General features: G+C 35.9%; 17 protein-coding genes, 1 non-coding gene and 2 pseudogenes across 19 annotated transcripts; 9 read left to right on the top strand and 11 right to left on the bottom strand.

Annotated features, from left to right (window-relative positions):
- The first annotated feature begins 19,376 nt into the window (after positions 1-19,376).
- LOC106383206 (B3 domain-containing protein REM9-like) lies at positions 19,377-20,135 on the top strand. Its single transcript, XM_013823333.1, has 3 exons — positions 19,377-19,406; positions 19,667-19,712; positions 19,816-20,135. Exons 1-3 carry the CDS (start codon positions 19,377-19,379, stop codon positions 20,133-20,135), a joined length of 396 nt encoding a protein of 131 aa, XP_013678787.1.
- A 1,507-nt stretch (positions 20,136-21,642) lies between these two features.
- On the bottom strand, positions 21,643-23,625 carry LOC106387001 (pseudo histidine-containing phosphotransfer protein 6). The gene is made up of 5 exons (XM_013826832.3): positions 22,707-23,625; positions 22,485-22,615; positions 22,229-22,372; positions 22,032-22,104; positions 21,643-21,846 (listed from the first exon to the last, which is right to left on the bottom strand). The coding sequence occupies exons 1-5, from the start codon at positions 22,773-22,775 to the stop codon at positions 21,799-21,801; spliced, it is 465 nt and encodes a 154-aa protein (XP_013682286.1). The 5' UTR covers positions 22,776-23,625; the 3' UTR covers positions 21,643-21,798.
- A 2,371-nt stretch (positions 23,626-25,996) lies between these two features.
- LOC106383207 (glutathione S-transferase T3-like) lies at positions 25,997-27,025 on the bottom strand. The gene is made up of 2 exons (XM_013823334.1): positions 26,591-27,025; positions 25,997-26,545 (listed from the first exon to the last, which is right to left on the bottom strand). Exons 1-2 carry the CDS (start codon positions 27,023-27,025, stop codon positions 25,997-25,999), a joined length of 984 nt encoding a protein of 327 aa, XP_013678788.1.
- A 10,534-nt stretch (positions 27,026-37,559) lies between these two features.
- Positions 37,560-39,219, top strand: LOC106383053 (protein TOO MANY MOUTHS-like). The gene has a single exon (XM_013823166.3). It carries the CDS (start codon positions 37,671-37,673, stop codon positions 39,147-39,149), a length of 1,479 nt encoding a protein of 492 aa, XP_013678620.1. The 5' UTR covers positions 37,560-37,670; the 3' UTR covers positions 39,150-39,219.
- Positions 39,220-41,123: 1,904 nt separating this feature from the next.
- On the bottom strand, positions 41,124-45,763 carry LOC125588470. Its single transcript, XM_048759829.1, has 2 exons — positions 45,155-45,763; positions 41,124-45,062 (listed from the first exon to the last, which is right to left on the bottom strand). Exons 1-2 carry the CDS (start codon positions 45,761-45,763, stop codon positions 41,124-41,126), a joined length of 4,548 nt encoding a protein of 1,515 aa, XP_048615786.1.
- Positions 45,764-52,695: 6,932 nt separating this feature from the next.
- On the top strand, positions 52,696-54,548 carry LOC106385132 (adenine phosphoribosyltransferase 2-like). Its single transcript, XM_013825085.3, has 6 exons — positions 52,696-52,930; positions 53,038-53,148; positions 53,566-53,658; positions 53,766-53,915; positions 54,056-54,114; positions 54,243-54,548. Exons 1-6 carry the CDS (start codon positions 52,840-52,842, stop codon positions 54,315-54,317), a joined length of 579 nt encoding a protein of 192 aa, XP_013680539.1. The 5' UTR covers positions 52,696-52,839; the 3' UTR covers positions 54,318-54,548.
- Positions 54,549-57,539: 2,991 nt separating this feature from the next.
- On the top strand, positions 57,540-59,343 carry LOC106383054. Its single transcript, XM_013823167.3, has 4 exons — positions 57,540-57,925; positions 58,092-58,379; positions 58,632-58,805; positions 58,993-59,343. The coding sequence occupies exons 1-4, from the start codon at positions 57,752-57,754 to the stop codon at positions 59,080-59,082; spliced, it is 726 nt and encodes a 241-aa protein (XP_013678621.1). The 5' UTR covers positions 57,540-57,751; the 3' UTR covers positions 59,083-59,343.
- Positions 59,344-76,963: 17,620 nt separating this feature from the next.
- On the top strand, positions 76,964-81,954 carry LOC111206916 (annotated as a pseudogene).
- An 889-nt stretch (positions 81,955-82,843) lies between these two features.
- LOC106356326 (beta-galactosidase 15-like) lies at positions 82,844-89,083 on the top strand. Its single transcript, XM_048759828.1, has 16 exons — positions 82,844-82,941; positions 85,180-85,288; positions 85,379-85,587; positions 85,903-85,969; positions 86,057-86,149; positions 86,250-86,393; positions 86,477-86,565; positions 86,653-86,758; positions 86,857-86,944; positions 87,020-87,138; positions 87,280-87,381; positions 87,491-87,791; positions 87,867-87,976; positions 88,077-88,298; positions 88,385-88,596; positions 88,699-89,083. Exons 1-16 carry the CDS (start codon positions 82,844-82,846, stop codon positions 89,081-89,083), a joined length of 2,454 nt encoding a protein of 817 aa, XP_048615785.1.
- Positions 89,084-89,972: 889 nt separating this feature from the next.
- LOC125588469 (beta-galactosidase 15-like) lies at positions 89,973-96,213 on the top strand. The gene is made up of 15 exons (XM_048759827.1): positions 89,973-90,070; positions 92,309-92,417; positions 92,508-92,716; positions 93,032-93,098; positions 93,186-93,278; positions 93,379-93,522; positions 93,606-93,694; positions 93,782-93,887; positions 93,986-94,073; positions 94,149-94,267; positions 94,619-94,919; positions 94,995-95,104; positions 95,206-95,427; positions 95,514-95,725; positions 95,826-96,213. The coding sequence occupies exons 1-15, from the start codon at positions 89,973-89,975 to the stop codon at positions 96,211-96,213; spliced, it is 2,355 nt and encodes a 784-aa protein (XP_048615784.1).
- A 1,197-nt stretch (positions 96,214-97,410) lies between these two features.
- On the bottom strand, positions 97,411-99,886 carry LOC106383055 (protein FAR1-RELATED SEQUENCE 8-like). The gene is made up of 2 exons (XM_013823168.3): positions 99,687-99,886; positions 97,411-99,597 (listed from the first exon to the last, which is right to left on the bottom strand). Exons 1-2 carry the CDS (start codon positions 99,756-99,758, stop codon positions 97,573-97,575), a joined length of 2,097 nt encoding a protein of 698 aa, XP_013678622.1. The 5' UTR covers positions 99,759-99,886; the 3' UTR covers positions 97,411-97,572.
- A 1,521-nt stretch (positions 99,887-101,407) lies between these two features.
- LOC106383057 lies at positions 101,408-105,698 on the bottom strand (annotated as a pseudogene).
- A 43-nt stretch (positions 105,699-105,741) lies between these two features.
- On the bottom strand, positions 105,742-112,240 carry LOC106383056 (coatomer subunit beta'-1). The gene is made up of 25 exons (XM_013823169.3): positions 111,984-112,240; positions 111,612-111,632; positions 111,459-111,520; positions 111,309-111,363; positions 111,197-111,233; positions 110,766-111,091; positions 110,529-110,660; positions 110,250-110,398; positions 110,060-110,128; positions 109,814-109,961; positions 109,659-109,724; positions 109,206-109,394; positions 108,941-109,081; positions 108,662-108,736; positions 108,362-108,538; positions 108,191-108,282; positions 107,992-108,108; positions 107,758-107,872; positions 107,613-107,684; positions 107,314-107,510; positions 107,143-107,236; positions 106,934-107,040; positions 106,582-106,711; positions 106,297-106,450; positions 105,742-106,066 (listed from the first exon to the last, which is right to left on the bottom strand). The coding sequence occupies exons 1-25, from the start codon at positions 111,984-111,986 to the stop codon at positions 106,044-106,046; spliced, it is 2,751 nt and encodes a 916-aa protein (XP_013678623.1). The 5' UTR covers positions 111,987-112,240; the 3' UTR covers positions 105,742-106,043.
- A 144-nt stretch (positions 112,241-112,384) lies between these two features.
- LOC106383058 (protein SYS1 homolog) lies at positions 112,385-113,637 on the bottom strand. The gene is made up of 3 exons (XM_013823170.3): positions 113,098-113,637; positions 112,773-112,999; positions 112,385-112,668 (listed from the first exon to the last, which is right to left on the bottom strand). Exons 1-3 carry the CDS (start codon positions 113,319-113,321, stop codon positions 112,661-112,663), a joined length of 459 nt encoding a protein of 152 aa, XP_013678624.1. The 5' UTR covers positions 113,322-113,637; the 3' UTR covers positions 112,385-112,660.
- Positions 113,638-113,702: 65 nt separating this feature from the next.
- On the top strand, positions 113,703-113,776 carry TRNAR-UCG. Its single transcript has one exon. It is a non-coding gene; the product is annotated as a tRNA-Arg (tRNA).
- Positions 113,777-113,861: 85 nt separating this feature from the next.
- Positions 113,862-115,790, bottom strand: LOC106383059 (FCS-Like Zinc finger 10). Of its 2 annotated transcripts, none has more exons than XM_013823172.3 (3): positions 115,551-115,790; positions 114,416-115,206; positions 113,862-114,331 (listed from the first exon to the last, which is right to left on the bottom strand). In XM_013823172.3, exons 2-3 carry the CDS (start codon positions 115,135-115,137, stop codon positions 114,217-114,219), a joined length of 837 nt encoding a protein of 278 aa, XP_013678626.1. In that variant the 5' UTR covers positions 115,138-115,206; positions 115,551-115,790; the 3' UTR covers positions 113,862-114,216. The 2 variants fall into 2 exon arrangements, with proteins under 2 accessions (XP_013678626.1, XP_022567392.1); XM_022711671.2 differs by having other exon boundaries at positions 115,544-115,762.
- Positions 115,791-119,161: 3,371 nt separating this feature from the next.
- On the bottom strand, positions 119,162-124,816 carry LOC106383060 (regulator of telomere elongation helicase 1 homolog). The gene is made up of 22 exons (XM_013823173.3): positions 124,562-124,816; positions 124,243-124,484; positions 124,015-124,163; positions 123,861-123,942; positions 123,643-123,790; positions 123,132-123,288; positions 122,753-123,036; positions 122,615-122,660; positions 122,284-122,425; positions 122,052-122,206; positions 121,852-121,943; positions 121,664-121,762; positions 121,502-121,570; positions 121,261-121,347; positions 120,957-121,010; positions 120,768-120,892; positions 120,595-120,652; positions 120,415-120,520; positions 120,265-120,318; positions 119,729-120,174; positions 119,498-119,643; positions 119,162-119,408 (listed from the first exon to the last, which is right to left on the bottom strand). The coding sequence occupies exons 1-22, from the start codon at positions 124,661-124,663 to the stop codon at positions 119,330-119,332; spliced, it is 2,922 nt and encodes a 973-aa protein (XP_013678627.1). The 5' UTR covers positions 124,664-124,816; the 3' UTR covers positions 119,162-119,329.
- Positions 124,817-131,034: 6,218 nt separating this feature from the next.
- On the bottom strand, positions 131,035-134,913 carry LOC106383061 (dnaJ protein ERDJ2A). The gene is made up of 11 exons (XM_013823174.3): positions 134,770-134,913; positions 134,208-134,421; positions 134,030-134,125; positions 133,756-133,876; positions 133,567-133,673; positions 133,263-133,480; positions 132,979-133,156; positions 132,783-132,902; positions 132,438-132,524; positions 132,225-132,335; positions 131,035-131,992 (listed from the first exon to the last, which is right to left on the bottom strand). The coding sequence occupies exons 2-11, from the start codon at positions 134,391-134,393 to the stop codon at positions 131,156-131,158; spliced, it is 2,061 nt and encodes a 686-aa protein (XP_013678628.1). The 5' UTR covers positions 134,394-134,421; positions 134,770-134,913; the 3' UTR covers positions 131,035-131,155.
- Positions 134,914-135,009: 96 nt separating this feature from the next.
- On the top strand, positions 135,010-137,374 carry LOC106383063 (la protein 2). The gene is made up of 11 exons (XM_013823176.3): positions 135,010-135,157; positions 135,248-135,326; positions 135,415-135,564; positions 135,638-135,780; positions 135,867-136,015; positions 136,097-136,180; positions 136,281-136,351; positions 136,421-136,605; positions 136,683-136,830; positions 136,925-136,970; positions 137,056-137,374. Exons 1-11 carry the CDS (start codon positions 135,053-135,055, stop codon positions 137,141-137,143), a joined length of 1,248 nt encoding a protein of 415 aa, XP_013678630.2. The 5' UTR covers positions 135,010-135,052; the 3' UTR covers positions 137,144-137,374.
- Positions 137,375-137,572: 198 nt separating this feature from the next.
- LOC106383064 (glyoxylate/hydroxypyruvate reductase A HPR2) lies at positions 137,573-139,241 on the bottom strand. The gene is made up of 2 exons (XM_013823177.3): positions 138,717-139,241; positions 137,573-138,199 (listed from the first exon to the last, which is right to left on the bottom strand). Exons 1-2 carry the CDS (start codon positions 139,137-139,139, stop codon positions 137,681-137,683), a joined length of 942 nt encoding a protein of 313 aa, XP_013678631.1. The 5' UTR covers positions 139,140-139,241; the 3' UTR covers positions 137,573-137,680.
- Positions 139,242-140,548: the final 1,307 nt, after the last annotated feature.

Genomic DNA, 140,548 nt, shown 5'->3' with positions numbered 1-140,548 from the left:
ATATTTTAAGATAGATTTACATTTTAATATAGATGTTTAAATACTAATGTACTTTTTTCATTTTTTTAAATTGTGTATTTCTTTTTCTTATACTTTCTATTTGCGTAATATCTATATTTTACATTTTAAGATAGATGTTTAAATATTAATATATTTTTTCCATTGTTTTTAAGTTGTGTATTTCTTTTTCTTATACTTTCCATTTACTTAATATCTATATTTTACTTTTTAAGATAGATGTTTAATATTTAATGTACTCTTTCCATATTTTAAAAATTGAGCATTTACTTTTTTTTTTTTTTGACAGCATTGAGCATTTACTTATTATTATATATATAATTCATATATTTATATATTTATAATATTTAATAATTATTTATTTTTCTATATATTGAGTATTTCTCTTTCTTATACTTTATATTTAGTTAATATACATATTTCATATTTTAAGATAGATGTTTTAATCTTAATGTTTTTTCCATTTTAATGTAAAACGACAATGTTTAATAGAAGAACTTGGACAAATAGTCAAATAGTTATATTTATGTTTTTTTTCTTTTTTTATAAAATGGTAATGTTTCATTATGGAGATAAGCCATTTTTTTAGTGAAAAATAGTAATCTTACATATGTTTAATGTAGTTTTTCTATTTTTTTTAGGGCAAATCTCCAAAATAGCACTCACAAACTAAAATGACCAAAATAGCACATTTATAAGTTTATCCTTTGAAAATTTTAAATTTTTTTATTTTTCAAAATTTGAAATCTTATCCCCAAAACCTCATTTCTCAACTCTAAACCCTAAACCCTAAACTCTAAACCCTAAACCCTAAACTCTAAACCCTAAACCCTAAACCATAAACCCTAAACCCTAAACTCTAAACCCTAAACCCTAAAATCTAAACCCTAAACCCTAAACTCTAAACCCTAAACCCTAAACTCTAAACCCTAAACCCTAAAATCTAAACCCTAAATCCTAAAATCTAAACCCTAAACCCTAAACTCTAAACCTTAAACCCTAAACCCTAAATCCTAAACCCCACCCTTTAACTCTAAACCCTAAGTTTGTGACTTTTGATAAAACATTAAGTGCTATTTTTGTGACTTTTGACCTTGAGTGATAGTTTGGGAACATAAACTTGATTTAGTGCTATTTTTGTTTTTTTCTCTTTTTTTTATGTTGTATGTTTACGTATTATTGTTATTTTTAAATGTAAAATGGTAATCTTACGTATGTTTAATGTAGTATTTCCATTTTTTATGTTGTATGTTTACATATTATTTATTATTTTTGAAATTATATATAATAATTTTTTTACAAAATAGTAATGTTATATTGTATATTTACTTACTATTTATCTTCTTTTATTTTGTATATTTATTTATTCTAAATTTCTTGCTTTTATATCAATCATAATATTACGATATATATTTAATATAATATTTTATTTCTTATATACTATATTTACTTATTATTTATTTTTTTCTTATATTTTATATTTACTTATTATAATATATAACATTTCTATATGATTAATATTACTAACAATGATATTAAAATATTACATAATATTAAATTATAAATGTATTATAATATTAGAATAAAAATAAAATATCATAATAATATTACTTATTATTTATTTTTATACTAATATTTTTATGTCTTTTTTTTTACATCAATCATCTACAGACTCATGCTGACTCTGTAAACCAAACCGGTAACTCTGTCCTTGTGAACGACGAAAGACGATTGTTTCCTAGCACTGCGTGCTAAACTATCCGCATTTTGATTTTTCGTCTGAGGTACATGAACGATCTCTGAGTTTAGAAAGCTTCTTTTCAGCAGCTTAATGTCTTCCCGATAATTGTCAAACGCTGGCCATTCTTCTGGTTCCGAAACCATCTTTACCAATTGAGAACAAACTGTCGCAAATTTGACATGAAATTGCCGTAAATTCCTCATGTATTCTATTGCCCGTATTAGCGCTTCTACCTCCGAATGAAGAGGTGAAAGACTTGTCCGGACATTCTTTGCCCCTAGAAATCCATCAAAACCCGCTAAAGAGATGTACCAACTTTGTCCTGAGAACTGTTCCTTATCTTTTCATGAAAAATCTATGAAACACCATCTTCCTGGTATTGTTGGTATAATTATTTCATGTAATTGATTTGCAACCCTGTAATTATTTGTTACATGTGCCTCCGCCCAAAGTGTTGATTCTAATTCCGCTAGTTTAAGCCTATATCTTGGATCAACATCCAAATTGATAAAAACTTTGTTGTTTCGACCTTTCCAAATATACCATAATATCCACGCAAATTGGTGATCCTTCATTTTTGGATTAACTCTCCAAAAAAAGATGATCCATATTTTTATGTCTTATAGTCTATATTTACTAATTATTTATTTTACTATACATTTTTCAGATAAATGTTTAATTTAGTTTTTCCAGTTCTGATATTGTATATTTATTTATTGTGAATTTTTTCTTATACTGTATATTTACTTATTCTAATATTACGGTAGATGTTTAATATAAAACTTGTATTTCTTATATTGTATATTTACTTATTATTTATTTTACTATACATTTTTTCAGCGATATGTTTAATTTAGTCTTTTCATTTCTTAATTGTATTTTACCTTTTTTTTTCTTATACTATAGATTTACTTATTCTAATTTTCTTGTTTTTATATCAAATGATAATATTATGATAGATGTTTAATGTGATAAAAAATATTATCTTATATTGTATGCTTATTTTCCTTATATTGTATATTTACTTACAAAAATATTTGAAAATAATAAAATGTTAAACTATACATATTCAGATAGACGTTTAATGTAGTGTTTTTATTTCTTATATTGTATATTTATTTATCTAATTGTTTTGTTTTATATCAAATTATAATATTACGATAGATGTTTAATGTAATATTTCTATTTCTTATATTATATAATTACTTATTATTTACATTATTATATATTTTCAAATAGAGGTTTAATGTATTTTTTGTATTTTTTATACTGTATATTTACTTGTAATTTATTTTTCTTATATTTTATATCTACTTATTCTAATACTATAATTGATGTTTAGTGTAATATTTTTATAATGTAAACTTACTTTTATTTATTTAGTTAACTATACATTTTTCAGATATATGTTTAATTTAGTTTTTCCATTTTTTATATTGTGTATTTACTTACTGTTTATCTTTTCTTATTTTTATATTTATTTATTATATTTTTTTTGTTTTTATATCAATGATAATATTATTATATATATTTAATGTAATATTTTTATTTCTTATATACTATATTTACTTATTATTTATTTTTCTTATATTTTATATTTACTTATTCTAATAGTAAGATAATGTTTAGTATAATATTTATATTTCTTATATTTTGTATTTAGTTATTATTTTATAAATGTTTAATTTAGTTTTTTCAATTCTTAATTGTATATTTACTTATTCTAATTTTCTTCTTTTTATATCAAATAACAATATTATGATAGATGTTTAATGTAATATTTATATTTACTTAATATTTATTTATTTATTATTATTTTTTATATTGTATATTTATTTATTTATTTTTATTTTTTAATAACCGAAATATTTTTCTGTTTTACTTATTTATTTATTTTATTATACTTTTTCACATGGATGTTTAATTTAAATTTTCTATTTCTTATAATGTGTATTTACTTATTATTTATTTTTATTTATATGTATATTTACTTATTAGTTATTTTTTATTTTTTGGTAATAATGCCACGTGTCATCTTCGGATAGAAGTTTTTTTCGCTGACGTGGACGCTCTATGGATTCTCAAAAGGTTTATATTGTGTATTTACTTATTGTTTATCTTTTCTTATTTTTATTATTTTCGAAATTATATATAATGTTTTTTTTACAAAATAGTAATGTTACATTATGGAGATAAGCGGTCGTTTTTTTTAGTGAAAAATAGTAATCTTACATATGTTTAATGTAGTTTTTCCATTTTTTATGTTGTATGTTTACAAATTATTTTTTAAAAATAAAAATGTAAAATGGTAATCTTACATATGTTTAATGTAGTATTTCCATTTTTTATGTTGTATGTTTACATATATTTATTATTTTCGAAATTATATATAATGTTTTTTGTTTTTTTTTATAAAACGGTAATGTTACATTATGGAGATAAACCGTCTTTTTTTTAAGTGAAAATGATAATTTTACATATGTTTAATGTAGTTTTTCCATTTTTTATGCTGTATGTTTACATATTATTTATAATTTTCGAAAATTAGTAATATTAAAATGTAAAACTATATTTTATGCCACGTGTCATTTTTCGGAATAAGTTTTTTTTTTCTGACGTGGACGCTCTATTGAGCCTCAAAAGGTCTCTTTTATTAGTATAGATTTAGTTTTTCATTTCTCAATAGTATATTTACTTATTCTATTTTTTTTGTTTTTTTATATCAAATGATAATATTATGATAGATGTTTAATGTAATATTTCTATTTATTATATTGTATATTTACTTATTATTTATTTTTCTTTATATTGTATATTTACTTATTATTGTTTAATGCAATGTTTCTATTTCTTATATTATATATTTACTTATTATTTATTTTTCTTTATATGTATTTTTATTTTTATTTTTTGTTAATGCCACGTGTCATCTTTTATAATAAGTTTTTTCCGCTGATGTTGACGCCCTATGGAGCCTCAAAAGCTCCCTTTTATTAGTTTAGATTATATGTTTAATTTAGGTTTTTCCATTTTTATATTGTATATTTACTTATTTTTTACCTTTTCTTATTTTGTATATTTATTTATTCTAAATTTTTTACTTTTATATCAATGATAATATTACGATATATATCTAAAGTAATATTTTTATTTGTTATATACTATATTTACTTATTATTTTTTTATTTTATTTTATATTTATTTATTCTAATATTACGATAAATATTTAATATAATATTTCTATTTCTTATATTGTGTGTTTAGTTATTATTTAGGGCAAATCTCCAAAATAACACATTTCTAAGTTTATATCACAAAAATAGCACTCAAAAACTAAAATGACCAAAATAGCACCTTTTTAAGTTTATCGTTTGAAAATATTAATTTTTTTTATTTTTCAAAATTTGAAATCCTATCCCCAAAACCTCATTTCTCAACTCAAAGCCCTAAACCCTAAACTCTAAACCCTAAACCCTAAACTCTAAACCCTAAACCCTAAACCATGAACCCTAAACCCTAAACTCTAAACCCTAAACCCTAAACTCTAAACCCTAAACCCTAAAATCTAAACCATAAACCCTAAAATCTAAACCCTAAACCCTAAACTCTAAACCCTAAACCCTAAACCCTAAATCCTAAACCCCACCCTTTAACTCTAAACCCTAAGTTTGTGACTTTTGATAAAACATTAAGTGCTATTTTTGTGACTTTTGACCTTGAGTGCTAGTTTGAGAACATAAACTTGATTTAGTGCTATTTTTGTCTTTTTGTCTATTATTTATTATACTATACATTTTTCAGATATATGTTTAATTTAGTTTTTTTTTTTTAATTATATATTTACTTATTATTTACTTTTCTTATATTGTATATTTACTTATGATTGTTTAATGCAATGTTTCTATTTCTTATATTGTTTATTTACTTATTATTTATTTTTCCTTATATTTCAAATTTACTTATTATTTATTTTCTATTTTTAAATAATAATGACACGTGTCATCTTTCGAGAGAATTTTGTTTCGTTGATGTGGACGCTCTACGGAGCCTCAAAATGTCCCTTTTATTAGTAAGTATTATATGTTTAATTTAGGTTTTTCCATTTTTATATTGTATATTTACTTATTGTTTATCTTTTCTTATTTTGTATATTTATTTATTCTAAATTTCTTGCTTTTATATCAATGATAATATTACGATATATATCTAATGTAATATTTTTATTTGTTATATACTATATTTGCTTATTATTTTTTTTTATTTTATATTTATTTATTCTAATATTACGATAAATATTTAATATAATATTTATATTTCTTATATTGTGTGTTTAGTTATTATTTATTATACTATACATTTTTCAGATATATGTTTAATTTAGTTTTTTTATTTCTTAATTATATATTTACTTATTATTTACCTTCCTTATATTGTATATTTACTTATTATTGTTTAATGCGATGTTTCTATTTCTTATATTGTTTATTTACTTATTATTTATTTTTCCTTATATTGCAAATTTACTTATTATTTATTTTCTATTTTTTAAATAATAATGCCACGTGTCATCTTTCGGGAGAATTTTGTTTTGCTGATGTGGACGCTCTACGGAGCCTCAAAAGGTCTCTTTTATTAGTAAGGATTCAATTTAAGTCAAGTAATTAGAGTTTTTTTTTTTTTTTTTTTTTGCTAAAAATGTTTAAATATCATAGATGATAAAGATTTGTTCTACAAAGAGATTAATCTATACAGAGTAACATTTTGGCAAAAAAACAGGATATTGGTAGATTGAACAACATTTTAGAGTCATGAGAGGTCCATTCGAGATGCAATAGGTGATATTTAGCCAAAGCACATAGTTATATCAACCAATTATAGACTAGAAGTTCCTGAATTTCTTCATGTTCCTCAGAGTGTAGATGGTTTTGATAACTTGTCTATTGATGTCCTTAAACACGACCAGAGGAAGAGTGATGGATTGGCTATGTAGCATGTTGCGTTGACGCCAAACAGAATAGACCAGCAACTGAACCACCAACATTTTAAGGCGTGATGGTGCTGTTGGGACCAAGGTACAGATCCATTGCATAAGGTCCAAGCGGTGAAATCTGGAACTCCACAACGAAGTCTCAGCTGAATCTCAGACCAAAGAATTAACACAAAGGAGCAAGAAAGTATTAGATGGTCCCTTGATTCCTGATGATTAGAACAAATGTGCAACAATTCGAAGGGATTTGCATACCCCAAAAAGAGAGCCTGTCACGGGTTGGTAACCTGTTTAGGTTCGTCACCCACATATGAAAGGCGTGCTTAAGAGTTACACCACTAAACCAAATGTTATTTGCACTAAGTTGGATACTACCTTTTGGTCTTAAGACTTATGTTTTAGAGGAGGAATAAGCTACTGGATTCACCATTGGTTAGCCAGATGAAAGTGTCAATGTAATGACTCTCACGAACCAATGAATTTTTGGTCGAGAAAAATCCTGCACGACCAGTTTGGAGTTGGTTCAACCAGAACTAAAAATAAAAATCGACCTGGTAAAGTAATGCTTCGACTGGACTGTCTTGTGGTCGAAAGACCTTTCCTTGATAGTTTGGTCGAGTCTTAAATATTTGGTCGAATTTTTATTAAGCTGGACGAGATTTTTCGAGAACAAGACGAGAACCGAAGACAAGGAATATTTGGTTGAAAAATTATTTAAAATTATCGACCAACTTCCTAAACAATTTTTTAACTGAGTTATGTCCTCCACCAGCCTGCTTGTTCACTTATTCAGTCCCATGACTGTGCACCTGCCCGCTTGTCTAGCTTCTTCAGTAGAAGCACATAATAATCACAAGCTGCCTGTGTGCTTGCTTCCTCTTCCTGATTAATTATAATTGGTTGGAGACTTCTTCATGAGAAGGAAAGGATAGCAGCTTGTGCTGAGAGTGCTGAAGCAGCTGGCCAGCTGTCCACACTCAGCCTAGCTTTGTCCTGAATGAAACCATCACCTGAAGCAAGCTCACCTCATATTTAACCTTCCTCCAGCTGCTTTCCCACGTTCAGAACACTACAAAAAAATCTAGAGAATTTCAGAGAGAAAGAGAGAAAGAAGAAGAGAAAAATCAGTGAGAAATTCAGAAAAATAAATCAAGAAAAATTGTTGGTGATTTGATCTTCAGACCTTGATCAGTTTGTTGTTGTGAGAAAGATCAGAAGGTGAGATTTTTAAATAAAACCCTAGACCTACTTGAGTTCAGATCATGATCAGACCTTGATCTTTGTCTTTGAGCAGTCCAGCCACAAGCCTACCTTGGAGAGGATAACCATCAGCGCTCATCCAACGGTTTAAATTTTGGGTAAGCTCCATCTTCTTGCCTCGCCGGTATCTGATCAGAACAGTTGATGTTCAGTTTAGGTCTTGGTCGGATCAGTTGTATAAGTTGGGATACAGCTCAGTTCTTGTTTAATTTCAGTTTGAATCAACCTCTTAAGAACCACCAGCTATGATGTTTTGATCTGACTTAGAGTAAACCGATTTGAACTCAGTCTGATCTTGTCCTGAACTGTGATAGACTGACTAGAACCGAACTTGTATAGTCTGGGTAGAACCAAGCTTGAACTGATCTGATCTAAGGTGTTAAAGCATAAACCGAACTGATTTTGTGATCATACCACTCTGTTTCAGGTCAGAGGTGGAGTAAATCTTGAAGTATCCAATCCTGTCCATTCAGTCTCATGGTAAGCCACAATCAAGTGAGTCAGATGAGTTGTTGAGTTAACCATAGTAACTGACCAGAACCTTGTCCATTCCCAGGTCCATTCAGCTTTGTTCAAGTGGAACTCAAGTCTTGTCCAAGCCAGTTTCAAGACTCTTCTTTAGGTGAGTCTAGACAGATGTTGAGATAAATCATGATTGAGTCCTTGATTAAGTTAGTAAAGTCTCTGAAATATTTAAGAATGGTATTGTGTTTACTCATTGTAAACATTTACACTTAAAGAATAATCGAAAATGTTAATCGAGGTTAATCTAATCTTAGTACTTGTTCCCAAGTACTAATTATGATTATGAGATAATTATGAAATAATTATGGATTAATCTTGGATTAATTACAATCTAGTCTTGGATTAATTAAGGATTAATCTTTGATTAATTAACGATTAATTTTGGATTAATTAAGGATTAATTATGATTAATTATGGAATAATTATAGATGTGAAATCTTGTTATATTCACTATCGCTAAAGTCTCTGTATTACCGTGACTTGGTCCTGCGAAAGGTACAAGATCATGAAGACACGATGATGGAGTAGCTCCCATGACGATGCAGTGTGAGATTGTTCATACCAGACATTCGACAATGATGGTGATGCTAACTCACTAGTCTCGGTTAGGCGGAAGACACTTTACTCTTTTGGACGGAAGGAACGGCCAACCAGCAGTAGTATTTTGTTGTCCTTGCAACGTACCTTTTGATGTATATTTACTTAAAACGTTGTTAGGTGATAGGCCGTATGATAAAACTATAACATTTTTTAAGATGTTTAAAATAAATAAATAATGTACAAAATATGTTTATAAATCACGAGTTCTCATATGATATTAGTCCTTGTCCGGAACGAACTAACTATCAAATATTGCTTTTATCGGGTTGAAAAGCCTAGAGTGATATCTGATAGGAGCGTTTGTGTTCTTTCACTACAAGAAAACAAGGGGATTCTGATGGCCGAAATCGTCAAAAATTCGTCGGAATAGACCGATTCTGACGAATTTCTGACGAACCTATCCGTCGGTATCATTTTGTCGGGAAAAAAAATTCGTCGGAATTTCGTCAGAACTTCCGACGACTTTCTGACGAATACCGAGAAACGTCATTCTGACAAACTTCCGACGATATTACGATGCGGACACACGAGACCAGAGTTCATCGGAAAAACTATATACCGACGGATAACGTTCCTCGGACAATTCCGACGGAGTGGATTCCTCGGTATATTCCGACGAATTCTGGGCGTCGGAATATGCCGACGGACATTGTTCGTCGGAATATACCGACGGATATTGGTTCGTCGGTATATTCCGACGGCATTGGTTCGTCGGAATATACCGACGGATATTGGTTCGTCGGTATATTGAATGCTCTCCGTCGGTATTGTCCGAGGAACCGTGTCCGTCGGTATATTCCGACGCCCAGAATTCGTCGGAATATACCAATTTTAAAATCGAATTAATTTTGCATTTTTATATATTTTTTTTATTAAAAATTAATTAATAAATCAAAAAAATCTGAAATTTAAAACTAATAATATTATAGAATTTAAATTCATACAAACCGAAATAGAAAAAAACATTCATAAAGTTTAAAATTCATCATACAAACCGATATAAAAAAAAACATTCAGAAAGTTTAAAAAAGCCGAAAAAAACTAAGAAGAACTCGAAGACATCAAACGATCTAGCTTCTGCATTATCTCAGTGTTGAACTTCTTCTGGGATGCCAACTCAGCAAGGATAGTGGCATTCTCCGAACGGATAGTGGCATTCTCAGAAAGGATAGTGGCATTCTGCTCCTCCAATGCCCCAATCCGTTCATCTTTGTCATGTAGCTCCTCGAGAATCATGGGATCGGCATATGGAGCTTGCGAAGAAGATGCCAGATACGAAGAAGCACGGCGGGCCAACCCAACTAAGCGGCCTCCTTTCCTTTTAGGAACCGCCTACAAAAATATTTAAAGTTAGTAAATAGGGACAAGTTAGTAATCAACATTATAAAAAAAATATATTAATAAAAAAAATTACCTTTTCAACCATCTCATTTATTTGCAATAGAGACAAGTTGGTTGAAGCTCCCGTAGAATCGCCGTCATCAGAGAGAGGCTGAGATTGAGATACTATTTCAGCTTCCACAAAATCAACGACACATTTGATCACGGGGTCCTGAATTTGACCCGTCGTCTTGTTAGTGTGAGCCACCTTAATGAGTTGGAGACGATCAACGGGATTACCGTCATTTGTTTCGATTTAAAAAAACCGTCATTATTAGCCAATGAATATATAAAATATTTATTTAAAAAATATAAAGATAAATAATAATAAAAAACTTACAAGTTCATCCTCCTTAGTAGACATAGAGCAAACGCCGAGGTTGTGCACATACATACCTTTCCCGCCACGATCGCTCTTCCGGTTCTTGGAGTTCCTAGAAGACGTCTCTACAGTTTCTTCCTTCTCCCAATGAGCTATCAACTGCTCCCACACCGTCCCGTTGATGAACTGTGGCCTCTTGTTCTTCTGCCAAACTGTCTTCCACGCGTTTATCTGCTTCGTATAAGAGTCCATGGCCTTTTCGTTGAATTTCTTACGGACTGTTTCCGTGAGATCGGAGTGCCAGTTGAACTCTTGCTACAAAACAAACATAATTTAATAAGTAAATATATTTTAAAAAATGTAAAAACTATAAAAAAAATGAAGAGTTACTATACCGCAAACTGACGAAACCACAACTCTCGTTCGTCGGAAGGGATCACACTCCACTTTGAATATCCAAAACGGAGCATGGAGTACATCATCTGGTTGATGCTCCTGCTAATGCCATTTTTCGACTTGGTGAACCTTTAAAAAAAATACAAGTTAGCAAGTTAATTAATGGAAAAAAACATAATGCTACAAATAAAAAAAATACTAACCAAGTGCTATGTCCTCGTCGTGGGTTGGGTTGGAGAACCGGGAGATGCTCTCGAGGGGCAGCGGGAGCTGGAGCGGGAATATATGCGGGAACCGAGTTTTGTTCATGAGACGATCCCGATGCACGGGAACTGCTCACCGAACTACGTCGAAGACGGGCTGCGGGGCGGGGTTCATCCTCGGCCCTAAAAAAAATTAATACATCAAAAATCTTTTCAAATCATTTCTATTTTTAATGTTTTCATTTATATATTTACAAAAGGTTTTATAAACGTTTTAAAAAAAACTAAAAATTTTAAATTTTTTTATTATACATAGTTTATTACTGGAAACTTATAAAAAATAATAAAAAATTTAAAATTTTTTATTATACATGTTATATATATATATATATGTATACACAATTATAAAAAAAATTTAAATGTAGAAAAATGTTGTTAAATATTTTTAAAAAATTTTAAAAACGTTTTATTATACATATTTTATTACTGGAAACTTATAAAAAATTATAAAAAATTTTAAAATTTTTATTATACATGATTTATATATATATATATATGTATACAAAATTATAAAAAATTTATAAATATAGAAAAATGTTGTTAAATATTTTTAAAAAAAATTTAAAAACGTTTTTAAAAATCAAAAAACGTTTTTATTATACATATTTTATTATTGGAAACTTGAAAAACGCTTTTAAAAATCAAAAACGGTTTTAAAAATCAAAAAACGTTTTTAAAAATCAAAAAACATTTTAAAAACGTTTTATTAATTCCAAAAAAAAACTAAAACAACAATCCAAACAACAATCCTAACTTATATATCCTAAACTATCCTTTCAATCCTAAAATTTTCAATCAAACAACCTAAAATCCGAGATCTAACTTCCAAAACCCTAAACAATTGAGATTAAAGAAGGTTTGGGATGATTCTTACATGATTTGGGGTTTGGGGAAGAGATATGAGGGTGAGAAGAGGATTCGCCGGTGAAGGGAGGTGGATAAGGGCCGGAATCGCCGGTGTAGAGGGAGGAATCGCCGTGAGAGAGAGGATTTTTGAGAGAGAGAGGCTGAAATAACGAAGAAGGAAGAAGAAGGGTTATTATATCTAAAGTTTCCGACGGACACGGGTTCGTCAGTATTCCGTCGGTATAATTAAAAATATACCAATTGGCGATTCGCGAAAATTTTCACGCGGTTTGGTTCTCCCGGGCAAATTGGATTTCCGACGGAATGTGTCCGTCAGTATATTCCGACGGAATGTGTCCGTCGGTATATTCCGACAGAATTCCGACGACTTAGTGTTTAGGGTGTTGGTTACAAGTTTCTAAATGCAAAATCCAAATCTTTGATAATATATATAGTATTTGCATAAAGATTTAACAATAAAAATGTTTTTATAACACGATTTTACACAACAACATTTTTTGTAGTGTAAGCTTATATGAATATGATTGTATAAGTATATGAATGTTAAGATGAGATGTTATGAAAACAATGATATGCATACATAAATATTTTAATGAGTTATTATATTTGAACGGTTGCGATCTAATACTATACTAAACACTTATTATGTGTTATTTTCATATTTTTGGCATCTAAATTTATAGATTTTTATGATTGAAATTTTTTAGAAACACATGTCGTCGGTAATTCGTCGGAATATACCGACGACATTCCGACGAACTAAGTTCGTCGGAATGTCGTCGGTATATTCCAACGAATTACCGACGACCTTTCCAAATTTCAATGAAATCCAATGTCGTCGGTATATTGCGAGGGATTTCCGACAGACCAATAAAAAAAAACAAAAACTAATCAGAATCTTCTGAATATTCATCAAACTCCCCAACCTCGGCTTCTGGCTCCGAATGTACAACAACATCATGTCCAAACACAATCAAATTCTCAACGAGTTGAACATTTTTCAAATCTTCAACTGCCTGGGCGTTGCTGGTAGACTCTGGTTGCAATGGTTCATCATCATCAGAAGTTCCATCCACTCGTCCTCTTGGGTTGATTTGCGTTACAGTAACCCATGGATCGTCTCTGTACGTCACCCGAGGGTAACTGATGTAGCACACCTATACATATCAATTATACAAGTATTAGTAAAATATATAACATTAATTAATTATATTGGTAAAAAATTATGAATAGATTGACATACCTGATCAGCTTGCGAACCAAGAATGAAGGGATCATAATATTGAAGTTTCCGCCGCGAATGAACTGATGTAACACCAAACGCATCAATCATCACTCCTCTATCTGGGGTGGTGTCATATCAATCACAATAGATTACTACACAACGCAATCCAACCATTACAGGAAATTGGATTTCCAATATTTCTTTTATGTTGCCGTAGTAGACATCATCACCGGAAGAAGATAAAACACTAGGATCATATGTTGTCTTAGAATGACCTTTCCTAGTGAATGCATATCCTCGCGTACAAAATTTAGGATATGATTTGACCACATAGTTTGGTTCCTGCACAAATTCGCGTATCCAATCATCGAACACAAGACCTCTGGCCAAACCATCATTCACCTATAAATTAAAAACATATATGATTGAAAAGTTAATTAGTTTATATTAAATTTAAACTAATCATTTTCATAGGGTAATATGATATATGACTCACATAACTACGTAGCCACGCAGCAAATCCGTTATCTCTAAGTTGTCGAAGCTCATCTTCTGTTGCATGCCTGTGAGTCATACGCAACTCCGCCATATATACACTATATACAAAAATATTATCAATATGAAATAAATTTATTGAATATTAATCTAACAATAAATGAATAAATATTTTTACCTCTCATATTGTAGAGCATTTTCACAGTTGGTGAGCAAATATGTTTGCAAATGAGCGTGCTCAGTGTCCGTAAGTCTCCGCTTCGTGAATTTTCCACTAAGTCGTCCTATTTCCTTGAACATGCTTGGGACAGTAACATGATATGTTGCTCTCTCCCCTCTATAATCATGCCGAGCAGGTCTTCGGTGTTTTGTATGCACTTCTGGTGGAAAATAATTTTCAGCAAAGATTGCAGTTTCTTCATTGATCACCTGTGCCACTATAGATCTTTCCACCCTGCTTTGATTTTTGACCATCTTCTTCAGATGATGCATATAACGCTCAAAAATATACATCCATCTGTACTGCACAGGACCACCAAGTTCCAATTCTCTTGTGAGATGAATAGCAAGATGTTCCATTACATCAAAGAATGATGGAGGAAATATCTTCTCAAGGTTGCACATGCTGACTGGTGCGTTTGTCTTCAAATTATTAATACCCTCTTCAGTCACTACTCTGCTGCATAAGTCGCGGAAGAAAACACTAATCCCTACATAGATAAAAGACATAATTTTCGTAAGTATTAAGTTTTTATAAGCATAATTGTTAAATATAAAAATAAATTAAATTGTAAAAATATAAGATACCTGCAATTGCTTCATGAACATTACGTGGCAATAATGCTGAAAAAGCAAACGGAAGGAGGCGCTGCATAATTACATGACAATCATGACTCTTCAAGCCAGTAAACTTTCCTTCGCTTCTATCAACGCAGTTCCCCAAATTTGATGCATATCCGTCTGGAAATTTCACTTTATCTGTAATCCAATCAAATAACTCTTCTTTTCTAGCACCATCCAGCCGATAAATGGGAAAAGGGGCCGTACCGTTCTCATCAACGTGAAGTTCAGAACGATCACATATATCGACTAAATCCAACCTTGACTTCAAATTATCCTTCGTTTTACCTTGGATGTTAAGGACTGTGTTCATCAGATTGTCGAAGAAGTTATTCTCAATATGCATGACATCTAAATTATGCCGCAATAGATGACTCTCTCAATATGGCAGATCCCAGAAAATACTCTTTTTGTGCCAGTTATGTAGCTCTCCAACCGCACTGACTCGAATGTTTTCATGTCCACCTACATCTGGCGTCCTTTCTGCATCAAAATACCTAAACTGCTTCAACAAATCTTTCCCACTTACTTCCTCAGGTGGACCATCAAACATCTGCTTGTTCTTCGTAAACGAAGTCTTACTCCTGCGGTATGGATGATCAGGTGGTAGAAATCGTCTGTGACAGTCAAACCAACACGTTTTCCTTCCGTTCTTTAGTTGGAAAGCATCTGTGTCATCTTGACAATATGGACATGATAGCCTCCCATGTGTTGTCCATCCAGATAACATACCATATGCTGGAAAGTCACTTATTGTCCACATAAGTACAGACCGCATCTGAAAGTTTTCTTTGCACGAAACATCGTATGTCTCAAAACCATGCGCCCATAGTTGTTGCAACTCATATATCAGTGGTTGAAGAAACACATCTAGTGATCTTTTAGGATGATCTGGCCCGGAGACGAGAATTGAGAGAAACAAAAACTCTCGTCGCATGCACAAGCTCGGCCGTAAGTTATACGGTGTCACAATAACTGGCCATAGAGCTTCCATGCTTTCCAAATGGGCTGAAACCATCAGTAGATAATCCAAGATAAACATTTCTTCTCTCTTCCACAAATTCTGGATATGTTGACTGGAAATGTTTCCAAGCCTTCGCATCTGAAGGATGTCTAATCTCACCATTTGTGGAATGCTCTGCATGCCATCTCATTGCTTTTGCTGTGCGCTCACACTGATACAACCTCTTCAATCTTTCCGTCAAAGGGAAATACCATATTCTTTTGAATGGGATCGGAACTCTTCCCCTCGTCTCCTGATAACGAGGTTTCCCACAAAATTTGCATACATTCCGTGTCTCATCCGCTCTCCAGTAGATCATGCAGTTGTCAATACATACATCTATCACTTCATACGGTAGTTGAAGACCGGCAACAAGTTTTTGAACCTCGTAGTATGAACCCGGTGCAAGGTTATCCTGAGGTAGAATACCTTTGACAAAATCAGTAGTCGCATCCATACATTCTTCAGCCAAATTATAGTCTGTCTTAATACCCATTAATCTAGTTGCAGATGATAAGACTGAATGACCATCTCTACAATTTTGATACAAATGTTGTTTTCCTGCATCCAACATGTCAAAAAATCTCCTAGATTCGGGATTTGGTTCTTCCCCTCTATAATGATCATGTACCATCTGCTCAGTACCTACACCATAATCTATATCCGTTCTAGATTCTTCTAACCTAATATCAGGCTGAAGTTCACTAACAGGCTGAGGTTCGCTAGTACTACCATATTCATAACCAGTTTCCCCATGAAGGTACCAAACTTTATAATTACGTGAAAACCCTTTCATATACAAATGAGTCCAAACATCAAATTCTTTTATAACCTTATTATTATTGCAAGTAGAGCAGGGACATCTTAACATACCACTTTTTGCATCCGGTTGCTGTTGAACAAGCCTCATGAATTCTCCAATCCCTTGAATGTATTCTTCCGTAAGCAAATTGGTGTTCGGATCCAAATGAGGTTTATCCATCCACCAACGATAATAAACTTCTGAAGACATGATTTTCACGGAATTGTTATGACTAAAGAGAATGAAGAGAGAATGAAGTGTGAATGAGTTGAATGAGGAGGGGTTGTATTTATAGGAAATTGCTTACGGCCCTCCGACGACTTTCAGACAAAATTCCGACGGATGTAAAGCAGTCCGTCGGAATTCCGTCGGTATTTTCCAATCTCAAACGGCTATACAATGGTCATATATATTTGTCGGCAACGGTCACATAGTTCGTCGGAAATTCGTCGGAAAATTCCGACGGAATACCGACGACTGTACTGTTAATCGGAATGTCGTCGGAAGTTCATCGGTATATTCCGACGAATTTCCGACGACTACAACGGTTACATTTTTTATCGGAATGTCGTCGAAAAGTCGTCGGAACCCATGTTTCGTCGGAATTCCATCGGAAATGGCCGACGGAATTCCGACGACTTCAAATTTTTGGTTTTCGTCGGAAATTGGTCGGTAATCCGTCACAAACGTCCGACGACATTGATGTCCGTCGGAACCTCCGTCGGAATTTGGCGTGTTTTCTTGTAGTGTTTGGTTGTTGGTCTAAGGCAATCGAATATATTTCGAGAACCTCGGGTCGACCATCGGAGAATATCGACCATGTCATTTCCGGTTATCAACGATCGGGGGTGTCACAGTCGGGTCCCCTATCCAGAGAAGGAGTAGTAGTTCCCGTGAGGTAGTATGAAGAGTGACCTCCTCATCCGATCTAGGGTGAGGTAGTCGCCAACCAGTGGGAGTACATGCGCCTGCGATTGGCGCGTCAATTCTGAGCCTACGGGTGCGATCACGCCCAAAGACGCGTATTAAGGGGTCCAGTGGGGTCCAACTTTCGAACCAAAAACTTGTGTTTTAGCCATTGCTAAGGTTGCTAAACAAGAAACCCTATGCAATATCCCTTAATTTGAATAAGTGCCGGCAATTCCAAGACTGGCTTTGAGCTTCCTGCTAAATCCATAAGTGATAAGAAGAATGGTAATTATACAACCTGTGCCATGCGACCCAAAGTGAGTCATTGCCCGAGAATAGCAACCAGATTAGTCACCGGAGGAGAGTGATGTTCCACTACGATGCACTTAAATTTAGTTGTAATTCATTTTACCAACTGCTATGGAACTTTTTTTCTTTAAGAGAACACTGAGGTTTTTAAAAATAAATTTTAATTTAATCTATTAAATAGTTAAGAAGTGGATTTTTTTATGAATGCAGCAGAAACTATTTTAAATCATCTTAAACTTACTGATACAGTCTCCTATTTTCAGATTTTTCAAAACGTGAATTTGTTTTTGCATATCCTAAATAAATCGATCCAATTGGTAACATAATAAGATCAATTTAGACTTCTCATCTTGGCAACAATTATTATTTAGACATGGCTTTTAAGGCCTAGGAGTATTTGCAAACATTTTTATTAGTGTATTCTTTCTTTAGTCAAAATCTCACTTCTCCTATCCACGTTTGAGAGAAACATTATTGGTTAAAACCTCTTACAGGTTTGTCAAATTCTTTTATATTAATATTTTAATAAATATTTGAAAAATTCATTTGGATAGTTTTTTTAATTTATTTTCACAAAATAGCTTATCAAGGAGAAAAATGACCAAAAGAGATTTTATTAAAGGGTAAAATATGCATTTATACCCCTTGGATTAACTAATCTTGACTTAGGATTTAGAGTTAAGGGGTGCGTTTTGGGGATGAGTTTCAAATTTCAAAAAAAAAAAATTAAAACCAAAATTTCAAAACAAAAATGGGCTATTTTGGTCATTTTACTTTTTGAAGGTTATTTTTGTGATAAAAACTTAAAAATGACTATTTGAGAAAATTGCCCTAAATATTTTGTTTTACAATTATTTTAAAACAGAAAAGAAAAGATGAACAAATAAGAAAAAGACATTGGGAAGAAATATATTTAGAATGGTTCTTTATTGGGGGGTTTTAAGAGCGGAGTTTTTAGCGTAATATAAGAACCGTCTCTTAACTTTTAACTAATAAAAATTAAGAACCGGCTCTTAAATAAAAGTTTTAATAGACGGTTCATAGTTTCTCTTAGTTAAAATTAAGAAACAGTTCTTATATTACGCTAAAAACCTCACCCTAAGAACCCCCGATAAACATGTCCTAAGAGCGTCCGCAACGGAGGTACATGCAGGGTCCTTGGCGTTTAATCATAGGTTAGGAAGATTATAATAATAGTTGTTTGGTTAATAGGAGTAAGGATTGATACGTTATTAAGGATTTTTAGGACTTGATCCTTAGGGTACGTGGCGTGTTTTGAATGGATGGAAGAGATTTCGGTTTGGTTACGCGTAAAACACTGGTCATTCTCGACCGAAGCAGAAAAAAAAAAGTCCCGACGAAGAAAGGCGATTGCTCTCTCGACGAAGCGAAGGCGAATCCCGCGACGATAGACGGCTATTCCCGCGGCGAACGATGGCGATTTGTCTCCGTCGACTGAACAAGGTAGATTCATCGATATATATTAGTTTGCATGTTCAATCGATATCGTTTCAACTTAGGGTTCGAACACAATTTGGGGGTTTGTTGCGTTTGTAATTAGGGTTTTAATTCGAATTTTGGGCTTTTTGCGTTTGTAAAAAATTGGTTTGAAGACGATACTGCTAGCATCGATTTCGGGTTCTTCTGGTTTGAAATTAGGATTTCAAAAGGAGTTGAGAATCAATTCAATACTGATATTGTTTACATTCGTTTCTTGTTTGCAGATGGCAAATCCACATGAACCTCATTTCTTTAAGCCGCTGCTTCCTGGTTTCCAAAGTGGCGTCGTAAGAACCTCACTCTCTCTATTTGTTTACATGCGTTTCTTGATTAGATGTATTTCTTGTTTGATTAACTTTGCCTTTTCTTGTAGACATACCACTTGCCTTCTTCTCAAAGCACATAGAAGGGAAGACGAACCAGAAAACATGGAAACTAAGATCAGACGCTTCAGATCAAACTTGGGAAGTGATACAAGAAGACATGACACTCACCAGAGGTTGGAAAGATTTCACCACAGCACATGACCTTCAAATCGGTGACCTTGTCATCTTCAAACACGCAGGAGACATGGTGTTTCATGTCACTCCTTTTGGTCCTAGCTGTTGTGAGATTCAGTATACACATCCTCACATCATCAAGGAAGAAGCCGACGCGGGTGATGCTGATGACAATGAGATTAGTAAGTCTTGACGTGGAAACTTGTTTTTTTTATTTCAGGAGGAACAGAGGCAATGTCTTCCGTCTCTTTAGCTTGTGTCTCTTTAGCTATGTATCTCGGACTTGTTTAGAGCTTCTATCCTCTTGTTTTCCTTGCTACAATGTACTTGTATGATCAGTTCAGTTTAGACTCAAGTTCTTGTGTTTCTCGAGTATCAACTTACTTTTATAAGTTTAAATCTTTTTCCTCTACTCTTGTAAGTTTAAATCTGTTTAGCTAACTACAATCTTGCTTCTCTTCATTCTCTTCTCTTTTATCTTTTGTTTAGTTAATCTCAATCTGTTTAGGATCTTCCCGCTCAAATTCACGAATGTGTGATCACACTTCTCACACACAATCGTTTTCTCTCTCAATCAAACTCTCAAAGAAGAAGAACAAGAAACACAAAAGAAGTACACACACAGAGTTAAACCGTCAAACTGAACCGGATGCCTCCTCTTCAATCTGACCGCTCAATTGACATAACCAGTCTTGGTTTAAGTTTAACCAACTGATTTAACATCACCAAAGCACTACAAACTACAATTTCAGTTTTAAAAACAAATTTCAATTTCAGTTTAAAAAAAAATTAATAATAATTGTTTTTCTATAAGGATCCATCTTCGGGAACACCATTGGACGACTATTTTTTATTCGAATCTTTAACTATTCAAACAAAAACCAAAAAAAAAAAATATTACTAAAATATTCTTAAGGATTCAATGGTGAGGTTCACCATTGCATATGCTCTAATAACTTCTTTTTAGAACTTCTCTCTCTCATCAATGTTTTCCTTTTTCTAACATTTTAAAGTTTGGATATCGCCCTCTATTCCACTAATGGAGGTTTTCTGAGATTGAAATATCTCTCGCGCTCTAAATATTATAAAATTGAATGAATTTAAAATATTAAGCAAACATTATGTATTTGTTTTACTTTTAATCTATATACAAAAGTCCATTAAAATCCAAGGAAAATGAATTCCAACAAAACTAAATCACAGGTGATTTACGTTCATTTTTTTTTGCTAAATGTGATTTACGTTCATTTTAAATTTCATCTAACAAATTGCTTTTCTTATCATCACCACCCTTACATATTAAGACAGACATGCATAGTTAGTAACCACAGGGTCCACGTTTGTTTACAGTCAACGACTATCTCAGATTCACTTTTTTTACTCTCAAGTAATAATAGTACTATGTATCTGTGTTTTCTTGTTTTACGCTTTATCTAGAAGAAACTTATCGTTTCATTGGACAACCTGAAATTTCAATACTGTTCAAATAATATGAAAGTTACGTGATTTGATGCTACTATATCTTATCTTTGTGGGACCCATTTTCTTCTTTTATCGTCCTCCACAGCCAAGTTTCTTTTTATAGTAGCTTTTTACGTTTTTTTTTTTTTTTTGAACTTGCTTTTTACGTTTTTTTACTTAGTTTTTTGTGTTTCTATAAGATGGGTGTAAGTGTAACAAATCTGGAAAACAAATACATAAAGCGATTGTAATTTGAATTTATGAAGAGAGTAGTAACAAACGATTAGAAAATAAAAGAAAAACTTGGCTAGCTTACGACAGTACATCACATCACACACTAATTTTATGTCACTAATTAATTATCGAAATTTTATGATAGAACGTAATTATAAAATCTACATTGGATATCTGACTCCTGCAGCTAATAGCCTCTGCTGCTCCAGCTGCAACCATATTCAGATCAAATCCAGCAAAATTAGTGTAACATCAATTTATTACCAAGATAATTTTTTTAGTAGCAGCCAAGATATATGTTTGCTTCATGTTTAATATATATATATATATATATATAAATATATAAATACGGTTGGAGGTTGGTATAGACTGTCGCGTGTAACTCATCAAGTACCTGGAAGAGTTCATGCATCATATTCTTGAGGTAATGATACTCATGCTCTACTACTTCCAGCCCTCTCAAGCACCTGAAGTTTCATGCATGATATTTTTCTTAAAAAAGAAGTCATTATATACCTATTTTTGTAAGTAATATGAACGCCATAAAAGAGTAATGTGTCGTGTTCAAAAAAAAAAGGGAGTAATGTGTACCCTGGGCGGTTGTTAAGCTCGGAAGCAGAGCGAAAGGCAACACAGACGTTACGAACCCTACGAGCACCAATGCTAGAACTGCTTCCTACCAACTGATTCAGATGCAATCCTATCTTCTTGTAGTCCGAGAATTCTCTATCCATCCTGTGTTCATTCATTTGTATATATTCATCTACATATTCTTGGACCTAATAGTTTTGAACACGCAATATTTTTCTTCAAAGGGAAAAAAAGAGAGACAGATCATGGAACTAACAGCAATAATCTAAGGCTGCGGAGTAGCTTCTCGGATTCGTCAAAGTAGATATTAATGACATCGTACACAAAGGTTGGTGAAGTTTCATCTTGAAGCTGTTGCAGCTGCAAGAACTGCTCGTCCAGCACTCCCTTTTAAGTGGAACCAACATATATATACATTATTACATTAAATACATCATACAATGTGAATGGAGAGATAATTTTATATAGTAAGTTAAACCTGATGGAAAAGGGAGGTTAGAAGGCGGTTGATGTCGGCTTGAAGCCGGTCCACACCCAACCCCAACATCCACAACGGCACACCCGTCTTGTTCGGTTTTCCGGTACAGATATTTCTTCTCTTTATTACCGGGAAGGGCTTACTTTAACTCCTTCCTAGAGGGCTTAAGTTTTGATAAGACTTTGCGTTTCCTGAGGTGTATTTATACATGTGCTGAAGTGAGGTGACCCGCTTTCTATTCAAACTTGTAAAGAGACAGTCAGCCAGGTTACCTTTCTCCCACTTTTAGCGTGATCAACATTTCCTTCTTCTTTTTTTAATTAAATTAGTTCTTAGTGTAAATATAAATTACACGCGTGTGTGAAAATAAGGTTAGTGGAAGAAAGGGGTAAGTTTCGAGGAGGGTGTGGGGAATAAACGGGACCGTCCCAGAGACGTGTGTACCTGTAGTTGAGTCACCGGTTACACCCCTGCCAGTTACCCCGCGTGACACTGCCAATTGCGGCGTTCTTTCTCCCGACAACCACCTGTAACCGGTCAGACCAGGTTACACCTCCCGCAGCCTCTAGGTTATCTCTGCCCTAAATCGACTACCTTTTTTAAACCTTCAATCAAGAACTTGTAGGTTCCTTTATTTACTTTTTACCGTATCTTTTAAAATAAAACAAATTAATCTAAAATGTTTCTTTATCTATGATTTTTAATCTCAATCGACCGAGTACTGACGAATACAAATCTAACATTTATAAGTTATTCTATTATAATCATATAACTGATATGTATTATGAGAGTTTTAATATCTGATATTCTGATTATAATTTATAGCATAAATTATACACTCTTGAGTCTTAACACTGGAAAATAATATTATACTAAAAGTGTTTAAAATGAGGGCATGCATTAGACCAACTTTATCCTAAATACCCTAATGGGTCTCTTAAATTATTTTTAATAGTATTTAATAAAATTAATTTTGGTAAGACAGTTGATTAAGAACCTTGAAACTTTTTTCCCCCTCCATTGCAAGTCTCTTATTTAATGTTTTTTTAAAAAAAAATATTAAACATTTTTTTATTAAAATTTAATTTTTTTTTTATTACATAAAACATAATAAAATATTACATTGTAAACATAGATTTTTAAATTAAAACATGAAAACAAAGATCAGTAAAACAAATGAGAATATTTGAAAGAAACATCTGAGCTCAGTGGTTGTCTTCATCACGTCCAAATTTAAACCATACATGTTCAACTAAATCATCTTTCAGTTGTTGATGCATATGTCTATCATGAATTCTAGTTCGAACATCCATCATATTGGCGATATTTGTAGGCATATCTGTAGAGAAATCGAGATCGACATGTGAACTTCCATTGTCTTCTGCTTGTTGGAACTCCAAGGGATCAAACTGACTGTATCCATCTCGTTCGTCTTCTACTATCATACTATGGAGTATGATACATGCTCGCATAATCTTCCCAATTTTGACTTTATCCCAAAAAATGCTGGATTTTTAACAATGGCAAAGCGAGCTTGCAAGACTCCAAAAGCACGCTCGACATCCTTTCGGACAGCTTCTTGACGTCGAACAAATAAAACTGCTTTCGGCCCTTGTGGTAGTTGAATAGATTGGATAAAAGTTGCCCATTTCGGATAAATATCATCGGTGAGATAGTAAGTCAAATGATATTCTCTTCCATTGACATAGTAAGTGACTTCCGGAGTATGACCATTTATTATGTCATCAAAAACAGGTGAGCGATCAAGAACATTGATATCGTTTAAGGTACCTGGAAGTCCGAAAAACGCGTGTCATATCCAGAGATCGTATGAAGCAACTGCCTCTAAAACGATTGTTGGTTTACCCGAACCACGAGAATATTGCCCTTTCCAAGCGGTGGGACAATTTTTCCACTCCCAATGCATACAATCGATGCTTCCTATCATTCCGGGAAATCCACGATACTCTCCAACATCAAGTAGACGTTGAAGATGAGCCGGTGTTGGTCTTCTTAGGTACTCATCGCCAAACAAATATATAATTCCTTCCATGAAATTTTCCACGCATAACCGAGTTGTTTTTTCACCGAGCCGGAGGTATTCGTCGACCGCATCAGCCGCATAACCATATGCCAAGACACGAATGGCTGCAATACACTTTTGAAGGGGAGAGAGACTAATCCTTCCGAGACCATCTTGCTTTTCCTTAAAATATTGAACTTCGTTGGAGAGACGATCAACAATGCGCATAAACAATGGCTTGTTCATTCTAAAACGTCGTCGAAAGAAATTTTCAGGATACGTTGGAGTATCACTGAAATAATCATTCCATAAACGAATATGCACTTTCTCACGATTTCTTTCGATATACGCTCGTTTTTTTTCTTTTCTTTCTTCGTTCTTCTTGATCACGATGAATGGTAAAATTCTCAAAGGCTTGATCAAAATATTGATCAAAGAGCTCATCAAATGCATCATCAAAAGATTCATCTAAAGTATTTTGAGAAGAAGAAGCCATATATGGTGATTAAAGAGATGGCTTTAAGAGAAAAAAGATAAGATGGTTTTGGTGTTTAAAAAGATAAGATGGTTTTGGTGTTTAAAAAGATAAAGATGGTTTTGGTGTTTACGAGAGAAGTGTATCTTGGTTGTTTGGCATTACGATAGATGGTTTGATGCTTTGTTGTTTGATGGACAGAAGATGAGTTTGTTGTTGTTATGTTTGAAGAGAGGAGATGCCTTTGTTTTTGCGATGGATATAGAGAGAAGATGGGTTTGTTGTTGTTGTTGTTGTTATGAATAGAGAAGATGCATTTAGCAAACATAAATGTATAATACAATGCATATAGACACATGGTCTGTGACATACAAAGCCACTAGTCAGTGATCCTCCCACAACAAGACATCTCTCTTGACAGTAACAGACACATAAAGACACATACAAACACATACAGTTTACTCGACTTGACACTGCCAGACATCTCTCTGTCGACTCCGTGACTCGCTTCAGTCCAAGGCAACCATCATGCACTCTGTCACGCAAGCATCCTGACCAAGACAAAGACAAACATTCTCATTAGCATGATAATATAAAGAGACAAGAACAATAAAATCCGAGAGACAAAGACAAACATTCACATTAACTTAAAATTTTTTATATCATCACTAACCACACCATTACAAGAACTAGACCGAGACTTAAACTTAAGAAATAGACCAGGAACAAGAACAATAAAATCCGAGAATTAAAAATTAAGGACCAAACGGGGAGCAAGAACAATCACAAGACCTAATTAGACAGCAACAACTCATTAATTAACTTTTTCTTCAGAGCTCCTTCATCATCATCTAGAGGTTCTTGTTTTATCATGAGCCTGTCCAGAAGCTTCATCTTCGACAGCTTTTCCTTAATAACCAAATCTTCTTGCTTGATTCTCCACATTTTCTGAAACTCATCAAGCTCTTTCCCATCACCGAGTTGTTTCTTCCCACGGGCTTTTGCAGCCTTAACACCAGGGGGTCGAGTCGTTCCTTCATCAGCTAGAGAGCAAGCTGAGTATGAACCGTTATCTAACTTCTTCCTTTTGGAATCTCTTTGAGAGCAAGCCGAAGAAAGATCAGACCACTTCTGGTCATGTCTAAGCTCTTTCCAAGCATGTTCTAATGTCAACTTCTTTTTGTAGTTGTTGAAGAAGATTTCGTGGGCATGTTTGAGAACATCAGTCTCATTTTGTCCACTGGTTTTCTCACGAGTTGCTGCTTCAAAAGCTCCACAAAACTTGCCCGACCACTTCTGGTCATGTCTAAGCTCTTTCCAAGCATGTTCTAATGTCAACTTCTATTTTTAGTTGTTGAAGAAGATTTCATGGGCATGTTTGAGAACATCAGTCTCGTTTTGTCCACTGGTTTTCTCACGAGTTGCTGCTTCAAAAGCTCCACAAAACTTGCCCACCAAGTCGTTGATCTTGTACCACATTTGCTTACACTGTGATGACTCTCTTCTGTCACACTCATCGATCTTAGGACTAGCCGAGTAGTAGGCTGCTATCCTTTTCCAAAAATCAACCGACCATTGCTCATTCCCTACGACAGGGTCTTTACTGGTGTTTAACCAGGCGCTGATGAGGACATTGACATCTGTTGGAGTCCACGTGCGTCGTCCTCTACTCTCCGCAGGACTGTCTGGTTCGAAGTTTGAACCTTTAGTTGCTTGCGTCCCAAATAAAGGAATAGGGGAGAATTCTAAATCGATGCCAGTATCTTGTTGACTTTGAAGAAGATCAACAAAATTTAAATTCCTATATGGATTGGAATCCATATCTGAATTTGTCTAAGAAGAAGAGAGAAAGAGAAAGAGAGAAGAAGGAAAACGAGTTTGATATAGAAAGAGCGAAGAAGGACTCTGTTTAATAGAAGAGAGAAAGCGTTTAACGCTTTGATCAGTTCCACAACCACATGGACTTGACATTTAGCTAACTCATTTATCTAACATTCATTGCTATCTAACTCATTAATCACACTTCAACTTTTAACTATCGGTTTGACATTTATCTAACTCATTTCAATTCTAACTAACTGCTATCTACCTAATTTATATCTAACCAGATTGGCAATCAAATAATTCCAGTTCACATTCACAATCAATTCACAGTTCAAATTTATCTAACCTGAAATAGCTTGCCTCTTCATCTGTCCAAACCACAGACCTCTTCTTCGAAGAAACTCCAACTCTCTTTATCCGTCCATCTGAAAAGGAAACGCAAGAAACATAATCAACACTAGAACGATTCAGACACAAGAAAGATTAAGAAACAAATACTGAGACATCATCTCTTGAATCAGTAGACATAAACAAACACAAGAACTGATCGACTTAATCAAAGACATAGACATAAACTATCCAAGATTGATATATTGAGACACCTTGATTAATCATCTCTTCAATCACGAGACACAAACAAACACAAGCAACGCATGAGACGCATGAATAATTATAAAGTGATCGATATAAACAAACACAGAGACATAAACTATCGCAAGAATGATTAACAAACAGAGATAGAGACATAACTGAGTTGAATCAAGAGACATAAACAAACACAAGAGACGCATGCAACACAACAAACGAATCAATATAACAACGAATGATTCAGACATAGAAGGAAAAAAACTTAGCTTTTACTTTCGGTTTGGTTTCGTCGAGGATAGCCACGGGCCGGAGAGAGAGGTGGAGTGAAGCTTGATCTACGTGAGCCGTCGTGGAGAGCAAGAGATACTCGGAGTCGTCGAGGAGATCGAGAGGGAGGCGGAATCGTCGAAGAGAGCGACGGAGACGCGGATTCGGCGACGAGATCGAGAGAGAGAGAGAGAGAGAGGCGGAATCGTCGAGGAGAGCGAGGGAGACGCGGATTCGTCTACCAGAGGCGACGATTCCACCGATAGAGACTCCAGCTGATGCCGTCGACAAGGAGATATCATCATCGCGGAGAGATCACTGTTTCGCCTTCGGTTTCGCCTCGAAAGAAAGAGAGAAGACGAGACGGTTGTGAAAGAGAGAGATGTTGAATGAATGACACGTGTCCCTTGAAACTCCGTCTCTAGCGCTCTTGATTAAGAGATGTTTTCACCTTAATTAGCTAAAAAAAAAAATTAATCAAAAACACCTAAAAACGTGGATTAGGAAACCGGGATAAAGATGCTCTTAATTTCTGATGAGACTGTAAAAGAAAAGCCCACACTCTATTGCTCCCTCGTATGAAGAGCGGTTTTCCCACTAACTTTGCAGTGAGTGTTCGCTATTCTCCATGCTTCAAATTCAATCCATCCTTTTCTAATCCTAAAAAGGCTTCTCCCTTTCTCGATCAAATAAATATAAATTGTATATTTTTCTTAGAAACTGCATAAGAGGACAAGAAACACAACACAACACAGAAACATGCGTGAATTGTTTCCCCCAAAGAAGGTAAATGGAGCAGTAGTTAATTAAACACCAACAATTAGAAGTCCTTTCAATATGTCGGTATGACAGGAAAATGTCTGTAACATACAAATAGCAATCAACAATTGTCGTATGATGAGATGGTTTGGTCAATATTCTAAAGTTTAAACATGAAAGAATGATGGAATAATTGAATCCCGACATATATGTTTTGTTGACCAAAATATGCTACGTTATTCCATATAGTGTACTCAACCAAATTAGTAAGGTGAGTTTTTTTTTTTTGACCTGATTTTAATTAGTAAGGTGAGTTTTTCTCATAATTTAGGGTAATGGATGTTTTTGCATAGATATACATATATAACACATGACATATGAATATCAACAGAAAAATATGGCACGTATAAATATGGCTCTAATCATCCTTCTTAATGAGTGTCCGTTTGAACCAAAAAGTATATAATTATAGAGTGTAGCGATAATTAACAAAGAATGATATTAGAACATAGGTACATATTTCTCCAAAAAAAAAGGATATTAGAATAGAAAAAAGCGTGCTCATAAGTAATTATTGTGACCTAGTGTATAATCAATAGATGAAAACATATAATAGTGTAACTGGAGTCGCATTTTCGAGAAAATGCAAGTAGGAATACTGAAAAGAAGCAAAGGGCGTGCTTGGAAACGGAACAAACAAGTATAAATATATATACACTTTTTTCAGGCTATCAGAGTGAGTAATAAAAGTGGAGCGCATAATGAGTGTAGGCTTTTCAAGTTTATATTACCGATTAAGACTAGTACTAAACTAGATATACCAAAAATATCAAAGAAATTGTCTTATTCGTATGCCATACTTGTTTGCGCCCCGTGCTCGAGTACCCTAGTAGTTAGTTACTCTATCCTTTCGATATTATTACATAATTCGTATGATTGTTTTTTTATTGACTAAATTTTCGTATGATTGTTTTGATCTTTTTGTTTTACAAAAATTCTAAATGATGCAAAATCCTGTCTAGATAGCGTTTCTCCCAAGCAACAAGCTCGTCATTTCTCCCTTTGATTCCGAACAAACATCATTTTCCTTACGGGATACATAAATGTCAACATTCGTATGATGTGAAAGTAATACACAAAGCGGAAATGAAAGTGTGAATGTAGTTCTTCTAAATTGGTTTTTTTTTATCAGAATGCAATAATACAATGAGAGAAGAGGAAATTAGGAGTTCCAGATGGCGGATTGAGACTCATGACCATTTATTCTTCAGCCTTTGAATTTCAAAGGATGTGTAGGATAAGATAATATAGCATATTGGATCTGGCAAAACCCAACTCCTAGACCTAGACCGTGACATCTTGCTCTTACTACAGCCATCGGCAAGCTCTTCCTCCAGCTTCTATCTATCTGATTTGAAGAGAACGAAATGCTTAATTAACATTCATGACGAACTCATCTCCCAGCTACCATCCGATTTCTCTTCTTCTGCCAGCCTTAGGTGAACCGTCACTCCTCAAATTGTATTATGCTTATACTAGAGGAACCTCATACCATGAATGGAATTGCTCTGTGTCACTTACAAATTATCATTGTTTTTACCTTATTATTTCCTTGTTCCTTGTTTTTCTTTTCTATTTGTATTCTTTATGTTAGCAATAAATTATATTCTTACCACATGCAAAAGTCAAAAAATAATATGCTAAATCTAAGGGTTGATTTAAATTTGAGTTTGGTTTGGTTTGTTTAGTTATAAGAAAACTTCAACCAAAATCAACCGAAATTAATTTGGTTTGATTTGATTTGTATTCGGTTTGGTTTGGATTGTTGTATGTTATGTTTAGTTAAATTGAAACGATTTTAATTATTTTCTAGCTTATTTAAGAAAATATAATTTACACAACCTAAACAAATCATCATTTAATCACTTAATCATTAGCTTCTTAATATTTGTAAAAACATCACAATAAAAAAGTAATCTAATAATTTTATATCATTTTCTTCAAACATAGTATAACTATCATAGTGTTACGAAAGTAAACAAAAGCAGCGCCGAAATGTTTGAATATATAAAAGATGTGGGGCCCGCTGTACTACTTGCACAGTAAATCCTACTTCTATATAAACGATCGAATCGATCGTTTATAAATTCATTCATTCACTCTTCTCTCTCTATAATAAACTCATTCTATCAGTGTTATAAATCCTACGGGTATAAATTTTGCCCTTATTTAAATTCCCGCGATACAATAAAATTCCAGTTATTTTCATAACACGTTATCAGCACGATCACTCTGCGATTCGGTAAAATTTATTTGTATCATTTATACCCTGTTATAATGGTCGGTATACCGCCTCTACTATTATTTATATCATGTTATAATGGTCGGAATACCGCCTATATTATTTACTAGTAATTTAATTTATTTATTGGTCGGCCGAGCCGCCTTATATTCTGTTTATTATTTATTGGTCGGCCGAGCCGCCTTATATTCTGTTTATTATTTATTGGTCGGCCGAGCCGCCTTATATTCTGTTTATTATTAATTGGTCGGCCGAGCCGCCGTATAATTTATTTATTACTCTGCATTGATCGGCTGAGCCGTCGCATGATTTGTTGTCATAACATAAATATTTCATTGCCATAATTTTTACTTTTATGAAATTTTATAGATTTGATTGACCGTTTAATACGATATTTTCAGACTGATTTTTAGTGCACTCGATTTAACCCCAACGGTCACAAAGAAATTTTTTCAAAATTTCCCCTTTCTCCAACGGTCATGAACAGTAATTTTCATCTATAAATACAACTCATTTTCACTCCATTTCTCATCCAAAACATTTCATCTTCTCTCAAATATATTCAAATCGCTCTCCTCCGATTTTTCATTTCAAGAAAGATGATTCGCGCACTTTTGTTTTTATGTGCCATTTTTATTTGTGTTTCTATTTATGGTTTATCCGTTGGAGAATTTACTCCAAGAGAATTTAGGATGAATATCGGTTTACTTTTCTTTACATCGCTTCTCCTTGTAATTGCTTGCATGATTAATGTAAACGGTTTCTTTTAATATGAATAATATTCTAATAATTTTTATTTATGTTCTTTAGAAATACAAATGGCAAAAATCGAGAAACTTCAGTTTCCGGCATTGGAAGTAACTGGGACAAACTACACGGCATGGGTTACAAACATGGAGCTTCATCTAGATTCCGAGAAAATACTCGAAACAATAAGAGAAGGCAATATATCAACCTCTCATGAAAAGGCTAAGGCCGTGATATTTCTGAGAAGGCATCTAGATGAAAATCTTACGCATGATTATGCGAGAACCAAAGATCCCTTAGATCTTTGGAAAGCTCTGAAGGAGAGGTTTGATAACCAAAAGAAAATTACTCTCCCCCATGCACTCGATGAGTGGAAAAATCTACGATTTCAAGATTTTGAAAAAGTGGAAACGTACAATTCCGCTATATTGAGAATAGCGGCGCAATTAGATTATTGCGGTAAGCCTGTCTCGGAAGCAGAAATGCTCGAGAAAACTTACCAAACGTTCCACAAAAATCATTATGTTCTACAAGAACAATATAGAAATTGTGGGTATACGAGGTTCTCTGAACTCGCTGTGGCGCTTATAATAGCGGAGAGAAATAATGAACTCCTCATTAAAAACCACAATGCCCGACCCACGGGAACCAAAGCATTTCCTGAGGTAAATGCAACGGATATAAAAAATCCGGAAAAAGAAAATTATTCCTATCGTGGGCGTGGTCGTGGCCGTGGTCACAATCGTGGTTTTGGTCGTGGTCGTGGTTATCGATTTAACCGCAACCATGAAAGGAGTAACAACCCAAGAGGAAGGGGATCCAACACATGGAATCGATCTGATCGGGTAAAGGGAAAAGAAACCCAAGAAAACCCTACTCATAAAAATGAGAACGTCTGTTACAGATGTGGATCGAAGGGACACTGGTCTCAAGTATGTCGAACTCCTCGGCAATTATGCCAATTGTACCAAGAATCTATTAAAGGCAAGGCAAAGGAAGTAAATCTCAATGAACACCTTGTGGGTACAACATCGACATACCTTGAATCCTCTGACTTTATGGGAGATTTCGACGAGGCCACTCATCAAAATAATTGAAGTGCTTGTACTGATCAAGCTTAATAATGCCTAGTGATGCCATAAAATATTATGTATTTCAAATTCAAAATAATGTTGTATTTCAAAATATCTAATGTATAATTATTGTGTACTTGTTTTTGATGCATAATATGTTTACTTATGAAAGTTTATTTTCTTTATTGATATTAACTGTGTGTTACAGAAATGGATAAGAAAGCAAATGGAACAACAACTAAACAAATTGGTAGAGAAGTTTGCATACCAGATAGTGGCACAACGCACACTATACTGAAGGATAAGAGATATTTCTCTACTTTAAAGTCAGTAAAAATGACTATAAACACAATATCAGGTCCTACAGACCTGATCGAAGGAATTGGCAAGGCGAACTTTATGTTGCCTAATGGAACAAAGTTTTCCATAGATAATGCCTTATATTCTCCAAATTCTAAGAGAAATTTGTTGAGTTTCAAAGATATATACCGTCAAGGGTATAACACTCAGTCTGCAACTGAGAATGGAAAGAAGTATTTGTATATAACTTCTGAAAAATCAGGCAAAGGCCTTGTACTGGAAAAATTTCCAGAACTTCCTTCTGGATTGCATCACACTTATATTGATGCTATAGAATCACATCTTGTGATAAAAAGAAATCCAGAAGATGTTACATTATGGCATGATCGCCTTGGTCATCCAGGCACTACAATGATGCGAAAAATCATTGAAAGCTCACATGGTCATTCAATAAAAACCCAAGATATATACCAAAGTAATAAAATGACATGTGATGCGTGTGCTCTTGGGAAATTAATCATAAGACCATCACCAACCAAAATTGACAAAGAATCACCAAAGTTTTTGGAAAGAATCCAAGGTGATATTTGTGGACCAATACATCCACCGTGTGGACCATTCTACTACTTTATGGTATTAATCGATGCATCGAGTAGATGGTCACATGTTTGTTTTTTATCATCTCGAAATATGGCATTTGCGAGATTTCTAACTCAGATAATCAAATTAAGAGCACAGTTCTCAGATTATCCAATTAAAAGAGTTAGATTAGATAACGCTGGTGAATTCACATCCCAAGCTTTTAATGATTATTGTATGGTATCAGGGATTGAAGTAGAGCATTCTGTTGCTCATGTTCATACACAAAATGGTTTGGCAGAATCATTAATTAAACGGCTGCAACTAATTGCAAGGCCATTGATCATGAGATCAAAACTCCCAACCTCTGTATGGGGACATGCTATTTTGCATGCAGAAGCACTAATTCGGATAAGACCAAGTGCATACCATAGATATTCCCCATTACAGTTAGCATTTGGAAAAGAACCAAATATCTCTCATCTAAAAATCTTTGGTTGTGCGGTTTATATTCCAATAGCACCACCGCAACGTACAAAGATGGGACCGCAAAGACGGTTGGGAATATATATTGGCTATGATTCTCCATCAATAATAAGATACCTAGAACCACAAACTGGTGATGTGTTTACGGCACGATTTGCCGATTGTCATTTCAATGAGAAAGAATTCCCAACTCTAGGGGGAGACAATAAACAAGTAGGAAAAGAGATCAAATGGAGTGTACCATCGTTATTACACCTTGATCCTCCTACGAAACAGTCAGAACTAGAAGTTCGACGTATCATGCATTTACAAAATATAGCAAATCAGCTACCTGATGCATTTGCTGATACCAAAATGGTAACTAAATCACATATACCCGCTGCAAATACTCCTGCTCGTATTGAAATACCACAAAATGGTGGAACGGCAGTTGATACACGTGAATCAGGAACACGTTTAAAGCGCGGTAGACCTATTGGTTCAAAGGATAAACTTCCTAGAAAACGTAAGGAATGTGAAAAGCATGATACTCCCAAAATAGCGGAAAATATTTTGGAAGAAGCGAATTGTGAATCGAACGACAATATAGAGCATCATGAATCTGATGGAAATCACGAGATTTCTATCAATTACATCCATAATGGAAAGATATGGAAACGAAATGAGATGGATGATATTGATGACGTTTTCTCATACCTTTTAGCAAAGGAAATAAATGAAGAAAACGAAGATCCAGAACCAAAGTCTGTATATGAATGTCAAAAGAGACATGACTGGATAAAATGGAAAGATGCAATTCAAGTCGAATTAGATTCGCTTAACAAACGAAATGTATTCGGACCTATTGTGCTCACACCCAAAGATGTAAAACCAGTTGGGTACAAATGGGTGTTTGTCCGAAAAAGAAATGAGAAAAACGAGATTACAAGATACAAAGCTCGTCTCGTAGCCCAAGGTTTCTCTCAAAGGCCAGGAATTGATTATGAGGAAACTTATTCTCCTGTTATGGACGCAATCACATTTAGATTCCTGATGAGCCTAGCGGCCAATGAAAATTTAGAAATGCGTCTCATGGATGTCGTTACGGCATATTTATATGGATCATTAGATACTGATATCTATATGAGAATCCCAGATGGATTTAAAATGCCAGAAATGTTAAGTTCCAAACCTAAAGAGTTATGTGCAATAAAATTGCAAAGATCATTATATGGGTTAAAACAATCTGGACGAATGTGGTATAATCGTCTCAGCGAACACTTAACAAAAGAAGGATACACGAATGATCCTATATGCCCTTGTGTTTTCATAAAGAAAACAACATCCGGATTTGTGATAATCGCGGTGTACGTTGATGATCTTAATATTATTGGAACTCAAAACGAAATCCAAAAGGCATCAAACTATCTGAAAGGAGAATTTGAGATGAAAGATCTCGGGCAGACAAAATATTGTCTAGGATTACAAATTGAGCATTCTCGAAAGGGTATATTTGTACACCAGTCTACATATACCAAACGAGTATTGAAACGCTTTAACATGGATAAAGCAACTCCTCTTAGCACCCCGATGGTCGTTAGATCACTTAATGTTGAAAATGATCCGTTTCGACCATCTGAGGAAAATGAAGAAATACTTGGTCCTGAAACTCCATACTTAAGTGCAATTGGAGCTCTTATGTATCTTGCAAATTGTACTCGACCTGACATATCTTTTGCCATTAATCTTTTAGCGAGATTCAGTTCGTCTCCTACGCGAAGACATTGGAATGGAATTAAACATGTCTTTCGTTACCTTCAAGGAACAACTGATTTAGGCTTGTTTTATCCTAAAAGTTCAAAAGGTCAAATGATTGGTTTTGCAGATGCAGGTTATTTGTCAGATCCACACAAAGCTCGATCCCAGACAGGATATGTTTTTACAATTGGAGGCACCGCCATATCTTGGCGTTCTCAGAAGCAGACACTTGTTGCTACTTCTTCAAATCACGCTGAGATCATTGCACTCCATGAAGCAAGTAGAGAATGTGTATGGCTAAGATCAATAAGCCGACACATCTGTTCAAGCAGTGGGATTGACGAAAATACGGAGCCAACTATTCTGTATGAAGATAACGCGGCATGTGTTGCTCAAACGAAGGAAGGATATATCAAAAGCGATAGAACCAAACATATACCTCCTAAGTTCTTCTCATACACTCAAGAGCTCGAGAAGAATAAAGAGATTGAAGTAAGATATGTTCGATCATGCGACAATGCAGCTGACCTCTTCACAAAATCACTCCCTACCTCGGTATTCAGAAAACACATCCATAACATTGGGATGCGTCATCAGAAGGATCTATGACTGCTTATTCGAGGGGGAGCTTACGTAGTTGTACTCTTTTTACCTTACTATGGTTTTTCCCATTGGGTTTTCCTGGAAAGGTTTTTAACGAGGCAACAAAGACGTTAAGCGAGAGCGGATAGTGACACCGGCCCCCAAGGGGGAGTGTTACGAAAGTAAACAAAAGCAGCGCCGAAATGTTTGAATATATAAAAGATGTGGGGCCCGCTGTACTATTTGCACAGTAAATCCTACTTCTATATAAACGATCGAATCGATCGTTTATAAATTCATTCATTCACTCTTCTCTCTCTATAATAAACTCATTCTATCAGTGTTATAAATCCTACGGGTATAAATTTTGCCCTTATTTAAATTCCCGCGATACAATAAAATTCCAGTTATTTTCATAACACATAGGTATTTTTTGGTTCCGAAGATAGTGTAGGAAAGTTATGGGTATTTTATTCTTAATAGTATTTTTGTATTTACATGTTAAAACTATGTTTAGTTGTTTAGATTAAATAATTAAATATTTTAAATTTTAATATTATTAGTATATTTAGTTAATTTGATTAAATGCTATTCAATTTTTCAGTTTACCAAACTGTTTGAGTTGATAAAAACTATAACCGAATGGTTAGAACCTAGAGATTAATTTGGTTTGAGTTATGTTCCAACGAGGAAAATCTCTTTGGGGCTTTGGGCCTCCAGGACTTCGGTTCAGTTTGGTTTGATTCTGTTATTTAATCCACTTCTAGCTAAATCTAAAGATTTATATCCAAAAATTGAATAATATAATCTAAAACTCATTAAATGTTTTCTTTTAATAAAGTCCTTATGATTGTTTGTTGAAATTAAAACTGATTCGTGAATGTTGAAAAAAAAAAAAAAAAACTGATTCGTGAAAAAGAATAGGGTCTCGGCCCAATAGAAAAAAACTTACCCAAACGAGCTAAAGAGAATTAGGGTAAAACCCACCCGTTTACGAAACGGGTTGAATCCAGATCACACTCAAGGTGAATATCTCGTGAAACCAATAAATGCAGGAAGCGAAGATCATAAATTTCATTCCTAGAGTTATCCCGTGATAGCCATAATGACATAGTGAACGTTTTTATTGCCATCCAACTTTTTAAAAAATTTAATGTCGATATATACACACACACAGACAGTTTGAATCCGGAACCAAACAACAACAACAACAACAACAACAATGGCACATTATGGTCTCTACTGCCATATGCTCCTTGTGTTCTCTATGATATGTCCATTTATCAATTCTTTCACCGTTATCACCTCCTACACGGTGGCGCCGTCTGCACTGATCGACGGACCACAAACAGGATTCACGATGACTAACGACGGCGCACACACAGAGCCCGACGAGCAAGATGCTGTCTACGACATAATGCGTGCCACCGGCAACGACTGGGCCGCCGCAATTCCAGACGTGTGTCGAGGCAGATGGCACGGGATCGAGTGTATGCCTGATCATGATAACGTCTACCACGTTGTCTCTCTGTCGTTCGGAGCTCTCTCAGACGACACGGCGTTCCCGACTTGTGACCCGAAACGCTCTTACATCTCGGAGTCCCTCACCAGACTTAAACACCTCAGAGCGTTGTTCTTTTATCGCTGTTTGAGCCGGGCCCCACAGCAGATACCTTCGTTTCTGGGCCGCTTGGGCTCTAGTTTGCAGACACTCGTTTTGAGGGAGAACGGCCTGTTCGGTTCAATCCCTAACGAATTGGGCAATCTCACCAATTTGAAAGTACTTGATCTGCATAAAAACAACCTCAACGGTTCCATTCCCTTGTCGCTTAACCGGTTATCCGGTTTGAGATCACTTGATCTGAGCGTGAACCGTTTGACTGGTTCGATTCCCGGTTTGCTTCTACCGGATCTGAACGTTCTGGACTTGAACCATAATTTGTTAACCGGACCGGTCCCAGCTACACTCTCTACCTGTGGTTCGTTGATCAAAATTGATCTTAGCCATAACCGAGTCACTGGTCCTATCCCCGACTCCATTAACCGGCTCAACCAACTAGTGCTTCTGGATTTGAGCTATAACCGGTTATCAGGTCCGTTCCCGTCTTCTCTCCAAGGGCTAAACTCACTTCAAGCTTTGGTGCTCAAAGGGAATACAAACTTCGCATCAGCTATTCCAGAAAACGTGTTCAAAGGGCTCAAGAACTTGATGATTCTGGTTCTCTCGAATATGAATCTCCATGGCTCAATACCGGGATCTTTGACTCGGTTAACCAGTCTCCGTGTCCTTCATCTGGAGGGCAACAACTTGACCGGGTCGATTCCTATGGAGTTTCGGGGCGTGAAGGATCTAAGCGAGCTGAGGCTAAACGATAACCGTCTGACGGGGCCAGTACCGTTCGAGAGAGACATAGTGTGGAGGATGAGGAGAAAGCTGAGGCTGTATAACAATGCCGGTTTGTGCGTTAACAGTGAGAGTAACTTGGATGATGTCTTCGGTTCAAGTGTGGGGTTGTGTGAAGGAGAAACGAAGAGACCTGGTCCTTCCGGTACGGTCCAGCATCTATCTGGAGCAGGTGGCGGCAATGTCACTGCGGACAGAGCTACGTACGTGTCAAGCGGTTCCAAGTCATTGGGCTTCTTTGGTCTATCTGCATTTCTTGTTGTGCTCAATTTCGCGTATATGCTACTCTCTTGTTAGGCAAGGGATTTAAAACAAACCTGCTGTAAATATATCCTATCCAAGTTACAAGAAAGTTGCCTTCCTACCTCTCAAGATTTCAAATAGCATTTTAGTTTTGAAAGACAAGTTTCTTTGACATTCCATGAGCGATTGTGTACACATAAAAGATTTAGGAGAAGCTCTACTGGCAAAAGATGTCATAGAGTTGGGGGATATTACAATCTTACCACACACAATAATCAATCACCGGCACAGCTTATTCGATTCATGGACAAGTTGGTGCGTAACAGAATCTCTACGCTTACCGGTAGGGGGTACACATTTTGACAAATCAATGTCAAAGTGGTTTCAGTCACAAGAGTAAAAGGATACTCTGTGTTTTGGTGCGTAAGTTATGTGCCCATAGGCGATAGCCCATTGCCGGTTAAAATTTTTAACTATTTGTTGGATTTTTTTTCCCTATTGATAAATCTCAGTAAAGTAACTTCTAAGGCACGGCCACGCTCAGGTTCTTACAGGTCATGTTTCACGTTTAAGAAATCCCCTAGGCATGACTGATAAGATATCTGTACGTGGGTCCTAATATAGGACGTGCTAATAGTCTCTTTGTCATGTATGCTCTGTAGCATCAAAAGGTGAAGAGCGCTGTGCATTACAGTAACGTGCACTATCTGTCAAAACAGTAAAAACGTAAAGGAAGTGGGATTTTGGTGACTAGAGTTGATGTCACTGTTAGAGTAGAGCACATAGTCACATGGTCAAGTCCCTCTCCTTCAACTCTTTATGTCATTTTTTGTTTTGTTTTTCCCCTCGAATCAGAAAAAAGAAGAGAAAGATGTGGATGAAATAAGCAGAGGAGATCTTGGTAAGATAGTCCTCCCAAGATTTGGTGTCCTTCTTTGTCTCTTTTGAAATTAACCGCACGACAGATATTTGTGAGGTACTCACTCCTTTGTCTTTCGTTTTCAAACTTCACCATCTTTTACAATTGCTTTTGAATATTTTAACTCTTTCTTTAGCTGTTTTGCAACGAAGTAAAACTGAAAGATCCTGAAAAAATCCCCCTAACCAATGAGATGTCTCTTAGAGCATCAACGTCAATAAGTTTCTCAAGGTGAGTTTCTTGTGATTATTTATTAATATTTTTGAGTAATTGAATTATATAATTGAATTTTAATTTTAGAAAATGGGTGTACTACTCAAAATGTGTTTTTTGGTGAGAACCCCTCTTAGAGACCACCACAAATGTCCTTCTTTTATTAAAATATTATTATGATTCATCATAAAATTTACAAAATAATTTAATATAGATTATCTTAAATTACTTATTTATATTATAAAATATTTTTTCATTGTTCGTAGCCTTGTTCGGGAACGCGCTAGGCGTTAGTCGGGCGGTCGGGTTGGGCCTAGCGCCTAAAGAAAAAATCGGGGATTAATCGGAAATTATGCGGGGCGAAATTTTTAGATGGTTTACTATGTTATAAAACATGTTAATTTTTAATTGTGTATAACACCAATACATTTTCATGTTTAAGATTGTATAAAACACACAAATAGAATATATAAACTTAATATAGTGTAATTTTCATCAAAATTACGAATATAAATGATATTTATAAAATTTTAGATCAAATAAACAATAAATATATAATTTAAAAAAGAAAATAGATTAGGCGGCCGCCTAGGCAGCTAGGCGGTCATTTAGGTGGTCTAGGCGAAAAAAATCGGATATCTGATTTGGCATAAATCGATAGCCGATTTTTAGAACAGGGTTTTGTAGTGATAGTGGACAAATCGGTTGCAAATCATATATTTATTTTATCATTACATATTTTCATAAGAATATAATTGTTTGATTTTTTTTTGAAGGTCTGTTCTTTTTTTGAAACACATATTTCGATTGATAAAGAAATTAGTTGGGAGCAGTTAAGACATCACCAACAACCAAAGGTTCAGGAGCTTTCAAAGCATCCTTTGCCAAGCAGTCCGCTAACATATTTTTCTCTCTAGGAATCCAAGAGAAAAAACAAACTCAAACACAGAAGCATATGAGAGAATATCAGAAACCAAACTATAGAGTTCAGTTGTGGATGATTCAGGCTTTACTGCCTTGATAAGCAGAGCAGAGTCAGACTCGAAAGCGACCTTCTTCAGCCCCAAGCTTGCGCAGGTACGGACAGCTTCCCGTAGGGCTAATCCTTCCGCCGATAAGGACGAGACAACGCATTTGGTAGTCTTCATGAAAGAGCGATTTCCGGTTGTCGAGAGGATGATCCATCCCAAGCCCGCTTCGTTTGAAACAGAGGCCCATGCTGCATCTGAGCGAATTACCACCGTGTCCCGAGGGTTCAGCGCAGGAAGAATTGGGCGTTTCAGGCCAACAGTACTTTCCTTCTTCACTTCAGTACTCCATTCTCGTGCTAGGACAATAGCCGTTGTCAAGGTGTCCTCCGGCGAAGCAGAGTGGCCCTCGAAGACAAATTTGTTCCGAGCTTTCCAAAGAGACCATAAGATCCAAGGAACCAGTGTGCTCGAAGTGATACCTGCAGGGGGAAGACATTTAAGGGCGCAGAGGCCATCCCAGCTGTTCATTAAATCTATTATTCCACTAACATCCATATCAGTCATGAGAGGAGCTAAACTCCAGACTCGTTGCGCGAAGGGACATTGGAATAGGAGATGAATAATAGATTCCGAGCAGCCGCATCGTTTACAAGCGGGGTCAGCAGGAACGTGTCTGTCTAAGAGCCTTTCTCCCACCGGGATAGCTCCCTTGAGAAGCCTCCATGAGAAAAGTTTAATCTTTGGGGCACAAGTCAGATTCCAGACACTTCTTTTCCACTGAAAACCGAGGTTGTTTTGTGCTATTTCTCCGTTTTCCTCTTGATTGACCGCCGTATAATACCCCGATTTTGTAGAGTAAGTTCCCGACCTTGTTCCTAGCCACACTTGCTTATATGGAGCCCCCTTCAGGCTTGGATTGATGCTTAGTATTTTCTCCTCGTAGGCTGGAAGTAAGAGCTTGATTTTAGGTACATCCCATTCTCCCGTCCCAACGTTTATGAGGTCCGCGACAGTAAGATCTTGGTGTGCTTCATTTGGCGGTCCCATTGGTCTCTGTTGACAAGTAAGGCTCAGCCAGGGGTCGTTCCATATGCTGATGGAGTCTCCATTGCCCACAATCCATCCTAGGTTCTTAAGTAAGAGGTCTCTGCCCTTGAGGATTCCCCGCCACCCATGCGACATAGTTGAAGTTTCCTCGGCTTGTAGGATGTTGGAGTCTTGATAGTACTTTCCAAAAAGTACTCTTCCTAGGAGACAGTTGGGGTTTTGGAGAAGCCTCCACCCAATCTTTGCTAGCAGTGCAATGTTGAAGTTCTGGAACTCTCGCATCCCTAGTCCGCCAATAGCTTTCGGTTTTGCTATACTGTCCCAAGCCACCCAAGCCATCTTTCTCTCATTTTCATTTTGATCCCACCAGTAGCGTGTAACTGCAGACTGGAGGCGTTTACACAGCGAGACAGGCATTAAGAAGGATGACATGTGATAAGAGGGGATCGCAGATAGAACGCTCTGAAGCATTACGAGTTTCCCTGCAGCAGATAGGAATTTGTTTTTCCAGCCTCTCGACTTCTGCTTTATCCTGTCCACCACAGATGAAAAGAGATGCCTCTTCCGGCGTCCGAAAAACTCGGGGAGTCCTAAGTACTTTCCAACTCCACCTTCTTTCTCCATTTGCAGTTCTCTTCTGATCATTGTCTTTAACGAGGCAGAGGCCTTACTAGAAAATGTGATAGCCGATTTTTCCTTGCTTATCAACTGGCCCGAAGCTTTCTCATACTTGTCTAGTATAGACTTGAGAGCTACACAATTCTCCTTGTTAGCTTGGAGGAAGAACATTGTATCGTCCGCAAAGAAGAGGTGAGTTAGTCTAGGACTTCCTCTAGCCACTCGCAAGCCTTGGAGTGACCCTTCTTCTTGGGCTCTGTTACATAATCCCGAGAGGACCTCGCTACACATGATAAATATATAGGGAGAAAGAGGGTCGCCTTGACGGAGACCTCTACTCGGTACTACCTTCCCTCTAGGCAAGCCGTTAATGAGGAAGGAGTATGTAACAGATGTGATACACTGCATTATGCATCTAATCAAATCGCTGTGGAAGCCCAACCGCTCGAGCACCAGCGCAACAAATTCCCATTCGAGCCGGTCATATGCCTTGCTCATGTCCGTCTTAACCGCCATAGCACACCTCTGCTCCGCTTTGGACGTTTTGAGATAGTGGAGGACTTCATGAGTAACTAGGACATTGTCTCCAATGGCTCTTCCCGGGACAAAAGCAGATTGATTCTCGGATATCAGCTTCTCCATCAGGGGCTGTAGTCTTCTTGTGAGGATTTTGGAGTATATCTTGTAGTACACGTTACACAGCGCGATAGGTCGATAATACGAGACCTTTTGCGGTTGGGAGATCTTTGGGATGAGCCGTATGTGAGTGTCGTTTATTCGCTCCGGCAGAGACTCCCCCATGAAGAAAGCCTGAATCTCCCTGATAATATCCGGGCTAATCTGCTCCCAATGAGTGTGGAAGAAACCCGCTGAGAAACCATCTGGCCCCGGGGCTTTTTCCGCATGAATGGAGAAAGCTGCATCCCTGATCTCTCTTGCCGTCGGGATAGCAGTGAGGGCCTGGTTGTCCTCTTCAGAGACAATCGGATGGAGAGCTTGTTTCACTGTCTCTTCTCTGTCACCAGGCTGAGAAGCAAACAAATTCTGGAAATAGTCCCCGATGGCCGAGACAATCTCTTCCTCCTTATATACCATATGACCGTCTTCTCGTTCAATCACCGAGAAGTTATTGGCTCTTTTACGCGACTTGGTGATAGCATGGAAGTAGCCTGTATTACGATCCCCCAGTTTCAGCCATAGCAAGCGACTCCGCTGCCGCCAGTACTCCTCTTCTGCCAAATAAGCCGCATTGAGAGTCTCGGATATGTTCTGTATCAGAACGGTGCTGTTGTCCGGACTGGATAGGGCCGCATTCAGTTCCTGCTTCTTCTCTTGTATGACTCGTTGACTATTACGTTGCTGAGTTTTGTTCCAGGCCGAAATGGCACTCCGCGTCGAACTGAGCTTATCACTGACCGACGTATTGGACGTCGCACGCCAAGAGTTAGCTATAACTCGCTTTGCTTCTTCATTTTTGCACAGCCTGCGGTCATAACGGAACATCCCACGTCTTCTGCGGTTCCCTCTATCAAAGAAAGAGATTAGAGGCATGTGATCGGAGCTTTCGAAGCCAAGGTACTCGCACCTAGCCGTCGGGAAACATTCTGCCCATTGCGTGTTAGCCATCGCTCTATCCAATCTACATCGAACTAGGTGGTCACCTCTCTTTCCCCTCCAAGAAAGGAAGTCTCCCGAGTGTTGGAGATCAAACAGATCACCTTCAGAGAAGAAAGTGCGGAGGTCGGAATAGGAGCCCTCAGGTCTTACCACGCCCCCATCCTTTTCTTCGTCGCAGATTATATCATTGAAGTCCCCGGTTATAAACCAGGGCTCGTCATGGCCTGAGGCTTTCTCTAGAAGTCGATCCCATAAGAGATTCCTCTCATTTCGAATCGTACTTCCATGAACAAATGAGGAGTAAAAAGATTTTCCTTCATAAGAAACGATTGTGTCAATTACATTTGTGGTAGCTTCAAGCACCTGAAGGTTTAGTTCACGTTTCCAAAACAGTCCTAAGCCTCCTGCCCCATGTCCTGTTGGGGAGACCAAGTGGTGGCAGTCATATTGCACTCGTATATGTTCCAGCTTCTTTAGCACAACATCATCGGGATTTTTGGATTCCATGATGAAGATAATATCAGGATCATACTTCTTAGATATATCTCCTAGGCGTCGAACTGTCCGGGGATTCCCTAACCCCTGACAGTTCCAGCTTAAAATCGCTAAGGAGCGGGGTTGGATGGAATCCGAAAATCCATCCGACGCCTCGTAGACTTTGGTATCAAGTTGACCAGTGGTACATTCTCCGATGCTGAAGCTGCTGGGTCCTGGTACCTTCCGGCTCTAGAATTGTCACCCGTCCTGGCTCTGTTTGTCTTGCTAGCTTTTGCGGTCTGACCAATCTTTTGTATTGTACTCCTTCGAACAGGGGACGGCTTTGATTTCAGGACTTTCCGCTTGCTAGTTGATGTCCCTGTAGGTAGGGTGGCATTATCTACGCACTTGTTTTTCCCAGGGGGGCGTCCTGGTTTCCTTTTCCCCGCTATAGGAGCGCTAGGGGCTCCTCCCTCAGTGCATGTGCCCAGACAAGGGCCCAGCCTTAGAGTCATTGGTAATCTTCCAATGTTTCCAGCATTAAGCGTTTCAACTGTAGCCTCAGGAGTGTGCTCTATGGGCGGAGTTGCGGTGCCTAGTCGGAGAGTAGCAGGGTGTCTTTCCCGGGCCGTGGAGTTAGGGTGTGTTGAGAGTATCCCTGAGATATCAGTGTGATAGTGAGGATCAGGTCCGAGACGTTGGGTAGCCGGAATTCTTTCGGGTGAATCCTCGGGCGGAGGTACACTTTTGCCAGCAGAGCTTGCATTCTGAGATGCACGTACCATCATCAGGGCATTTTCCTCCATCTGTCCTTGTTCCTCTGCTTGCCTTACTCGTTCCAGTCTTGCTTCTCTCTCAGTTGGGTCTGCACATTTCGTATATTGCAGCAGAACATCTCTCACCTCTTCCCTTGCTACATTTAGAGTTTTCTGTGGAACCGGTGGTCGAACTAGTTCTCGGGGAGACCCCCTCTCTGGTTCCACATGGAGATTCTTGGAAGCACTAGAGCCAGTGTCCTTTGTCTCAGGTACTGGCTTCTGGACCTCTCTGTAATAGCTTCTCCCCGGAGGGAGGGGGGGTGGCGGTGAGTAGTAGGTTCCAGAGGGGTGCGTGAGTATCTTTCATAACCACCTTGTGAGCGTTCTCTTTCATGGTAGGAACGACGGTGGGAGCTACTCTCCTGCCACGAGCTTGTCTGAGTTTTATATGGTCTATGTGCTGCAGCTCTATTGTCTTTTGTTGGTCTCCTGTCGGAATCTTTTCGATGAGTTGATGCAGAAGATTGGATCGGAGCGTTGTAGTTGTGATTCCTTTCTCTGATCTTACTATCATTATGGCCTGTGGCAGAGAAGAGGAAAGGCGCGTTGTCTTTCTGTTCACGTACAGAGCCAGAGTCCTGGCCAGAGTGATGTTTAGAGTTGCCTTTAACGCCCTCTTGGGAGGCCATAAGCGCTTTTGATTCCGCTCTGGCCACCAAACATTCTTTCAGTTCATGGTCCAGTCGGAGGCATCTCGTACAGTGCTTGTCTAGGCGCTCATACACCAGAGTTGTGGTGACCTCATCTCTGTTTGGGAATTCTACAACAGACTTTTTTATCAGAGGAAGTAGACCATTGACATGTACCCGCATCCTCGCTGTGAGTGATGAGATTTCAGCTTTCTCGTAGAGGCCAATATCCTGGCCAATGCATTTGAGAGTAGGTTCAGTCCACAGATGAACCGGGAGCCCCTGCACTTTTATCCAAAAAGGTATTAAGGAGGGGAACGTAGGAGAGACAGTAGGTTCCCATCGCTGTAGAATGACTAGCCATCGTGCATAGTGATAGGGTCGTTGGTCGAGAACCGATAACAGGTCTGATTCTCGCTCAAATTGGAATTGAAATAACCCATTTCCTAGATCAGAACCCACTGGTTTGAACTCTGTTTTCCAGTGTTCTGTGAAGAAAGGAATTAGTGACCAGACTTTTTGTGTTGTCTTGTTTGTTACTCTACCGATGAGAGTCAAGGAGTGCTTGCGCAGCAGCTCGGAGTTATCTGGTAGAGGGGCTTTAACACGCGCTGTTCGAGTTGGTTGTTGAGCTTCCAGCTCAAGGCCCTTTCCTTTTTCTGCTGATGAAATCCGTCGGTGAGCCATGGGTGGGTTCTGAGATACTTCTAGGCGTAAGTAAGTGGGGAAACTATGTTCTTCCCGCTTTGAGGATTCCCTCAAAGTCAAGAATCAGAACAGAGACCCCGTACAAAGCTTTGGAGGGTTGTCGGGTGGAAGACTTGACTCAGGTGAAAGATTCTTTCTACCCTGTTTCAAGTTTACACCAAGTTAACCGGGATTCCCCAGTAAGCTTGTGCTAGCATGTAGGGTTTTCAGTCACAAAGGATACCCCTGTGGTGAAAAGGAGCTTGGAATCTGTTTGTAAGTTCCTAAGATCGGAGGGTTCTATTCTTCATTCCGTTGGAGGGAGGAAGAAAACCGGTACCGGTGGAGAACTTAGCGGTGGAGACGTCGGCCTGTCGACCGGAGTCGCAGGGGAACCCGGCGATGGACCGTCAGTATCTGTGATGGACCGGGGGATTATTCTAAAAGGAGGAATTTTTTGAATTGGCAGAAAGGTTGCAGGAGCTCTGAGCCAATCAGTAGCGAAGGACCGCTGGTTTGCGGGAGGGTTTGTCCGTGGGGACAAAAGTCAGCTACCTTCCTCGATTCTCGTGCCTGGGACTGGAAAGTAGGTCTTCGATGCCTTTGAAGGTCTGTTCTATTTTGGCTTTGACAATACATAGAATCAAATCTTCTAAATATTATGGCCGATTAAATTCAACTCTAAAACATGAATATTTTTTATGTTTATTTATTGAATTTAATAGTGTTTTTAATAAATTTTCTTCAAAAAACTTTTTTAAAAATAAAATATATAAAAATGTGTTTGGTTAGGAGCAAATTGGGTCAAAACCGAATTTAGTTAATTTAATTAAATAAATATTTGATTTTTGGTTTAGTTCAGTTTAAAACCGAAGCAAGCTGAACTTATTGGATTTATAAATATTTTAGGGGAAATTATATGTTTACCACTTTCATGCTACCACTTTTCATTTTTACTACCACTAAAGAGACGTTTTCAAAAATACATTCTTCATTAAGTGGCAAAAGACTCTTATGCATTTGTTCTTTATATATATATAATAAATAAATATTTAAATAAATAAAAATCTAAAAAAAAAAAAAAATTTGATTTTTTTCAAATTATACTATATAAAAATTCAAACTCTAAACCCTAAAACTCAACTCTAAAATCTAAACCATCAATCCTAAACCCTATTTTATTTATGAAATATGAATCCTAAACCCTAAACCCTAAACCATCAATCTTGAACTCTTTTTTTTTGAAATACAAACCCTAAACCCTGAAACATCAACTCTAAACCCTAAACCCCGAAACATCAACTCTAAACCATAAACCCTAAACATTCAACTCTAAACCCTAAAACATCAACTCTAAACCCTAAACCATCAACACTAAACCCTGAACTATCAACACTAAACCCTAAAAAGTAAACTCTAAACCCTAAAAAGTTAGCCCTAAACCCTAAAACATTAACTCTAAACCCTAAACCTTCAACTCTAAACCCTAAACTCTAAACCCTAAATCCTAAACACTAAACCCTAAACCCTAAACTCTAAAACCCTAGAGTTGATGTTTTAGGGTTTAGATTTGAAGGTTTAGGGTTTTAGGGTTTAGGGATTAGGGTTCGAATTTTGGAAAAATATAGGGTTTAGGGTTTACGTTTAGGGTTAGAGTTGATGTTTCATGGTTTAGGGTTTAGAGTTGATGATTTAGGGTTTAAAGTTGATGTTTTAAGTTTAGATTTAGGATTTACGTTTAGGGTTTACGTTTAGGGTTTAGAGTTGATGTTTTAGGTTTTAGATTTGAAGGTTTAAAGTTTAGAGTTGATGTTTTGGGGTTTAGTGTTTAGAGTTGACGTTCCATGGTTTAGGATTTAAAGTTGATGATTTAGGGTTTAGAGTTGATGTTTTAAATTTTGATTAGTTAACTATATGTTTTTTTTTGTTAAAGTTAATCAAAAGGTTATAAATGTCTTTTATCCTTGATGAATCAAAGAGAACCGTCTGATTAATATTACAAACATGATGAGCACTACAAAGCAATGATATAAATTCTAGATCATTGCTGAAGAGAACAAAGTGACCATGGGTTGTTTTCTTAATAAAATTTGGTAATACAAAATACCAACGAAACATTACTTAATCTGAAGTTTGAACACAATTTAGAACCACAAAACTTTTCAACACAATCTGATTAAGACATTACTGACCAGTCGCAACCTTCGATAATCATACGTTTTTTTGCTTAGCCGATAAGTTTCTGGGGGCAAGTACGTGAAATAAAAAATTTCTTTTTTGTTAGCTAAACATTCTAAACACTATGATCGCCAGAAACATCAAAAACGTCAGAATCCCCTCTGAATCGGTCTTCGCTCTTCTCGTCATGTGCACAACCTGCTATAATTTTGGTACACGTCTTGACTCCGCCGCATTAACCCTCTCTACCGCTCCATCCGTCTATTAACTTCGGAATAAAATCCCAAATTAGAATCCCAGACAACTAAAGGACGCAAAGAAAACACTAATCCTACTTACATTGTTGTTACTAAAAGTAATATAGAGCTAAAGGAGAAGCACACGTTAGGGGAGGGACGATTTGCCTTTTGGTTGATTGGAAGCCATTGTTACGATCCGTTTGTGTTGAAAAGCGGAGAAGTTGGGCTTGAATGGATAATGGATTCATAAGGTTATATAGAGGGAGGGGAAGAAGAACAACGATGAGATTATGTTGAGGATTCAATGCTCTGAGGAAGTAATTAGTTGTCGCAGTAAGAATGTGTGTAACAACTGTGAACGGTAGTAACCAGCGATCAAAGGGAGGGAGGAGGAAGGTCGATTTGGCAATCTTATAGCTGAGCTTTTTTGGGCTTAATTTTAATTATAGGGCCAGAAATAATAAAGAATGTATAATTATTAGTTGGATATGACCCAATGAAAATGATGTTCTCTGATTGGTTGGAATTTTCATGCTGATGTGGACACTTTCTCCGCTCACCATATTCCCCTTTTAATATTGTAATATTAAATTTTCTTAAAGGCTAACAAATTAAGATTTTCCTGTTTTGGTTATCCTTTGCCAAATAAAATAATGATAATTAATCATAGGTCCTCTTTATGTGTAATAGGATTATTCAGAATTAATTAGGGAGTGTGGGGGACAAACCAGTGGTTGTTGTTCTTGGTGATGTAATCTCTCATCTCTTTGATATGGTAAGAACTAAGAAGTATGTAGTAGTGCTGAGCTTAAAACGACAAACGGAATATGAACCCGAAATCTAAATCCAACCAATCAACTTCTTCTGATGAGATATAATGCAAAATTAATTGAATCAATTTGATTTAGATAGAGTCAATATATCAGAACATGATGCTAATAAAATTTGGTATTATTCCTCATATACTATAGTAAAGTAATGATTAGCAAAAGGAAAAAAAGAAAAGAGAAGAAAAGGATGATATGCAAACAGTGAGTGAGCAGGCGTAGGCGTGCGGTTCAACAGTCGATATAGCCACTCGTACGGTTTGATCCCTCCTACCATCGAGTGGGTCCTCTTTCACCCTTTTCTTTGTTTGCGGCAGTATAATGTTAATCCTCTGTTAAAAAAAACTATTTTAATATCAAATTTACCACTGAATCACACCTTTTATAAACAAATTGACGTTCTTTATAAATTTTCTTTTCCTAAAAACGTTCTTTATAATTTGATTGTGCAGGGAAAGACATTGAGTACATCTTTAATCCTACTCTATTTAGAGTAACTTCTTTTTATAACTTACACCTATTTTATATTCTAAAATAAAATAGAAAGTAAGATTATTACAATAATGAAACAATAATATTTATCATTACATTTGTTATTCATCAACCCATCTCACTCTATACAATAGAGTTAAAGTAAATTTGAACTTTGTTTTTTAAATAATCTATTTGAAAATAAATATTTTATATATTAAAAAAAACATTGTAATAAATGTGTTTACATTAAAATAGACACGTGACATCTTCACAACAATTTGAAAATAAACACGCTGACGTGTCACATATAGAGAGCTTCTTAGTCAAACTCTACATGTATTCACACTATGTACCTTGCGATTTTTTTTTTTAAATATAAAACTCACATGTAAGGTTCCAATAAAACTCACACTATCCAGATTTTTCGATTCAAATCAAAACGGACAATGAATCGAAAGTCCATTTATACATATATTGTTTTTATTATTTACAGATAGGGTGGACAAAATATTTGTAAATTTCTGATTCGATTCGTTATTCATTTTGATTCGAACCGAAAAATTTGGATATACGTAACACTACGAAGAAAATCAAATACTAAAATGCAATATCCATAAAAAATAAAGCAAATAAAAAATACTAATATTTTTAGGAACTTATATCTAATTCGATCCGTTATATGCATATATATATATACATATATTTAAAGAATTATATATAAGTTCTATATATATTATAGTTTATATATTTTTAACAATATTTTTATGTATTAAATTTATTATATTAGATATACGAATTAAAAAAGTTAGATAATAATTTATTTTTTTGTAATGAAATATTATTATTTTATATTATTATATATTTTTTATTTATTTTAATTCTTTTTTATGTTTTATTTACGGAGCTAATCGAATATCTGTGAAAATTCTAAAATCTTTCGGATATCGGAGACACTGAATCGGGTGGTTACGGATCGAATTAACAGTAATATCTCCAAATATCCGGATATTCAATACTTTATATGAAAGAAAATTTACTAATGTCTAGGCTTATTTTCTTTTTAATTAATTTTATTTTAATTTTTTTATCTTTCATGTGTTATTTTGAATAAAAATGTTATTTAATATTGATTAACAATATCTTTATATAAATACCAACCAATTTTATATACTTTACATGCATTTACATGTAGACATTGACGTGAACGTCTTTATAACTAAATATTCACCACAATTGAAGTATTTAATTCTCTTGCAAGTTGAAATATTCCTTTTTAATGTTTATTTTTCTATCGACCAAATTGTAGTAAAATAATTTGTCGTAATAATTTTTTTATTTATTTTTTAACTATTATATGTTTAGAAACTATAATATGAAACCATTGGTTTGACATCAAAACTATATAAAATTCATATAACCTGAAACAAAATAAATAATAATAATTTTTGGTTATCACCGAAAAACCAAAACATCAACAATTTGAACCAAATAAACCAAAATAAATATTGATTTAGAATTATACCTATATTTTAGGAGATTAAAAATAAAAAAACAACCTACCAAACATATATCCAGATTAAACAGATTTAATGTTTCATATTAAAAAAATAACAAAACTAATAATTTACCTAGTAAATTGAAAATGCTTGATTCATGCCATCTTTTCCCCACCAGCTTTTTAATTTCGGTCATTAACTTTGGAACATACTAATCCGTGTGCTAGTGAAGAACAAAACCCCAATTTGTCTACATATAAGACATTCGTAATAATTAACCATAATGAAATCATGAAAGCACAACTAGAAACACCGTCACCTTGAGTTACATATTGAATATGATCACCATGAATTGGTTGCTTTTGATTTCCATTATCCTTTAGAAGAAAAAAAAATAGAAATAGTAGCTTGGGATGGAAACGTACGATGAGTGGGTGATAAATAAATAAATGCTATAAATACACTCAACATCTTTCTATCTTCCTCTTATATTCAACACGCACGAGTCAGTGAAAGAGAGAGAGAGACAGAGAAATGTTTGCGGTGGAGAATGGATTGCAGGGAGACCCAAGACTACAGGCCATCTCCGACGCCATACGAGTCATCCCTCACTTCCCCAAGACTGGTCGAACTTTCTTTTTTTCTTCTCTCTTTATTTGTTCAAGTTCTAATTTCATCATTAACTCGTGTTTTTTAGTCTACAAAATATTAACAAACGTATTTGTGTCGCAGGAATCATGTTTCAAGACATAACGACGCTGTTGCTGGATCCAGTTGCCTTCAAACATGTCGTTGACATCTTCGTAGATCGTTACAAGCACATGAACATCTCTCTCGTGGCAGGTTCTTTTCACCTTTCCCTCTCTTTTATGTTTCATTTGTCTACTAATTGCTCTTTTTTTTTATGTTTCATTGTGTATTATATAACGGCATATATATATATTAAACTCCTTTATGATAGAATCCGAAGCGATCAAATCTTCCAATAATATGCCAAGATTGAATAAACAATAGACAACTTTTTAATGGATTAATAATTTTACACTCACATACTAGCTTAGCTAGTGTGGTTGGTTGGTCACTAATTATTATCCCTTTATAAAGTTTTTTTTTTAATAATCGGAGTCCTTCTCAAAAATGTGTTGTCTTATTGTGAACCTTTTAAGAATTCAATAGAAAAGACTGAAGATATGCTCATATTTAATCGATTTCAAGTATTATATAAACCAGATAAATAAAAATAATATGGGACTTGTGCAGGGGTAGAGGCGAGAGGGTTCATATTTGGACCTCCCATCGCATTAGCCATAGGTGCCAAGTTCGTCCCTCTACGTAAACCGGGAAAGTTACCCGGTACGGTTTACTTATATACATACAACAGCTAGTTAAACTTCTTGTTGGGATAAACAACATGTACGGTTAAATGATATAATTGCTTGGGGGTGGTGATGTTAAAAAAGGGAGAGTGATAAGCGAAGAGTACGAGCTAGAGTACGGAAACGATCGTCTAGAGATGAGTGTGGAGGCCGTCAAATCCCACGAAAGAGCTCTTGTCATCGACGATTTAGTTGCCACTGGTGGAACACTCTCCGCTTCCATTAACCTCTTGGGTAAATACAATATATATATACACATTTTTAATGAATACTAACTAAATAAAAAAACTTAATTAAATACGACTTTTAAAATACATGAATCGTATATACAATATCGAGTATTTGATTAACGAGTCTAATTATGTGCACCTCAGAACGTGCTGGGGCCGAAGTTGTGGAATGTGCCTGCGTTGTTGGTTTGCCTAAATTCAAGGTATTTGATTACTTCAAAAACATTTTGACTTTAAAGCTCGTACCAACGATATTTAAGATTTTTACTGGTCTTTTAGGCCCATTAAATATCATTGAAGATGAATATAACTTGTATTATGTGAGATGTAGGGGCATTCTAAGCTAAAGGGAAAGCCATTGTACGTTCTGGTGGAGCCTAGCCAGTTAAATGAAGTTACCTTTTAAGCTTGTTTTACTCGAAGTCACCTCCATGACTCCTTCTATATCTTCAAGTTCCAACTAGATGTATTATCAACATATCAACGGTTATGGCAATAATATATCGGGTTGATCAATTAATGTGTAACTAAAGATTGTTTAAACCTTATTAGACTCCATGCGGAATGATTCATGCTAGTAAACAAGCTACTTTATATGTACGTTCTCTCCATTGTTCAAAGCTTGTTTGTTTCATCAGTGTTGATTTGGGTTTGATCTAGTTGTTGGATTGGAATATGTGTTAAGCATGAATAAATGGTTAAGAAATGTTAAATAAAGATTCATTTACAATAAATTATACTCCATCCGTTCCATAATATAAGATGTTTTGGAGAAGTTTTGATGTTTCAAAATATAAGATGTTTTGATATTTTTAAGGTACTTTAATTTTATTGAAAGTTGGTTAACCAATAACATTTTACTACATTATTTATGATTGATTAACTTATTTTCATTTTATTCTATTAATGACATTATCTTCTAAAAAAATAATTTTTTTAATTCTTGTGCATTTATGTAAAACATTTTATATTATAGAACATAGGGAGTACTAGATAGTAATCCGTGCTATGCGTGGAATAAAATAGTTTATTAGATTATTTATTGTACATCGCATTAAAAGATTTGTTGTATAGCTTTTTCTAAGAATGGGTATTCATATATCCGTTCGGATTCAGTTGATCTATTCGGAGTTCAGATATTTAGAGTAAGAAATTTAAATTGTATTCGAATATTTACAAATTTTGGTTTAGATTTGGTTCGAATCATTGCGTATTCAGTTCGGATTTGAGTTCGGGTACCCATTTCAATTATGCATTTTTTAACAAAAAATCAAATATACTTAAATCCTCAAAACCCAAAAATAAAATAATATAAAACATAAAAATTTGAATAATAAAAGACTAAATATTTAAATTTACATAAAAATTATTTCAATTTAAATATGGAAAATTGCCAACTCTAAACCATGAAACATCAACAATAAACCCTAAACCCCGAAACATCAACTCTAAACTCTAAACCTTCAAATCTAAACCCTAAAACATCAACTCTAAACCCTAAACATAAACCCTAAACCCTATATTTTTTCTGAAATTCGAACCCTAAACCCTAAAACCCTAAACCTTCAAATCTAAACCCTTAAACATCAACTCTAAACCCTAAACGTAAACCCTAAACCCTAAACGTAAACACTAAACCCTAAAACTCTAAACCTTCAAATCTAAACCCTAAAACATCAACTCTAGTTTTAGGGTTTAGGATTTAGGGTTTAGGATTAATGTTTTAGGGTTTAGGGTTTAGAGTTTACTTTTTAGGGTTTAGGGTTTAGTGTTGATAGTTTAGGGTTTAGTGTTGATGGTTTAGGGTTTAGAGTTGAAGTTTAGGGTTTAGAGTTTAAAGTTGATGTTTTAGGGTTTAGAGTTGAAGGTTTAGGGTTTAGGGTTTAGAGGTGATGTTTCGGGGTTTAGGGTTGTATTTAAAAAAAAATAGGGTTTAAGATTGATGGTTTAGGGTTTAGAGTTGAGTTTTTGGGTTTAGGGTTTAGATTCGAAATATTATAATTCGAAAAAAAATTAAAACAATTATTTTTTATTTTTTAAAATTTTTATTTATTTAAATTTTTATTTATTATATATATAAAGAACAATGGCATAAGAGTCTTTTGGCACTTAATAAAGAAGATATTTTTGAAAATGTCCCTTTAGTGGTTGTAAAAATGAAAAGTGGTATCATGAAAGTAGTAAACATGTAATTTTCCCTTTAAACATTTGGATGGAGAACAGATAAATATTCAATATTTTGAATATTTTATGTTATTTGTAAATTTGTACTTTTGACTATGTTGATAATTTTAGATATTTTCATATTTTGAATATCTAATAGATATAAAAATTAATATAATTAACATATTTAGGTATATAATTATGATCTAGATATTTCTGGTATCCAAAATATTTTAGTTTAGATCGGATTCGGATCTGTTTATCTGGATATTAAACTTTTAGATCCATTTGAGTACTTAATCAATTTTAGTTTGTATTACTTTCAAATCTAGTTCAGTTCGGTTCCTCGGATCCATATATTTTGCACATACTTACTTTCTTCTAATAATATAAAACAAAATAGAATAAATGTAAAACAAATATTCTAGGCTTATTTAACATACATAATTATTAGATCATACTTCAAGAATACTAATAAAAATGGTTGGGTGGCGTGTCAATATTGTTGAGCATGCTGCAAAGCTGACATAATCTATAATCTATAACCAATAACGTGCATTTTCTTATAAAAATTCTTAGTAAATATAATAAAAACACGATACAATCGAGTGAAAAGTGTTAGAGTTGCGTGAAAATAATGTGATCTCTTCAGTCGGCATATGAATTATGTTTTTCATTCGATTTCATGAACTTTTTTTTAAGCTTTTTTTATTTCTGATTTTTTTTTTAGCAATCGGATTATGTTTATAATTCTTGGTCTGATATGAAAACTTCGTAAAGAAAAGTAATATTTGGCTAAACTAAAGATTCAACTCTGTGTGTGCTGTTTTTTACTTCAATTTTCTTAATGAATACCAATCACAAAAACCTAAACCATGGCTAAGTTTGGCAAGATACAAAACTTTTAACTTCTAAAAATATTCTCATTCCAAATTTTAGCTGATGCGAATCTTAATGATTTTGCAATTTCTTTATTTCAAAATGATACTATTCAGTAGTAGTACAGAGAAAATTTTAGTTTACTAATACAAAATTTAAAAAATGCAGAAACTAAAAATAAACTGATTAAAAAAAATTAGTATGGACATTTTAAATTATCTGTAGTGGACTAAAAAAATTAGTGTGTAAAAACATTAATTGTTTAACGATTGTGAAGCCGAAGCTTTAGTATACTCAAATGTAAATTGATGTGAAGCTACTAAGTGCGCAATGCAGAGTGAAAGCATCAGATAACAATGCTTATTTTTTTTAGTAATATATATAAGAGATTTAAAAAAAAAATATTACTTGTTGATGATAAGGTTTTGTGATCATCTCTAATTTGTTGAGAATCTTAACCAAATGAGAAAAATGGAATTTTAATAGACAAAGAGAAGCGTTGGCTGCAGGTTTACGCAAAAGTGAATAAGGAAAAGTACGAAAGAGCCCCTGACGCTGAACGCTGTGTATATAAAACAAATGTTATCCCTGTTGTGAAAGAAAACCCATCAAAAACCTAACCTGATAGATAGAGAGAAAACTTGGACGCTCCTCCCCCGAATCTCGATCTGAGTTTGCCTTTGCCTATAATCTCAATCATCCATCTCCTTCCTCCTTCCTCCTTCCTCCTTCAATCCCTAACTTAATTGCGCCATAGGTTATTTGAGATTAGGACTCACCCGGATCGAATCATCCGCCATGTCTGCCGTATATTGCGGAAGTAAGAGATCGTACTTCGACGATACTCCTTCTCCTCCTCCCTCTTCGAAGCGGTTCCGATGCTATTCCCCTTCCAATTCTCCGAGCTGGTCCTCCTCTCCTCCCTCATCGCTCGATCAGCTTCGCGCTGCCTTTCCTCATCTTGAACTCACCGTATGTCTTTGTTCCTTTCGATCTAGCTTTACCTTTTGCTCAATCCGATTGATTAGACGCTAATTAAGTATGTTAGATTGAGTTTAGCAGCATTATTCGTGGCTTAATCGGTTGGCAATTCTTGAAATTTAATTAGATTCGGAAGTTTTTTTTTTTAAAAAATCAGGTTCTTGTGGAGGCGTTGGAAGAACATGGGAGTGATTTGAATGCTGCTATGAAAAGCTTGTACGCTTTGGTATCCGCTGAGGAGGAGAAGAGAGCTCAAGAATTGGCCGCTAATAAGGAGACTGATGCTGCAGCGAGTGGTGATGACTGGGTTGCGTTGTTAGTGAGGGAAGTGACGCAATCTGCCGGTCCAGATGATGCGAAGTTCCGTGCTGAAAGAGTCTTGGAGGCGTTAGAGAAGACGTTAAGCGCACGTGCTCACGAAGAAGCCGGTAAAAAATTCCAAGAGGTATAATGCCATTGTACTGTCCTCCTTTTAAGCTATCGTATAGTTTGTATTAGGGAGGGCCTCGGGTAGTTAGTTCGACGCATGAAGGACAGTTTCTAGTTCAGTCAGTGTTGTTGTTAAGACGTAGTAGTTTTGAACCATCATTGACTACAAGTTACTGGCTCAGAACACAATTTTGTATTGTAGTACCAAGGAAGATTGTCCTTGTCATTTTTTTTTGGGTTAAATTAACACCCTCTTCTGATTTTGCAGGAGAGTGTGGCAATGCAGCAACAAGTGGAAGCCTTGATGAAGGACAACACAGTGCTGAAACGTGCTGTTGCTATCCAGCATGAGCGGCAGAAGGCGTTAGAAGATGCGAACCAGCAGCTAGAGTTTTTTAAGCAGCTGATTCCTCAGTACCAGGAGAAGGTTAGAAATTTGGAGGTAAGCCTTAAACAAACCATAGACATACTACTTTTATATACTGATGGTTGCATAGCCATATATATGTTGAATATTCACATCCTGAATTTAATTTTTTTTTTTTTTTTAATGAGCAATATTGGTGAAAGTTCCCTAGTTTTGATGGTCTCCTGTGGTTAAAGAGTGGAATGATAATTACAAAATGCAGGTGAATAACTACGCATTGAAATTGCAACTGGAGCAAATGGAACACGGCAACTATATGATGCCGCAAAGATTCAATCCGGATGTCTTCTAATGAGAAACAAGTAGGGCAGTTGGGGGAGGAGAAGGACTATCAATATAAACGCAACAAGTAGAGGAGAGATGATCAACAGAAGAGAAACGCTGTTGCATTGTATTTGCTGTGTAGAGTCCCCAAGTCAAGTCAGAAAAACAAAATGTTTCCTTTCCTTGTCTTTTTTATTTATACTTTGGTGATATGCTTGTCTAATCCTGAGGGAATATCAAGAATTTGTGTGGGTATAGGGCTGGTATAAATAAACTTTGGTTCTGAATTTTTTTTGTTGGTCTCTCTACCTTTCGTCTTCACCATTCCTTGTAAATTCCGATCATTCGACTCCGTAATTGTTATGCATCCGTTGATTTTATTGTTTGGCTGTGATTCTGCTCTGTGATATGAAACTCATTCTATGGTTCCACGCTTGCTTGTCTACGTACCAATAACAACTAGGTTTCAAAATTCACGCTAAGGATCGAAACTATATCCTCTAGATGACAGAATTCATGTAAAAGAAAAATAACTTACGTCTTAATAACTAGTCTAATAAAAGAAAGAACAAGGAGCCGAGGGGTGTCGCTAAGCGACAAGGTCGGAGGCTTTCGAATCTGAAACCCATGATCCACTCCACATTTTTGTATTGATGCCCAATCCAATGGTTTTGCGTAAACCCAACATAAACAGTGGTTTTGTGGTCATAATGCTCCGTTAACCAAAATAAGGTGAATAAACTCTCCGATTTTCCAACAAACAAGAACAATTATACTCCGGAGTAATATCGTTCCTCGAGTATCGGAGCCAAAGGGATGAGGAGAATTGTCTTCATAATTGCTTTACAATCAATTTTATACGAGGTGATTATTCCATGTTCATACACATGTATAAATATTTATAAAATAATCAACTATAATTAATTAATCTGTTATTTGTATTTGTTGATAAATTTTAAACCATTTTATATTCTAAACATATGAAAAGTAAATAGAATAATGTATTTAAATTATCTCAATTAATTATGTGATTTCATGTATAATAATTAAGATTGGTTCAGTTTTTCTTTTTGATATATTAGTTTGTATTTATTTTCCAATTAGATCACAATTTATGTTGTTTTTAAATAAACTAAAATCAGATATATATATATATATATATATTTAATTTGATTCATCCTAGTATTTTATAGATATATTTTATAACATGTGTATAATTAATTATATATTTATAGGAAAAAGTAGAAAAATAAAAACCAAGTGTTAATTTAATTAGAATTGCATCAACCAAAATAATAAGTGATATCTAAAAAGTCATATACATATTTAAATATTTATAAATAACTAAATCACAATAACTGATTTATAAAATTTAAGATGTCTTTACAATTATGTTGTTAACTTAGTTTGACATATAATTTTATGTCTTTTTTTTAACAACACATAGTTTTAGGTATATTTTTTTTTTTTTTTTTTTTTGTCATCAACAATACAGACTCATACTGACTCTGTAAACCAAACCGGATAATCCTCATCCATGTGAACGACGAAAGACGATTGCTTTCTAGCACTGCGTGCTAGACTATCCGCCTTTGAATGATTAATTATTTCTAGCATAGTTTTAGGTATAAGAATTGAGAAAAAAATGATTAATTATTTTTTAAAAGATATTTAGTTGCAACAGTTCCTCTAAATTGAACTAACTATTCTTTTTGTTTTCTAGTAACTAGTAAGGTGAAAATGTAAAATTTCGTTCTTTTCATTTATGTTGGTTGACCGGGCTTGAAAGCACGGGTTTATTCTATAAAATATAATTAAAAAGATATAAATACATGTTAGTTTTTCATGTGCTTGATCATTTTACTCTCACAAAATCTGAATCAGAAAAAACCAAAAATTACAGGCTCCATTCAAGTCTAGGCTAAAATATCTATTAGGTAAAAATATTTGACCTACAGGTCTTGTTTCGGGTCTATGTCCTACCCAAGACCCCATCAGATATTTGAAATACCCAAAATTTCTCGTATATATTAGTTATATTTGAGTATTATAGTATACTTTTGGTATTACGAATACTTTTTATGTTTTGGGTTAGAGTTTGTGGTTATGGTTTCGAGTTTAGGGTAAAATTTCATATTTTCATAAATATAATTTGGATATTCGGGGAAATGTTTTGGTTGTTTCGAGTCCTCATATCAGAATTTGGATAATTGTTTTGCTAATTGAATATTTTTAGATATTTCCGAATCCTAAATATTCGAAAATACCAAAACATATACTCGAATACCCAAAAATTAAAGTTTGCATGTTATTATTATATACTTTCAGAGATTTCAGATTTTAAGAGCTGATTAAATAAACAATATAGTTTTGGTATATTGGGATACATCATGAGACAAGTTTAGAGATGATGATATTTTAGTATATTGGATTTGTACATATGTATAATTCTTTGGTCCACTTAGTATACATCCAAAAGATGATTTGTAAACTTGGTCCACAAAAATTAGTCGAGTAATAATTAAAAGCTAAGTTAGTCGAGTACTAATTAAAAGCTGTTAGGATTAATTAAATGCATTGAATGTTATATAGTTAGAAAAATATAAGGTATGACCAAAATAATTAGTTAATAAAAGGGTGCAACAACTTTTTATAAGTAGATTTTTGGGAATGATTCTCTTTTAATAGTATAGATTCATCTTATGTTTGTAACTATATATTTATAAAATTGTATAAAATTGAATATGTATAACGTCAAACTAACATTAGGAAAAATGAAGAAATTAAAATTAAAATATTGATTCCCCACTTTAAAATTAAATAACTGGGAACTTTTGTTTTGAAAAGAAAATGAAAAATATTTTTAATCCGTAAATATTTTGTAAACAAAATTCTCATCAAATAAATAATAATAATACATTTGTGTATGTATAATTGATTATATATATATATATATATATATATATATATTTAAAAAGTAACAATAGTTTTAAAATTAATTATTTGTTAAAATTATTCCTATTAATTGAGCATACATATATTATTGACGTTTTAGAAAATAACGTAATAATGGTTGAAAACACGCTAAACAGTTTTTTTCCAAAGATATAGATATTTCTTTGTTAGTTTTAGAAAAAATTAAAAGTTATTATTAAAAACTAAAATATAAATTTTGATAATGGCAATTAAATAATAGTTTGAATTCATTAAGTCTATCGATGTAATTAACCATCGTGAGATGTAACGTGAACGCGACACGTAAGAAACTGACTGCTCAAATAATATTATAGAGATTTTATACTTTTATGTTTCTTGAATATGTAATATAGAATAAAAATGTGTGTTTATAAGTATTTTGTGAAAAGTATTTTGTGAAAATAATTACAAAACATTTTTAAATGTATTAGAGATACAATTAGTAATGTCAAATGGGCGCGCTATTAATGGGTGATCCGTGTCCAAATAGATATGGCCCGAAATGGACATACCCATATTGAACTATAAAAATATTTTGTCCAAATGGGTAAACCCAATTACATCCATGAGCAACATTGGGATTAACCACTTGGACAATGGTTGGCCCAAGAAAGTTAAATGTCTAGGGTTTTGAAAATTGGGGGAAACACACCATTTTTTTCGGTTTCATCGATTCTTCGATTTCTTCTTCGCTTTCTTCGCCGTTTTCGATTCTTCTTCGTCTTCTTCGATTATTCTTCAGCCTTCTTTGATTCTTCTTCGCCTTCTTCGATTTGGAGTCTCCGATGGTTTGATTTTGTCATTTCTGAAGGTTTGATTTCGTCAAACTTTTTATGTGTGATTTGTGTTATGGGTTTTCAATATGAGCTTCTGATTCTGATATCACTCAAATTACCCTAAGGAGTGATTTATACTCTTTCAAATAAGAGGTCGAGTTGTAGTACTTAGGGAACGAATCCACAGGGAGCTAGGACACACAAAAGATATAATTAAGCTAGGCTAGCTAATAGGTTTAAAGCAGTAAATAAAGATAGCAAGCAGTAATAAAGCAGTAAACAAGTTGAACAAGACAATTGTTCAGCTTAGCAAAGAGTTGTTTGATGGAAAGATGATTACTAGACTTAGGGTTTCATTCAGGTTATTAGAACTCTAAACTATAGATGCTAAGGATTGATTCTAGAACTCGATATCTAATGCAAAAGACAACCAACTCTCGCCGTGAGTCTAATCTATTGACTAAGTTCAGTGTTTCAGCTCTCGCATGTTAACACAGATCGAGCGTCGATCGATGCTATGGTATGAGCGTCGATCGATGCTATGTTATGAGCGTTGATCGATGCTACGGATTGAGTGTCGATCGATGCTATGGTATAAGTGTCGATCGACACTGCCTTAGGCAAGCGTTATCGATTATGTTCAACTAGATTCCTAGAACAACTCTCGTATGCGCCTAGGCATCTAATCCAGCATGATTCGGGTTCCGTTAATTTATTGCATTCTCGTGCCTCTCAATTGTCCTATGATTCTAGGTTCAAGCAATTAGTCACACTCTCGTGGATTTCCAACTACTCTAGATCCTAGTATTACAAGCTATCCTGATGTAGAGATCTTTAGATATCCTAACAATCATATAATTCAGAAATTCATTCAAAAACCTAGAAATTCCTAAACCTAGCAGGTGGATCTACTCATGCATGATGTTTCTCACAGAAATCATAGATGAAAAGATGAATAACATAAAATATAAATAAAACCAAAACAATGGAGTTCCAATAGGACTCTGAAGGAGTTCATCCCTTCTCTCCTAACCTAGAACTATAAATAAAATAAAGATTAGATAGCGTAGCCGTCAACAATGGCTTATAAATAACATAAATAGGATTTCTGGTCGTCCAAGGGTATTCTGGTAATTTGTGGTTGCTTCTGGGCTTCAGTCGGTCATAAAATATGCTCAGCCCATATTCTGACAACACTGTCGACCGATACCAATGCTGTTACATCGATTGACAGTCCTTCATCTCCTCGACAGCTTCTTCTCGCGAGGCAGACTGACCACTCTTCAGTAAAACGAGCATAACTTCTGCTACAGGATGTTGATTGACCTCAAACCAGTGGCATTGGAAAGCTAACGCAAAACTCTATCTTGTATCTAAATATGAGCTCAATCTAACGGTCGGAAAGTCTCTATACATAGCTAGACATCTGCCGCGTCTGTGCAGCTCTACACTCAAAAGGCTTCAAAAGATACCAAAATCACCACATTCCTCCAAATCATCCCTGAACCTGTAAATAATCTAAATAGACTCTATATAGTTATAAATATATATTAAAACACTTATTGACCATGGCTAAAAGTGGGTAAAATCCATGGTCTATCAACTCCCCCGACTTACTCTTTTGCTTGTCCTCAAGCAAAATAGACGGGCAGTCTCTTTGAAAGAGGTTTAAAACCAGCAGGGATTCACATGATTTAGAAACTTAGAATCATCACCTCTACAATATTGCAATCCACATCTAAAAGCATATTATACCATATCCTAGCTTAGCAACCAAATTCACCTAGCCAACAACTTAGCAAATCTTGTCTGAAATTCCCCTCTACCAACCTCATTTCTTAACATAAATAAAAGTGCATGCTTTACCTTGGGAGTATCGATCACATGATGCAAGGATTTTCAAACAAGTATCTGGATCTGCAGGTAAAAGTTAGTTCCTATCTTCTATCTCTACTAAATTCTCTCTTTAGTCAAAGTCTGCTTCCATTGCAGGATCATTGACCAAGATTGGACAGGCTTCCATGAATCAAGCCTTGATGGTGTTTGCCACCAAGTCCTGTTCACTTCTTTTTGACCTATATCCAAGAATTCATGTGAATCGAACCTTGATGATGGCCGCCACCAAGTCCCGTTCGAATTCTTTTTGTTTGGAATCCTTATGAAGCAAGCCTTAATGGTTGCAACCACCAAATCCTGTTCGGATTCCACCTAACTAACACCTATTATATATATATATATATATATTATTTATATATATATTTTTTCTTTCTTTCTTTTTCGTTTTTTTTTAAATAAATATTTCTACCTATAAATCTAGGGTCGAAATAGAGAGAGAAAATGTGATAAATCTACACAAGACTTTACCTTCCAGACTTGTTTGAAGAATATGATCCCATGTATACCAAGCCCCAAGACAAGCAGTTGTGTCAGGTTTAGTGTTGGAGGTCAGCTTTGGTTCCTTCAAACAATCTCAGCAAGTGTGAATAGTTGACATGTTGATCCACTTTAGTATCTTTAGTGCTATCTGCAATTAGTAAGTCTAGAATCGTGCTAAAGAGTGGTTAAATAACAAACAAAAATCTAATAAGTTCATTATCCCCTTCTTGACTCAATAAAACTCTTTTGAAAACATTTGATAAGACTCATGAACACACTAATATCAGTAAACATCCCCCCAGACTTAAATTACACTGTCCCCAGTGTATATCTAGTCGGAGTTATGGTGATAACATAAACATAAGTACACAATTTAACAAGTAAGAACGATAACCTGACCGGTTAAGTGTCGATCGATGGAATGGAGTTACCATCGGTTGCTGCAGGTGCTGTACTGTCGATCGATATCGACATTCTCTCATCGGTCGATTTTATAATCGTCTACTTGAATCTCTTTTTTTTTATACCTGACTTTGATGTAAGTGTCGACCAACACAATTAAGTGGCAATCAATACTCTTGAAGCTCTGTCGATCGACACAGACGATCGATCGATGCTAATGATGCTCTGTCGATCGATGCCGCGCAGCCATCGTTGATCGATGCCGCGCAGCCATCGTCGATCCTCGTGCAAACTCGTCTTCCTCGGATCTTTTTTTTGACATGCAATAAATAAAAACTTTAATCAGTAACAATCTAAACTAAACTGAAAGAAATTACCTAATAGTGGGTTGCCTCCCACTCAACGCTTTGTTATAGTCATTTAGCTTGACTTTGGAGATCTGATTTAGTTCGGATTAGAATGAGAACATGCTCCAAAATAAGTCTCAATGTCTGCTCTTTGAAGCTTTATCATTCTTGTGTGAAAGCCTCCTCCATAGACTCTACTCCTTTGTCTATCATCTCAGCAATAAGGAGTGCTCGAAGCTTTGCAAATGGCTGTGAGAAGTATCTGCTGCGCATTCTGGATTTCCTGACACCATCTGAGAAGTGAGGAATCAATGATACCTGAGGACCGTCCTTGATCCTTTTTCTCTTCTTCCAATTCATCATGTTCTTTCCCCCAGACTTGTCTGATCGTGTGGTGGTATCCCCATCCCTAAGATTTTCACATACATCGAACTCCTTCTGCTCTGATACGCGCCCACTGTCGATCGACGATGAAGTGGTAATGTCGATCGATGTTGAGGTCTTGTCATCGGTCGACGTTGAGGTCGTTCCGTCGATCGATGTTGAGGTGCTGGTGTCGTTTGATGTTGAGGTCGGATAACTAGTCTCAGCTTCTTCTCCTTTGCTCGGCTCTCCAAATCCATGTTGTTCATCCCTTTTTGCGATAATTTCGTCGAGCAGCTATATTGGAATCATATACTCCTCATCTAACGATGCCAAGAACCTGTCTCATATATCATTTTTCTCCTTTTCTCGAGTTGCTTCAGCATCATCAAGAAATTTGTAAAAGAAGGCATTTTCAATGTCATCCCAGCTGGTTAGAGATCCTGGTTGTAGTTGACTGAACCATCTGAATGCATTCCCAGAGATAGAATAGGGGAAGATCTTGCAGAGCATGTGGTATTCAGACACTTCATTCTGCTCACTCCTTGGCACGAGATCCTCTAGCTCTTCGAAGTGGTTTCGGGGATCTTGGTGAGGAAGACCCTGGAAGGGGTCTTCACCTACCCAATCATACCACTCTCAGCTCAAGTCAAAGTCATTCATCTCAGCAACAACAATCACATCAGGGATCACATCACCCTGAGCATTAATCAATTGTCCTGCGTTGTTGAGAGTGCGACCTTCTTCGTCTCTTAACATCTCATTCTCATCGACCCTAAGTATGAGCACTTCGATCTTCTCTGTCTCCCCGCAAGTGGTGTCGTTTTTCACCGGATGAACAGTGTTGGGATGAACAGTGCCCGGATGAACAGTGTCACGATGAACAGTGTTGTGGTGAACAGTGTCGATCGCCGCAGGATGAATAGTGTCGATCGACGGGGTATGAACAGTATCGATCGACGTCGAATGAACAATGTCGAGGTGAACGGTACCGGGATGAACAGTACCATGATGAACATTACCTCGATGAACAGTACGGAGATGAGCAGTACCTCGATGAACAGTGCCGGGGCGAACAGTGTTTTCTGACACAGGTTGAATAGTGTCGATCGACGTAGGTTGAACAGTGTCGATCGACATCGGGTGAACAGTATCGACCGACGCGGGATGAATAGTGTCGATCGACGCTTGGATATCTACGCTGCCAATCGCTGCTTGAGGGTGCCGACTGCCCTCTTAGACTTATGAATCATGCGTTCCAAATCCAGTGGTTCTACTAGTAAGAGCCATATCCCCTTGTTGCTTCTAGTACTTATATGGATGTACCTGAAACACAAGAAATTTTTTTTTATCAGATTTTTGGTGAACAGTAGTAAAACCTAGACTAAGTCTAACTAGACAAGATCTAATGGCGATCAAATCTCCTCGGCAATGGTGCCAAATTTGATATCACTCAAATTACCCTAAGGAGTGATTTATACTCTCTCAAATACGAGGTCGAGTTGTAGTACTTAGGGATCGAATCCACAGGGAGCTAGGACACACAAAAGATCTAATAGTTATATGATTAAGCTAGACTAATAGGTTTAAAGCAGTAAATAAAGATAGCAAACAGTAATAAAGCAGTAAACAAGTTGGACAAGACAATTGTTCAGCTTGGCAAAGAGTTGTTTGAAGGAAGGATGGTTACTAGACTAAGGGTTTCATTCAGGTTATTAGAACTCTAAATTATAGATGCCAAGGATTGATTCTAGAACTTGATATCTAATGCAAAAGACAACCAGCTCTCGCTGTGAGTCTAATCTATTGACTAAGTTCAGTGTTTCAGCTCTCGCATGTTAACACAGATCGAGCGTCGATCGATGCTATGGTATGAGCGTCGATCGATGCTACGGATTGAGTGTCGATCGATGCTATGGTATAAGCGTCGATCGACACTACCTTAGGCAAACGTTATCTATCTGATCGATTATGTTCAACTAGATTCCTAGAACAACTCTCGTATGCGCCTAGGCATCTAATCCAGCAGGATTCGGGTTCCGTTAATTGATTGCATTCTCGTGCCTCTTAATTGTCCTATGATTCTAGGTTCAAGCAATTAGTCACACTCTCGTGGTTTTCCAACTACTCTAGATCCTAGTATTACAAGCTATCCTGATGTAGAGATCTTTAGATATCCTAACAATCATATAATTCAGAAATTCATTCAAAAACCTAGAAATTCCTAAACCTAGCAGGTGGATCTACTCATGCATGATGTTTCTCACAGAAATCATAAATGAAAAGATGAATAACATAAAATATAAATAAAACCAAAACAATGGAATTCCAATAGGACTTTGAAGGAGTTCCTTACAGTCATCTTTTTTTCCAAAAAAAAATCACGGTCATTTCTTCTCCATCATCCTCGCTCTCTCTGAAAATATTGAATAAGTTTTCCCTTCAATATTTATTGTTTTCTATTTAATATATAACACTGAATAAACTGCGCCAACTTAGTTGGTAAATAACTAATTTTAGTGTATTAAGATACACGAGTTCAAGTCTTACTGTGACTTTTTTTTTGTATTAAATAAAATTTTGTGTTTACAACCAATCACACAAAATGATAGAGAAAATAAATATCAAATATGAAAGCATAACAGAGTGTTTAATTTATTTTAAGGAAAAAAAATATAAATACGTGAAGAATAGAAGAGTATATCTTAAGTAGTATATTACACTCTCTATAAATAGTATAGTTCTCACTTGTTTAATGTATAGTTATCAATTTTTACTGGTTCACGGTATTTTTATACTTTGTGGCCATCTTTGATTTTCAATAATGTAACCATAATAAATTATCATTTGTAAATGCTTAGGTTTGATATAAGTACAAACCAATTAGTTCATAACAATGATACAAATACAAAACATACCAAATCTTTATTTTCTGTGCAGCCGCATTTCTGTTCTACTTCGTCAAATAGAATATAACAATAACAATAACATACAGCAACTGAGTGACAAGATGTAAAGCTGATGGAATAATAAAGGATGAGAATATATGATTTGCACAAGAGCTGGTTCCGGAGTTGATGGAGGTGGAAAAGAAACCACCACACAAGGTGAAGAAGAAGAAGAGACGATGGGATGAAGAGACATGGGTGGAGACGGCAGTGGAGAGCAGGTTGTGGTAATGATGAAACAACTAGTGACGATGGTAGTCACAGTACTGATTTTACAGATGGAATAATATCAAACATAATATATATTTCATTTCATTTCTATTCTATATGTATAGAATTGTAAAGAACATAAAAATGTTCATTTTCTCTGATCGTTTTTACTAACTGACGGTGGCGTGCATGTGACAGAAGCAAAGAAGAAGGTGCATCTCTCCATGTCAAATACAGAGGATGTGAGAGAAGTGAGTCCTGGAATGTGTACAAGAAAAGAGGAAGAAAGTGAGGGGTTTGTGCTTTCACGGTGGTGTATATGTCTCTGTGAGTTTCTGAGACCAAGCGAAAACTCATGAAGAACTTCCAGCCTCGTTCAGATGAGAAAAATTCAAAACAATTTCATTGATTGTCTTCCCTCTGTTTTGGCTACAAACAAGAAGAAATTGAGAAATGTCAGATATTTTACATAAACTTATCTTGTGAAAGTTGTGTGAATAATTAAAGACCACATTTTACTTTTTACGGATACCGAATATTAATTTTAAAACTGTTTTTTCTTTGCAGGTTGCACAGGCTTAATACGTTGATATTATTGTATTATTAAATAAAATACATGGTATATGCGATTAATTTAGATTATTTAGATAGAAAATGAATTATAATTTATTTTTTTGAGATATATGTGGGAACCGAAATTCGCACTGTCGATTTACGTTTGAATTAGGAAACTAGAAAAACCCTAATTTCCCAGAGGTCCCGGATCTCTGTGAGAGCCAACGGCAAGTGAACAATTATACGCGAAAATCGTGAAAAGATAACAAATGAGTTTTGAGAAAACAGTAGATCTTATTTCGAGTCCGCGTAAGAGCGTTGCGATCATTACAAGAGATCATAAAAGCTTTGGCCGCAAAGGCTGTCAGCGAGTTACCTAGTTCTAGCGGCCTAAAAGCTCAAACCTAGTTGACTCGCAGCTCGATAACTAAAGACGAAGAAAATACAGAAAAGGTTTTTGATTGATTACGGACTGAACCTTATGAAAGGCTGCCCCTTTCGAGGATCAAGCCAAATGTAGTTCAAGAGTGAACCTAGAGATCGAACTGCTTGTGTACGTTCGTCTGGTAATCGGGTGCCAGTCATGGAAACAGAGCATGTCGAGAATAATGCCTCAGAGTTTCTAAGTGCCGAGAGTTCTCCCTCGTGCCTCTCGCCTAGGACTCCTTATATACTCGCTCCTAGGTCGGTTTACGCTTTTTCCTCTTCTGCCCTTAAGCCGTCATAACTTAAAAATGGAGATATTCCATTTTTCCCGATCTTTCTAATTATCTTCGAATACTTCATATTTATCCGCAGAAACTTGGCATTTATCTTTCCTTGCGAACCAAGCATAAACCGTCTTACGGTTTATGGGCTTTTGGTTAAGAAATCGTAAGTGGGTTTCGAGTCACGTCTTAGGTCTCTTTGGGCCGTTGTTTGACTCGAAATGTTTATTACGGCTTCTTTCGATAAAAATGAACTTTTCGCGGTTTTTATCGTAAAGTTCGATTCATGACTTCAAATGACGAGAAACATGAAATGGGTTGGCTACGGTCTTTGGGAGATAGCATTAAAGAGTAGACGAGAATGCATGGATTCGTATCGTATCGATTTTTAAGAAAGCACGGTTTCTACGTAGCGACCGAGTCGTGTGCGTGCTCGGTCGCTACGTAGCGACCGAGCCATGTACGTAGCGACCGAGCTTCAGGGACGGATCGGTCGCTACGTAGCGACCGAGCTTCGGGGACGGCTCGGTCGCTACGTAGCGACCGAGCTTCGGGGACGGCTCGGTCGCTACGTAGCGACCGAGCTTCGGGGACGGCTCGGTCGCTACGTAGCGACCGAGCTTTGGGGAGAGCTCGGTCTCTACGTAGCGACCGAGCTTTGGTGAGAGCTCGGTCGCTACATAGCGACCAGCTTTTGCGTTGGTTGCTACGTGGCAACCTTGTTCGCGTCTTTCTCCGATTTTTCGTGAATGTGTTTTCTACGCAAGATTCTTCGGAAAAATAAATGTTTTTCTAAGATTTATTTTTCGTTAAAACGTTTATGCCGATTTTTACAGACTTTCAGACATTGATTCTGTCGTGACCGATTTTGACCCCAACAGTTAGCCCCCCAGCTCGTTAGAACCATGAGCTTCTAGCGTGAGGTTTTAGCGAGTGGCTTGGCAAGTTAGGTGAGTTAGGCGGAATTAATGGTCGAAAAGGTCCGTGGTAAGTGGTCTTCTCGCTCTTCTAAAAGTAGAACGCGATAAGATTGGGGCTGCGCCTTATGACGGCTGCCTACGTACCCTTGTTGAAGGGATCAAACCTTTCGTAGTTCGTCTTGGAGTTAAGGTTCGTATGACTAGTTTCCAGCGAGACCTTTACAGTCTGATTTATGTAGAGGTTATCAGGCGTGTTGCTGCCGATGACATTTTATATGGGTGTAGAAGGAAGACTACGAGTTGTCATCTCGTAATCTAACTCTGTGTGAACTGCTATATCCGTGATCTGTTTCGAGAGTTTTCCGCAGTGTGTAAACTTGTGGGATTTCTGAAGACGCTCGAATATTGGCAAAGAGACAAATTTTGGGATCTCGTATCAAGGTTTTTGATACTATGCCTAGAGATGTTAGAGACCAGTGCGCTGTGTTTAGGGCAAGACCTAGGTTTACTCCTGGTTTTAGAGGGTGCGATGACTAATTCGACTTACGTATCCCGTTTCAGTTTCATCCTGATTCCATACCGATTTAAAGTCAGCGATAGGTTCTCGGCTTATACGACTTGTATGGTTGGAACCGAGCATCTCTCCAAGGACAATTTTTAAGCCTCCTGGAAGTGCTGACCAGAAATTTTGGGTTTCTTTTATAGCGCTATTATCCTTGTGTCGGATGTACGAGAGTCATCTCTACGAGATGGCTAAGTCTGTTTAGGACGTTAAGAGTTTGTTGTGATCAGCAACAAACTTAATAGTTAAAATTATTGTTTCGAGTCTTCGCGAAGGATATGTTTTGAGAAGATGTTAGTGCGTATGACTGTCTGGTTTTCCAAGAAAGTGTTTTTATCGAGGAAGGAAATTTCGTCGAAGAACGAATCTTCAGGCGTCTGCGACGTCTCGCGATACTGAAGATTTGTTATTCTTTAGTATGCCGTGTTTCGTGCTTGAAATGTTCGCGGGCTTGAAGATGTTTCGCGATGTTGCAAGAGATTAGTCTTAGCTATGCGTTTAGGAAACATTCTGGTTTGACTACGGATGTTCACAGCCAGAATTGTTGTTCCTGTTTGGATTTGATTTGCGATCGAGGAGTTAGGACCAAGTGGTCGCGTAAATTTTTCCCCGGAAAGAGGCGTCCTCCTATACCGTGCTTTGTGTGGTGTTGGCCTTTCGAGATTTCTTTCGTGTCTATTTGAGGATGTTTCGTATAGCTATAGGAGCTCTGTTACGAGTTTTCCTTACATGCCGCATTTTACGAGTAAAACACAGCAGGCTTAAAGTGAATCGTATTATATGGAACTTGGTCGATTTTTGACAAGTGGAACCTCTCCGTCAATTGTTTGGTTGTTAGGACTGAGTTTTGTTATGACGAATTTACCGTATGATTCCCGTTTTTGGGTCGTACGATAATTGTTTGTGTAATCGTTACTTGGCTTTTCAAGACAAATTTTGGATTACCGTTTAGCCGTCAAGTTATTGGAGCGGTGGTCGCTCAATTGTTTTGGCTTTGCATGAAGGTTGTGCTCAGCTTTATAGCCAAGGACGTTGTTGCCAAAGGATTAGACCATGACACTTTCGTGCTGTCAATAATGTCAAGTCGGTTAGAATCGTCCTTAAAAGGGATGCTGTAACCTAGTTCGGCTTCGAAGGAAAGGCGTAATTGGGCGAGTGATGAATGACGTTTATCGAGATTGATAGGCCGAGTATGCCCATGGTGGTAGAAAACGTTTTTCCACTATAGGGTCAGTTTATACGATGAAAGTTTCGTATAATGTTTCTTTTATTCCTATGGAAGTTGTTTCCTTTGTTTCCGAGGGAGATAAAGCCTAAGAAGCTCGATACAGAGCCCGTGCGGAGTCAGTTGCTGGGTGATTTCCTGCTTGGACGTGACCAAGCAGAATGAGAGCGGATGCCAGTGAGTCGCGGGGCTAAAGAATGAGATCTTTCAGATCGTGGTGCGAGGAAGTAAAGTTTATATTGGTCGTCCAATGTCGGATCATACATCTTGGTTTTTTGCTATAAGGAAAGTACTTTTTCGTAAAACCTATTACGTTTACTTTCAAAAGTTACTTCGTATGACATGATCTGATTATACGAAGGATTTTTTACGTAAGTAATGGGCGACTGGTTTTTACGAATTTATTAAATTGATGCGACATATGGAGATGTCAAAATAACGATGTTTCTGTAGATTTTGAGAAATGTTTTCGCTTTTGTTTTTATTCTTCGGTGAAAGTTTCTCTGAGTCACTCATGGAGTTTTACCAAAGGTTATTTCACCGAGATCTAGTCGCGAAACGTTTTTGCAGGTTTCTTGAATGAATCAGTTAAACAGCGATAGACTTAGTCGACGAGCGGGGAGGACGTGTTCTCTTTGTCGTATTTTCTGTTACTTTTGTTCTTGATTTTGCTTTGTCGCAAATGTTTTTGATGTTTTTCCGTGAGTCGGTTGGTTCAACGGAAAATGAGAGTGATGCTTTGATGCCTAAAGATTTCTTGTATAATGATTCTTATACGAAACTCGTTTTATCAAATCGAAAAAGATCCTTATGACTTCAGCAAATCATCGGCTTTCATTCTGAAGTTTGGCAGAAGTTTTCTAAACGAATGATTGCGATGATAGATGTTGTATAGTCTTTGAGAATTTTTTCCAACATGATTTGGATCAGTTCCTAGCGTTTAGACAAATCTCAGATTGTCGTTTGCTTTTAGGACGATCTTGACGAGACATCGCATTGTATGAATATTTTTCCGCATATTTCTACGAGAGTTTGCTTTGTCGAAAGCGTTTTCTTGTCGAAGGCGTTTTCTTGATCTTGACGAGACATCGCATTGTTTGAATATGTTTTTGAAGTATGGGAGTATACGAGTATAGTATACGCACCTACTCCGTCCCATTTTTTCATCGAGGAATAGAATGATCGACAGTCCGGGTCGGTTTGAAGACGACGCTTGGACTGTGATTTGGTTGTTTCCAGGTTGAAGACTTGGAATATGTCGGTTCCGAGAGAATTGCCAGAAACGAATCAGTTTTAAGACGACGTTCATGTCTCTAGTTTTTTCTCTCCTTAGGAAGCGAGCTTGATATGCGTGGCGATCGTTTCTCGATTTTCGGAAAGTTTATATCGGTTTGCAAGATCTGGACGAACAGTTATGGGACAATATATCGAGACATGAAAAATCACCTAAGACTTAGTTCGCTAGACTATCCACCTAGGTTTTACGTTCCCTAAAGTTCTATGGCAGTCTCAAAGGCGTTTTTATTTCTTAGTAATTTCCTACGAAAACTCCAAGTCTGATTTCAAAAAAAATCACAGTCATTTCTTCTCCACCATCCTCACTCTCTCTGAAAATATTGAATAATTTTTCCCTTCAATATTTATTTTTTCTATTTAATATATAACACTGACTAAACTGCGCTAGCTTAGTTGGTAAATAACTAATTTTAGTGTATTAAGATGCACGAGTTCAAGTCTTATTGTGACATTTTTTTTTGTTTTTTGTATTAAATAAAATTTTGTGTTTACAACCAATCACACAAAATGATAGAGAAAAAAATAACAAGTATGAAAGCATAACAGAGTGTTTAATTTATTTTAAGGAAATAAAATATAAATACGTGAAGAATAGAAGAGTATATCTTAAGTAGTATATTACACTCTCTATTAATAGTATAGTTCTCACTTGTTCAATGTATAGTTTTCAATTTTTACTGGTTCACGGTATTTTTATACTTTGTGGCCATCTTTGATTTTCAATAATGTAACCATAATATATTATTATTTGTAAATGCTTAGGTTTGATATAAGTACAAACCAATTAGTTTATAACAATGACACAACAACAAAACATACCAAATCTTTATTTTCTGTGCAGCCGCATTTCTGTTCTACTTCGTCAAATAGAATATAACAATAACAATAACACACAGCAACTGAGTGACAAGATGTAAAGCTGATGGAATAATGAAGGAGAAGAATGAGGAGATGGATGAGAATATATGATTTGCAAAAGAGCTAGTTCCGGAGTTGATGGAGGTGGAAAAGAAACCACCACACAAGGTGGAGAAGAAGAAGAGACGATGGGATGAAAAGACATGGGTGGAGACGGCAGTGGAGAGCAGGTTGTGGTAATGATGAAACAACTAGTGACGATGGTAGTCACAGTACTGATTTTACAGATGGAATAATATTAAACATAATATATATTGCATTTTATTTTTATTCTATATGTATAGAATTGTAAAGAACATAAAAATGTTCATTTTCTCTGATCGTTTTTACTAACTGACGGTGGCGTGCATGTGACAGAAGCAAAGAAGAAGGTGCATCTCTCTATGTCAAATACAGAGGATGTGGGAGAAGTGAGTCCTGGAATGTGAACAAGAAAAGAGGAAGAAAGTGAGGGGTTTGTGCTTTCACGGTGGTGTATATGTCTCTGTGAGTTTCTGAGACCAAGCGAAAACTCATGAAGAACTTCCAGCCTCGTTCAGATGAGAATAATTCAAAACAATTTCATTAATTGTCTTCCCTCTGTTTTGGCTACAAACAAGAAGAAATTGAGAAATGTCAGATATTTTACATAAACTTATGCTGTGAGAGTTGTGTGAATAACTAAGGACATAATTTTACTTTTTACGGATACCGAATATTAATTTTAAAACTGTTTTTTCTTTGCAGGTTGCACAAGCTTAATACATTGATATTATTGTATTATTAAAGAAAATGCATGGTATATGCTATCAATTTAGATTATTTAGATAGAAAAATAAATTATAATTTTTTTTGAGATATACAATGTAATTGCCCTAAAATCCTTAACCCTTCTTCTTCCCCATTCTCTCTGGCGGACATGAACCGGAGCTTGTCGCCACCCTCGGCTAGTTTTTTCCAACAAAGGTGTTTCCGGCAAACAGTGAGCTTTGGTAGAGATTGAAGCACTTTCTTCTTCAGTCCTTTGTTTGCCGCTTCTATCTATGGTGGAGGAGATTGACTTGAACCGCCTTGTGATCCGGATGATTAATTGTTACCAATGGTGAGATGCTAGAGATGGACGCTTCGAGGATGAAGATAAGTTTGGTTTAATTTAGATTTGTAAAGGGGTTTCAAGGACTTCGATCGAGGTGGGCAAAAAAAGTTGAACCAGATTGGTTGTTTGTCTTTATAAACAAGTGATTAAACGCTATGAATTCCATCTCCAATGGTTTTTCTTAATAAGATGATCATTACTCATGTAGATTTCAATAGAATTTTTTTTTTTTCACTTTTGGTAGGTAATGCTGATTATAACATTACAGATTCTAGGTATGGAAAATGGTACATTCGAAGATGTTTTCTTATTGGCAAGTTTCTCCAACGACGGTGATTCCGGTGAGAATGCATAACAAGGTGCAGAGAAGAGAAAATTCTCGACGAAGACGATGAAACCAAATCAAACGTGTGGCTATGTTTTGATTAGAGAAACCAGTTAAGAAACTCGGGATGATGAAATAAACCTTCGTTGTTTGAGAGTTTTGAAAAATAAGGATTTGATGGATAATGGTTCTTTTTTGTATAAGAAGATTTAAAAGTTTTATTTAATGCAAATAAAAAATGTCACACTAAGTATTCAAACTCTTGTAAGGTATCACAACAAAATTAGATATTTACCAACTGAGTTCGTGCGCCTAACTGAATATTAAGGAAAAGTGAATATTTATATATGTAAAATATAACTTATATAATTTTGGAGGCTGACTAATAATATGTTAGTCAAAGTAGTTTTAAGTGTTATGATAACATTTATTCAATGGTCATACACAAATTTGATTAACACAAACAAGATATTTGTTACATAAAAAGGGAGGTAGTCAAGAAAATTATTATTTTTATCTTATTTGTAAAAAATGGAAAGTATTAAAAAAATTACTCAGACATAAACTGGTTTAAAAATTAAATGAAAACATATAAATAAATATGATGCTCTTAAGATTTACATTATTTACAAAACAAATAATTTTTCATGTTCAGACATGTTTTAAGATATAATGAATTGAAAACAAATTTCAACAACCAAGCTACATCGATTCAGACTTTTGGCATAAAATCTGTTATTATCCAAATCAAATTTAAGTTGAAAATCAGGATAAATGATTTTCTATTGGTTACAAAATTCAAAAAGTTAGTTAAAAGATAAAAAATTATACTTTAAATACTATGGCAGTTACAATTTTGTTTTTCGGAATATCTATAATTATACATATTATCTTTAGGTAACGATTTTATACTCCTATAAAAAGCTTTGTTTCCTTTCATATTTCTTCATTCAAAAACCATTTTTCTAAGTAAATATGATTTCTCTACGATTTCTTTTATGTTTTCTTTTCGTAAGTAATGTCTATGCCACAATCGTTTCTCATAATGGCCGAGCCATTACCATTGATGGTCACCGCCGAGTTCTCCTTTCTGGTTCGATTCATTATCCTAGAAGCACTCCTGAGGTATTTATTCTACCTTACATCAAACAGTATGTGTGGTATTAGTCTTTTATGTTTGCTACTAATTATAATATTTTATGTTAATATCTTTAGATGTGGCCGGATCTTATCAGAAAAAGTAAAGAAGGAGGTCTTGATGCGATCGAAACATATGTCTTCTGGAATGCGCATGAGCCTACTCGCCGTCAATATGATTTTTCTGGAAAATTAGATCTTATTCGATTCCTGAAAACCATTCAAGATGAAGGATTGTATGGTGTTCTTCGCATAGGACCATATGCATGTGCTGAGTGGAATTACGGGTAATATACTAAAATGGATTTAGCTAGTCTCTTTATGTGCAATATATACCAGTTTAATACATTTTCATAATAAGTTAGCTTCTTGTATGGTGATAGTACGGTTCTCCGTATAATGTTTTGGTCGATAAATGGTCCAATGAATTGATTTTATTAATCAGTATACCAAAACTTATGTATTGTAAATGCCAGTACTAGTCTTTTAATTATAGTATATATTTTTAATAGATTATCATATGAGTTGGCTTCTTGTTTGATGATATTATTGTTTCTCATGTGATTTTTTTGACCTGCAATTTTTTTAATAATTTTAAACAGAGGATTCCCAGTTTGGCTGCACAACATGCCTGGAATGATGTTCAGAACTACAAATAAAGCATTTATGGTAGTCTTACTTTATGATCAATATTCTTTTGATCATATATGCAGTGTTATTTTTTAATTAGATTTTATATGAATGATTTATGTATAGGATGAGATGCAAAACTTCACAACTATGATAGTAGACATGGTCAAGAAAGAAAATTTATTTGCATCACAAGGAGGCCCAATTATTCTTGCTCAGGTAATCGATTTAATATTTTAAATACATTATGTGGTGTTTCGTAATGTTATATATAATTCTTAACAATATTGATGTTTTTTTTGTTTTATTAATCTTGCAGATAGAAAATGAGTATGGAAATGTAATGGGACCCTACGGAGAATCGGGTAAAGCATACATTAAGTGGTGTGCAAACATGGCTCAGTCTCTTGATGTTGGTGTTCCGTGGATAATGTGTCAACAAAATGATGCTCCTCAGCCTATGGTAATAAGATCTGTCTAGGTATAATGAATATTTATTTAATATATTCAAAGGTTAACTATTTTAAATCGTTTTTGTTTTTATAGTTGAATACATGTAATGGATTTTATTGTGACAATTTTGTACCAAACAATCCCAACACTCCTAAGATGTGGACTGAGAATTGGACCGGATGGTAAGTTTTATTTTCAGTATGATTATATTTTTATTATTTTTTAAATATTTTATCATAAAATATTTATTTTGTCTTTTGTTTGTTTAGGTTTAAGCAATGGGGTGGCAAAAATCCCCATAGAACAACCGAAGATGTTGCATTTTCTGTTGCAAGATTCTTCCAAAGAGGAGGAACTTTTAATAATTATTATATGGTAAATTATAATAATGAAATTTAACTTGTTTATTAAAATAAGCTCACAGAAAATCGACATTAACTGGAAAGAGTAATTGAAATTTTTTATTATTGTAGTACCATGGAGGCACCAACTTTGACAGAACTGCAGGTGGTCCATACATCACAACTTCATATGATTATGATGCTCCCCTTGACGAATATGGTAAATTTAAAGTATATTCATATTTAAAAATATTTTAGAAGTTTCTATTTTTACTAACATGGGAAAATCTATTAGGTAATTTGAATCAACCAAAATACGGGCATTTGAAACAACTTCATGATGTTCTTCACTCGATGGAGAGAACTCTCACGTACGGAAACATCTCCACCATTGACTTTGGAAACTCTGCATCGGTAATATTATTGTTATTTTTTTATCACTATTGTACATGTTATTCTTGAACTAGTTACTCATCATGAAAATATTACCTAGGCAACAATTTATAAAACTGAAAAAGGATCAAGCTGCTTTTTTGGAAATGGAAATGAAAAGTCAGATGCTACAATTAGTTTCCAAGGAGAATCTTACGTTGTCCCGGCTTGGTCTGTTACCATTTTACCGGATTGCAAAAATGAAGCTTATAACACCGCAAAGGTTTTCTATTTTACATTTTCTTTTGTGGATTTTAATTTTTCATACTAACAACCGTTAGTCATTTAAAGTTGTAACCAAAATTCATTTTTTGTTGGTTTTATATTTTCAGATTACCACTCAAACTTCAATGATGGTTAAGAAGCCAAATGAAGCTGAGGATACCCCTTCAACTCTTAAATGGTCATGGAGCCCAGAGAACGTGGACAACTTCCTTTTGAAATGAAAAGGAGAATCTACACAGACACAACTATTTGATCAGAAAGTAGTAACCAATGACCAAAGTGATTATCTATGGTACATGACTACCGTTAAGTTTAAAAAACGAGATCCATTTTCGGGTAAAAACATGTCTCTTTGCGTCAACAGTACTGCTCATGTCCTTCACGCTTTTGTCAATGGAAAACATATTGGTAAGTATCTCCTATATAAGTTTTACAAATCTCATAACACCAACTTACGAAAAAGTATTTGATTTATATTTTTAGGTAGTCAACACGCTGAGAATGGTAAATTTAACTATGTATTTGAGAAAGATGTGAAGTTTAAGTCTGGTCGTAATGTCATTGCTCTTCTTAGCATAACTGTGGGACTTGCAGTAAGTTTTTAGATATTATTTTATCTTGTATTTTTTAAAGTTAAAACTCTTTAAGAAAAAATTAACTGAAAATAAAATTTTGTCAACTTTTTTTTTGATAGAACTATGGTGCTTTCTTTGAAAGTAAGCCGGCTGGAATCACTGGACCCATTTTTATTACTGGAAGAAATGGTGATGAAACTATAGTTAAGGACTTGTCTGCTCATAAATGGAGCTATAAAACCGGTTTAATTGGGTTTGAGAGCCAACTCTTTAGAACGGAATCAATGTCTAAATGGTCAGTTGAAAGTGTACCGTTTAACCGAACCATGACATGGTATAAGGTAAAGAGATGTTATTATCTATAAGATAACAAACCAAACACTTGTTGATTTAATATCAGATCACATCATTCCATTTTGTCTTTCAGACTACATTCAAGTCTCCCTTGGGAAATGATCCGGTTGTTGTCGATCTTATGGGACTTGGAAAAGGTACAGCTTGGGTAAATGGAAACAACATTGGACGTTATTGGCCGGCATTCATTTCAAGCGAAAATGGTTGTGATGCAAAATGTAATTATAGAGGTGCTTATCATGCTGAAAAATGTCTGACCAATTGTGGTGAACCCACACAAAGATGGTACATTTTCCACATCTTATTAGGTTCTAGAATCAAATATGTTAATGTTAAACCTGAGAAATCTTTACTGGGATTTTTTTTCTTTGTTCTTTTCTTGAACAGGTACCATGTTCCTCGTTCTTTCTTGAATGCAGAAGGAGATAACACACTAGTTTTGTTTGAGGAGATGGGAGGAAACCCATCGCTTGTCAATTTCCAAACTACTAGAGTGGGAAGTGTATGTGCTAACGTCTACGAGAAAAATATTATTGAGCTTTCATGCGATAGAAAACCAATTTCTGCCTTCAAATTTGCATCCTTTGGTAACCCAGATGGCGATTGTGGATCTTTTGTAAAAGGAACTTGTGAATCAAGTAATAACACGGTTGATATTCTCACACAAGAATGCGTTGGAAAAGAGAAGTGTTCCATTGATGTCTCAACGGAAAAGTTTGGAGCACCAGATTGCAGTGGTGTCAGAAGGCTCGCCGTCGAAGCTATATGCTAAATGTTTTTCTAGATTTATGGTGTTTTTTCTTTATCATATTTCCAAATTATGCTATATTTTTTTCAAAGATTTAGTTCATTTTTAATATTTATTGGTGGTTGTTTTATTCAATAAAAGTACACATTCTTATATACATTTTACACAGTCATCTTTTTTTCCAAAAAAAAAATCACGGTCATTTCTTCTCCACCATCTTCACTCTCTCTGAAAATATTGAATAATTTTTCCCTTCAATATTTTTTTTTCTATTTAATATATAACACTGACTAAACTGCGCTAGCTTAGTTGGTAAATAACTAATTTTAGTGTATTAAGATACACGAGTTCAAGTCTTATTGTGACATTTTTTCTTGTTTTTTGTATTAAATAAAATTTTGTGTTTACAACCAATCACACAAAATGATAGAGAAAAAAAATATCAAGTATGAAAGCATAACAGAGTGTTTAATTTATTTTAAGGAAATAAAATATAAATACGTGAAGAATAGAAGAGTATATCTTAAGTAGTATATTACACTCTCTGTTAATAGTATAGTTCTCACTTGTTCAATGTATAGTTTTCAATTTTTACTGGTTCACGGTATTTTTATACTTTGTGGCCATCTTTGATTTTCAATAATGTAACCATAATATATTATTATTTGTAAATGCTTAGGTTTGATATAAGTACAAACCAATTAGTTTATAACAATGACACAACAACAAAACATACCAAATCTTTATTTTCTGTGCAGCCGCATTTCTGTTCTACTTCGTCAAATAGAATATAACAATAACAATAACACACAGCAACTGAGTGACAAGATGTAAAGCTGATGGAATAATGAAGGAGAAGAATGAGGAGATGGATGAGAATATATGATTTGCAAAAGAGCTGGTTCCGGAGTTGATGGAGGTGGAAAAGAAACCACCACACAAGGTGGAGAAGAAGAAGAGACGATGGGATGAAGAGACATGGGTGGAGACGGCAGTGGAGAGCAGGTTGTGGTAATGATGAAACAACTAGTGACGATGGTAGTCACAGTACTGATTTTACAGATGGAATAATATTAAACATAATATATATTGCATTTTATTTTTATTCTATATGTATAGAATTGTAAAGAACATAAAAATGTTCATTTTCTCTGATCGTTTTTACTAACTGACGGTGGCGTGCATGTGACAGAAGCAAAGAAGAAGGTGCATCTCTCCATCTCAAATACAGAGGATGTGGGAGAAGTGAGTCCTGGAATGTGAACAAGAAAAGAGGAAGAAAGTGAGGGGTTTGTGCTTTCACGGTGGTGTATATGTCTCTGTGAGTTTCTGAGACCAAGCGAAAACTCATGAAGAACTTCCAGCCTCGTTCAGATGAGAATAATTCAAAACAATTTCATTGATTGTCTTCCCTCTGTTTTGGCTACAAACAAGAAGAAATTGAGAAATGTCAGATATTTTACATAAACTTATGCTGTGAGAGTTGTGTGAATAACTAAGGACCACATTTTACTTTTTACGGATACCGAATATTAATTTTAAAACTGTTTTTTCTTTGCAGGTTGCACAAGCTTAATACATTGATATTATTGTATTATTAAAGAAAATGCATGGTATATGCTATCAATTTAGATTATTTAGATAGAAAAATAAATTATAATTTTTTTTGAGATATACAATGTAATTGCCCTAAAATCCTTAACCCTTCTTCTTCCCCATTCTCTCTGGCGGACATGAACCGGAGCTTGTCGCCACCCTCAGCTAGTTTTTTCCAACAAAGGTGATTCCGGCGAACAGTGAGCTTTGGTAGAGATTGAAGCACTTTCTTCTTCAGTCCTTTGTTTGCCGCTTCTATCTATGGTGGAGGAGATTGACTTGAACCGCCTTGTGATCCGGATGATTAATTGTTACCAATGGTGAGATGCTAGAGATGGACGCTTCGAGGATGAAGATAAGTTTGGTTTAATTTAGATTTGTAAAGGGGTTTCAAGGACTTCGATCGAGGTGGGCAAAAAAAGTTGAACCAGATTGGTTGTTTGTCTTTATAAACAAGTGATTAAACGCTATGAATTCCATCTCCAATGGTTTTTCTTAATAAGATGATCATTACTCATGTAGATTTCAATAGAATTTTTTTTTTCACTTTTGGTAGGTAATGCTGATTATAACATTACAGATTCTAGGTATGGAAAATGGTACATTCGAAGATGTTTTCTTATTGGCAAGTTTCTCCAACGACGGTGATTCCGGTGAGAATGCATAACAAGGTGCAGAGAAGAGAAAATTCTCGACGAAGACGATGAAACCAAATCAAACGTGTGGCTATGTTTTGATTAGAGAAACCAGTTAAGAAACTCGGGATGATGAAAGAAACCTTCGTTGTTTGAGAGTTTTGAAAAATAAGGATTTGATGGATAATGGTTCTTTTTTGTATAAGAAGATTTAAAAGTTTTATTTAATGCAAATAAAAAATGTCACACTAAGTATTCAAACTCTTGTAAGGTATCACAACAAAATTAGATATATACCAACTGAGTTCGTCCGCCTAACTGAATATTAAGGAAAAGCGAATATTTATATATGTAAAATATAACTTATATAATTTTGGAGACTGACTAATAATATGTTAGTCAAAGTAGTTTTAAGTGTTATGATAACATTTATTCAATGGTCATACACAAATTTGATTAACACAAACAAGGTATTTGTTACATAAAAAGAGAGGTAGTCAAGAAAATTATTATTTTTATCTTATTTGTAAAAAATGGAAAGTATTAAAAAAATTACTCAGACATAAACTGGTTTAAAAATTAAATGAAAACATATAAATAAATATGATGCTCTTAAGATTTACATTATTTACAAAACAAATAATTTTTCATGTTCAGACATGTTTTAAGATATAATGAATTGAAAACAAATTTCAACAACCAAGCTACATCGATTCAGACTTTTGGCATAAAATCTGTTCTTATCCAAATCAAATTTAAGTTGAAAATCAGGATAAATGATTTTCTATTGGTTACAAAATTCAAAAAGTTAGTTAAAAGATAAAAAATTATACTTTAAATACTATGGCAGTTACAATTTTGTTTTTCGGAATATCTATAATTATACATATTATCTTTAGGTAACGCTTTTATACTCCTATAAAAAGCTTTGTTTCCTTTCATATTTCTTCATTCAAAAACCATTTTTCTAAGTAAATATGATTTCTCTACGATTTCTTTTATGTTTTCTTTTCGTAAGTAATGTCTATGCCACAATCGTTTCTCATGATGGCCGAGCCATTACCATTGATGGTCACCGCCGAGTTCTCCTTTCTGGTTCGATTCATTATCCTAGAAGCACTCCTGAGGTATTTAATCTACCTTACATCAAACAGTATGTGTGGTATTAGTCTTTTATGTTTGCTACTAATTATAATAGTTTTTGTTAATATCTTTAGATGTGGCCGGATCTTATCAGAAAAAGTAAAGAAGGAGGTCTTGATGCGATCGAAACATATGTCTTCTGGAATGCGCATGAGCCTACTCGCCGTCAATATGATTTTTCTGGAAAATTAGATCTTATTCGATTCCTGAAAACCATTCAAGATGAAGGATTGTATGGTGTTCTTCGCATAGGACCATATGCATGTGCTGAGTGGAATTACGGGTAATATACTAAAATGGATTTAGCTAGTCTCTTTATGTGCAATATATACCAGTTTAATACATTTTCATAATAAGTTAGCTTCTTGTATGGTGATAGTACGGTTCTCCATATAATGTTTTGGTCGATAAATGGTCCAATGAATTGATTTTATTAATCAGTATACCAAAACTTATGTATTGTAAATGCCAGTACTAGTCTTTTAATTATAGTATATATTTTTAATAGATTATCATATGAGTTGGCTTCTTGTTTGATGATATTATTGTTTCTCATGTGATTTTTTTGACCTGCAATTTTTTTAATAATTTTAAACAGAGGATTCCCAGTTTGGCTGCACAACATGCCTGGAATGATGTTCAGAACTACAAATAAAGCATTTATGGTAGTCTTACTTTATGATCAATATTCTTTTGATCATATATGCAGTGTTATTTTTTAATTAGATTTTATATGAATGATTTATGTATAGGATGAGATGCAAAACTTCACAACTATGATAGTAGACATGGTCAAGAAAGAAAATTTATTTGCATCACAAGGAGGCCCAATTATTCTTGCTCAGGTAATCGATTTAATATTTTAAATACATTATGTGGTGTTTCGTAATGTTATATATAATTCTTAACAATATTGATGTTTTTTTTGTTTTATTAATCTTGCAGATAGAAAATGAGTATGGAAATGTAATGGGACCCTACGGAGAATCGGGTAAAGCATACATTAAGTGGTGTGCAAACATGGCTCAGTCTCTTGATGTTGGTGTTCCGTGGATAATGTGTCAACAAAATGATGCTCCTCAGCCTATGGTAATAAGATCCGTCTAGATATAATGAATATTTATTTAATATATTCAAAGGTTAACTATTTTAAATCGTTTTTGTTTTTATAGTTGAATACATGTAATGGATTTTATTGTGACAATTTTGTACCAAACAATCCCAACACTCCTAAGATGTGGACTGAGAATTGGACCGGATGGTAAGTTTTATTTTCAGTATGATTATATTTTTATTATTTTTTAAATATTTTATCATAATATATTTATTTTGTCTTTTGTTTGTTTAGGTTTAAGCAATGGGGTGGCAAAAATCCCCATAGAACAACCGAAGATGTTGCATTTTCTGTTGCAAGATTCTTCCAAAGAGGAGGAACTTTTAATAATTATTATATGGTAAATTATAATAATGAAATTTAACTTATTTATTAAAATAAGCTCACAGAAAATCGACATTAACTGGAAAGAGTAATTGAAATTTTTTATTATTGTAGTACCATGGAGGCACCAACTTTGACAGAACTGCAGGTGGTCCATACATCACAACTTCATATGATTATGATGCTCCCCTTGACGAATATGGTAAATTTAAAGTATATTCATATTTAAAAATATTTTAGAAGTTTCTATTTTTACTAACATGGGAAAATCTATTAGGTAATTTGAATCAACCAAAATACGGGCATTTGAAACAACTTCATGATGTTCTTCACTCGATGGAGAGAACTCTCACGTACGGAAACATCTCCACCATTGACTTTGGAAACTCTGCATCGGTAATATTATTGTTATTTTTTTTTATCACTATTGTACATGTTATTCTTGAACTAGTTACTCATCATGAAAATATTACCTAGGCAACAATTTATAAAACTGAAAAAGGATCAAGCTGCTTTTTTGGAAATGGAAATGAAAAGTCAGATGCAACAATTAGTTTCCAAGGAGAATCTTACGTTGTCCCGGCTTGGTCTGTTACCATTTTACCGGATTGCAAAAATGAGGCTTATAACACCGCAAAGGTTTTCTATTTTACATTTTCTTTTGTGGATTTTAATTTTTCATACTAACAACCGTTAGTCATTTAAAGTTGTAACCAAAATTCATTTTTTGTTGGTTTTATATTTTCAGATTACCACTCAAACTTCAATGATGGTTAAGAAGCCAAATGAAGCTGAGGATACCCCTTCAACTCTTAAATGGTCATGGAGACCAGAGAACGTGGACAACTTCCTTTTGAAAGGAAAAGGAGAATCTACACAGACACAACTATTTGATCAGAAAGTAGTAACCAATGACCAAAGTGATTATCTATGGTACATGACTACCGTTAAGTTTAAAAAACGAGATCCATTTTCGGGTAAAAACATGTCTCTTCGCGTCAACAGTACTGCTCATGTCCTTCACGCTTTTGTCAATGGAAAACATATTGGTAAGTATCTCCTATATAAGTTTTACAAATCTCATAACACCAACTTACGAAAAAGTATTTGATTTATATTTTTAGGTAGTCAACACGCTGAGAATGGTAAATTTAACTATGTATTTGAGAAAGATGTGAAGTTTAAGTCTGGTCGTAATGTCATTGCTCTTCTTAGCATAACTGTGGGACTTGCGGTAAGTTTTTAGATATTATTTTATCTTGTATTTTTTAAAGTTAAAACTCTTTAAGAAAAAATTAACTGAAAATAAAATTTTGTCAACTTTTTTTTGATAGAACTATGGTGCTTTCTTTGAAAGTAAGCCGGCTGGAATCACTGGACCCATTTTTATTACTGGAAGAAATGGTGATGAAACTATAGTTAAGGACTTGTCTGCTCATAAATGGGGCTATAAAACCGGTTTAATTGGGTTTGAGAGCCAACTCTTTAGAACGGAATCAATGTCTAAATGGTCAGTTGAAAGTGTACCGTTTAACCGAACCATGACATGGTATAAGGTAAAGAGATGTTATTATCTATAAGATAACAAACCAAACACTTGTTGATTTAATATCAGATCACATCATTCCATTTTGTCTTTCAGACTACATTCAAGTCTCCCTTGGGAAATGATCCGGTTGTTGTCGATCTTATGGGACTTGGAAAAGGTACAGCTTGGGTAAATGGAAACAACATTGGACGTTATTGGCCGGCATTCATTTCAAGCGAAAATGGTTGTGATGCAAAATGTAATTATAGAGGTGCTTATCATGCTGAAAAATGTCTGACCAATTGTGGTGAACCCACACAAAGATGGTACATTTTCCACATCTTATTAGGTTCTAGAATCAAATATGTTAATGTTAAACCTGAGAAATCTTTACTGGGATTTTTTTTCTTTGTTCTTTTCTTGAACAGGTACCATGTTCCTCGTTCTTTCTTGAATGCAGAAGGAGATAACACACTAGTTTTGTTTGAGGAGATGGGAGGAAACCCATCGCTTGTCAGTTTCCAAACTACTAGAGTGGGAAGTGTATGTGCTAACGTCTACGAGAAAAATATTATTGAGCTTTCATGCGATAGAAAACCAATTTCTGCCTTCAAATTTGCATCCTTTGGTAACCCAGATGGCGATTGTGGATCTTTTGTAAAAGGAACTTGTGAATCAAGTAATAACACGGTTGATATTCTCACACAAGAATGCGTTGGAAAAGAGAAGTGTTCCATTGATGTCTCAACGGAAAAGTTTGGAGCACCAGATTGCAGTGGTGTCAGAAGGCTCGCCGTCGAAGCTATATGCTAAATGTTTTTCTAGATTTATGGTGTTTTTTCTTTATCATATTTCCAAATTATGCTATATTTTTTTCAAAGATTTAGTTCATTTTTAATATTTATTGGTGGTTGTTTTATTCAATAAAAGTACACATTCTTATATACATTTTACACAGTCATCTTTTTTTCCAAAAAAAAAATCACGGTCATTTCTTCTCCACCATCCTCACTCTCTCTGAAAATATTGAATAATTTTTCCCTTCAATATTTTTTTTTCTATTTAATATATAACACTGACTAAACTGCGCTAGCTTAGTTGGTAAATAACTAATTTTAGTGTATTAAGATACACGAGTTCAAGTCTTATTGTGACATTTTTTCTTGTTTTTTGTATTAAATAAAATTTTGTGTTTACAACCAATCACACAAAATGATAGAGAAAAAAAATATCAAGTATGAAAGCATAACAGAGTGTTTAATTTATTTTAAGGAAATAAAATATAAATACGTGAAGAATAGAAGAGTATATCTTAAGTAGTATATTACACTTTCTGTTAATAGTATAGTTCTCACTTGTTCAATGTATAGTTTTCAATTTTTACTGGTTCACGGTATTTTTATACTTTGTGGCCATCTTTGATTTTCAATAATGTAACCATAATATATTATTATTTGTAAATGCTTAGGTTTGATATAAGTACAAACCAATTAGTTTATAACAATGACACAACAACAAAACATACCAAATCTTTATTTTCTGTGCAGCCGCATTTCTGTTCTACTTCGTCAAATAGAATATAACAATAACAATAACACACAGCAACTGAGTGACAAGATGTAAAGCTGATGGAATAATGAAGGAGAAGAATGAGGAGATGGATGAGAATATATGATTTGCAAAAGAGCTGGTTCCGGAGTTGATGGAGGTGGAAAAGAAACCACCACACAAGGTGGAGAAGAAGAAGAGACGATGGGATGAAGAGACATGGGTGGAGACGGCAGTGGAGAGCAGGTTGTGGTAATGATGAAACAACTAGTGACGATGGTAGTCACAGTACTGATTTTACAGATGGAATAATATTAAACATAATATATATTGCATTTTATTTTTATTCTATATGTATAGAATTGTAAAGAACATAAAAATGTTCATTTTCTCTGATCGTTTTTACTAACTGACGGTGGCGTGCATGTGACAGAAGCAAAGAAGAAGGTGCATCTCTCCATGTCAAATACAGAGGATGTGGGAGAAGTGAGTCCTGGAATGTGAACAAGAAAAGAGGAAGAAAGTGAGGGGTTTGTGCTTTCACGGTGGTGTATATGTCTCTGTGAGTTTCTGAGACCAAGCGAAAACTCATGAAGAACTTCCAGCCTCGTTCAGATGAGAATAATTCAAAACAATTTCATTGATTGTCTTCCCTCTGTTTTGGCTACAAACAAGAAGAAATTGAGAAATGTCAGATATTTTACATAAACTTATGCTGTGAGAGTTGTGTGAATAACTAAGGACCACATTTTACTTTTTACGGATACCGAATATTAATTTTAAAACTGTTTTTTCTTTGCAGGTTGCACAAGCTTAATACATTGATATTATTGTATTATTAAAGAAAATGCATGGTATATGCTATCAATTTAGATTATTTAGATAGAAAAATAAATTATAATTTTTTTTGAGATATACAATGTAATTGCCCTAAAATCCTTAACCCTTCTTCTTCCCCATTCTCTCTGGCGGACATGAACCGGAGCTTGTCGCCACCCTCGGCTAGTTTTTTCCAACAAAGGTGATTCCGGTGAACAGTGAGCTTTGGTAGAGATTGAAGCACTTTCTTCTTCAGTCCTTTGTTTGCCGCTTCTATCTATGGTGGAGGAGATTGACTTGAACCGCCATGTGATCCGGATGATTAATTGTTACCAATGGTGAGATGCTAGAGATGGACGCTTCGAGGATGAAGATAAGTTTGGTTTAATTTAGATTTGTAAAGGGGTTTCAAGGACTTCGATCGAGGTGGGCAAAAAAAGTTGAACCAGATTGGTTGTTTGTCTTTATAAACAAGTGATTAAACGCTATGAATTCCATCTCCAATGGTTTTTCTTAATAAGATGATCATTACTCATGTAGATTTCAATAGAATTTTTTTTTTCACTTTTGGTAGGTAATGCTGATTATAACATTACAGATTCTAGGTATGGAAAATGGTACATTCGAAGATGTTTTCTTATTGGCAAGTTTCTCCAACTACGGTGATTCCGGTGAGAATGCATAACAAGGTGCAGAGAAGAGAAAATTCTCGACGAAGACGATGAAACCAAATCAAACGTGTGGCTATGTTTTGATTAGAGAAACCAGTTAAGAAACTCGGGATGATGAAAGAAACCTTCGTTGTTTGAGAGTTTTGAAAAATAAGGATTTGATGGATAATGGTTCTTTTTTGTATAAAAAGATTTAAAAGTTTTATTTAATGCAAATAAAAAATGTCACACTAAGTATTCAAACTCTTGTAAGGTATCACAACAAAATTAGATATATACCAACTGAGTTCGTCCGCCTAACTGAATATTAAGGAAAAGCGAATATTTATATATGTAAAATATAACTTATATAATTTTGGAGGCTGACTAATAATATGTTAGTCAAAGTAGTTTTAAGTGTTATGATAACATTTATTCAATGGTCATACACAAATTTGATTAACACAAACAAGGTATTTGTTACATAAAAAGAGAGGTAGTCAAGAAAATTATTATTTTTATCTTATTTGTAAAAAATGGAATGTATTAAAAAAATTACTCAGACATAAACTGGTTTAAAAATTAAATGAAAACATATAAATAAATATGATGCTCTTAAGATTTACATTATTTACAAAACAAATAATTTTTCATGTTCAGACATGTTTTAAGATATAATGAATTGAAAACAAATTTCAACAACCAAGCTACATCGATTCAGACTTTTGGCATAAAATCTGTTATTATCCAAATCAAATTTAAGTTGAAAATCAGGATAAATGATTTTCTATTGGTTACAAAATTCAAAAAGTTAGTTAAAAGATAAAAAATTATACTTTAAATACTATGGCAGTTACAATTTTGTTTTTCGGAATATCTATAATTATACATATTATCTTTAGGTAACGCTTTTATACTCCTATAAAAAGCTTTGTTTCCTTTCATATTTCTTCATTCAAAAACCATTTTTCTAAGTAAATATGATTTCTCTACGATTTCTTTTATGTTTTCTTTTCGTAAGTAATGTCTATGCCACAATCGTTTCTCATGATGGCCGAGCCATTACCATTGATGGTCACCGCCGAGTTCTCCTTTCTGGTTCGATTCATTATCCTAGAAGCACTCCTGAGGTATTTAATCTACCTTACATCAAACAGTATGTGTGGTATTAGTCTTTTATGTTTGCTACTAATTATAATAGTTTTTGTTAATATCTTTAGATGTGGCCGGATCTTATCAGAAAAAGTAAAGAAGGAGGTCTTGATGCGATCGAAACATATGTCTTCTGGAATGCGCATGAGCCTACTCGCCGTCAATATGATTTTTCTGGAAAATTAGATCTTATTCGATTCCTGAAAACCATTCAAGATGAAGGATTGTATGGTGTTCTTCGCATAGGACCATATGCATGTGCTGAGTGGAATTACGGGTAATATACTAAAATGGATTTAGCTAGTCTCTTTATGTGCAATATATACCAGTTTAATACATTTTCATAATAAGTTAGCTTCTTGTATGGTGATAGTACGGTTCTCCATATAATGTTTTGGTCGATAAATGGTCCAATGAATTGATTTTATTAATCAGTATACCAAAACTTATGTATTGTAAATGCCAGTACTAGTCTTTTAATTATAGTATATATTTTTAATAGATTATCATATGAGTTGGCTTCTTGTTTGATGATATTATTGTTTCTCATGTGATTTTTTTGACCTGCAATTTTTTTAATAATTTTAAACAGAGGATTCCCAGTTTGGCTGCACAACATGCCTGGAATGATGTTCAGAACTACAAATAAAGCATTTATGGTAGTCTTACTTTATGATCAATATTCTTTTGATCATATATGCAGTGTTATTTTTTAATTAGATTTTATATGAATGATTTATGTATAGGATGAGATGCAAAACTTCACAACTATGATAGTAGACATGGTCAAGAAAGAAAATTTATTTGCATCACAAGGAGGCCCAATTATTCTTGCTCAGGTAATCGATTTAATATTTTAAATACATTATGTGGTGTTTCGTAATGTTATATATAATTCTTAACAATATTGATGTTTTTTTTGTTTTATTAATCTTGCAGATAGAAAATGAGTATGGAAATGTAATGGGACCCTACGGAAAATCGGGTAAAGCATACATTAAGTGGTGTGCAAACATGGCTCAGTCTCTTGATGTTGGTGTTCCGTGGATAATGTGTCAACAAAATGATGCTCCTCAGCCTATGGTAATATGATCCGTCTAGATATAATGAATATTTATTTAATAAATTCAAAGGTTAACTATTTTAAATCGTTTTTGTTTTTATAGTTGAATACATGTAATGGATTTTATTGTGACAATTTTGTACCAAACAATCCCAACACTCCTAAGATGTGGACTGAGAATTGGACCGGATGGTAAGTTTTATTTTCAGTATGATTATATTTTTATTATTTTTTAAATATTTTATCATAATATATTTATTTTGTCTTTTGTTTGTTTAGGTTTAAGCAATGGGGTGGCAAAAATCCCCATAGAACAACCGAAGATGTTGCATTTTCTGTTGCAAGATTCTTCCAAAGAGGAGGAACTTTTAATAATTATTATATGGTAAATTATAATAATGAAATTTAACTTATTTATTAAAATAAGCTCACAGAAAATCGACATTAACTGGAAAGAGTAATTGAAATTTTTTATTATTGTAGTACCATGGAGGCACCAACTTTGACAGAACTGCAGGTGGTCCATACATCACAACTTCATATGATTATGATGCTCCCCTTGACGAATATGGTAAATTTAAAGTATATTCATATTTAAAAATATTTTAGAAGTTTCTATTTTTACTAACATGGGAAAATCTATTAGGTAATTTGAATCAACCAAAATACGGGCATTTGAAACAACTTCATGATGTTCTTCACTCGATGGAGAGAACTCTCACGTACGGAAACATCTCCACCATTGACTTTGGAAACTCTGCATCGGTAATATTATTGTTATTTTTTTTATCACTATTGTACATGTTATTCTTGAACTAGTTACTCATCATGAAAATATTACCTAGGCAACAATTTATAAAACTGAAAAAGGATCAAGCTGCTTTTTTGGAAATGGAAATGAAAAGTCAGATGCAACAATTAGTTTCCAAGGAGAATCTTACGTTGTCCCGGCTTGGTCTGTTACCATTTTACCGGATTGCAAAAATGAGGCTTATAACACCGCAGAGGTTTTCTATTTTACATTTTCTTTTGTGGATTTTAATTTTTCATACTAACAACCGTTAGTCATTTAAAGTTGTAACCAAAATTCATTTTTTGTTGGTTTTATATTTTCAGATTACCACTCAAACTTCAATGATGGTTAAGAAGCCAAATGAAGCTGAGGATACCCCTTCAACTCTTAAATGGTCATGGAGACCAGAGAACGTGGACAACTTCCTTTTGAAAGGAAAAGGAGAATCTACACAGACACAACTATTTGATCAGAAAGTAGTAACCAATGACCAAAGTGATTATCTATGGTACATGACTACCGTTAAGTTTAAAAAACGAGATCCATTTTCGGGTAAAAACATGTCTCTTCGCGTCAACAGTACTGCTCATGTCCTTCACGCTTTTGTCAATGGAAAACATATTGGTAAGTATCTCCTATATACATTTTACAAATCTCATAACACCAACTTACGAAAAAGTATTTGATTTATATTTTTAGGTAGTCAACACGCTGAGAATGGTAAATTTAACTATGTATTTGAGAAAGATGTGAAGTTTAAGTCTGGTCGTAATGTCATTGCTCTTCTTAGCATAACTGTGGGACTTGCGGTAAGTTTTTAGATATTATTTTATCTTGTATTTTTTAAAGTTAAAACTCTTTAAGAAAAAAATTAACTGAAAATAAAATTTTGTCAACTTTTTTTTGATAGAACTATGGTGCTTTCTTTGAAAGTAAGCCTGCTGGAATCACTGGACCCATTTTTATTACTGGAAGAAATGGTGATGAAACTATAGTTAAGGACTTGTCTGCTCATAAATGGGGCTATAAAACCGGTTTAATTGGGTTTGAGAGCCAACTCTTTAGAACGGAATCAATGTCTAAATGGTCAGTTGAAAGTGTACCGTTTAACCGAACCATGACATGGTATAAGGTAAAGAGATGTTATTATCTATAAGATAACAAACCAAACACTTGTTGATTTAATATCAGATCACATCATTCCATTTTGTCTTTCAGACTACATTCAAGTCTCCCTTGGGAAATGATCCGGTTGTTGTCGATCTTATGGGACTTGGAAAAGGTACAGCTTGGGTAAATGGAAACAACATTGGACGTTATTGGCCGGCATTCATTTCAAGCGAAAATGGTTGTGATGCAAAATGTAATTATAGAGGTGCTTATCATGCTGAAAAATGTCTGACCAATTGTGGTGAACCCACACAAAGATGGTACATTTTCCACATCTATTAGGTTCTAGAATCAAATATGTTAATGTTAAACCTGAGAAATCTTTACTGGGACTTTTTTCTTTGTTCTTTTCTTGAACAGGTACCATGTTCCTCGTTCTTTCTTGAATGCAGAAGGAGATAACACACTAGTTTTGTTTGAGGAGATGGGAGGAAACCCATCGCTTGTCAGTTTCCAAACTACTAGAGTGGGAAGTGTATGTGCTAACGTCTACGAGAAAAATATTATTGAGCTTTCATGCGATAGAAAACCAATTTCTGCCATCAAATTTGCATCATTTGGTAACCCAGATGGCGATTGTGGATCTTTTGTAAAAGGAACTTGTGAATCAAGTAATAACACGGTTGATATTCTCACACAAGAATGCGTTGGAAAAGAGAAGTGTTCCATTGATGTCTCAACGGAAAAGTTTGGAGCACCAGATTGCAGTGGTGCTGTCAGAAGGCTCGCCGTCGAAGCTATATGCTAAATGTTTTTCTAGATTTATGGTGTTTTTTCTTTATCATATTTCCAAATTATGTTATATTTTTTTCAAAGATTTAGTTCATTTTTAATATTTATTGGTGGTTGTTTTATTCAATAAAAGTACACATTCTTATATATATTTTACACAGTCATCTTTTTTCCAAAAAAATCATGGTCATTTCTTCTCCACCATCCTCACTCTCTCTGAAAATATTGAATAATTTTTCCCTTCAATATTTATTGTTGTCTATTTAATATATAACACTGACTAAACTGCGCTAGCTTAGTTGGTAAATAACTAATTTTAGTGTATTAAGATACACGAGTTCAAGTCTTATTGTAACATTTTTTTGTTTTTTGTATGAAATGATAGAGAAAAGAAATATCAAATTTGAAAGCATAATAGAGTGTTTAATTTATTTTATAAAAATAATATATAAACACGTGAACAATAGAAGACTATATCTTAAATAATATATTGCACTCTCTATAAATAGTATAGTTCTCACTAGTCCAATGTATAATTTTTAGTTTTTACTGGTCTACCGTATTTTAATACCTTTTGGCCATCTTTGATTTTCAATAATATAACCATAATATGTTATCATTTATAAACACTTAGGTTTGATAATACTACAAACCAATTGGTTCATAACAATGATACAACCAAAAAACATGCCAAAATAATTTTATACAGTTTGCCAAACTTATAAAAATATAATTAAGTTTATTTAGTATGTTTAAATAATATTGCCGACAAAAAAAATAATAATAAACTAACTATCAATTGTATACTTTTTAATATGTGTGGAATGGAATAGTAATTTAGAAATATAACTGTTGATATTTTTTGTTTACAATATTTGAATTATAAAAGATTTTAAAAATATAACTATTTTTTATTTTGTTTAACTTTTTAGTTATGTATTACATTTTTGAACTACATTAATTATGTAGTCATATATATATGAAGGCTTCTCCACTAAGACCATCTTTCTTGTGCTGAGGTTAGCTTTAGTTGTGTATTGTCATTTTTGAACTGCATTAATTATGTATTGTCATATATATACTGGCACGTGGAGGTTGAGGATCTCTTATCTTCCTTCTCTGAAGGCTTCTTCTTTAGCATCTACTGATGATGTCTCTTCGTCTTTTTCTGTTCTCTCTTTTTGAACTCTATTCTGGTTGTCACTCGAGCCTATTGGCTTAAACCTTTGAATGAATTATTCACCGACAAAAAAGAAAGGTAGTCTTAATGATCCTACAGGAATGAGCTATGACCCCCTAATAATAATTAAAATTTCAATCAGGTCGTACAAAGACATAACATATACAACAGCAGCAGGTAACACAAAAAAGGTACCTACGAAGACTTCTCTGTCACTCTATTCACACACTCCTTAAACGCTTCCCAGGCAACTCTACAGTGCTCTTTCGATCGCATCCCTTGTTCAACAACCTGCATCGCTCTTCTGTGCAAATGCTCGTACCACTGAACCGGATTCATTACATCCACACAGCCTGACCCGAAATCCGCAATATAGAGACGCTTCACGTCCTTGCGCCAACGCTGCAGTATATACTGAGACGGGATTTCCTCCAAGCCCTTGTGGCTGAGCAGGAGGAGCACGTGTCTGCATTGGTACCCGTTGAAGCTAAAACCACCACAGATACAGAAGCAACGTACCCCTGCTGCTGCATTTGTCTCGTAGACGACCTCAAAGTCTCTAACTTTCTCTCCTTCCCGCTCTTTAACCACGTACGAGGAGGAGGCCGAGCCGTTTGATGAGTGGACTTGCGTTACTCCAGAACACGAAGACGTCGCCACTACCTCCTCTTGGAGCCTTGTGAATATCTCCTTTGTCAACACCTTCGCCATCTGAGACTCGTACGGGTGCGTTGTTTTGAGCTCCGGGATCGATTTCGACGACTCTAAATCGCACAAGGCTTCGTTTGTGTACTTTTTATCCAGAAAAGATTCGTACCCTTCAAGAAACTCTCTCAAGGACGTGTGCTGGTGAACGTAGCTGCTGAAGATAAACGGAGCCGCTGCATTCTCCAATCGAAAAGTCAGCGCCCCGGCCAAAAACGTGTCCTTGAGGTAAACAGGAGCCCACTGTTCTCGATCTTGAAACAGGCCCCGGATGGTCTCGTCATTCGTCAGCCCAAACCGAATGATCATTTCCTCCCAAGCCACTTCAAACTCCTCGACCTTGAGATAACCGTAAACCACAGTGTTCAGCGCCATACGGAATGACTCAGAGTCTTGCACTCCAACAATGCATTGCAAGACGTGGGACAAGCTAAGACGGTGATGAGCCCTAGGAAAAACTTCAGAGACTGCAGTCTGGATCGACTTGCAATGCTCCGTGACGAAGGTCAGCGGGGGACGGCCCGACACGCAGGTGAGCCACGCTCTGAAGAGCCAGACGTAGGTCTCGGGGGTCTGGTCAGCGACCAAACCACATCCGAGTAAAATGGGATCTCCATGGTGGTTAATTCCAACAAACGCCACGAGAGGGAGCTCGTAGGCGTTGGATAAACACGTCGTGTCGAAGACAACCACGTCGCTGAAGTGGGAGTAAGCAGCCCTGGCTCGAGACTCAATCCAGAAGACGTTCCTGAGGCCCCCGTCGTCCCCGAGGTCCATGGAGTAGAAAAAGTTGGGGTTTGTAAGCTGAGATTGGAAGAAGAAGTCTTGCAAGACTCTAAACCCTCCTCCTCCTCTGAGATCCAAACGCTTTGAAGAGTGCAAGTGATCATCACTTGTCTCCCCATTAGAGTCAATAGCAGTGGTCCTATACAGCTTGATGGTACGGACTTGGACATCAAGAGGCGGTTCAGGTTTTCTCTTGGCAGCACCACCATCACCATCACCACACGCTTTCTTATGAGACTTAGAGTTGTGTGCTCTTTCGGGATCAAAGGAGTGGTTGTGTTCCAGTTTGACTTCATCGACTTTCCATCTATCGAGTTCGATCAACCGGAGGCGAATCATGGCCTGACAACCGATTCTGGTCTCTTTTCTCCTTGTGCTGTTTGGTTCTTTAAGCGTCTTGAAGCCTTCGCAGTTGCAGCACAAGACGGCGCCGCGTTTCTCCTTGCTGTTACGCTTTGTCCACGAGGATTTGACCCTGATGGCGAAACCGAGGTCCCTCGCGTAGGAGTTGTAGTAACTGTAGGCGTCGTCGTAGGAGTCGAATTCCATTCCCGTAGCGGGCGGAGGAGACGCCAGCGAACACTTTTCGGATCCGTTGCTTTGAGCTGGGAATTCATCAAGCAATCCATCGCAATCGTGGAGGTCGTCAGGAGGGTTGTCTCCGACGATTGGAAGGTCATCGTCTCCGTCTACGACCAGCTGCTCGCTGCTCTGAGAAACCTCCTCGATCTGAAATCACAACCAGGGTTTGTTCATTTCGAATCAAGTTAACCCTAAGTTCGGATAATCAAAATCTAAGGAGGAGAGAAGGACGTAACCGTGATGCAAAGATTAGAGTTTGGGGAGAGGGACTGGTCGGGCGGAGAGTAGACGTTATTACCACCCATCATCGTTCTTCGCTGCGCTGGACAGGAGGAGGAGGAAGAGACTGTAAAATGTTTTCACAATTTTGACCCCTTGCCCTCTTTAATTCGAAAGTTCGGTCGTCATTCTAAACAAAATTGTAACTTTGGGGTCGCTAACTACAATTTTTAATTTCTTTTTGCTGCGTTGTTATTTTTTCAAGATTCCACCTTCATATCTCCAATTTTACAATAACAACGATGAAATAAAATATTTTGGTGAATTTGCTCAATAGCCAAAATGCAAATGAAAATTAGGTATATGACATTGATTTTGACATATTTAACAAACTAACATTTGTACCACTTATCAACCGGTTATACTCCTCTCATCAACAAATATCCAGTTAGCAAAGGAGAGAATACAAAAAAAAATATGGATAAAAATTTAACGAGCATTATTCACCATATAAAGGTATGTAAAGCCACCCACGTAACAGTTTTAGTTACCACATACATATTATAGGTGACAGAGTTGATGATGCCAACTTAAATAATGAATGAAACTAATTTGGGATGTCTGAGACTCCAGTGATTGTGCCTAAAATGAATCGAAATGTACAAATACATGACTTGGACTGAAGTTCCTGAATGTGTTAGTCCATACCAATGGCGTAGTATAGGACTACTTGGTCCCAAAACTATTCCATTTGAAACCGTTGGAATAGAAATTAGCGATCATGAGTATAATATTCACTACTAAGTCCCTGCAATGGAGTGCATGATAAGGCGAAGAACAATTTTTATAGCCGAAATAGTATAGATGATGAAGCTCATGATATTATAGAGGTGACTTGAAAGAGATGAAAATCACGTCACTTAAATATTTACCGCATCCAGAATTACTATGCACAATAAATGTATGGACTAAAATAAAACTCCTTCCAATATATTTTGTATTCCATTTACCAACCTCAGTTAATCTATTCTATTTTACCAAAATAGTATAGAACATCAACTTTATCACAACTCTAAATAATAAATTGTATCCCAATCCACCTTCAATCCATAAATATTAAACACTAACCCTAAAAGAAAATATAAACCCTAAACAGAAATATAAACTTCAACCCCAACCATAAATACTAAAGTTTTTTAATAAAAAAAATGTATTTCATATCACCGAATCGAAATATCAAGTCGAATCGATTATTGAGGCCGGAAATCTAACCACCCTTTCACTTCCTTGGGTCTTCTTGTGATTTCGACAACTACTTACTTCACCGCAACAGATGCTCCCTCGCCCAAAACGACTTTGCTTACGGAAACTCTCGCCGGAGTGAAGCAGGGGAAAAGAAGAGGCGAGGCTCTGATGTGAAAATATTCAACTTTTACCGATTAAAAATTATTGTGTAGAAGGGGTGTGATTCTCGAAGAACCACGATGCCTGTTTTACCAAAAAATTGGGTTTAATTTTAATTTTTTATTTGGCAAGTTTTCCCGGTTGCTTCCAAGGATAATACAAGGGGAACATGAAAAAAATAGGGCAATTGACCGGTTTCTTAATTATAAATTGTGCAATTTCCCAAAATATTCTGCAGGAAGTTGGTGTATGTGGATGGTAAATCTTATCTTATACGCAAGAAACAATATATTACATTCTTTTAGAAAGCTGAGAGGAGCTAAACCAATAATAATCATATTCAAAAGGAAATGATCATAAACTCAAAATGGGCAATTTCCAAAGCGGGAGTTCGCGTCCACAGACAGAATCTTAAATAGACCACGAAAAACAAAAAAAATATCAACATTACAAATCAAAGCAAAAGTAACAAAATAATAAAAATTACAGATGAACAAGGAAGCCACAGTTCAAATCTCACCCCAAAAAAAAAAATCCTTTCTAAGGCACAACCACCTCCTGAAAATAAAGCACACTTACTAAATCAATTTTATCTCCTTTTTCCATGTTATGTTTTAATGAATATTAAGAACTTAAAGTTGCGTGTACCTAGTACATCGGCAACATTAGCAGCCCAAAGTGCTCCGCAGAGCAGCTTGGAGAAGCAACAGAAACCTGCAGCAAAGGAGGATCTCTCTCTCTCTCACAAACCTCCTTTCTCAACTTATTATAACAAGAGGGGACCTTTTGCCTCCTCTTTACAATGCGCACTCACTTGCTTAAGCTCATCTCCGAGTATCTGCCACAATAATACATATGGATTACACATTGCTTAAGCTCATCTCCATGTCTCAGTATGATCAATTTAAAAAGCAGTTACGAAGATATAGCTTCAAAACTCACCTACGAGGCTGTTTGTTTGGGTTGCTGTTCGACCGTTGTGGTGTCCCATTGTTTTTAGCCTCTACATCCAAAGGAGAGTGGCTTAATTTCAAACCTAAACGAGCCTAAACAATCAATCTCTCCTACCCTTGTTACTCTTTTTCATTTGGTCAATGTAATAATGCGAAACAATACTTTGAATCTATTACTAAAGAAGCGTAATTACTTATAATAAACAACGCTTGAGTAATCATATCGAACATATTCATTGCTTTGTACCAGTTACCAATCATATCAGAGTAAATAATCTTTCATATTCTCTCCTAAAACTATTTAAGGCAGATGCTTTCCCCTACTATACAACAAAACAAGATACAGCAAACATCTGATGTCAATAAAACCACTTACCAGGTCTCTCCAAGGGCTTCTCTTCGACATTAGGGTTATTCGAACTGTTCTCTTGGCTGCCAAACAAAACGAAAAATGTTAATTGGTAAAAATGGGCAAGTAAGCCCAAATTAAATGTTTCACTCGAGATTCACAATCAGAGAAGTTCGAAATAGTTACATGAGTTCCAAACAAAAAAAGTGAGCCTGGTATATGAAAGCTACATGTTTCTGGTGTACATAGTACATTACTGATCCGAACAGTTCGGAAATACAATTATAGCGTGGACATGCATTTTGCAGTGGGCAACAAATATGAGAAATCCCAATTCTAAAATCTTACATATGGTTTCTTTAGTTAAAGCTACATAGTAAGAATACTCTTCCTCTAGTATAAAGTTAAGAGTCAGCATTTAAGCATATGGAAATGTGCAGGCTGATTAGCAATACTGAGAAAATAAAACGACTAATTAATAAACCTGGAGGATCCTGCAGAGGAAGGTAACCCTGGTTTGTGTGCTTGGTAAGAACCTTCAATTGCAGCATAAGGGGGAGGATATGAAGCCTCCAATGCTCCCGGGCCAGTCAGAATTGGCAGCCTGTCAATAATATAAACAAAAATAGCAGTAATCAGGAGCTAGGGAAATCTAACAACTAACAAAGAGAAGATAAATGAAAGCAACAACTCTGTTCTGTTTGGGCCAGCAAAAGACTAAATCATCACAAATAACAAAAGCATGCAGGAGGTCAACTAACAAATATGGAGTATATTCAAAACACGTAAAGTTGAGGAAACTCAAAACTAACATCCATAAATGTGGTACAGCAATAAGGAAGGACTGCATACCATGTCATCTCGGGATTTCCAGTACCATGTTCTGGTTGGACATATCCTGGAAGAGCCATACCAAAGGTCGGAACACCACCGTGCTGGCCACCGAATTGCATAACTGGACATGAAATGAACAGGAAAAAATATGAGCATTAAAATATAAAACTAATCAGACATGCATATTAGTACCAGTACAAACAGCAGGAACTGATCTCAAGCAGCTCTACACATGGGCAAGGAATCCAAACGGCTCAGCATTATTAGCTTTTAATTTCATTAGAAGCATGAACTGATTCTTGAAGATGTTTTTAACCATTCCAACTAAGGATGAACGGTGACATTCAAGAACAACTTACCAGGCAGAAAAGCATGGAAATTGGGATTGCCATGACCAGCCGCCATGCCACCGTCTGGACCCATGAATTGTGTCCCTCCATACATAAAAGATCCCCTTCCATTAGGCTGGAGAGCCCCTTTTCCCTGGGCCAGCAAAGCACCAGTTTCGGTGGCTGACTCTGTTTCACCAGAAATATAAAGATTTTTTAATGATCCAGTTTCGGAGGAGAAAAAGGCAGCAAACTAGTAAAAGCTAGATGTTGTTCACAAGCCTGACCAGGAGATCGAGTACAGCTTAGGTAAGTACCTTTTGGCATTCCCCGGATTTGCATAGGCGAAGAAACATTGTCACCTTGATTAAGCACTTTCCCAGGGGGAGGAGCAACTCTACCTTGACTAGTAGTCTGAGAAGGGGTAGTGCGTACCCACGCAGTGCTAGGTTTTACATTCCCAAACTTCTTTCCAGATGGCGTAGGGCTTCCATTAACGTGCAGTCTACCCATGCCAGCTTGTAAATCCTTTTGTGCCAAGTTACTGGAGGAACCTGAAGGATAGAATGGAGGAGAAGCTGAGTTTAAACTCGAAGCAACTACATTTATCCTGGCTTCTGTCTCTATGCTGTCTGTTTCTGTTGGTGCCCGTCCTGGATCAACGTGTGACTCTTTTACAAAAGAATTCTGGGACCTACAGATCCATTGTGTCGGAAATTAGAGATAGAACATTCATATGTTACCTAGAGAAAAAAAAAACAAAACTTAAAGACTCACTGTTTGGTTTGCACAGAAGGGGCTTGAGTGCCCTTTCTCAAAGCAACCTCATTTCGTCTGGGCCCTCTCCCTCTTGTGACAGCCTTAGGATACTGATTTTGGTGTCCTCGAGAATATCCATGCTCCTGACCACGTCCTCTGGCTCGGCCTCGGGAAGTCCTCTTCTATGTTCACAAAGTTTTATCAATCAGCTTGTAAATTAAAAGGAAATACAGAAGAAGTGAAAAATGTATTGACACCGCAAGAGGGAAAATGTCAAAAAAAAAAAAAAAATGAATAGGAGAGGAGAGATGACTACATCATATTGCTTTTCTTGTGTATTCATCTCGTCATATTTGTCATGTCCCCATTTTCTTTCATCTCGGGATGGCCAGAGCCTCCTACCACCACGCATTCGCCTACACAAGCAAAATACAAGACCAATATGAATGGATATTACTAAGTAACTTGTTTGCACAGACACTAAACAAGAGGAGAACGGAAGAGCTCTCGGTAGAGTATAAAATAGCAGTCTGCTAGTTTGTTTAGTATACTCTCCCTCCATACATACATACATTTGCATGATATAATAATAGTTCCGTGAGTTACTAACTAGTGTGGAGAAAAAAACAAAACCATATAGTAATACCTATTTGGGGCAGTATCCATTTCCTGAAACCTGTCATCATGCATATAAAAAGCTCCAGCAGTTGGCACTGCAAAAGGCTCCTTCTGCTTTGGTTCTTCTCCATCCACAACAGAGTCCACTCCCTTAGGCTCAGCCTCGCCAGCAACACTTGTCGTCTTGTATTCCATGTTGTCATCATCATCTTCTCCAAAATTGCCCTCCTCCTCGTCATCCTCTTCATCATAGATGTCATCACCTTCTATGTGCAGTCCTTCGTCTGCATCGTTATCAAACTCCACGACAGCACTCTGTTCATCGGATTGATCGGAATCGATGTCAGCACTCTGAATTTTTTCTCCACGGTTCTCATCCTCATCATCGCTAGCTTCTCTCCTCCTTGCAGCCAAGGAGCGCTTCAGTTCCTCGGGGTCGCTCTCATAGTCTGCTTCTTCTACGCCATCTGGGGACATAATCCTCTAACCGCCACCTCCTCCTAAGCCAAACCATAGACGAAGAGATTTAATAGAGCCATCAGTGAAGGAAAAAAAAAAAACTAAACCTCACTCGACCCTAATTGCAGAAGAATTATGGAACAAACGGTGAACACCGCTAAAGCCCTACGATACCAGATATCAAGCGAAAGTTAGGGATTCACGACGGAGAAGAGATCCGCAGACCCTTGATTCTGGCGATTGCTTGAGTTATGAGACGGAAGGAGAGTAATAACTTCTTTTTTTTATGTCGAGAGTTTCGTTTAAATATTACATGTGCTACAAATATTATCCAAGTTTTTCAAAATATCTGCAAGATTTAGTAAGATTTTAACGAATTTGACTTGGCCTCTATTCACCATTCATGGACTGTTTCAGTTTGGAAAAAATTATTATACACGAGGTTTATGGAGATAATATACTGTATCTACCCATATTACCAATGTTTGGAAATTAAGAGGGTGATGATGTTTTTGTTTTTGGCCTAAAACCCATATTACCAATGTTTTTTTTTTCTATTTAACTATAGCCGAGATCAGTTTCTGACGATGAAACTCTCCCTTATCTTCTCTCCTCTCTGCTGCTCCTCATTTCCCTCTTCACTGCCAAGAATATACGTCTTCACGAACCCTACTCCTGCTGTGGTGTTAGAACTGTACCACAACCAAGCAAAAGATTTTCTTGATCAGTCTTTTAAACAGAAACAAATTTTGAAGGAACACAGGAAGAGATGCAAACAGAAGCCCTATGCTATGTCATGTTTGTAGATGCATTTAGAAGCAAACCACCTAAATGTCCTAGAGCAAGCAGCATATCGTATAATCAATTAATCACCACAAAAATGTTATTAGACTGATGGGTTTCCTTCACTTATCATACATACCCCACTGTTCTTCAGACTCGTTCCCATTAACTAGCACAGCGCTATCTGTAGAGTCAGCGTCCACCACAACTCCCTCTTCTTCCGCATTCTCTTCCTTCCCATCACCACTCTCTTCCTCAGCTTCCTGATTCTCCTCTTCTCCCTCTCCCCCAACCTGTTCACACACAGGCAGTACCAAACTTATGAACCCGTCACGGTCTAACTTTAAAAAAAACTAGCGACTGGACATCATCTGTTTTTAAAAAAGCATCGCCCTCAGTGGCACGCAACGTCAACTATGCATACCTCGTCGAGAACATCCCCGTGCTCAAGCCTCTCTTCTTCTTCAATTTGCATGATTCTAAAAGCTTCCACCAAAGTTGTGTAGTCTCTGTGTGTATGACTGCCATAATCCCCAGCAGGAGGATGGACGCCCCTGCAACATAAATGAATACAAGTACTTTGTCTATGAGGATCCTGGAAACTTCAAATTAGCGGGGATAATGAAAACAACGTTGGGGTTACGCTTATTCAGGGGTACTGATTCAAACCGAAACATGACTCCAAATGGATGAGTCCAACAATTAAATTTAAAAGTGTCCCCATAAGCACTGTTTCTACGAAGAAGCTAATCACGCCAACAGCGTCTGAATGATACCTTGTCTCTGCAGCCCTTTCTTCAACGGATAGGGCAACTTGCCAGTCTTCAAACAGATTGGGATACTCTTCAGGATCAGCCAGCGATTCAGCAGCCTTTGGGCTTATCTACACGCAGATCAAGAGTGGATCAAGAAACGCTGTGGATTTCTCAACATGCAAAGTTTGGATATTTAGTCAGAAGATGAATAGGAAGTGTCTAACACGAACCTTGGTCAAATCCTTTCTCCACAATGCCACTATTTCGGAGACCCTGCTCGGAAGGTACGATCGTGCTATCAGAGCAGCTTCAGGTATCCGATTACTGTAACCAGACAAATATCAGAATAGACGCACCTACCTGCAAATATATGTCCCAATGTAAGAACAGTAACGACGTACCTTTCCACCAAAAGATGCAGGCAGTCTTCTACTTGACCCAACATGAACAAGCAAACAAAGGCGACATTATTCTTTCCTTGCTCTTTGGCTAGTGCTGCCAGCTTCGTCAATCCTTCTGCATCTCCCAAGGAAGAATAAAGCAGTAACAGACCACTCAGATCCACAGCATGCCTCATGCATTCCTCAGCCATACCCAGCTAAGTGATCCAAGCATGGGAAGGAAATTGAAAAGAAATGCATATTAGCTCTAATCTTTGTGAAAAATTTAGAACACTAGTTGCAGTTAAAAAATGAGTCACCTTCCCAGTGGACATCGCTAATTCTCCAAGTTGCTTCCATTTAGACTCACTTTGTGCTTCTACGGCGATGTCCTATCAAAATATTAAAACTGGATTGGTAAGTCATGGAATAAAGCTTCTCCAATGGTAAAAGCGACAAACTGACCTTTGCGACCTCCAATCTACCGAGCTGTATGGCCAACTCAAATCTGTAATCAGGATCAGTAGCTACTTCCAGAGCATCTTCTGTCATTCCACGTGATTCCAAAAAGTGCGCCACACTGACAACATGAACAAATTTTTTAAAGTTGAGAATCATGACGTGACCTTGGATGCATGTTCACTAATATGATAATGCAATCATAACTGAAATAATACGAGTGAATACACGCTCACATACCTATTATGATGCTCCTTAGGAATTGAAGGTAAGACTTGATTAGCCTGTTCCAAATCTCCACGCATGACAAGAGTCTTGTACTCAATCAAACTTAAAAGTAAAGTGTAACCAATAATACTGTAAACAATAAAATTGACATAGAAGTTAGAAAGTTACAACAACATTGGTCAGCAATATTAACTGTAAAACATCTGCTTACTTGAACTCTTTGTCAATTAGATAAACTCGACTTTGATTAGCGAGATAACCCAACAAGTACATAGGTCGGTCCAGATGATACATTGTCGTTACCTGTAATTTAAGAGGAATATTGAACATCATTTACAGTCAAATCGACGTTTTTTTTCAAAAACCTAGAACTAAGCCTTACCTCACCACCAACACAGTAGTTAAGCCTCCAAGAAGAGTTGGTATAGATAAAACAATCTCCAACCCATAAGCCAGTCCGAACACGTTCATTGGTTTCATTGAGAAGCTCAAATGCATCTTCAATGCCTTCCTCATCAATTTCTTTACCGCCATCCATATAAGAGGAAATAATGTCGCGCTACAACAGAAAAGTATAAAACAACTTAAAGCCATGTATCGGACAGCAACCGGACAAGGAGAACAAACTAACGAAACTCTATCAGAGTTCTGGTACACAAACAAACTTTAAAAATATCCTCACATTGAGCTTAAGGATGTAGAATGATGAATCACTGGCAATTGCAACTAGATCGCCACTGTCAGCCCAATAAAGATTCTGAGACAATACAATAAACAAGAAATATTATACATGAATAAGAGATTCTGTTGCAGAAAGAGCAGTATCAATCTGGTTTTGCGCTTAAAGCCCAGAAAGGATACTATCTTCTATTTCTCCGAGAAAATATTTTAGAAACTGTAACCTATAAACCACTCTGCTGCTAGAAACTAATAGATATATATCTGGCATATAAGCACTTACTTTCACGGTAACATCTATTCGCCTAATCAATCTACATTCCGCCCACTCATAGAAGCAGATAAAATCACTTGAGCACATAGCCAATAACGTCCCACCAAAAATGCGCTCTGCTGAGAACGTAGGCCTCACAGTCTTCTTTTCCTGCACATTATCAAACTAAGCTGTCAGTATATGTTAGTGTAATTTAGATAATCGGACACACACCAATAAAAAAGTTTTAAAAGCTGATCAGTGGGAAAAGAACGTGCCAAACGGAATAAAAAACCTGAAAGTTCTTGCTGAAGATCTTGATCTTTGACGAGCTTTCCCTGACAGCATGTTCCCCCTCAGATGACCAAACAAATTCCAGGGCCGAGCCAAACGACCTATTTCTCCATGCCAAGGCAGTGTAAATGATGTACTCACCATCTCCACAAACAACGACAAACCTACCATTAGGGTTGTGCTTCAGACTCTGAAAACCAAAACAGAAACATAAATAACAGTGGTAATCACAAGATTTAAAAACGACTTCGTATTTCAACTAATACTAGTAATCTATCAAACTGCTCAAAAAACAAAAATAACTACATGCAGAAATTAAAGATTAACATTGGCACTACATAATCACTAAATTTTCAACAAATGTAAGAAAATGAAAAGCCACAGAAGGGAAATCATATTCCCTCCATTACCTAAAATATGTGACAACGTATACAACTAGAAGTATGCCACTTACTTGAGGATAAAGATCGCAAGTCCCTAGCTCTTTAACAGCCAAAGGTAGTCTCTCACCATCAGTGACCTAAGTAAGTCCACAACCAAATGATAAACATTGGCAAAGCTAGTTTTTATATCTAAGAAAACCAACAGTGTAAAAAAGTGTTCCCAAACCTCATCTGTGCCAACGCTCTTGATGTTCACAGTATGTATCTCATTGTGTTTAGCCCAAATAATTTTCCCACTGTTGTCCATACTAGCCACTGGTATTTCACGGCCAAGTTTCACCATTGTGGACCCTTCGTCATAACCAATTACAACCCTGGAAAAGGATATGGTATTATCAAAGAATCATATGTGAAGATAAGTGTACCTTTGGCAGGGCATAAGTACTGACATCGTAAGAGTTCAGAAACTTACCGGTGTGAACCTTTCATGTGTCCAATAGCCCAAACCCTCTCAAGGCCATAGTTCAATGTATTCTCCAGTCTAAAGATCAAATATTAAGTAAAATTGTTGGATGAAACTTTTTAGAGGACTTTAGAAAAATTGTAGGAAACTTTTAAGATCGAACCAATACTAGCTCCGATAGATATATCATACGAGTTACCTGTAAGTGGTGGCATGCCATATGCGAACAGTTCCATCCTCGGATCCCGTGATAATTATTGGGAGCTCTGGATGGAAACACACTGCAGAAACATTGTGTGTATGACCGTCAAGCGTTTGAACGCAAGTCTTTGTTTGGTAGTCCCACACCTGCTTGCAGAAGACATTCATAAGCAATAGAAAATCCTGGAGGAACCTATGCAACCAATACATATGGAAATACACAAGCACACATATATCACAAACGAATTGCAAAGAAGCAAGACAGATCGGTACAGACCTTAGCAGTATGGTCATCAGAACCAGTGATTAGGTATGGTTTGTCCCCACCAGTAAAGTAGTCAACACAATTGACCCCTTTCAAATGTGCATCCAAAGTAAAATTTGGATCCGGAGAACCAAGATTCCATATCTAAATAAATAAAAAAGACGCAAAAAAACAGGAGAAAGGTTTAGCTTCTCATGCTGGGAATGAACAAACAACAAGTATCTCAGGAGTAAAAGACGAATCTCTCACTTTAATGGAACGGTCAAGCGATGCACTAGCAAAAGTATTGGTGTCTTTGGGATTGAAAGTCACATGCATAACATAATGGGAATGGCCTTCGAAAATCTGAGTGCAAACCCAATCCTTCTCCCAGTCCCAGAGCTTGATGAGCATATCATCTGATGACGATAAGACATAGGGAAGGGTGGGATGAACAGCAACACACCTAATGTAATCAGCATGAGCCTCAAAGACTTTGATCTTATCCATCGTGTTGTAGTTGTAGACACGAATGAACATGTCATCAGCTCCAGCTACAACCCACTGCTTGCGTGAAACAAACTTAGCAGACCGAACTGCACAACAAATGACATAGACTCAACAAAATGCCAGACCAGAGAATGTTGTGTGCAAGCATGAGAAGAAGGAACAGTAATATAATGAAAGGCTGTTGATCATACCAGGCAATTCAGTCACCTCGAAAGACTTGACCATAGTCTGGAGAAGAAGGAGCACATAAGTGACACGAGTTATAAATAAGGAAGAGTATAAGATATCAATTATCAAACTAACCTGTGTCTGATAATTCCAGATGCAGACTGTTCCGGAATACAAACTTGCCAGGATCCTGCACCAATTAATAGATTAATGTTTCCTAAACCAAAAAAAAAAAACTCTGAGAATGACTCAACACAAAGCAATGGAGAGGTGAATTCAAATTACCATGGTTCGGTTGGATGGAGATCTACAGATTTGACTCTTTCTGATCTTTGAAGAAACTTGCGCTGATCAAAACATATAAGCGGGAAAAAAAAATCAATCAGGAACCTTAAAAGAAAGATTAAGATTTACAAGAGGTCCGAATCGAAGCATTACCTTGATTTCGAGTCTCAGAGGCTGTGTGTGAAGAATTCCAAAGAAAAAAGGCATAAAATGTAAGTTAGTAGCGGACAGAGAAGAAAAAAAATGAAAAAGAGCTCGAACAAGTTGATGAGATATTCTTCTAATTCTCTCGAGAAATCAAAAACACACACAGTAACGAGTTAGTTCATTTCTGCAGAGTAACAACAAAAACTCATCGATCCAACTTTTGTTTCGATCCGCGAGGAGCATGTTCAAACAAAGAAATATCAATTTTAGTGCAATGCAGCACACTCTTTCGTCGAGAGACGATCATGATGTTTAAAAACTGAAATGGATTGGGAAGTAGATCTAGGGGGGGGAAGCGAGAGAGATCATATCACTAACCATCTTTGCAAGTCGAAAACGAATGTCTCTAGCGGAGATCGGCTTGATGATCGCAGGGAGGAAGAAGAGTAATGCAACGGGGAAGAGGCGTTGGCGGGGTGATTCTAGTTTCCAGTGCGCGTGTTGTTGGCAGCGAGGTGATCCGATTTGGATCTGAACATCTCTCGGACTCTCGCTCACTCACTCACGCGACGTCGTTTTGCTCATCAGATCGCGCGTTATTTCACCCAGCCTGGACCATATGCGATGTTACTAACATTTGGGTGACCCCACAAATCTAATACTCACTATAAACAAGTAGAGACTCTAATAGAACCAGGTAAATTGGACGTTTGAGGATTCAATTGACGTAATAGAGTATGATGAAGAACAAGGGGCACGCTAAGAAAGCAATATCTTGATTGGAGACAAGTATCCAGTATAAAAAAAAATGAATGAGACGATAACAAACTGTTCACGCACAAAGCAACGTTAAAACATTCATTCGAGAGTCTAATGGTGTTTGTTTGTTTTTTTTCCATACAATTGAAAATGCAACAAAGAAACGTGTGTTAAAAATTTCAAAGTGACTAAAAAAAAGCTGCAGGCAGAGGTAGCGTGGTCCAACATGGCTGAACTTGTTCAGTGCCCAATTCTCATCTCTGTACATACATCACTTGTTCTTGATACACCAACCATCAAACCCCTGCATAGACAGTCATTTGAACTTGATTTCTATATTCAGAGCAAAGAAACTATATGTGTATATAAATTTGCTGGAGATTTCAATGACGAGTGATAGTATCATACTGGAATGGAAACGATCCATAGGAATCTCATGCTGCTCGCGTTTAATGCAAAGGTACTCAGCTAGCAAAGCCATAACAGCAAGCCCCGTGCCATTAACAACCCACCATGCCATAGACGAAGGCCATCCACCATTGAGGATGCACAAGTAGAGATGTATGATATAGAGAGTCGCAGAGAAATCTAGGCATTTCCGTGCTCGCTCCACCACAAATATCATGTACACAGCCCTGAGTTATTATTATACCAATCAAATCAAATCAAATCTTCAGGAGGACTATTGAAATGTAAGGGAATGAATATAGAGAGAGGTGTCTAACTAACAAACCCTGCAAGTGAAGTGAAGAGGAAAGAGGCAATGACACACCAACCGGTGACGGTAGAAGTAGTGAGAGTAGCGTAATCGAAGAAGTAGACAAGGCTAAGGCGAGGAACACGAAGGCCAAGAAAGAGGATCATGAAGACTCCGAGAGAGAGATAGAATGAGCACTGAAGGCATATAATCTGGCCAACGATAAGCCAAGGGTCCCATACTGCTGTGCCATAGAACATGGCTGGCTGACGAATCCTCTAAAACTGGTGCGAAGCTATCAAATCTACAAGCAATTTCTAAACAATTCCCAGATCTACTTTTTTCCACTAATTGCAAACGGACGGACGATCACCCGGAAAAACGTACGCACCTAAGATGATGGAAGTAATCTACAAAATTCTGAATTCTAGAATAGGGATCCGCTGAGTCGGTACAGCTAGCGCCAGATCGATCCTTCTTATGACGATGTACGATGATCCATACGAAACGATTTTGCAGAGAGAGAGAGAGAGAGAGAGAGAGAGAGAAAAGGAACCTTTCTCGGTATCTATCACCAGCAACATATCGTCCAGAAACATAACAAACGTTTAAGAATATTTACTTTAGGAACATTTAATAAAGACCGCATAGCGCAGTGGATTAGCGCGTTTGACTTCGGATCAAAAGGTCGTGGGTTCGACTCCCACTGTGGTCGTTTTTCTTGTTTCTCTTTTCATTTTTTGTCGCTTGTGTTATTTTCTCTCTTGTGTTTCTGTTGTGGTCCACACCAAAAAACACTATAAGAAAAATGAGGTAAATGTAGAATCCCTCCCAATTATTCATTCAATTCCAATAGTACATGTTTACACAGTCGGTGGTACTCTCTCGGTATAGCCTTAATTGAAAGAGAATACAAATGGTTCCCTTTCAAATGATAATAAAGTCACAAATACAAATGGTACAACAAACAAAAGAAAGGATGAGCCGGGGGCATCAGGCCACACCAAAACTCACCACCCCTCCTTGAATCCACAAGCTTTTTATTGAGCACGCAAAAATCCCACAAAAAAAAAAACAAAAACCTTACAACAAACACTAAACTCGCACAAGATCCCCCCCCCAAAAAAGCGTCAAGAATGAACAGCTTTGCCTGGTTTAAGAGGCCATAGGAAACAGATCCTCGTTGTAACTTGTTCCAGGCGATATCTCCAAACAATCTTCAACAACCCCCTTGTCACTTTCCTTCTCTTCTGCTGTTGCTGATGTCTCGCTGTTTTAAAACAGAAATGTTATTCTCTCTTAATTTAAGACCACATACTTCTCTATCATATTATCATTAAGTATGAGCCCAGACCTGTGCATATGAATGTGGTTCTGAGGTTTGTCGGTGCATAAGCAGAGGAAAGAATCATCATCGCCTTCCGGTTTCTCAGTTTCATCCTTGGTTCCCAACTCTTTGGGGTCACAATCCAGGATGCAATCACCAAAAATATGAGTTGTCTTTGGGTTTGGCCCATGGGAAATAATACAGGTATAGTCCTCAGAGAGTGCCATCTCACGTGCAGAGAGCGAGCGAGAGTAAGCCTGGCTGGAGATTATATCCATAGGAGATGAGCTTGATCTCCTCGGGGAGTTATGTTCCTCTGAGTCATGAATGTTATGCTCCTCTTCAATGTTCACCGCATCAGAAGACATGGAAGGGGCGGCATAGTTCTTAGGCAACGAATAGGATTTAACACAAGAACCAAACAGCCTGGGCTTGATTTGAGGGGCAAGCACGACGTTGAATAAGCCCTCCTCATGGCCTTCTTCTTCTCCAACGCTGGAGCTTAGAAGAGAGAGGCCGACTTTGTCACAAGCCCATCTGTTGCGAAACCTGGGAGATGAGGGAGCAGCTGGAGGAGACCTGGGGCTAAAGAGGCCACCAAAGATTGTAAAATCAAGGGGAGAAGTAGGGCTCCTCCCCGCTGCATCAGACTCTTTAGCGACAAAGAAGCGAGGGATGCTAAAGAGTGGGGCGCTGCTATTGGGTTTCAGATCAGAACTATCTGAGGAGTCTGGATCAGCCTCAGCCATTCCAAAATAAAATTTATTAAGCTGGTGAGGTTTGTGCGGATGATTTTACTACAACAAAGTCATTCATTCCTACAACAACAACAGAAAAAACACAATACTTTCTCATCAAAAAAACATAATCTATTTGAATCTGGTTAAAAAAAAATGGCATCTGAAATGTCACATCTTTTATCTGCTTCATTCAATCCACACAAGAGCATCTAAAACTGAGGTTTCAGATCAGACACACACACACACAAACTTGGTAGGGTTTCTAATGGATGAATAATAATAAAACTACACAAGTGGATGATGGAACACTTAAATCAACTGTAACACTGAAGTGAACGGTTGAAAAACAGCGATTGCAATGATCAATTAAAAGAAGACTTGGATAATCGGAATATTTTAAGTCAAAAAAGAGCACCAGATACCATGGGTGTTTGATCAACTGGTCCAGATTAGAGGAAAGCCAAATGCAGGTGCTCTATCTTCTTACTACAAGTTGAATCAAACTGAACAAGAATCAGGGACGGAGGTGACTGTATTGGGGCCCTTCTTCTTCTTCTCCTCGTCGTTATCTTTTTCTTCTCTCTCTCTCTCTCCCTTATTATTATTTTTTTTCTTTCTCTCTTGTGGTGTGGTACTGTGTGATTTTAAGAAGCAAGAATACGTACAAGAGTATAAAACTGATTTTCCCTCTTTTTGTTTATTTGTTTTTTTAAATATAAAAAAGGTGAAAAAAAAATCAGTAATAATATAATATGCGGGAGAGAAAGTATTGGGTGTGTCGCATTCACACAGGGAGCAACGCGTACGAGTGATCGTGTCGCCCATTATCCAATCTCCCGTGACTCCTTATGTTTTCCTCTCCTTTTCTTTCAAATTAAACATTAACTCATGAGAAACTAGGGCCGGCCCGTTTGATTACTGTTGATTACTGTTCGATGTACTATCTAAATTAAGTTCGTTGGTAAGTTGTTACTACAAAACTATATGTCATGTCTTTAAATTTTTGCTCTTATAACACTTTTCTTTTGAGGTTGGGATATTTATCGGATTTAGTTGTACGTGGTTGTTTCGATTAAATTATTTAAAATAGTTTTCTTTTCATGGTTATATATATGCAGATTTCTTTTTTCTTTATTTAGCCAAATATTAGAAATTATAAATATACCCCCACTAAAAATATTTCTATGTATACATAATTTTTTAAAAAATATTATTCAATGTTTATTCCATTTTGATTAGGACAACAAGTTGAATATATCTTAGACCACAAATCATAAATATTCTCAGTCTTATACATTTTGTTCTTCAAGTTACTGTTATTTTTATTTCCTTTTATACATTTCTCTTAATATTTATGTATGCATCCATGATATTTTTTAAAAAAGATTTTTCATTAACTAATGTATTTATTGTAGTTTTAAATATAATATATTTTTCGTGCACTTGATTAAATTTTTTTGGCGTTGGTGGTATTTGAAGTAGTTGAGAACCTGAATGGATATTTACTTTCATAAAAATTTTGGTGTACGTTTAAAAATAAAAATTTGTAAAAGCTTTTAAATCATATGAATATAATATTCAACACACTACTGTTGATGGTTTATATACTTAAAATTCTGACGTAGGTAATTGCAAATTTACTGAACTCATAGATTCGTTGCTACTTTATAAATTATCACAGGATGAGGTACATAGGGTAAATATTGCTTTGATGATAACATAACGTCCATATCGTAATGTGTGTGTGTGTTTTTTTATCTACTATGTATTAAGAAATAATTAACACATTCAATAATATTAAAGAGTAAAAACTCTGTCAATTGTTCATAGTATAAGCCCAAAATTAAACTCAAGTCCACCCAAAGAAATAAAATCCAGTACCGATAAGCTCAAGTGATGCGCCGCGTTTCATAGAAGACGGATTGTAGCTTAGAAGAGAGGAAAACATATTTTTATATATATATATATATATATATATATATATATATTCTTTAAAATAGTAATTTTTAGTTTATTTTAGCAAAAACAATATTCAATGAAAAAAAATGATCAAAATAAATTTTATTAAAGAATAAAAATACATTTTATCATATGAATAATTAATCTAGACTTAGGATTTAGAGTTAGTAGATGGAGTTTTGGGAATAGAGTTTCAGATTTTAAAAGAATAAAAAAATTAAAATTAAAATTTTCAAAAAATACTATATAAGAGTCTTTTTTCTTATGGTTATTTTCGAGACAAAAACTTAAAAAAATACTATATAAGAGAATTGCCCTTAGCTTATTTGTTGACCAATAGAAAACAAAATATATTAGAGCGTCATCTCTGAATATTCCTTTCTGGGTGAATCAGAGAAACACTTTTGTTGAGCTTCGGCAGCCCAGCCCATTCCTCACTCGCTTTATATTTAAACCACATTTTAACCTTCCTACTAAAATGTGTGAAAATATTCACAAATTGAAAAGGAATATATTACCATAACTCAATGCCAGAAGGAAACTAAATCATAATATAATAGCATGTCTTTTTAAACCACACTGTCAGTTACGGATAAAGTACGCAAGCAACGACAGACGAAAAGACACTCTGATTAAAACAGAATATACCTCTTCTATTCCCTCTGAAAACATCTCCAACTCACTCCTATATTTATCTCTATATGCTCTAATAGAGAAAAATATGCTACAACTCACTTCTATTTCTTCTCCTATAATAGAGATCGCTACTTTTTCTTCTATATTTAGAAAAAAAAATAGCATTCATCTATAATATAGACGTACTTTTTTATTTACAAAATAGTCTTTTAACTTTTGTGATTATAACTAATTAAAATATATGTTTATGAAGAAATACAAGTTTTACATATAAATGCATAGATTTTTGTTTACATACTAATTTTTAATTTTTATAGTTATAAATAAAATAAATAAAAAGATATCTAATTATTTTATGTTTACATACTAATTATTTTATTTTAAAGTCAGACTTTTTATTTAATGAATGATATCTAAAATTTTATATTGATAATTAAAACTATTAATTAAAATTTAATTATTAAAAGTTTAACATAATTTTACATATTGATAACATATTAAAATTAAACTTAAATATTGAAACAACTTAATACTTAAATATTAATCAATACAACATATTGAAACAACTTAATACTCCAATAAATTATTTCCGGATCCACAAAAATTATTAAAATATTGTCCAAACGACGTGGGTGGAGGAGGAGTTTGATGATTTTGTTGCTGGTGACTGCACTTTTGTAAAATATGTGCTTTCTTTACTTGGAAATGTTCACGGACATTTGGATCTTCTATGGAATTTACGTCACAAAATAAAATAAAAAAAATTTCATCTGTTTTAAAGCAAAATTTTGTCTTTAAATCTCCAACTGATGTTTGTCTTTGTTCACTTAACTTCTTTAGGTTCTCTAAGAATTGTTTATTTCATTCTTCTAGTGTATTGGAAGAGAAACTCCACCACCAGAAGTCCAAATTCCAGATGATGAAGATAATCGATTCCAAGAGTTTTTAAGTTGATTAAGAAAAATCAAAGATAAAGAAGCTCATTTCTTACTTCAGAATGCATTAATTGACCATTTATGAGAAAAATATAGTAATGAGATGTTTAGATAATGTCTATTTTATTTTATTATTATTTTCTAATGTCATTTGTAATAAAATGTTTAATTTAAATAATATTGTAATTTTATGAAAAAAATTAAAAATTATAATAAATTGGTTAATTTGCAACATTTATAAGTTAAATGTGTTATTTATAAAATAAAAAGAATTTTTTAATAATATATTTTTATATAGAAAAAAATAAAGAAATACATTGGAAAGAAATTCAACTTTATTACAGAGTTCCTCAGAGGAAAAAATAGAGAAAAATAGAGGAATACATTAATTTACACAATCATTCCTAATCCTCACGTCACGTAACGTAACACGGGAGGGAGAGGATACACAATAGGTGTCTAAAAATATAAAATACACAGGTAAATTAGTTTAAAACCGCATCTTTGACTTTGCCTATTTTTTATTAAAGGATGTTAATGTCAAAGAAAGATAACCTTCAAAGGTAATAATGGTGCTCAACGACAGAAAGTAATGGTTCAAAATGAATTAGCTTTACTTCCAATAGAAAGTAATTACACTATTCAACCATGACTTGAATACAAAAAGATGATCATAAGGCATCTCTCTTCGTCGTTTTAATGCATTCCTCATATGCAGAACGATATTTTACTGGCACGAAGTCCTTGAATCTGTTTTAAAACGAGGCAAAGCTATACACATTAGAGGAAATTGCTCACACAAAAGACATTATTATTATTATTAATTATAGTTTAACTACCCCATCAGTAGATGATCTCTCTCTTTCCCACAGAACAATTGCACAATGGACTGCATCACGCTTGCTAATTTTATCTCTTTCTTCTTCAATGCTTGTATGTATCCAATGAACTTGTTGTATTCTTCTGCGTTTAGCTTTTCCTTGACCTAGAGTTAAAGATCCCCAGTTGCAATGACAAACATCTTGATATACAAAAAAAAACAAAAAACATGAGGGTGGTGGGATCTTAACTTGACTCAAAAATGCAGATGCACTTGCTTCCTTTTTATCACCACCACCACCTCCACTCCCTTTCTCTTTCAACACTGAGGACGATGCACCACTTCCCTGACTCTCTGGAACCTTTCGCTTTTTTACTAGCCCCATTGTGTTGAAACAGTTGTTGCTCGATGCAATTTCACAAGTCTGCTTGTCGCATTCTAGATCAACTACTTCACATGTCCTCCTCTCTACTGCAGTCTCCTCGTCACTTATTTCCACTAATTTAGCCTTCACTGAAGAACAAGCTTGCATAGCCTCTCCCTTTACAATGCGAGGCATCTTGCTCTTGCGTTGTAGGATGGTCAAGCCTTTCCATTTAACAAACTCCGACGGTGAAGCCCGATTTGAAGCAGGAAATGCTTCCACTCTACTCACCTCATTTCTTGCGACGCCAGTGTTCTTCACATTACTATTACCTGTAAAATTGCAAAATAAGACTGTCGAAGTTAGATCCACATTAGTACCCATGTCTCGCCACGAGAATGTAAGGAGAATGAATCACTGACCAGCGGTTGGTGTAGGAGCATCCTTGGTCGACACCTTTGGTAATAAAGTTGAAACTGAAATGGAAAAGATTTGGTTTACATTGCATGTCAAACATAATACTTCAAAATAGGAAAATATGTATTTATCGTTTGGCTGCAAGATGCATTTACCTATATCGTACTCTTGTTCTGTTACAAGACTTGCGGGAAAATTTGATCTCTCTATCCGGAAAAACCGAGCAAGGTCAGAAATGACCTCTCCATATCTTGGGTAGCACTGCAAAACCGGTGTAACCAGAAACAAACTTAATCTCCATATAAAGAGGCGAGACCGAACAGGAACATATATACCTTGACATACGGTCGTATCCAAAGGGATATCTTGGACTGCTGGGACTGCTGTTCAAATCTGTCAACAATAGCCAATGTACAAAATAATCAAAACAAAAACGAAAATGAACATATCTTTTACACAATTTAGAAAGATAAAATCAACCAAAAGCAGGAAGCCAGAAAAAAAAAACCTGTCATCACAGAAAATGATAGCTCCATAATCATGGCGATGGCGGATAACACGTCCAATTGCCTGATTCACAGCCCGTGCGGCTTCTTGACTGTACCACATGCTTCCAGATAGAATGGTTGATCTCTAAAAAATGTAAGCTATATCATAACCTTGACGAGTCAAAAAACTGTGTAAATATTGAACTTACCTTGACATCTGAAACTTGTGATTGTTCATCCAGAAACTCTCGTTTCAGTTTAATCTGTTTTATAAAATGGGATGTTAACGCCGGAGTGTAAGTAGCAGAAGAAAGTTAAAAGCTAACATGTAGGAAAGAAAGTATCATACAAATAAAGTGATCTCTAAATGCCAGTCTGAATAAAAACGATGCCAAAAAATTATGATAAAGAATCTCTCAAACAGAGCAAGCCGTTCACTAGGTTTCGCTACCAGTTTAGCGTAACGAGCCAAATAATTTTAGAATGAAACAATGAAGGATAGAGTAAACAAACCTTAGGATCGGTGACCCTTGCATAAGGCAACCCAGTAATGACAACAGCTCTGCCAGCGCCATCAGCAAAATCTAGTCCTTCACTGACCTGACAACACAACAGAGACCAGCTGCTACTGAAAAAACCCTACACAAACTCGTAACCTCCTATTTCTTGTCGCATCCTCATACAGACAATATGAATACTAAGAGTATCATTTATTACAGAGAAGCACATTTCATACGGATTGAAGAAAATATACCTTTCCCCGACAAACGGCAAAAAACACCGCACCAGAAATTGATCTGTCTTGCAATTTCTTTGAAAAATCCTACCATTAAAAAAACATTCAAGGCACGATTAAGGAATCATAATCTGTCATTTTGAAAACAAAGAACGTCCATCAGAGGCATCCGTTGCTCACCAGCATTGCAGCAGGAAAGAGGGAAGAGTCTTTAGGTTCAATGACAGGTTTCTTCAGTTTGCAGATTCTTTCCCATATTGTCATCGAGTTTCTGTGACTCTGAATGATGAAGAAAGATTCAGTAGGTTTCAAGTTAAAAGAGTACTACAATCTTCATACTAAAAGAGAAAAAATTACAACGGCCATACCCCATCTTTCCAAAATGCAATGCAACGGTCCATAAGGTAATAGGATGGGAAAAAGACCAGAAGTCCATCAGGTACGACTCGAGAAAAGTTAACTGCAGAGCAAAAACATATAATAATCGATTGATACTCAGCTCACACATCAGAGATTCAGAGTGATACATTCAGGCCAAAAATTAACTACCAAATAGCAAACCACTTACCAATAGCATTCCCAAGCTCTTGTTTGTACTCCGGTACATCACGATTTCGGTAGCTAGAATTAAAAACACACCCTGATGGACCAGTGCTTACAACTCCAGCCCAAAGCTGATTTGAGGATATAACATGGGGATTCTCCAAACGGATAGGAAAGTCTCTGCATTTTCAGAGAAAAAAGTAAGCAAATAGTTAAGAACAGTGGGTGAGTGAGAGAAACCATAGCAACATACTCACAATTTTAGTTCTTGAGCCAGTGAATCCATGGGAGATAAAGTTCCCGATGTTAAAATGATAGTCCCAACACCTTTTTTTGCTATGTCCTGCATGGTGATCCCAGGATTGAAACACCACCAACTTAGCGTTCTTGATACCTTGCCTACCAAAAATAAATATTTTGTCCAAAGTTGTAACTGATTTGCCAAAAAAAAACACCGTTTCCACAGGGAAAGCAGATTATAGAATTGATTATAATATTTCAATGTAGTAAAATGATACTTCTGCTAATGCTTTGGGAATGCAGTATCATTTGAATTTCAAGGCTATAGACGAACCCACTCTTATTTACCTTTTATTATATCAGTAGGATTTTGCTCATGCTCCTGTATATGAACCTAACAAATAATGAAAGTGAAAGATAAGTATCTTTACAACTTGATTATATAATTCGAGACATGATAAAAGGAAGAGTTTGCTTTGCACTTACACGATAAACATCTGCATGGCTACTTCCATTTTCTCTAAAGATCAGTTTAAGCATGTCAACAATGATTTCTAGTTTGCTTCCAGCTTTGGTCCCTGTTCGTTGTTTCTCCTCATCCAGAAGCACTGTAGCCTCCTCGACTGTACCAATGAGTTTAGGAGCAGTTTCGTGAGTGATGTTAAGGGTTTCAAGCATTTCGTATATGTAAGGCCCAGGCTTGGTGAATCCCTCGTCCCTTTTCGGAATTGGCACTTTCGAAATCAGTTCCTGTAGCTTTAAAAGAAGTCCTGCGACACATAGATGACGACAGACATGTAAATTTTGTTCCATGTATAACAACAACAGATCATTGTTACTCACAGTCAAGGGACACGAGTTCAACCTTTAAGTATAGCAAAAGTCTCAGGGTTCGTGGACCCGTCGTTTAATGAACCCCTTCTTGCTGACGCAAGTTCTACACATTCTTGTGCCTCGGAAATGCAAGCCGATAAATGAAAAGAAGGAAGGTCAAATGAAGCTGAGTCTGCGCATATACCTTCCTGCGTGTATTATTAAACATAAACTGAGTCTTTCAAAATTTGTAACAAGGAATATTAGAGAAGGTAGAACAACAGTGCAGTCTTAAACTATTTCTAGGCCCTGTTCAAAAAAAATATTAACAGTATATAATGAAGTAATTAAAAAAGCTATCTACATATGTTTAACGTTTCTTTTAAAATTATAAGTTTTAAATTTAGCAGTATATCTAAAAATTTAAAGGTTTAGATCATAATTTACATATTTGTTATTAAAAAGTCAACCGCTCCATTTACACAAAGCCCCAAGTAGGGGAGGGTTGATGGTGAACACAGAAGAAAATGATATGTGGGACATGTATCTATATTCCAACTTACAAGATTGTGAGCTTCATCAAAAATCAAGACGCTGTTACTCCAGTCGACCTTCAGATGCTTTCTATACGCATTGCTGATCAAGTAGTTGTAAGGTGCAAATAAGATGTCCACGTCTTTGTGAACCTCTCTTGTGATATAATATGGGCATCTGCAGATGAAACAAGCCAGCAACGTAAGAAAACATCTCTGATATGTTAAAAAAAAATAGAGGTACTTACGGCCCAGAACCTTTCCCAATATTGACCAAATCTTCAATATCAACAGGTTCGTCGCCAATTTGAGGGTTATGCTTCAAATAATCTACAACAGAAACATGGCTTTACAAGTAGTTGTTTCATGGTAGGAATGTGGCAAGAGACGCAAGTTACTGACCTGGAACGCGATTGAAATGGTTACATTGGCGTTTACCACGCTTTTTGCAAAGGTAATGACAAGCATTAGAGAGTGCCTTTCCTCGGAGTGAATTCACTTCCTCGTTAACGCATAACTGCTCACGTGATCCGAGCACCAGCATCTTAGGCCTTTTAAAAATAATACATGAAGATTAGAACCGATGCGTTCTAACAAACTAATTACTAACAAATGAGGACGTGGCATGACCTGTAGCTGCATCTTTTAAGTTCTTTGATGACTTGGCGGAGCTGACTATGAGTCCGAGACGCATAAACTATGGTAGGGAAACCTCCTCCTCCTCCGGTTTGGGACATTTGCGGGTCTGAATCGCTGTTACGATCCTTACGGGTAGAGAAACTGCCAAGGCTCTTCCTCCAGGCTAAGGTGGCACAGAGAAGACAAAGAGTTTTCCCAGTCCCAGTTGGACTCTCCAGGAGCGCGTGACATTTCTGCAGCATCGTTTACACACTAGTCAACTAAGTGCCAATCAAAAAAAACTAAGTGAATGGAGAGAGGGGAAACCGACGTTTTGGAGAGACTCGATGACTCTGTCCATGTAAGTGATCTGAGAAGGGTACGCCTCGAATGGGAAATCGACATTGATTCCTCTGATGCTGTAAGCGGGCATTTTTGTTTTGCTTCTTTCACGGAGCTTGTGAATGTGATTGTGAGAGAGAAGACGAAAGGGGCTAAAATCTCCGGGGAAGGAGAAGACGCGGCTCTTCTCTGATTTTCCCGCCTTTTAGGTCATGCGGGCGTCCTTCTTCCACTGACTAACACACCCTCTCAAAAACAATAATTAAAGCCCATTTAACCCTTTAACTTGTTTAAAAAGGCCCATAACCTGAGTTTTGGTGTTTTCTATTTTATTGTCATTTCTTATTACTGATGTAAATTAATATTTAATCAATTAATAAACATTTTTGGTCTAAGTAAATTAATAAAATTATAAAATAATAATCTGTTTTTTTAACGTCTGATAACAACCGAATAATTCAGTAATGCAAAAACACAAAAGTGAAACAAAAAACTAAAAAGCTAAAAATGCACTTTCTTGATAAATACGGTCATGCAACCACGATGGACTTCCAAGCGTCAAGTAAGACTGGAACATACCATGCGAAGGACACTCTTTGATATCTCTCTCGCAACCTGGTTTAATGCATATGACTCTATCTCAAAGCAAAGCAGAGGAAGCGCTAAAGTTAACCATGCAACTTGATGTAGTAGCCAACAATATCTAGACCAGTCATTAGGTCCTTTGATGGCTTCTACTAGTTCACTAAGATCTGATCCAATCACCACTTCTTGAATGTGCAAATCTTTTAAGTTCTGCAAGATCCATATCAGAAGTCTCATTTCTGCGGTAACCCTATCATGATATGATGTTACGGCTTCATGTGCATGATCCCCAACCTTTTCTTGATGATCTTTTGTAATCCAAGAACCTCCACCACAATTCAACTTATTTCGCCAGTTCGCGTGAATATTGCATTTCACCTGATACTGCATAGGAGGAGACCAATGTCGAGCTAAAACCAATACAGAAAAACGCAGTGCTATGAAGACAATTGAGCTCGTCCCATATTTTAGCTTCCTCCATTGCATGTTGCATCAGCATACCTAAGAGTCTCGAATTCAGCGAAGATTACTGCATTCATGTTTTTATTTATTTTGAGTTAGGTAAATGTATAATTAAAAACTCGATAAAATATTTCTTAAAATTATTATATAATATATATAATTCATATAATATCATAATTGATAATTATACGTGTGTATATATATATGACTAATACCTAAAATGCCGTTAAATTGATTCCTAATTTTTTTTTAGGTATTTTTATTATATCTCTACATCCAAAATATGTTGAAAGTGTTGGGTCTTTAGCTGCTTCAAATATATTGTAGTATATTTTCAATTTTATTTTTGCTATTAGCCACTATTTACCACTTTCATATGGATAGTACATATTTGACATGAATATTATTAGATAACTAAAACTATAATTAAATTAGCCGAGAAAAAACTATAAATTATAATATCTAAATTATTTAAGGTAATGGTCTTAGTGAGCTTAGTGAGCTTTTGTACGTCACACAAATAATTTGATCTATACTATTATTTGCGAAGTAAATTTTTGCAATCGAGCTCTCAAGTTAAAAGTTAGAGTGGTCAAAATCGATGATACCCTTATTGAATTTTATATATAATTAATTATATAATCAAAACGAAATTTTATTAATAATACAAATATCTTATAAGATAATTCTTATATATTATGTTGTTATCTAAAAACATATTTTTTCAATAATAAAAGTTAAAAATAAGATATAAAAGTTTATAATAATTAAGTGGTTAAAGTCAATGTTACCCTTAATGGATTTTATATATAATTAATTATATAATTAAAACGAATTTTTTTATCAAAAAAAAAATTAAAACGAATTTTTATTAATTAATAAAATTAGAATTTTATTAAATAAGATAATTCATATATATTGTGTTGTTATCTTAATTTTTTTTCAATTATAAAAGTTAGAAAAATAACATATAAACAATTTAAAATCAAATATTTATCAACTATAAACATTTTGTATAAAGATATTTTCTAAAATATTTCTAATATGTGAATATTTTCTTTTAAAATTACAACACAATAATAAACATATATATATATATATAAATGAAATTTTGTTGTCATATATATATATATATATATATATAATTTGATGTTTGATTTAAATTTTTTGAAAACATAAATAATAAGTTATCATGCTGGTTTTTTAATAAGTACAATATAAACTAATAAATATTTGTAAAACGATTAATTCCGCACGTGCGGGCAAAACACCTAGTTATTATTTATTGTGATAACCAAGATTATAATTAATCATATATATTATTTGAAAATTCACTAGGATATCTATTTTTAGTTTATTTTTACAAAATAACTCTCAAGTAAGAAAATCTATATATATTATAATAGTTGAGTTTTTGCTCACTCATCAGCGTTTGTGGACCCCACTTTTAAAAAGTGTGAAAAAGTGTCAAGCTCATGGCTCGAACCCGGGTTATTGAGATATAAACACCAATATTTATACCACTAAGCTAAATGATACTTTGTATATTGATGCCCGAACCTAATATATATTTATGAAGGTCGGAAGCCCTTGCTTCTTCGGTTTCCTCTGAGGGGCGGGCCTACAATTGTATTATGAGTTTCATTTTTAAATGGGATTCATCACGTTATATGAAAAGAAATTCAAGTTTGCAGCAATTATAGTTTTCTTATATTGTAAAATGTTGTCGTTTAACATGAGTTTGGGTTTTTTTCATCATTGTCTCAAACAAGTCTGAGTTACAGAGTTGCGCCGTGTGTCTGTTCGTAATCTATTTTTTCACTGGTGAAATCTTCATGTCCGCATCTTAAATCGCTTGATCATAAATGTTCCTTATTTGTAGCCCATCTGTAAACCCTATATATATGATTCTCATCTTTGATGAACACAATCTGCATCTCCACAAAACTCATTGATTTCTCTTAGCTTTAACCATCTTCTAGAAAATGTTTCTCTCTGCCTCTCCAGTTCCTCAAACCGGCGTCCCGGCGTCCGTCACTCAACCTTCGAGTCTCTCCGTCTTGGTCGTAGTAGTTAGAGCATAGACTATGGCTTCCTCCGCTTCTGGGATTCCCTGAACATCAAGAAAGACATGGAGTTTGTGGGAATCACAGTTCTTTTCCTTGATGAAAAGGTAAGTTAATCTTCAATCTATCACAGTTATTTAACATAATTGTTTTAATTGATTTCCTGATTTTTTGTTGAATAATATTATTTGCAGATTCTGTGATTCATGGGTTTACTCTTGTCGGACATGCTAATCATTATATGTTATCTTTGAAAGAAGGTTCCATTGTGAAAATCGATCGTTTTGCGGTTGCTAGGTGCTCAAGCAAGCACAAGATAATGGATCTTCCATTCCTCATTCGTTTCATCTCACTAACCATTATTGATGAAGTCATCACGGGTGCTCCTGAGATCAATCTCTAGTCAAGATTAGACTGTTCGACAATCTACAAGTGATTGCGAACACAAACCTAGAACTCTCATGTATATTATCATATTGCATCTGAGTTTATATTATGTTTCACTATCATAACTGATATTTAACCTCGCAGATGTGGTTGGGCAAATATGTTTTGTCCAGGGCTCTGACCTCACCAAACAAACCACTCGAGTCGTTATATGTCTCCTCATTGATCCGTAAGAAACAATCAACACATAATTCCATTTATATTACTGTCTATATTGTCAAAAATATTTCCTACCCAAAATTTGTGGTCGTCTATTTATCTCTCTTACTTATCAATCTAATTTTACACAAATCTTTATTTTACAGTTTAAAAGAAACCACAATAACCCCATACAATCAAAACACCAAAAACTAGAATCCCAAAAAAGACGAATCATTAATAATCACCTCTTTTTTTTGTCTAATCTTACAAATAAACTTCAAAACAAATATATACCAAATCAATCAACTCAACTAAAAATCAACGACATATACATTAAGCCAGCTAAACAAATACAAACTACACGACCAGCTATTTAACAATTTACATACATATTTTCGCAGATGCTTAGACGAAGACGACAACCAAGATCAGTGAAATTACCTAAACAAAAAAGCAGAGTAAGTTACAAACTCTAGTAAATGTAACTAACAATGATTTTTGTTTACATATTACCCATCAAATAAAAGAGAAACAAACACAGCCACACCAGGAGATACAAGAGACAATCCCAATAGACACAAAGACGGCAACAACATCTCCGTCTGCTCACTCCTCTTGTCTTATGAAAATATCTTACATGTTCAATGTCAACAGGTCAATGCTATTGTCTTCTTATGAGAAATACATATATTCGTTTAAAACTCATTAAAGCTCATATACTAATTATCACTCATTTTATAGCTATTTCTAAAAGTCTTCATGTATTTGTTTTAAAAATTTGGTAAAAGCAACAAGTTTAAAAATAAAAAAAATAACAAATAACCAACATAACAAGAATAAAAAAATTATTACTTAATACACACAACTTAAACAACTAAACTGGAGAAAAAAAATATCGAAAAACAAAAGGTACTGTCAACAACCTTAATATAATTTATGTAATCTCAACAGTACAAATAACAAATTAAAAAGACAAACAAACAATAAGTCTCATTGACACAGTAAGCAACACCACGAACTATATCAATCACATTACTAACACAGTTTAGTCTTTCGTGAGTGGAGAAGAATGCACCGTTCATCATCACAATTCTAACCATATAACAATAAAAAAACTTGAAAAACAATGACCAACCCAAAACGCAAAATTCACAGCTACAATACCCCTAACAAATATTGAGATGAAACAAGAACTCTGTCCACAACTCCGCGCTTACGCGGGGCAATGCCCTACTGAATAAAAGAAGTTGTATTAAAAAACTAAATATATATTTATACTCTACAGTTAACTAATCTATATTTAAAGTTTAGAGCGAAGATGTGAGACTTTGAATGTATGGTTTCAAATTTTTATAAATAATAATAAAAAAAAAATTTGGTTATTTTTAAGATTATTTTGGTGACAAAAACATAAAATAATTCATTTGATGAGAAAATTGATATATATATTTCAGTAAAATTATTATTATTAGTAAGTTATTCAAATTATTTAATATAGCACTATTCTGGAAAAAAATTCTTTTATCGAAAATAGAATAAATACGATGTTTTTTCTATTATCAGACCTATGTGTTCGTGTTGCGTTTTATCTTATATGGGATCTAAAGATAAGTGTTGTGTTTAAAATGGCGCATGGCGCACCAAGGCCTTACGCCATGGCAGAGACTAGAGAGTTCTAACCTTGTCTTTTATGTTAGAAGAATAAGCACAAAAAAACTTGAGATCTATGTTTATGTTTTTTTTTTTTAAACACTAACTTTATTAAGTTTATATTGAGTTTACATAATCATTATGCAATTCAGAAGTTATAAATCTAGGAACATAGTAATGATATTTAAAAGATACATTGTCTTCAATCTAATGCTTTGCCAACTTATCTGCCACTTTGTTGCCTTTTCTTCCAATCCATTGGATTTGTATTGTCTGAAATTGTTGTTTCCACCATTGTATTTCTCGTTTCCAGTTGTAAGCATCGAAGTGAAGTGTTAAACCATTAATTATATCAACAGCTTTTCGATTATCTGATTCAATGCAGATTTTTAAGTGACCCCTACTCCAAGCATGTTGCATTGCCATTAGTATAGCTTGTAGTTCACTTTCCAAGGCATTATTAACACATCTTCCAGTTGCTTGAACTCCACCTTGATATCTTCCTTCTGAATCACGCAATACCCAACCAGCTTTACTCTTCATTGTATTATTAAAAAAGCTTCCATCGACATTAATTTTCATCCATCCTCTGGGGGTTTTGCCCATCTTGTATCCCTTGACCTAGCTGAAATATTCCTCCCTTGTTGAGTAGACAAACCGATGTTCCGAGTTGTATCAAACCATTCTTTAGCATCTTCTCTGCTTTGTCGGATTAGAGTCCTCCATGGTATATCTTTCTGTTGAAAAATCAGCATATTTCTACTTTTCCATAATCTCCAAAGTATCTAAATAGGTTGATCTTGAAAATGTATCAATTTTGTTGATGTACCTATGTTTATGTTTAGTTACGTAACTTGTCTTTTATAAAACTAGGGCTTTCATAGTTATTTAGACGTTTAAGTTTCCCGAAGCTTTATTTTAGATGTCTAAGGTTTAATTATTAATTAAGGTTTGATTTCATACCTGGTTTAGTCCGGTTTACATATAGTCTCCATGGCACGCCTTACGCTCGCCTTCTGGCCAAGGCGCTCCATGGCGCGCGCCTTACGGAACCCACCCTCGCCTGCCTCGCACCATGGCGCAGAAGGCGAGCGCCATTTTGAACACAGGATAAGTGAAACAAAGAAATAGAAAAAGAGGAAGAGCAATGAAGAGTGGTCAAAACTGTAAAAAGACGAGCAAAATCAACATTTGAAGTTTAAACTATTGTATTTGTATCAAAGTTAACTGTTTCACTCTTCCTCTGATCCAGACTCTTCAGAACTCGACTCTTTCTTCTTAACTGTCCCATTGGGCTTCTTCGACCCTTTCTTCTCAACCACATCTTTCTTGTCATCCTCATCTTCGCTGTACTCACTCTCATAATCATCATCGTAATCCTCCTCCTCAATCTCATCTTCCTCCTCCATACCTTCTTCTATAATGGCACCCTCATCTGAAACAAAACCCCTAGTCCCAGCCCTGGTTCTTTTTAAGACTTTGACCTTCAGTGATGTCTTTTTGTCACACCCGATCCATGAGTCGCACATGCAGTAGCAAGTCAAGTTGTATGTACCTTCTGAGGGTGCTTGGAGTTTACCCATTACAAGTCTTGACCCACCTTTAACCTTCTCAATCGCTTCTCTAACTGCATCGCTTGTTTCCTTCACCCCTGCTCCCGAACCTTCCATCGCGTCACTGATGGTTTTTGATGCAGCCGTTATAGCTCCACCTTCGTCCATGAAGCTAACCTTCTGAGAGAACCACACGTTGTTCGACACTGAATCCGCTAGGAGAACCCAATAGTTTTCCTCCTTGTGGAACGGGAAGTAGGGTGAGTGAGGAAGAGCGCCAATGAGCCCATTGGGTCGTTTCAGAGTGACCCAAGCTTGAAGAGTAACAATGTCTCCCTCTTGGATACCCTCTTCGCCTTCTGTCTCACATGTTATGTCCACTGTCAGCGACGGCATCATCTCCAGTACCTTCTCAATGTCCTCAACATCAGTTGCTGACAATCCCGCTACCTGGGTTAGCAATTCAGAACGATCTTCCAAGCTCATTTCTTGAAGTTCTTGGAATGATTTAACCTTCTGAAAAATAGAAAAAGCAACGCTTAACAAGACGCACAAAATAAGTTGAACGATTAATCTAAAATGATCCCTTGTAAGTGTTTTTCGAATAGTCATTTAAGAAGTGCCAACACTACTGCTTACTGGAGAGCTGAATCGGAGAAGATGTTCTCAAACAATATGAGCCAGACAAAACACATGATATGTATTTCAAGTAACTGCACTTGACACATTTGATAGTGTACTAATATACCTTCCGTGCTATCTTTTTAACGACAGCGTCACTGAAATGAGGGAGCTGCAAGAAAGGCGAAATTCCTTCTGATGAGACTCCAGATGACTTCCTTGCACTAAGGGGAACAGCCTGCAATTATTAAATTTCAGTTAATCTTCCTCAACAGTAACCTTAAGCCACTTTTTGATTTTCTGAAAGAAGTAAATCTGGTGGGGGAGAGCAATTTTATACCTGAACAATGCATTGAGATAGCTCAACTACTCCGACTGCAGGTCTCAGCCATCCATGCCCTTGGGAAGTCCGTGGTAGAACCGCCATCTGCAGGAAACTTGCAATATTATAACAGAGTGGTTAAGCTAAAACATATAAACATATCTACACGAGGAAGATAATCCAATAATGATTAGATGAGCTAGCTGGTCCGAGAAGGGCATTCCTTTGGAACGTTAACCTAAAAGTTTTCTTGACTTTTCCTTTTCTAGAGAAAAAATATGTCTTAACGGGGTGGGACTTTCAGGTCACTGACTCTTAACGGTTAGTTTATCAGACAGTGTGCTATTAAAGTGGAGAATAGACCTTTAATAATTCCTCAAGGAGGCGAGGTGCAAGCTCTAGCACACGTCTGAAATCACCCTGCAGGGATGGAGACAAGACTCCTGATTCGCGAGTTAGCTGGGCCTGTATCAACAGCTCCGTCTGTCGATAAAAATGGAAAAGTGAGTATTTCTTTTAATCAACAGTTAGAGTTACAGTTTCTTAGTTTAAAACTCACCTTCACTATGGCAGGATGCTGTTTCCAAAACTTAGCTTGCTCTTGCTTCATGTTCTTCGGGTCCAAATTTAGCTCGCTCCTGACGGACATAAAGAGCTTCTGCAGAGGTTCATCATCAGTTCTACGAACTGGAATCTCCATATACTCAGCTGCCTTGGTAAAAACGTCCATAACTTTGCTGAACAATGAAATTTTCAAACATGTCATACAAAAAACCCGGAAACACGGCCTATTTTTCATGCAGCTATAGCGTCACTGGATAGTATGTGTATGAGTGAATATACCTTGGGGCCAACGAGGGTTTCATTAGATAATAATATGCGGAAAGGGTTTGATGCATGACATAGTTCCCGGTATACTTTGATGACCTGGAGAGATATATAACAGCAATCACAAGGGGCAAGAGAATACAAACACCCACTATCCAGAGCAACAATATGCCACCGGATGCTCCATCTATGTCTAGGAGAAATTTAGGAAGAGCAATGCCCATTTGAAAGCCCTGTATCACATCACAATATTTTAGTTACAACAGGCTTGACAATGAGATAGGAGCCCATATCGCAGGAAAATGTGATAAATCTATACCTGTCTGCCATCTGGATGACCATACTTCTCAAAGTTTTCACGGGATACTGGATCAGTCAAAGCCTGGTATGCTTTAGATATGGACTCCACAAAATATTTATTGGCCTCTGCGGAGTTCAATACACAGATCAACATACGCACATAGAAGAAAATGTAGTGATTAAAGAGGAAGACGTATCAAATAAAGACCTGGATCTGGATTTTTATCAGGATGGTATTGAATGGACAGCCTCCTATATGCCTTCTTAATTTCTGAATCTGAAACTCCAGGTTCCAATCCAAGTATACTGAATGGGTCAAAAACTTGAGTCTGTGCTACCACCAAATAAAGTAAATAGGCAAGTAGATTGTGTTAATACAAATGTTACATCCAAGTTACAATATTCTCGACGACATGCAACCGGTTCAAGGTAACATAAATAATCTGGGTTTAGGAAAGCGCATTTGATGAGAATATAATTACCTCACGGCTCATGTTCTTGGTGTAATAAATCAAGAAAATCATCACGACCCATAGTAACACTAGTGTCAAGTTGCTCCATGTAGAGAAGTTAGAGATCTGCAGAGAAAATATCAACAAGTTAAGAGGTTTTGAACATGCAATTAAAGTTATCACTATTAACCAAATGGTGGAAAGATACCTTTTTAAATAAGGATCTCTTATATTTCCCAGAGCGGTCACACTCGAGACACTGACAGTGAATTGTCCTTTGTTTCTTGGAGACAGCACGGCTTAGCTTCACCATGGTATAAGGCACCAATGGAATAGCCATGATCGTCAAAATGAAAATGGGAAACAGCGCGCTGTTTTCTTCCGACGCCGCCATTGTTAGACCCGAGTCCTAATCAGGGATCCTGCAAGGAGAAAAGCTCTGTTTTAATCTGACATCCAAAACCAAAAAAAAATTCATGATCTGCAGTTATATCATGGCTGGATCTGAGAGTGTGCGCTGCAAAAGGCCATTGAAATTAGGGGTTTCTACGTCACTGGCGATCAACTACAATTAGATCCAGACTAATCTAGGTAAGGTCTATAACTGGAACAATTAGGTCAACTCCTGCAATTTGAGATCTACACAAAACTTAGGAAAGTGAGAGAAGTGACGTTTACGAGAAAGAAGCAAACGTCTAAGATCAAATCGGCGAAGGCAACGAGAGAGCGAATCGGAGAAGACTACGAGAGAGCGAATCGAAGAAGCTTACTTGCTAGGATCGAATCGGGAGCTGGTGATGCAGATCGGGGGAAGAGAAGCAAACGGCGTTGCGGTTTTTTTCTTCCTTCTGGCTGCTGTGAGCTTCTATCAGCTCTTTCACATTTACTTTTCTCGCAATTTTTTCGACTATCAAGTGCCCATTTGTTATTAATTCGATGATCTTTTGCAGAATTGTGGGAGTTAAGCCCAATTACAGGATAGGAGTTAAGCCCATTTTTGGATGGGCCTGGACCTCTCGCTGTGTCGAATAAGATGTAACCCTCGTATATTGTATGTGTCGTCTTCCTTTCCCCCCTCTCCCTTCTCCTCTCAACTCGCTCGCTCGCTCTGCCATGGCTACCTTCGACGAAGAAACCGCCAAGAAGTTGGTAACACAGGTCTTAATTTCTCTCTCTCTCTGTTGTTCGTCTAAAATTTCGTATCCCTTAACGACAAAATATTTGTTTTTCTATATATAATGTTAAAAGGTGGAGTTCTACTTCAGTGATAGTAATCTACCCAGAGACGGTTTCCTCAGAAAGGAAGTCTCCAAGAGCAAAGATGGTTGTATCCTAAATTACATTAAACTGACTTTTTTTCCCTGTAAAAGCAAGTTTTCTCCTTGATACGTCATCAATTCATAACCGAAACTTAGTGGTTAGTCTGCCTCTGGTTTGTTCCTTCTCTCGTATGAGGAACCTCCTTGGCCTCGGCAACACCAAACGGGAAGACATCCCTGAGAGAATCGTGGAGGAAGTAGCTAATCTCTTGCGGGCTTCTGAGTTTCTTAAAGTTTCCGACAATGGTACTACTTTACTATTAGGTTTTGTCTTAAAAACTGCCTCTGAATTATGATTTTGTATGACATGATTTCTAAGGGCAAAGGATCGGTAGAGGAACAAAACTCTGTAAGTTGGACAAGGTGCTTGAACAAGTACACAGAAGAACCATTGCAGCATCGCCTTTTGAGTATTACATAAAGATGGAGGATGTAGCATCTTTCTTCTCACAGTATGCCAAGGTGCTTACTCCTCTTACGATGTCGTCCAAAAACTAGCTTCTTGATAAAATCCTTTGCTCGTTTGATTTTGAGTTTATTTTTGTCAGGTGAACAGTGTGAGGCTACCTCACCACATTGGAGATAAGCAATACTTTTGTGGCACTGCGTTGGTTGAATTATCGTCTGAGGAAGAAGCTGAAGATGTTTTGAGGCAGAGCTTGGTCTATTCCGGCGCTGAACTAGTATTAGTACCAAAGTAAGTGAAGGATAAGGAATAGGATTGGTTTTGTTCCAAACATGAAACATGACTCATTAACTGTTTATGTTTGATATACAGGAGTGATTTTGACCGTCAAAGAGAAAATATGATCCAGAAACTCGGAAATTCAGAGTCAAGTCTTTCAGATTCCTCCCATAAAGAGTCAGTCTGTTGTTTGTTTTTGTGTTTGATCATAACCCTTCTTGATGGAGGAAAAGCAAGTTTGGCTCATATGTTTCGTTGCTGCTAATATTTTATTCAGGTTCCAAAGAGGTCAGCTTGTCAAGTTTACACTGAAAACAATAGCCAACGGAGGAGTGGTGATAAATAAAGGTACTTCTCGAGACTTGGTCTCTAAAAAAAGTTATGTGCTACTCTCTCAGCAACTTGTCTGACTTGCAGAAAATCCCAAGAATCTAGAAAATGAAATCAGTGGGAAGGAAGACAGTGCTGAGAAAGTGGAAAGAGGGGATTTGGTGGCAGATAAAGAAAGTGACAGCACTGATCAACTTGTTGTTCCTCCTCCGTGGGAAAACATTGATAATGAGGTTCTCAAGGATGTTTTCCGAAGATTTGGCAGCGTTAAGGTTATATACTTAGCAAACTTTTTTGCAACCTTCTGAAAAGTGAGTTATATTGCTGACCGATCATTCTTTCTTTCCAGCACATAGAGTTCTCTGGTGGTGGATCGGATTCGGGTTACGTTTGTTTTATAGATTCAGAAACAGCTTTGAAAGCCCGTTCTGCGGTGGAGTTTGTTGGAGGTTTAGTTGTGAAGAATAAATTCTCAGTTTCCTTAGAAGCAGTGAATGGTAAGTTGTCAGTTCTTCCTTTTTGTTAGTTATGGCTTATTGCGAAATGAATGTTGGAAAATGACTAATTGTTACAATATATTTATGTCTTCAGGGGAGATAGAGGGAGAGGTGTGGAAAAGACTATCATCAGGGGGAGGGTATCACATCAAACCAAACCTTTTGTTTCGTCCCATGATGTACTGATTGGTTATTCACCAAGATTCTTTTGTTTATGTGCATCAGGAAAGAAGAAGATGACAAGATGGAGAAAAGCAAAGGCAAGTGCTCTGAGGCCACTCAACCGCACAAGAAGGCTCGAAAGGAACGCTAGTTAAAAACTTATGCCCTACACTTATGCTGGGATGCACCAATGACAATATATTTTACCTAAAGTTTAGCTGATTCTCTCCACAAAACAGACATTGCTCCACTTGACAAAATTAACTACTCGTCCATTAGCAGTTTTGTTAGTCAACCTTCTTTGGGATCGTATCGTTAACACATTGTCAAGAAGGCTCGAAAAGAGCACGCTAGTTAATTACACTTATGTTTGGATGCACCAGTGACATGATATATTTTTCTGAAGTTTAGCTGATTCGACAAAACAGATATTGCTCCACTTGACAACATTGACTACTTGTCTATGACAGTTTTGTTAGTTAACCTTTTTGGGACCTGATTGTTACATCTTTGTCTTAAGCGGCATAGCTGTACTCAACTTTAATTAGTGTTCTTGTAGTGTTTTTAAATCCATCCCATATACACAGATGACAATGCAACTTTATTTGGAAGAGAAATGAACCTTTCCAGTATTAGTTTATCAACATCATAACAAAGGTAAATAGCCCATCAACTGACAAGAAATCGCTCAGACCACCTGAGTCAGAAGTGGTTTCCCAGCAAAGTGCGCTTCCAAGTTACCCAGCACAAGATCTGCCATTGCAGTCCGTGTCTCCACAGTGGCACTCGCAACGTGAGGAACCAGAACCACATTTTCAAGTCCAAAGAGCTCCTCGGGCACGTGCGGCTCCTGTTCAAACACATCCAGCCCAGCCCCACCTAGGCGCCCTTCTGTTAGAGCTTTCACCATCTCCTTCTCATCAACATGTGGCCCACGCCCTATGTTAATCAGCACACCCTTTGCACCCAACGCATCCATCACCTCCCGGTTCACAATGTGTCTGGTCTCGTCAGTCAATGCGCATGCCACCACGAGGATGTCAGAGTTTTGAGCAAGCTCAACCACGGTTGGGTAATACTTGTAGCCTACATCAGGCTTCTCTGTTCTCGAGTAGTAATTAATCGGGCAGTTGAAGCCTTGAGCCCTCTTTGCGATGGCAGCCCCAATTCTACCGAGACCGATGATGCCCACCGACTTTCCACTAAACTGAATCAATAAGAAAGAATGTTAATTTCTAAGACTCAAGCATAGATAGAAGATCGTAGCTTAAGTCTTAAGAGAGATCATGGTGTAAATCACTGCATAAGGTACAAACAAAAGCAACTGTGTTTACAATGCCAATCACTAACCAAGATACAAAACAAATCAGAACACATCAGGAAAATAAAGTCTAGTTTACCCTTAATAACGTTTTGAGTATCCAAACCCGAACCGAACCAGCAAACACCACCTAACCTGACCGAAATATTTTATAAATACCTGAATGGAGCTTAAATATCAATCCTCGAAAACCCAAAATCCAAACCCGAACCAAACCAGCAAATACCCAAACCGAATTCAAACCTAAATGTATAAATATCTGAATGAATGGAAATTAAAATTCTAAACCCGAAAACCTAAAATCCGAATAGTTCCGAACCAAACCCCGAACGCCCACCCTAGGCAATGCTACATAGTTGTGGTCAAGTCAAAAACTGAAGAGTAGAGAGAGAGAGAGGGAGACCTTAGTAGTAAGTTTGAAATCACCGTACTTCCACTTGCCGCTCCTCACATAGCGATCGCACTCACACAAGCGTCGGAGCAGAGCCAGTATAAGCCCAATCGCCAGATCCGCCACGTCTTCCGTCAAAACCTCGGGAGTGTTGGTGACTCGGATCCCTTTCTCCTTGCATTTCCCCAAATCGATCTTGTCGAGGCCGACGCTGAAGCTGGAGATGATCTCAAGCTTGGGGAGATCATCGATGAGCTTAGCGTCAGCGCCTGCAGAAGCGTTTCCGACGATGGCGCGGATGGAGTTCCGATGAGTTTCTAAGAAAACGGATTTCTCGGGACAAGTCCAGAATCGATGAAGGTTATAGCGCTTCTGAAGCTCGTTCTCGAGGTAGGAGTTCATGGGGCACATCATGAGGACTCCGATTGATTCCATCTCTCTGCAAAGGCTCACAAACGCAGACAAGACAAGTGACTGGTTGCGATGAGATTGACGACCTGAAAGAGAGAGCGTTACATAGAGATAAAAATGGGCCAATGTCATGTGATGATGTCATATGGGCCAATACTATATGGCCCATAATAGAAATGGCCCACTAGCTCATTTAGAGATAATGAACCTTTGTTCTCGGTCATTCTGTAGCATAAGTAACGGCCAGCTCGGTAGCAAAAAGAACCGAGAAACAAAGAACCCAACTAAAATAACCGAAACCAGAACTGGATTCAAATTCCCAAATATAGTTCATATATTTCTGAATCGAACCTGAATCGAACCGGAATCGAACCGAAAACCAAATGGATATCTGCAGAGCCGTGATCACCTTATTAATTTTGGGGCATTGGCCTCAGGCCTCTTCTCACATTAATACATTTTGGAGCCTCCATATTCATAAATCATATAATCAATATATGATAATATGATAAAAACTATAATTATCTCTTAATACTTTTCAATAATATGATCATTTCTGCTTAGTTGTTGTGAATATTAATTTCATTGTATATTTTTTATTTTGAATGTCGAAAACATTTTCCCGCATATAATTTGAGTTTGTATATACAATTTTCAGTTGTAACAAAAATATAACTTTTGCCATTAATTTTCATAAGATTAATTTTTCTTAAAAATAATTTTAAAATATAAGATAAGAAAACAATTTATTTTCTGGTTTGTATTAAAAAAAATTAATACACATATTTGATATAAAATAAATTATTTTTGCCCTAGGCCCCTAATAACCTTCGCACGGCACTGGATATCTGAATATATAAAAATATTGATTATATATATATATAACAAATGGATGCTATGGAGGCTTTGGAAGAGTAGGAAATTGCTTATATTTCAACAAAAAAGTATTGTTTGGAGAAATATAATCCAACAAGCGAGATATGATGCTAATGAATGGAAAACGCAGAGCAAAGCACAACAGATGTCACCCCTTACAAGTCGACAACAACCGGAGACAAATCAAAAGAAATGGAGTAGACCACAAAACGATTGGATAAAGTGTAATGTTGATGGTTCTTTTCTCAACTCAAATATTTCGAGTACAGCATTATGGATATTACGAGATTCAAATGGAGTTTACAAAGGTGCATGCCAAGCTCCAGGTTAAAGAGTTAAAAACGCCTTTGAAAGTGAATTACAGGCATTAGTCATAGCTATGTTGCATTGTTGGAGCAAAGGATATAAGAAAGTTGTTTTTGAAAATGATTGCCGGAAGATGATCAATATATTGAATCATCATGGGCTTCATGTTGATGGATATAATTGGATTCGAGACATAAACTGGTGGAGACAACAATTTCATGAAATCAAGTTCGTATGGATATCGAGAGAAG

Source organism: Brassica napus, chromosome C6 (assembly GCF_020379485.1).
Source record: "Brassica napus cultivar Da-Ae chromosome C6, Da-Ae, whole genome shotgun sequence".
NCBI classification, from domain to species: Eukaryota; Viridiplantae; Streptophyta; class Magnoliopsida; order Brassicales; family Brassicaceae; genus Brassica; species Brassica napus.
Note: the sequence above shows the minus strand (reverse complement) of the source record. Positions and strands in the feature narration are given on the sequence as shown.

What these genes read in the sequence shown, in the direction of transcription:
- LOC125588469 (XM_048759827.1), top strand. Translation starts at nt 89,973, where the DNA reads ATGGAGGTGGAAAAGAAACCACCACACAAGGTGGAGAAGAAGAAGAGA. An exon ending in CTACAAATAAAGCATTTATG is followed by an intron (nt 93,099 to 93,185) that starts GTAGTCTTACTT and finishes ATTTATGTATAG; the next exon opens with GATGAGATGCAAAACTTCAC. An exon ending in TGTCAATGGAAAACATATTG is followed by an intron (nt 94,920 to 94,994) that starts GTAAGTATCTCC and finishes TTATATTTTTAG; the next exon opens with GTAGTCAACACGCTGAGAAT.
- LOC106383061 (XM_013823174.3), bottom strand. Translation starts at nt 134,393, where the DNA reads ATGGCGGCGTCGGAAGAAAACAGCGCGCTGTTTCCCATTTTCATTTTG. An exon ending in AAACCCTCGTTGGCCCCAAG is followed by an intron (nt 133,157 to 133,262) that starts GTATATTCACTC and finishes TTCATTGTTCAG; the next exon opens with CAAAGTTATGGACGTTTTTA. An exon ending in TATCTCAATGCATTGTTCAG is followed by an intron (nt 132,336 to 132,437) that starts GTATAAAATTGC and finishes TAATAATTGCAG; the next exon opens with GCTGTTCCCCTTAGTGCAAG.
- LOC106383059 (XM_013823172.3), bottom strand. Translation starts at nt 115,137, where the DNA reads ATGGCTGAGGCTGATCCAGACTCCTCAGATAGTTCTGATCTGAAACCC. An exon ending in AACCACATTCATATGCACAG is followed by an intron (nt 114,332 to 114,415) that starts GTCTGGGCTCAT and finishes GTTTTAAAACAG; the next exon opens with CGAGACATCAGCAACAGCAG.
- LOC106383207 (XM_013823334.1), bottom strand. Translation starts at nt 27,025, where the DNA reads ATGGATTCCAATCCATATAGGAATTTAAATTTTGTTGATCTTCTTCAA. An exon ending in GTGGACAAAACGAGACTGAT is followed by an intron (nt 26,546 to 26,590) that starts GTTCTCAAACAT and finishes AACTAAAAATAG; the next exon opens with AAGTTGACATTAGAACATGC.
- LOC106383054 (XM_013823167.3), top strand. Translation starts at nt 57,752, where the DNA reads ATGTCTGCCGTATATTGCGGAAGTAAGAGATCGTACTTCGACGATACT. An exon ending in TTCCTCATCTTGAACTCACC is followed by an intron (nt 57,926 to 58,091) that starts GTATGTCTTTGT and finishes TTAAAAAATCAG; the next exon opens with GTTCTTGTGGAGGCGTTGGA. An exon ending in AGAAGGTTAGAAATTTGGAG is followed by an intron (nt 58,806 to 58,992) that starts GTAAGCCTTAAA and finishes TACAAAATGCAG; the next exon opens with GTGAATAACTACGCATTGAA.
- LOC106383058 (XM_013823170.3), bottom strand. Translation starts at nt 113,321, where the DNA reads ATGTTCTATGGCACAGCAGTATGGGACCCTTGGCTTATCGTTGGCCAG. An exon ending in CTCTTCACTTCACTTGCAGG is followed by an intron (nt 113,000 to 113,097) that starts GTTTGTTAGTTA and finishes ATAATAACTCAG; the next exon opens with GGCTGTGTACATGATATTTG.
- LOC106383206 (XM_013823333.1), top strand. Translation starts at nt 19,377, where the DNA reads ATGGCGATTTGTCTCCGTCGACTGAACAAG. An exon ending in GTCTCCGTCGACTGAACAAG is followed by an intron (nt 19,407 to 19,666) that starts GTAGATTCATCG and finishes TCTTGTTTGCAG; the next exon opens with ATGGCAAATCCACATGAACC. An exon ending in CTTTAAGCCGCTGCTTCCTG is followed by an intron (nt 19,713 to 19,815) that starts GTTTCCAAAGTG and finishes CTTTTCTTGTAG; the next exon opens with ACATACCACTTGCCTTCTTC.
- LOC106385132 (XM_013825085.3), top strand. Translation starts at nt 52,840, where the DNA reads ATGTTTGCGGTGGAGAATGGATTGCAGGGAGACCCAAGACTACAGGCC. An exon ending in GAACATCTCTCTCGTGGCAG is followed by an intron (nt 53,149 to 53,565) that starts GTTCTTTTCACC and finishes GGACTTGTGCAG; the next exon opens with GGGTAGAGGCGAGAGGGTTC. An exon ending in CGCTTCCATTAACCTCTTGG is followed by an intron (nt 53,916 to 54,055) that starts GTAAATACAATA and finishes TGTGCACCTCAG; the next exon opens with AACGTGCTGGGGCCGAAGTT.
- LOC125588470 (XM_048759829.1), bottom strand. Translation starts at nt 45,763, where the DNA reads ATGGAGGAAAATGCCCTGATGATGGTACGTGCATCTCAGAATGCAAGC. An exon ending in CATCGGAGAATGTACCACTG is followed by an intron (nt 45,063 to 45,154) that starts GTCAACTTGATA and finishes TGGAACTGTCAG; the next exon opens with GGGTTAGGGAATCCCCGGAC.
- LOC106383056 (XM_013823169.3), bottom strand. An exon ending in ACTACTGTGTTGGTGGTGAG is followed by an intron (nt 108,283 to 108,361) that starts GTAAGGCTTAGT and finishes CTTAAATTACAG; the next exon opens with GTAACGACAATGTATCATCT. An exon ending in GTAGATTGGAGGTCGCAAAG is followed by an intron (nt 107,685 to 107,757) that starts GTCAGTTTGTCG and finishes ATATTTTGATAG; the next exon opens with GACATCGCCGTAGAAGCACA.
- LOC106387001 (XM_013826832.3), bottom strand. Translation starts at nt 22,775, where the DNA reads ATGTTGGGGTTGGGTGTGGACCGGCTTCAAGCCGACATCAACCGCCTT. An exon ending in CGCAGCCTTAGATTATTGCT is followed by an intron (nt 22,373 to 22,484) that starts GTTAGTTCCATG and finishes GAATGAACACAG; the next exon opens with GATGGATAGAGAATTCTCGG. An exon ending in TGATGCATGAACTCTTCCAG is followed by an intron (nt 21,847 to 22,031) that starts GTACTTGATGAG and finishes ATATGGTTGCAG; the next exon opens with CTGGAGCAGCAGAGGCTATT.
- LOC106383053 (XM_013823166.3), top strand. Translation starts at nt 37,671, where the DNA reads ATGGCACATTATGGTCTCTACTGCCATATGCTCCTTGTGTTCTCTATG.
- LOC106383060 (XM_013823173.3), bottom strand. Translation starts at nt 124,663, where the DNA reads ATGCCCGCTTACAGCATCAGAGGAATCAATGTCGATTTCCCATTCGAG. An exon ending in CTTAAAAGATGCAGCTACAG is followed by an intron (nt 124,164 to 124,242) that starts GTCATGCCACGT and finishes TATTTTTAAAAG; the next exon opens with GCCTAAGATGCTGGTGCTCG. An exon ending in GCCATGCAGATGTTTATCGT is followed by an intron (nt 122,661 to 122,752) that starts GTAAGTGCAAAG and finishes ATTATTTGTTAG; the next exon opens with GTTCATATACAGGAGCATGA.
- LOC106383064 (XM_013823177.3), bottom strand. Translation starts at nt 139,139, where the DNA reads ATGGAATCAATCGGAGTCCTCATGATGTGCCCCATGAACTCCTACCTC. An exon ending in ATTTCAAACTTACTACTAAG is followed by an intron (nt 138,200 to 138,716) that starts GTCTCCCTCTCT and finishes TTATTGATTCAG; the next exon opens with TTTAGTGGAAAGTCGGTGGG.
- LOC106356326 (XM_048759828.1), top strand. Translation starts at nt 82,844, where the DNA reads ATGGAGGTGGAAAAGAAACCACCACACAAGGTGGAGAAGAAGAAGAGA. An exon ending in ATCCTAGAAGCACTCCTGAG is followed by an intron (nt 85,289 to 85,378) that starts GTATTTAATCTA and finishes TAATATCTTTAG; the next exon opens with ATGTGGCCGGATCTTATCAG. An exon ending in ACTGAGAATTGGACCGGATG is followed by an intron (nt 86,566 to 86,652) that starts GTAAGTTTTATT and finishes TTGTTTGTTTAG; the next exon opens with GTTTAAGCAATGGGGTGGCA.
- LOC106383063 (XM_013823176.3), top strand. Translation starts at nt 135,053, where the DNA reads ATGTGTCGTCTTCCTTTCCCCCCTCTCCCTTCTCCTCTCAACTCGCTC. An exon ending in TCAGATTCCTCCCATAAAGA is followed by an intron (nt 136,181 to 136,280) that starts GTCAGTCTGTTG and finishes TATTTTATTCAG; the next exon opens with GTTCCAAAGAGGTCAGCTTG. An exon ending in AGACTATCATCAGGGGGAGG is followed by an intron (nt 136,971 to 137,055) that starts GTATCACATCAA and finishes TATGTGCATCAG; the next exon opens with GAAAGAAGAAGATGACAAGA.
- LOC106383055 (XM_013823168.3), bottom strand. Translation starts at nt 99,758, where the DNA reads ATGATGGGTGGTAATAACGTCTACTCTCCGCCCGACCAGTCCCTCTCC. An exon ending in ACTCTAATCTTTGCATCACG is followed by an intron (nt 99,598 to 99,686) that starts GTTACGTCCTTC and finishes TTGTGATTTCAG; the next exon opens with ATCGAGGAGGTTTCTCAGAG.